Here is a 121,896-nt window from a genome sequence, read left to right on the forward strand (position 1 = left end):
CCGCGAACCATACGCGACTGGAACAGAAAAGGGAGGTAATGACAGTGGCACGTAAAGTGCCATCTACCACACACCGTTGGGTGGCTTGCGGAGTATAAATGTAGATGTAGATGTATTGGCGCATGTACCTAGGGAGTAAGTTTGTCCTTTATAAATGGGTGCTTAGTAACGTCTGATACCTAATTTTAATAACTAGTCAGACTACAGAAGTATTAATCACCTATAGCCATCGATAAAACAATAAAATAGTACGTGCCGCTTACAAACTGTTGTGGCAGAACAGCGCGGCCAGTAAAAACATCCACCTAGGCCAGTTACTCGCATTCAGATAACTCCACAGAGTCAATTTCTACTTCAACAGACATAATATGCATGGGGGCTTAGTTAAAATAAAATGCAAATAATTTTAATTTTTTGATTCAGTAGCTGTCTGTTCGGTTACGAAGTCTCGTAACGGTTGGCCCTGACTAGTATTATTACGCTATCTGACTGCAAAGAACAAAAACAAAGAATGAAATGGAAATTTTCATTAACACAATTAATTAATTAAGTCCCCAGCAACTACAAAACCTACGAAACCAAAGCACAAGTGTAACTGTTCTGTGTGTGGAAGTATGACTCAACGTACGCATCTGGCACGGTTCTTCTTCAACAACACAAGAAATTTTAAATATCATTTATACTGAATTAATTAAAGAAAATAGAAATACCATAATTACTCAAGAAAACCAGAATTACACTCTAATACAAGAACACAAGCCAGATGCTTTGTTGACTGAACCTGTAATGACGCATTATTCAGGACATTGAAATAATGAGAAAGAAAAGAAAAGTAGTTTGTTACCTTAATTTATATTGATGAAAAGCACTCTAGACATTACAATCTCTCCACACTGACTCGCTACTATCACATCTCAACAAGAACTTTTCAGTATCACATCTCAGCAAGCACTGCCTACTAGCTCGTCTCAACAAACACTCCTCACTACGACATCTCAGCACTGACTACCACGAGCTCTCCCCAAGCACTGCCCACTACGACATCTCAATAATCACTCCCAGTGGAGGCGGCGGAACAATACTCTCTAGCGCGATCTCTGGCGCTGTGGCTCAGTGTAGCCACCTTTCATATGCCCTTCCTCCACGGGCTAGAATTTGATGGTATTTTTGCCAGCATTGGTGGTGAAAATACCACCAAATTCGTCAAAAAAAATACAGACAAAAATAAAAGATAATATTAATGCGTAAATATCATATAACTAGATAAAATTTTGGCTTTGCACTGACCTTTCAATAACCTAATACAGTAAGCAATACAAATTATTTCATACATGTGACTTTACATAACAGTTTACACAAGTATTATGTGGTTAAACAGTTCAATCAATAGCGTCAGCAATGACGAATATGTGCAGGTAAGAGTCTCATAACTTTTCACAAACAGTAATACACAAAAAATCTGTTTATACAAATATTCACATAAACGATTTCCATAGCTCAAGAATAAGCAGTTGACAGTTCCAGCAGTAGCACCCAGCAATGGTCAACAGGTGCAAATACCAACAAGTAACATTATTTCAATAGAAGCAGTCCATCAGTGGCACCCAGCAATGTTGAACAGGTGCAGACACCAACAAGTAACATCTTTTCAGTAGAAACAGTCCATCAGTGGCACCCAGTAATGTTGAGCAGGTGCAGACACCAACAAGTGACATCATTTCAGTAGAAGCAGTCCATCAGTGGCACCCAGTAATGTTGAATAGGTGCAGACACCAACAAGTAACACCATTTCAGTATAAGCAGTTCCATTAGTGGCACCAGCAATGTTGAACAGGTGCAGACACCCACAAGTAACATCTTTTCAGTAGAAGCAGTCCACCAGTGGCACCCAGCAATGTTGAGCAGGTGCAGACATCAACAAGTAACATCATTTCAGTAGAAGCAGTCCATCAGTGGCACCCAGTAATGTTGAACAGGTGCAGACACCAACAAGTAACACCATTTCAGTATAAGCAGTTCCATTAGTGGCACCAGCAATGTTGAACAGGTGCAGACAGCAACAAGTGACATCATTTCAGTAGAAACAGTCCATCAGTGGCACCCATCAATGTTGAGCAGGTGCAGACAGCAACAAGTGATATCATTTCAGTAGAAACAGTCCATCAGTGGCACCCAGTAATGTTGAATAGGTGCTGACCGCAGTCCATAATATTCACTATCACTAATCACACAGTTCATCAGCAGAAATTAAACATGTCCAGGTGGCACCAATCATGTAGAAAAAGAGCAAGTAACAGTTCATAATATTCACTATCACTAATTAGACAGTTCATCATACAAATAATAATAAACACACAAATGATATCAGATAATTGTCATATTAACTATTACAATACCCAAATAGCAGTAAACCTATAATATTTATGGGTGTCAGTGCAAGCCACAACAAACAAGTAAAATAATATTTAGGAGATAGGTTAGTACCAATTTGGGATAGGAAAAGGAAAACACACAAAACACACTCACTCATCTTTCATCCACATTAGTGCTACTATGTAATTGAATAGTGTTAACTGTGCAAATGCAATTCTGTCAAAATTTTGTGTTCATCATGTGTATCAAGTAGTAGTGGCAGCAATGTATAACAGTCAATAATAGTTAGTCAACGTCATAGTCATCATGTCAAGACCAATGTTTGCCAAGCCAAATCAAAATGTACGGTTGCTGAACAACTGTCAGTGTGCCAAGATATGCAAATGCTTCCTCTCTCCAAAAAAAAGTATATACTGCTTAGTGATTTAACAAAGTGTGTGTGTAGACAATCTTCTTCCTACTTGAGTGTTCTAGTCTGCCATCTTCATCCTCCTTGTTCCATATAGACCAACAAAAAAATATGCTCCTCACTTACTTTGCCTCTTATCCACCAAAACTCCAATAATCATCAGCATCACATAATCTCAATACTTCAATAACACCTCTTACGTCTACATATAAACCTTATCATCAATAATACCTCTTCAATACGTCGATACATATAAACCTCATTTACCTTACCTCTTGTCCACGAAAACTCCAATAATCATCAACTTCACACAATCTCAATACCTTAACAATACCTCTTCAATACGTCGATACATATAAACCTCAGCACCAATATCATTTCACTTTCATAACGACTCTTTCCTCTAATCAGTCTCCTCGAACAAGTACAGACAAAATCCTAGTGCAAACTTCAATTCAGCATCCCATACAATCCGAAGACACAGTGTCCACACACAACCTCTGTGTAATCCATCTGACCCAAATTTTCTACTCATTATGAATCATAAAATATATTTTTGTTACCTTATCCTTCATTAAACAAAAGAAATGCATACATGACCTCTAACAGACTTTAGTTCGAACAACTCTCAGTAATTAAGTACGATTACGAAGTGTGAATAATCGTGATATTTCAGTGTGTACACCACTTCAAGAATTATGGCAAAATAACAGAAGCAAACATGTAGAGTATTTCTTGTGTCAAGTGTCACTTCCTATTTCAATTGCTCACGAAGAATGCAGTGTAATAACTGTCAATGGTCTAACCTAGTGTTGGTATGTCATGTCGTTAGCTTCCTTCCTATTAGCATAAATTTATACAGCTTCCATAAAACCTCCAGCTCATGTGACTTCAATGCAGTTTCTTGTACTAATGTCGTTCGTCGAATTATAGCAGTTCATTTTCTTATCTTAAAAATATAAGGCACTGAGCATAAGCAAAACATGCAATAGCGAGTAAATATGCCAGCAGAGAACAGAATGTCAACAAGTGGATGCAGCACAATCCCTACAACGAGGCTCTGCCAAGCGAACAATCTATAATTAATACCACAGTGTAACCTAAACTCTATGTTTGTACACAGTACATCAGCATTGCTATATTCTAAATTGAAGAGTAATTATGACAACAAAACAGAAATGTGTAAATATGCAATCCATACGCACAGCAGCAAACATATATCTTACGTAATAAACAAGTCATTAGCATCATATCAGCATAAGCAAATAAATGTTCATATGTAATCTTAATAAGTAAACATGAAGGCGCAAGCAGATAAATCACAAAGTGTAACCTACATACATAACAGCACAACTAATCAGGTGACAATTATAATTTAAATAAATAAGCACAGCAGGCACATAATAAAAAAAATATGACATCAGTGAAAAAGCATAGCAGCCAAGCGATGCATAATATACATAAGTAATAACACTGTTCATTAATAAAACATTGTCAAAATCAGTTAATGTACGCAAGCACGTCGCTTCACAAGTAAATTCATAGAACATGAAATTTAGCACAAAGTATGAGTCACGTAATCGCAAGCAGCAAATTACGTCTAAAGTACGTACCTAAGTGGAAATATGTTACCTGAAAAATAAACTCAATTAATAGTTACCTTTTTAGTTTATTAGTTTCATCTTCGAAATTACATTCTTCCTGAAATTTTCTCGATAGCAAGTCCTCTTAACGTCGGACACACACAGAATTTACCTGAAGGTCTTAAATACTTTATACAACCGTATCCTGAAAAATACTGAACGTTAATAACATAATTCATCAAGTCACTATAGCTTTATACTGAATTTAATCCGAGAAATTAGATTGTGTATTTGTTTACGTCTGTCAGTGCATTCGCACTGAGCGCTTGATCAGCTGTAGGCGCGTGACGTAGGAAGTAATTGTTTGCGGTCAACGACTGCCTTGTGCGGCGAGCAGACTGACTGTTGCTTTGAGTCTGTGCCGCCGCCGGCACGCGGCGCGGTATCCTTGCATTCTCCGTGTGTTTACGTACAACTGTTGATTTCTCAAAAGTATGTCATTCCACAAAAATTTTAACGTTAGATATGTGATGTATTCCCTTAGAGCGCCGAGATTTAAGAGTTTCTACTTCAACAGTGTTATCATGAATAATTTTGCGGACTCTATATGGACCGTTATAAAGCAGAAAAAATTTGCGACATAAGCCTTTTCCTTTATGAGACAAACGATGAGACTTAATTAGCACCTTTTGACCAACTGACAAAATTTTTAAACGACCAGGACGTTTAGCTGATTTCTCTCTTCTAGCAGCCGCAGATGCAATATTTCGTAGAGCCAGGTTGACAACTTCAGAATGCCGCAGTTTCCGTGTAGGCGGAAAAGGAACGATTTCAGAAATGCGATTTGTTGGTACTTTATTTTTTAATATCAATAGAGGCGGTAAAGAAGTTGAGTCATTAGGAAGTTCATTCAGAATGTTTTGAAAAATATGAAGATACTGATCCCAAGTTCTGTGATTCTGATGACAATAAAGACGGCACAATTTATTGATTTCCTTCATCCATCTCTCTGAAGCATTAGATTGAGGGTGAAAAAGTGAAATAAAAATTGGTTTAATCTTACGACGCCGTAGAGTACGAAGCCTAATTTTAGAGCGAAACTGTGATCCATTATCTGATATAACCTTATCAACATGACCAACTTCTTTAAGAAAATGTTTGATGAAAGCATTAGATACTGAACGAGCTGTTGCTTTGCGTAAAGGTGTAAAACACACATATTTTGATGTCAATTCCACTGCTACGAAAATGTACGCAAAACCATTACTAGAACGACCACTGGACCGAACAAATCGACTGCAGCCATCTCCTTTAATTTCGCTGGAATGAAAGGAAACAACGGTGCTCTGTGAGAAACAGTTGGCGGCTTAGGCTTTTGATATAATTTGCATTTGGCAAGAACAGATCGAATACGTTTTTCCATATTACTGAAGTAGCAATTTTCTCGTAATTTATGAAAGCATTTTCTGGGACCAAAGTGCGCATAACTGAAATGTGTAAACGATGTGTGGCCAAATCATCCCATCTAACAAAGTGCCTAAGAAAATTACAGACACCAAGGAAACTACGAACATCACGTTTTGTGGTAGGAACAGCATAATTACGAATAGCGTCTAATTTCTCTGGATCAGGGAGAATACCTTCTGTAGAAATAATGTGACCGAGAAATTTCACCTGAGAACGACCAAATTCAGATTTTTCCAAGTTCACTGTCATGCCAACTCGTCCAAAAATCCGTAACAATGAATCCAAAATTTTGTTCTGCTCACTCCAAGAACGTTTAGCTATAAGAATATCGTCAACTTATGAAGTAGTATTGTCACGAAGATAAACAGGTAAAATTTCATTTAAGCTACGAATGAATGCTGCAGAAAATATAGTAAGTCCAAACGGTATTTTCCAAAGTCACTTTTGGGTAAAATCGTCATATCCGGTTATTTTTTACCTACTGTCTAGATAGATGGATAGTAGAAGAATTGTTTTTTTTTTTTTTTTTTTTTTGGATGCAAAGAATAGTGAAAGAGTAGGTAGCGGTGCAGAAAACTAAAAGGGAAATAGCACCACTACAGCTCGGGGCCCTGTGAGCGCTACGGCACATATTCACTTAGTGTAGTGAATCCCCTGAGGACTTTAATAGCTGCACATAAATTTCAGTTTGTGACTTAGTGGCAAATTTGGCGGAAGTGCGTACGTAAATTGATCTAACCATGCACATGGATGTATGTCATTCTTAGAATTGCGGAAGATCTTAAATTTCCGAACAGTCAAAAAGTGTTTATAGTCAAAGTTTTCGCCTCTTGGCGACAAAGACCTACCGCGTCTGCCCCAGTTTGAATGTCGATTATTGTCAAGTTCGCGCGCCTGGCGCTCTCTTGTTGCATCCCGTAAATGAAACAAATTATTTTCTTCAAACCCCTCTGCTATCTGTGATTCCAAATTTCTTTCGCTGTCTTTTCCTACAATTTCCCCTTCAATTTGTTTGACTTGCTTTCGTAATGCCTCAACTTCCCTTTTCACGCGTTCATTAAATTTATCCTGATTTTCAACATGCTTATTTATGTTCTGGTACTCTTCGGTTTCTGCAAATGGTAATGGAGCTGTATCATCCGAATCTCTGTCCCCATGTAAACTAAGACTTGTCAATTTATCTGAAATCTCCTCAACTCTTTCCGATAAGTCACCTATTTTTTCTTTCTGTTTATTTACGTCTTCCATAAGTGTCGCGACTCGGGTTTCAGTGTTGACACATTTGGTAGTTAACTGTTCATATTGTTGTATTAGATTATTTATTTTGTCATTTGGTACGGATTCCTCGATTCTCTCAAATATTTCTTCCTTATCGTGTGCACATTGTAAATTTGAAAATTTCTGCACTATCACGCGATCTCTTTCCTCCTGTTCTCTATCCTGTTCCCTTTGTCTAATCTCTACTGCAATTAATCTATTATTGTGAGCATTCAAAATCGGTTGTACTTCTTCTCTGATTTCTTTCTTTAATTCATCTTTCATGTCTTTGAAACATGTCCCTATTCGTGAGTCTAACCGTGTTTCCATTGTTCCCATCTGTGTTTTTAATTCAGATCCAAACCGTGTTTCCATTGTTCCCATATCAGTTTTTAATTCAGATCGTAAAGTTCCCATCTCTGTTTTAATTGTTCCTATCTCTGTTTTAAATTCAGATCGAAACTGCTCCATTGTTCCCCTATCTGTTTTTAATTCAGATCGTAACTGTGATCCCAAATTTAATATTGCACCCATCAACTGCTCCATATTAAATGGTTCAAAATTCTTTTCGCCCCTAACATTTCCTGCAAAACTAACTTCCTTCTGCATAGCCATAAAGCTATCTGTGTTCGATACTATTTCAGAATCTTCTATCGTTAATCTCGTATTCTGTGAATTTTCTAATTGAGAAAAATTTTGAAATGGTTCCGGACTATTTTCCCGACTTATTACACTGTTTTCCACTTCATTATTCATCATACTGTTCTCCTGTGTTGGCGAGTTCGCCATGTCAACAATTTCGTCATTCTAACTATCCATCATTTTTGCCTTTTTCATCGATCGCGTAATCATTTACAAAATGTACAAAACTCGTCACTATATGAAAATTGCACACAATGACACTTTATCTCCAACAATACCATTCACACGAAATGTCTCCCTCAAACACGATTAATCGAACAATTGAAATAATTGCACTAATTGTCAAACCCGTAGACAAGACAACAGAAATGAAATTTTGCAAAAAAAATACCATTAGAAGAATGACAATTACCAAATCTACACATGCAATATAGACTACAATTACTAAACTACAAATTACTACAACAATACTACTGTCTACTATTTTTACAATCAGAAGAATTCCAAGGGACGATCCTGGCAGGGTCGCCACGTGCATGGGGGCTTAGTTAAAATAAAATGCAAATAATTTTAATTTTTTGATTCAGTAGCTGTCTGTTCGGTTACGAAGTCTCGTAACGGTTGGCCCTGACTAGTATTATTACGCTATCTGAGTGCAAAGAACAAAAACAAAGAATGAAATGGAAATTTTCATTAACACAATTAATTAATTAAGTCCCCAGCAACTATAAAACCTACGAAACCAAAGCACAAGTGTAACTGTTCTGTGTGTGGAAGTATGACTCAACGTACGCATCTGGCACGGTTCTTCTTCAACAACACAAGAAATTTTAAATATCATTTATACTGAATTAATTAAAGAAAATAGAAATACCATAATTACTCAAGAAAACCAGAATTACACTCTAATACAAGAACACAAGCCAGATGCTTTGTTGACTGAACCTGTAATGACGCATTATTCAGGACATTGAAATAATGAGAAAGAAAAGAAAAGTAGTTTGTTACCTTAATTTATATTGATGAAAAGCACTCTAGACATTACAATCTCTCCACACTGACTCGCTACTATCACATCTCAACAAGAACTTTTCAGTATCACATCTCAGCAAGCACTGCCTACTAGCTCATCTCAACAAACACTCCTCACTACGACATCTCAGCACTGACTACCACGAGCTCTCCCCAAGCACTGCCCACTACGACATCTCAATAATCACTCCCAGTGGAGGCGGCGGAACAATACTCTCTAGCGCGATCTCTGGCGCTGTGGCTCAGTGTAGCCACCTTTCAAATATTATAGTCGATTGCAGTGAACACTGCCGTTCTTATGTTGTCCAACGCATCTTTTCGATAGACTTTCCATGCCCCACTGATTTTTTCGGGTCTTTCTAATTCGGGTTTCATCCAGCGGTCCCGAATGTAATGTGGAGTCGCCTCTCGGATCAGGCTCTTTAGTTAGCGTCGTCGAGGTTGAGGAGGTGAGGTAGTGACGCTGCTGATGTAGGAGGCCGAGTTCGGGAGCTGGTGTGGATGGCTGTTATATTCCCTACTGCATCAGTAAAACAGCATTATCTGGAATCGCGTTTATTATTGGTAAATTTATAGTGCAGAACGTCTTCTCTGGCGTGTTGGAAGGTTTTCAGATTCGTACACTCACGTCGCGCGACAAGAAATGCAGAGACAGTGCTGCGTAGGCGGTGTCTGGTGTGTGGGTCAGGTGCCGGCAGTGATACCGTACAGGCGGTCCAGACAGGAGACTGTAGGCGCAAGCCTACCGCAGCTTACTGGTTGCTAGTACTGTTCACTCCAGTGCTCTCGAAAAGGGACGTGCGCTTACGACAGGGTGACGGACGGAAATATTGCTCAAATTCAAGATTTTTTTTCTCGGTGCTCCCTGACGGGCGATAATATTGCTCAAATTCAGGATTTTTTTCTCCGCACTGGGATGTAGTAGACAAATGGGGTTTGCTCCAATGAGAGACGGTAAGATAATATGTAAATATTGTACTGAACATATTGATTCACTGTGTTGTTTTGGATGATTGAAAATTAATTTATGTTAAAATATTCACGCAGTTACTTTATATGAAATATTATTACTAGCAAAATCAGTTTTAATTTTTCAACAGACTCGATGTAGCATCCTGAGTTTTCCTCTGTTTTGCTGTTCCACTATAGGTACCTTACGGCATTGTGTCTGTGTTTGCCTTCTTTTTGTAATTTTCATGTTGCCTACAAGGAAAATCGGTTAGTTATGCTACAACTAATCGCAACGAACTGTAACAAAAGACCTACACATCATCATTTTATACCCAGCGAAATATGACGTGCCACACTCAAACCCTACCATCAGCTCTTACCAAATGAAATCGGGACTCAGCTTACCAGACCACGGTTTTCCAGTCATCAAGGGTCCAACCAATGTGGTCAGGCGATCTCGAGCTGTTAGCCAAGGCACTCGCGTCAGTGATCTACTGCCATAGCCCATTAACGCCAAATTTCTCCGCACTGTCATAATGGATACAGTCGTCGTACGTTCCACATTGATCGCTGCTGTTATTTCACCCAGTGTTGCTTGTCTGTTAGCACTTATGCAAACGCCGCTGCTCTCAGTCGTTAAGTGAAGGCCGTCGGTCATTGCATTGTCGGTGGTGAGAGGTAACATCTGAAATTTGGTATTCTTGGCACACTCTTGACATTGAGGACCGCGGAATATTGAATTCCCTAACGATTTCCGAAATGCAGTGTCCCACGCATTTAGTCCAACCAGCATTGTATGTTCAGAGTCTGTTAATTCCCATCGTGCGGCCATAATCACGTCGGACGCTTTTCAGGTGAATTACGTAAATACAAATAACAACTCCACCAATGCACTGCCCTTTTATACGTTGTGTATGGGACACTACCGCAATCTGTGTAGCTGCATATCGCTATCCCATGACTTCTGTCACTTCCTTTAAGTAAAATATGGAGTCCTGTTATGTGTGTCATAAAGGAGCAACAGTCTTCGACTTGGCCGCATAAATATTCACCATTTTGCCAACTTTCATGACCAGGCAGCAGTACCTTCACTTGAGTTAGGGAGCATCAGTGACGATTTCTGACGCATGTGCTGTTGGCCTTCTGAAGTGTGTAAAAGTACGATGGTTCACAGAATGAATAGCTTCCGGCGAAATTAGCAGTATTCTCACCTGAAGATGGCAGCCAGATGGACTGCTGAAATATTATGCCTAGATGATTGTACGATTCAGCTGCAGAACCAGCAAGTATATCAGTCACTTGTGTTATACATAATGAATTCGTCACATGATAATATATACCACTGCACAAAAGCCATAATTATTACATATTGAGGCCCCTGCAGCAAAACAAGAATATCTGTAATAGCCATCTGAAGATGAGTTTCTAATAACCCAAAACCGATAATGGTTTCATTTCAATAAACTTTCTTAAACCTTGTCTGTGTCCTAGCTCAGTGGTCAGCATGTGTGGCTGCTATGCCAAGGACCCATGTTCGATTTCTGATACTGCCAGGGAGTTTTCTTTGGTGGGTGCACTCAGCCTCATGAGGCCAATTGAGGAGAAATAGGGGCTCCAAGGTCACGAAAGCTAGCAATGGCCAGGACAGCAGTTTGAAACCCCACTCCCCTCCATATCACATATGATGATGCCACTGACGAGGATGACATGTCAGCCAGTCTAACCTGATAGACCAATCAGGGTCAGAGCATGGTGCTTTGTTTTTCTTAAATCACACTTTTGGCTCACTGTTGTTTTAAATTACAAATCTTATAACAATACTTCTTAAATTTCACGAGACTCTACAGCTCCTCAACTGATTCATGTAAAAAGCATGTTGGGAAATTGGCCAGTAAATGAAATAACCTTCTCAGTGCGTAGTTCTGGAAGGTTTGAAGTCTCTGTATGTCTTAACAGCATTTCTCCATATGACGTTGGCATAGTCCATTATAGGTCTGATGAATGTACTACAGCTGGTGAGGCTACAGTTGACAGAGTCCAGACTCTTGCCAAAGAACGATGCAACAGAACCAGAAGACAAGCAGTCTAATACACTGATATGAAGAGAGTAAACATAATGATTTCAAAAGTAGTCCTTAATGCACTTGTAGTACTAGTAGTAAAAATAACAAGTGGGATGCTCATATGACTCTGTTTTAGTGCATGTAATATGTTCGCCAGGACAAAAACAGTAGAAGCACCATAGTCTTTAAGCAAAAAATACAGTAACCTCAAACGTTTCGCAATTCATACAACTATCTATAATGAAGTGCTGTCTGACAAAAGTCTGTACAAATATTCAGTCAAAGCTTGATAAGATTTAAAACTGATGCACAGATGGAATGCTTGCCTTAAAGTTTTAGAAAAATAAAATTATTCACTTAAGAAAACTACAATATCAGTGTGTCACAAGCGGAGTCACTCAATAATACCAAAATGTAACACTTTTTGTGGCTATGACGTGAAATGATCATATAGGCTAAAATGTGCATAAAGTAGGTGGCAGACTTCATTTCACTGAAAAGATACTGGGAAAATTTAGTCAATCAATAAAGGCAACTGCTTGCAAAACACTGTGACATGTTACAGAGTTTTGTTCGAGTCTGTAGGAGCCATACCAGTTAGGTCTAACAGGGGATACTGAACGGATACAAAAGAGGGCAGCAGGAGTAGTGACTTTTTTTGGATCCTGCCATGGAAATGCTGAAAACCTGAAGCGATGGACACATGAAGGTAGACACCATTGACTTGCATAAGTTTACTAAAACTGTAAAGGAGCAATAATAAGTGAGTAATCTAGGAATATTTATTTATTTATCTGAAGACAATTTTCTTTGTATAGATGTAGTCAGGACATATGCAATTTCAATTATGTTTCTAAATATGACCTAACACAGACATCTTAATTCACACAAAATTTAACTTAATCGCCCATAGATGAATTTCCAACACCAATACAAGATTTCCTTGAGAAAAGTTGGATAAGATAAAAATGTGGTTAATCACACTTCATAGTGTCTACACAAATTCACACACTCATCTTCGTATTTTCAGCTCTACACTTTCACCATTTCACTTCTGCAAAGTACACCATACGCTCACTACTCTTCACCACCTCTCACCCTCACTTTATTGCACTATATCAGTTCCAGACACCTGGAACAAACAAAAAAAGAGCAAGCAGCAGCAGGATCATTCTTATATAATGAGAGAGTACATATACTGTATATTTATGGTTCCTGCTGGTTTATGAATACACAACTGTCTTCATAATTTCTTGTTTGAGGGAAACACTCTCTCCTGTTCAGCTTCTAGGTGTTCTTTTAAGCTATATGAAGAGTCTAAATAACCTCTTCATTTATATCTGAGTACAAATGTCTTTTCAGTGCTATTTATTATGAAAGGTTACTTTCTGCATAAAATGTGCCCAACAGTTATGGAATATTCGTTTTTTATCAACATGACATACAAGAATTTGTGATCCCCTACTTCCTTGAAAACCAGATCACCTAGTTTAAGTCAGATTTTTTTAGCCTTTGTAGTTTTATTTGTTTGCAGTTCTATATACATTGTTTTATTTGTGTTTACAAACCAGTTATTTTAACTAAAGTATTTGTAAGCCTCCCTTAAATTTGCAGTGGCTCTTGATTTCAGTTCTTCTATTGATTCACTTTTTATTATGAGTGAAGTGTCATCTGTGCACATTACTACATTGTCGCCTACTATTGATAGCAAATCGTTTACAAACAGAATGTAAAGAAGGGGTCCAAGAACTGATTCCTGGCGTACACCAAATTTTACTAGTAACTAGTTGAAAATTTGAGTGTGTATTTGTAGTTGCATCACTTGTTTTATCATTTACTTGTACAGTCTTCTCTCTGTTTTCCATAAAGCATTTTATGACATCATCAATTTAGTTTGTGTATTAGTCTATTGTGACAAACACAGTCAGATTCCTGAGTACATTATTCTTCTGTACCAGATGTAAAATACTTTCTTTCAAGAGAGTTTCCACAATTTCAGTTATGACAGATGTGATAGCAATTGGTATATAGTTTACAGGATTTTTCTTATTATCACCCTTATAAATGAGCAGTCTTAATCTTTTCCATGTAGTCAAAAAATGACCCATTTCCTTAGTTGAGTTTATCAACTCAATTAGACATCTCATTAACCACCAAGCATGGTACTTTACTATACAAGTAGGTATTCCATCTAGATCTTCTGTGTATTTGTGTTTTACAGTATGTATCATTTTTATTATCTCTGGTTCAATTTCTGGCAGCAGCAAAATACATCTACATCTACATCTACATTTATACTCCGCAAGCCACCCAACGGTGTGTGGCGGAGTGCACTTTACGTGCCAATGTCATTACCTCCCTTTCCTGTTCCAGTCGCGTATGGTTCGCGGGAAGAACGACTGTCTGAAAGCCTCCGTGCGTGCTCTAATCTCTCTAATTTTACATTCGTGATCTCCTTGGGAGGTATAAGTAGGGGGAAGCAATATATTCGATACCTCATCCAGAAACGCACCCTCTCGAAACCTGGACAGCAAGCTACACCGCGATGCAGAGCGCCTCTCTTGCAGAGTCTGCCACTTGAGTTTATTAAACATCTCCGTAACGCTATCACGGTTACCAAATAACCCTGTGACGAAACGCGCCGCTCTTCTTTGGATCTTCTCTATCTCCTCCGTCAACCCGATCTGGTACGGATCCCACACTGATGAGCAATACTCAAGTATAGGTCGAACGAGTGTTTTGTAAGCCACCTCCTTTGTTGATGGACTACATTCTTCTGTGACTTGGAGATGCAACTCAGATTTCTCGATTTTAGGAGCTACTAGTGTCCGTTTTGTTGGGCTGTGGTGGTCTAATGAGTAGGGCACTGGATTGTGGCCCTAGAGCACTAGATGCTGGGACTAGAGGACCCATGTTCAATCCCAGATTCATTCCATTTCCTTCAGAATGGCCACAGGTCCACTCAGTTCACTGTCAAAATATGTACTGGTGATCTTTCCCAGGGGTAAAAGGCGTTGGGGTGATGGGCCCACCACCTCCACCTCCTAGTGTTATGATGAAGCAAGGTTGCACTCTGCCTGCAACCATGGCAGTAGTGTGGTCTTGGGCTTGTACCATAGCCTTTGACTTTACCTTATTGATAACTTTTGTAAGTTTTACCACTACTTAAACATACCGCCGTATGAATAAAACAGAGAATATACTTTATACTCAGATGTTCGGAGAAAGTTCTCTGGTTGGCATGAATAAAGTGAGTCTGAGAATATACTTCACCCGAGTATGTTCTCAGTGTGGGTTGAAGGGTGGGGGAAGTTGCTCAAAGCAAAGTATATTCTCCGATTTCGTATGAATAAAGCCAAAGAAGTTTCTCACAAGCGGAGAACATTCTCTGTTTTTGTGAGTGAGCTCCATAGCATACTTCGAGCTGAGTGAGTTGTGTTGTGTTGTGATTAAACGTTACCGAGTGTTTTTAGCGAAAATGGCGGAATTTATGTTTCTTGAAAGGCAAAAAAAGATATACCTAGTACGCAGGAACACAGAAGAAAGGAACTGTAGAAGTTTGTATAGATTTAACAGTCAAAACATTAATTGGCTGGCGAATCACTTTCTTCCGGAAAATCACGAAAGAAGAGGAGGCGCCCTTTCCAATGAATGCAAAATGAAAATATTTTTGCGCTATTTAGCGGATCCAGGCTTTCAGATAGGTGTAGGAGAAGATTTGGGAGTACACCAGACTGCAGTATCACTAACATTTTCGTATGTTCTGCAACAGGAAAGCACCGTTGTGGATCAGATTTCCGAGAAATATTAACGAACTAGAAACAGCGAAAGTTAAATGGCAATCGAGATACAAGTTTCCATGTGCGGTAGGGGCCCTAGACTGCACTCACATACCTATAATGAAACCTTCTTCACATGGAGACGAATACGTCAATCGAAAGGGCTTTCCATCTATAAACGTGCAGGCGACGTGTAACAACAGTGAAATGTTTACGAGTGTTGATGCTTCATGGCCAGGGTCTGTACATATGTAGAAACTCCGTTGTCTATCCTATATTGCGTGAGAACCAGTGCAACGCCCTAATTTTAGGAGACGAAGGATATGGCATTGCACCGTGGCTAATGACACCATTTCAAAATCCAGAAACACTTGATGAGAGGGCATACAACAGACTTCACTCTAAGGAAAGGGTGATAATCGAACGGTGCTTTGGACAGCTGAAAAGGCGTTTCCCAATTCTGTAAAATAAAATAAGGCTTGCCCAAACAAAAATCCCCAGTGTGATAATAGCCTGTTTTGTTTTGCACAACATAGCAAAACATGTAGGGGATGAGGATTTTGAGGCACCTAGTGATGACGACAACAATCTTCCAGTATTGGGAGAAGAGGAAGCAGCAAACGTACGTGTACGTGGAACAAATAGGAGACGGGAAATTGTAAATGTAATACGACAACTGTAATGTATGGGTGTTGCCCAAACATTGAATAATTATACCAAATTTGATATTTTTTTGTAATTACAGTAATTATTCCCTCATGAAAATAAAGCCCAGTGCTCTTATGTTACGTAATAAAATGCTGTTTAGTGTTGTTTTTTATTCATTCTCTATCATCGATTTTACTTTCAACAAAAATTGTTTAACATGTAACTATTCAAACTGGAACAGATATACTACCGTAAATAGCTTTGGACACGACAGGTTAACATGAACTGCTGGAACCTTAATGTAATTTCTATACTGTAACCTCAGCAGGTTGATGGCACAAGTTTTTGCTTTACTTTACCAGAAACTGTTTCAAGGATGTGGTGAAGATATTTGCCATGTGCTACAGTAAATAAGAGCACAACTGTCCTACCTGCAGCATTTAAAATACAAACAACTTACTCTTTTTGCTTTACTGTACCAAAAATTAGTGGTGAAGGTATTTGCCAGATGCTACAGTAAAACAAGTTACTCTTTTTGCTTTACTTTACCAGAAATTGTTTCAATCATGTGGTGAAGATACTGGCCAGACACAACAATATAAGTGCATACACTTGTTTAACATTTCAGATTGGATTATATTACTCTTATTGTTTCATTGAAAAGACATTTGTACTGAATAATTTTTGTAAGAGGATATGGAATTTGGTAAATGAGGAATGAAAATGAATATTCACTTTAAAAAGATGTTTTTATTAATAAAATTCGTTATGTAAATAAGACACTACACAATTTGTTTTATTGTTATCTTCTTCGCGCATCAGTTTCTGCTGCTTTCGTTTGAGTATGTCCAATTGATACAATAGCACCAGCCTTTGCAGCTCTGGAGTAGACAAATCACGTGTCTCATCTGTTTCCATGCTTAATCTCCGACGTTTATGCACACTCTCATGCCCCAAAGCAGGCGATTGTGAAGGTATGACGACTTTGGGGCCCACGAGATCCATATGGTCGGCTGGAACAATTAGTGGTAGCTGCAAAATTGACTCTTGTTCATACATGCAGTCTGTGTCAGCTACCTCCGAATTCCTTGGTGAAGTGATGACACAGGTGGAACCACCACCTACTGCACAAGCTCCTAATGAAAATTTTAAAAAATAGTAATAGTAGTGTGTCAGGATTCAGTTTCTAGTTAGTAAATATACCAAACAGGTTTACGCAGAAATGTGGGAGAGGTTCGTCCAATTTCATGCATAGTACACTATGATACTTTTACTGAAAAGTGGTGATATAGTAGACGAAATTTACCAAACATTGTTTCATTTTCACATGTTAAAAATACGTATTTGTCTGAATCACAATTTCAAAGAATTAAGCGCGTAATTAAAAAATCGGAAAGTATGGGACTTACCAGGAACTCTGTGGATAGTTGGGTTGCAGTCATCTCCGTCCAACAACTTTTAAAATATCTGCTCCCAATTTTTCAGGGAAATCTTAATGTTTCCCGTCTTATTCACATCCGTTTTCGCCTTGATACGGGATTTCATGTTGTGCAGTTTCTTCATTATCTGCCCGTCCGTTATTTCTTTCCCGAAATTAACCATATAACGGTGTTGTATTTCTTTAATACAATTCGCTTTCTCTCTTCTTGCGGCCGGAGTTTGTGATTTACTGATGATTGCGGGGTAATCTTTAATAATGTTGACAAAGGCTAATTCTGAGTCTTCCATTTCGGCACAGAAATAACTTGAGAAAACTTTCGCTAACACAAAACACACGCAAACGAAACAAACTGAGAACCAAAGATGTTGGATTTTAATCTCTTTGCTGAGAACTTACTCAGTAAGGAGGGGAGGTAGAGAGAAAGTACTCCAGGGTCAGAGATTATGCTTCCTAGTTTTTATTCATACGAAACTGAGAACTTCCTTTGAGAATGTTCTTTTGCTCTGAGTATCAACTCTGGAGAATGTTCTCGTTTTTATTCATACAACCCATTGTATTGATTATAAATATTGCTGACAGCATTTGAATCTCTACATTACTTTATATCTTTTTTCTTGTCAGAGGGATTTCTATGCCCATTTATATGGAACCATGCTGTCTTAGAAATGTTTTTTGGAAGCTGAAATTTCAGTTTGACAAAAACTGTAATCAGTCTCCTCTTATTATACCACTGTAGGCTTTCGTCTTGTCCACATAAACGTCAGTGTTCCCATAGTTTTCTCTATCAGGCTATTTTTAATTCATTTTAGTCCATACCTTGACTTTCTAATGTCTGTTGTGACACAATAATATGTATGCTCAGAGAACAGCTGGCTGAACGTATTTGTCAATCATGAGAACTGCTACAATTAAGATGAACACCTCTGCATACTCTCATAACACTATGGTCTTCAGTTTCCTCTGTCATTGTGGACAATGATGCATCTGTTATTTCTTGATCAATCAGGTATTTCATTTCTCAAAATGCTGCATGATGCTCTCATATACATCTTCCACCTGCTTCCTGATTTTCTGTCCTTTACTTTGTTTGGTGCTTCGCACAAATTAGTTCAGAGCAAATTCAATTTCTCTTGATGTTTTCCACAATATCGCCCTTTGACAATAAAATATATTAAGTGAGCATCAGTATATTTAATGCTTCACAGTGTTCTTCAATATATTGAGCAAACTGTCAGTAATGAACTCAGAGGTCAATATTATTGAATAATACTCAATATTACACAATAATTATTATGTATGTGAGGGCCCCTTTAATATTTCCCATATTTAGATTTCTGGATACAATAGACAAGCAAAATTTATGTAGTTGCCTAATGTCGAACAGACATACTCCTATCTTTCTCATACATTATTTGATGAGTGTATTTCCCTCCAATCTTCTCCCTTTAGTAATATATATAGTCTACTTAGATTTTCTGGCTTCAGCTGTCTAAATACTATCAGTATTTTCTGACAGCAAACAGTGATTCCTGTTATTTCACCTGCTTGTCTACAATGACATGAGACTGCACTATTTGTTACTTGCACTGTTTACATACTCTGAGGAATTTAGTAATTACATGATCCATCAATGCTTCTGAGGTCTGACAACAAATTTCTCCTACGTACACTTAAAATGAGATTGTAGGCACTGATCAGATCAGAGAAACTTCTTATATGACAAATATCTTTTAATGTATCGGTATTTAGTATTTATTCCCTACTCTAACTGTTACTATAACTGTTTAAGGCAATTCATTTAGGTCCTTATCTAGGAACACCACTAGTTACTTTAGAAAACTATCTATTTATGGGCTAAGCGATAGTTAGATACTTAACATAAAGCAATATCAAATCATTGTTAAATCCTCCAGGCAGATTCCTCCAGGCAGATGAAGTGGTTTCTTCGTGCTGCACATTTTCACAATTCTGAATAAGGTAAACTGATGCTGCAGCGTTCACGTTTAGCATGCAGGTGTAGAAGTAGTTAAAAATAAGCCAGTGAAAAAAATCCATGCAATTTGCTCGTTTATTTATCTGTAAAAGCCAACTTCGGAATTCCCCTTTGCATTGATTTCAAATTTTGTTCATATTTTACTGTAAGTATCGCTTCTGCATGATCTTTCATTGATTCCATCAGCAGTCGTTTGTACTGTGATATATTATGAACTTTTGAGCATTTGCGAGAACCACGATAAACTCGTTCTATTATCGTCAATTGCAGGCTTAAAGCTACTTGTGCTATTTTAAAATTTTTGCGAACAGTAGGCCTATCCTCTTTTAAAACTCTCTAATTTCATTGTATAATTACGCGAGAAACAGCTTATTTTTAGATTTTTTGGACATATAAAAACTATATTTTTGTAAATGTTTGTAATTTTTGTAAGTTATGAGAGTTATCATTCTAGTAATTATTTTTTCTTATTTCCATTATCATTTCCATTTTGACCATTATTTCCACTTTTTATGGAGAATGCTATCCTCATGTATCAAGTCAAGCGAGTGTACAACCGCCAAAAACCTTTCCAGATCATCCTCTGTAGAGTTGACCAACTGTTGAAGTACTGGAATGGAGAATTTTGACTTTAGTACATGCAATACCTCTCTTGTTATCTGGTTTTGATTATGTAACTTTTAATATATTTACACATACTGCCTTGCTTGGGATTATACATCGCCGGATTATACACTTCCCGACATAGCCTTTTCTGGATGCAAGTACTCCTGTACATAGCTAGGAATACTTTATAAATTCGACAAGTATCTTACAGCTATCAGCTGTTTCCATAGCCCATAAGGCTGCTTCACCAGTAATATTCGACGCGACGAATTGTATTTTTTGTCGCTCTGTCCACACTTTCGGCAGAACGTGTGTAAAATTTTTTATAAATATCGCGGAATGTACTACTTTCTTTTCCATACAAAAGATCTGAAACTGGCAAACTGAAAATAGTAAAATAGCGCACACTGCTCCCCTTACCTCAGATACAGTCTGCAATAGACCCAGAACTACTCGTGTGTGGCTTTAATCTTCTGATTTACGCTCGTAATACACAGCATATGCGAGCGAGGTTATATTCCAGGAACACGTTGTACATAACATGAGAGGAAAAACCATCTTGCATTAATACAAACATAAATACAATACAATTACAAAAAACACAATAAAATTACAATAATCTATACTATGATTGTATTATTCAATCGACCCCATGCTGGGCGCCAAATGTACCATTACCTTCGTTCTGCGTAATTGCTGTGGTGTAGAATTAATTTAGTTATTTCGTATGTGTCAGTGCAGATTGCTACGTTTGGTTTGAAATCCGCGTGCAGGCCCCGATCGCAGCCTACAGCAATGATAATGTAACGTAGCGGTTTAAACTCTGAATATTGTTTTTGGAACACAACGTATATTTTGAGGGCGAGTAAATGAATCTTAAATACATGTAGCGTGGCGTAATCTCATTACGCAAGTAAAAAGTTGTTTATTATTAATGGAATTGTTACGCTCTCTTTCAACAACTGACAATGTAACATAACCTGGAACTAACCCACCGATTATATAGACCATGAAATGGTTTCTTTTCCCAGCAAATTAAACTAATGTTACACAGAAAGAAAGAATGGTGCAAACACTTACATAGTATTGAAATAATTGAAAAGGATTTCTGTAATTTTATCTCTTTAAGAATTGGTCAATCTTTTAATCCTTTGAATTAACTGGAAATATTTTAAACCATGTTTTAGACGATGTTAAATCTCTGAATAAGTTCAGTAATCAAAAATATTAACTAACTATAATCCTGAAAACTGGCTGTAAAAATTCGTAAAAGCACTTAGGATTATTTTCCTTTGCGAGTGAAGCTTTGAAACACTAAAATACTCTTTAGTATACGTAATGGAAGACGCAGCGCCACCGAAATATTCGAAGAATGATGGACAATCAACAGCAGTATTATTATCTTTAAATAAATTTCACGTGGAGGGAGAGGTATTTTTGAAAGGAGACATAAGATACTTTCAATTAACAATACACGGTAACTTTAAAAGCTCATATAATTGTACAGACAGCGAGTTATACATACATCGACCCACAGACGAGAGAGAAAAAACAGGCGAAAAACAGAGAACAAACAAGGGCGAGCAACATGAATCTTGTGTACATATGTTACTGTGAATGTAAGATGATCAGTAAATCCTAGAATTAACTGGTGAAACCTCAGACGGTGTGGTAAAAGTCCGAGATTTCGAACTTTTACCACGACATGTTGGTAAATCTTAGGATGTACCCATACCAACTGATAAAACCGTATTCATTTTTAAAAAAAGACGCTTAGCAATTTATTGAAATAGTTTCTATTTATTGTTAATTTATGTATTTTAAACATTCTTGCATTCCAATGTCATTATAATGAGCAATAATCCATATTAGTGAAAAATGTTTCCTTGTGAATGTTAATTTTTGTTACAACAAGGCTGACTATTGTGACATTTCGAATTACACAATATGGAAAAAATGTAAACAAGTATTTCTTAGCTGAACTCTTTTTTAAGCAATTGCACATTTTGAGCCCTTGTCCTCCAACAAAAGATTATTTGGCAACCGCTTCCTAAAGACTAATTTCTTCTCTTGCTACTTCTTCGACGTTGATAAAATTTTCCTTGCACAATGTAAATTGGTTCCTAGTGTACAATGACTTCAGTTTACCAGCTTTGGTACCAAATTGATAAAATTCGTCACCCTGAATATTTATCATTACTGCTATTATAGATTTTGCATCAATTTTTGCCCTGTCTACAACTGGTACTTTAATTCTCACATTCTGCCCAACTGAAGTTTTTGGAATTTTTTATATGAGGCTGCTTTCATTTTCTTTGTCTGCAATTGAAGACCTTCTTTGGCAGCTTGTCGGATCCGTTTCACTTCATTAACACTGTTGGAAGTTGTCAGCGTCTCATCACAACCATCAGCCGGTACCGGTGTCTCGCTGTTACCTGTCATCAAATCCTGTGCCTCTGGCGCTTCCTCGGCTGCTGCAGCGGTACTTTCTACCTCCGTTCCTTATGGCCCAGTACCTGATTCACTGGCATCAATTCCTTGTCCGTCATTTTCAACTTCCTTTGAGTCAGAGGAAGTGGCTTTTAACATTGTTTCCAAGCCTTCTTCAGTGTTTATATTTTTTATTAAATCACGTGGAACAGCTGAGGTTGCAATGCCCATTTTCATTGGAATCCCAAACATTGCTGTCATGATTCCTTCATGAGAAGCCCAACTTTTCATTGCTTGCACAAATCTTAGCCCTTCAGACCATTCTGAAGTTTCATTTGTTTGCATCCAAGTTGACAACATATTTTTGATATCTTGATTTGCTCTTTCGACTCATCCCTGAGAGTAACTGTGCTTCAGCTTCCCGTGGACTATCTTTATATCACTCCACAACCCACATAAACTTTGAATGACTTAGTTACAAGGCAACCTCGCACCATCAGAATGAAGAATACTTGGGGCACCAAAGGTGGTAAAATGTCCGAAAGATGATATGCTACTTCATCAGCCCTTTCCTAAGTTGGTGTGCAGAAGATAAATTTTGCCATATGGTCTTGGTATACAAGTATGAAGTTCGACTTGTTGTCTGGGTTTGCCTGCTTGTCGATGAAGTCAATTTGGCATCGTGAGCTCATTTCACTGTGTATGATAGGTTTCACTACAACACCGCTCTTCAATTTTTTTTTTTTTTTTGCTTTTTCTGACATGGTTCACATAATCTCAGATAAGTAACGATTGATTCAAAAGTCACATTCTTGTACTTACGATTAAATTCCACGATCATCCGTGTTCGGCCGCCACGGCCTATAGCAGTGTGGGTCTCATGTAGTACGTTAAACAGTTAATCAAAATGTACGTAATAACGACGAATTTCTTCTTTTCCAACAGACACTGGTACTATGAGTTCCTCTTCACTTCCAATGCTGAGAACGTCACGTCGCTTCAAACGCCTCTAGTGTTCAAAATGTTCAAATCTGTGTGAAATCTTATGGGACTTAACTGCTAAGGCCATCAGTCCCTAAGCTTACACACTACTTAACCTAAATTATTCTAAGGACAAACACACACACCGATGCCCGAGGGAGGACTCGAACCTCCGCCGGGACCAGCCGGCCTTTAGTGAACAGATTTTTTATTGGAAACGATTTTTGCATTTTTCACTTCACTTAGCAGAATATTAAATTGCTCACAAGTTACATAAAAATTGTTATCCTTCTTCTTATTTACTGATTTACTTAAAAATTCGTAAAATTTGTTACACATAACATCACTCATTCTCATGCAAAGCTGCAGAAGAAACACCACTAAAACGAGTCGCAAAGATGAGTATACGCACGATGCTCGACACTGAAATTACACAGTGGTGAGCGGACTGAGAACTCATAATTGCCAACAAAGAAACTTATCTGAACACAAAATTGGTAACAATGAAACTTGGTTGAACCTGCACGGCGGAGGAGGGAGTCTTCGATCCATCTTTTACCAGTTTTCATTGGTAAAGCCTAAGATTTACCAATGTATCTTGGTATATGTTCGAAATCTGTGCATATAATGAGAAATTTCGGACTTTTACCACACCGCGACGGTAGATCTTAGGTTTCACCGGTTAATTCTGGAATTTCCCAATTATCTTACTCTTACAGTAACATATATATTATACTTGCTTTCATGGAATGTATTGAAATATCGTATTCCTTATCTCTGAGGTTAATGGCAAATGTTTACAATATTTGTAGAAAATATTACCAGACTTGACAAAATGACTCACAATATTACAGGCATTATTTTCTCGCTTTACATGACATTCATATCAGTTGAATAAATCACGTCATACATTAGAAAAGCTTCCAGATGACGCCACAGCGGCCTCAAAAATCTTTGGTCCTTTAACAAATAGCATTAAAAGTTTGACAAACAACATTTAAAAACAAATTAAACGAATTTCTGAAAGACAACTTCTTCTACTCAATATATGTATTTTTAGATATAAATCAATAATCTTAGAACTAAAAAGGTAAACAAAAAGCACTTGAATTGCGGCACATAAAGAAACGATTTGTTAAGCTGACATTACGAATAATCGTGTTCATCAGCTGTGGAACAAGTGTTAAGCTAATTTAGAGAAGTCAAACGCAACAAAAAGTTTCAATAAAGCTCACAGTTTGCACCATTGTCGCCAGAACTGATAATAATGGTCCCCTGGTTCTGAGTTGAGTGGAAGGACTGAACCAGAGACTTCAAAGATCTGAGGTGAACTAGGCAGCGACTTCTTGGACTTGCTACTCAGGTAGCTGACATTTTGTGAGGTGCATACAAGGTCTTTTTTATGTGAAATTTAAAATTTTCGCGGCGAATTAAATGTTCGAAGAGGTTTCGGGATTGCAGCCGATCGTGGTAAACTTCATTCCACTATATTTCAACTGGACACCTGTCAGTCATCTTCAGTTGAGCCATCGAAGACTGACGAAGACATCTCCATTCTGCGTTACCTAGCGCGCTGATGAGTATTGCCACGCATGCATCAGGGTCATGGTGACAGAAGGACCACAACCGCCTGACGGGAGCACCCTCGCTGGTGGAACTGCAAGGATCACATGTCTTCGGCATTTTCGCCCTCCGCAATTATCGGAGTATTCTGGCGTTTTCGTCTGGAGCAAATCTCGGAGATGACGGGATTCCACGCATTATCCAGTTGGTAGCCGCTGTCGCGGTTCATTAGATTTTCCGCAATGCACATTTCAACGGATTCTTTTATAATGGAGACCCAAAAAGATGTTGCTGTGGCCAAAATTAATGTTTCGTCGCACTCCATGTCCGTTGGAGATACAATGTTCCGCAATTGCAGACTTGCTGGGTTGCAGGAGGCGAGTGCAACGTTTGTGTTCTGTGCAACGTTCTGCCACTGTCCGTGTCGTTTGTCCCATATAGACCATACCACACTGGCAAGGTATTTTGTAAATTCTCGCCTTCTGCAATAAGAAAATAATAAATCCAGAAATTTCTTCGAACATATAATTCGCCGGGTAAATTTTATATTTCACATCAAACACCTTTATGGGGAGAAGATGGCCTCACATGTAAGAGGTTTCGACAAGCTACATAGTAAGAAATCAAAACTTCTTCAAGTTTTTAATGAGATTTCGGGACCATGGCATAATACCAAAATTTGCTAGAGTGACACCTTTTATTAAGACGGTCACTGCACGAAAGATAACGGAGAAGACGAGTCATGCTATAGTGAAGGAGAGAATTTGTTATACGAGACGAAGGTTGGATCTCATTTCAGAAGAGCTCTTCCACCTACATCTGAAGACTGCAGCATTTCTTTCTCCTGTATCACGGGACTGTGTTCATGGAGTGACTTCAGCCAAGTTTGATTGGGTATATAAGGATACAAGTTCTCGACAGATGTCGAAATTTGATCGCTTGGTGTCACAACAATCGTCGCCACAGATAATAACTTCACGATGTTCCATTGTTAACTACACCAAGAAGAATTTGGACGATGCGACGCTCTCTGTTTTGGGTAAAGGACTCAATTTTTCACGCATACCAAGTGCAGTACCTCTGATAAGTTTCGTGAGTGGTGTTGTAGAAGCTATACTACGCCTTCCTATGGACGCTGCCGAAGAAATAAGAAGGGAAACTTGCTGCGCTTTCTTGAAAGCTCCTCGTCAATGTAGCAATATAACCTCAAAAGAAAGGGCTGCACTAAGAAATCTCCTATAAGATCCGGACATAGTGGTACTGAAGGCTGATAAAGGTAACTCAAAGTTCTGTTACTTCGTATTTTGTATTTGGAGAAGATGTATAGACTACTTAGTGGTACTATGTACAGGAAGACTGATCACGACCCTACAGCACGTGTGCAACACAAGGCGTGTACACTCCTGAATTCTTCCTCGTTACCTCCAGAGACCATCAAGTGTTTAAGGCCACATGGCAGCATACAACCAAGATTGTATGGTCTTCCTGAAGTGCACAAAGAAGGTCTTCGTTTACGGCCTATGGTGAGTAATCTTGACACCCCCACATACAATTTAGCCAAACATCTTGCCTTCTTGCTGAGACCATTGGTTGGCCAATGTCCACATCTGCCGATATTGTAAACAGACTGAGGACTCTCCCTTAGTAGTTCGGATATGCTAGTGAGTTTTGATGTAGTATCTCTTTTCATAAAGGTGCCCCTTGCCAATTACTTGGCGCTAATTGGTAAACAGTTTCAGTCGGACATCACTGCTTTGTTTCGAAACGCTTTCTAAGCCTATTTTATATTTAACCAAGAATATTTTGAACAGACTGATGGCGTGGCCATGGGCAGCCCCTTGTCTCCCATAGTGGTCAACTTTTTATGGAGGATTTTGAGGAAAGAGCACTTGAATCAGCGGTTTCTAAACCAACTGTTTTTTGGAGATATGTGGATGATACTTTCGTAGTGTGGTCCCACGGAGAAGATCAGTTAATGGAGTTTTAACGTCATCTTAACTCCATTCATGAGAACATTCGATTTACTATGGAATTAGAGAAAGAAGGTTGTCTCCCATTCTTGGATTTTTTGGTTAGATGGAAGAATGACGGCCCTTTGGGACATTCTGTTTGCCGTAAATCCACTCACACTGATTTGTATTTGCACTCCTCCAGCTGCCATCACCCATCTCAAACCATGAGTATGCTTGAAACCCTTGTACACAGGGCCCATACAGTGTCGGACACAGATAGTTTTAGTTTTAGTTATGTCATGTTCCGAAGATCATTTTCCCGATTATTTTATCGATATGATGTGGAACAAATCAGATTACAAGATATATATACACACATGAATAGTGCTAATATTAATATTACTGAAATTTTTAGTTCTACACATGCAACTACATTTAGAGGTACAGTTTTTTACCATTTCTGAAACAGGAGTACGACGAAACATTAATTTTGGCCACATCAACATCTTTTTGGGACTCCGTTATAAAAAAAATCAGTTGAAATACGCATTACGGAAAATTTAATGAATCATGACAGCGGCTATCAGCTGGATAATGCGTGGAATCCCGTCATCTAGAGATTTGCTCCAGACGAAAACGCCGGAATACTCCGCTAACTGCGGATAGCGACAGTGCCGAAGGCAGCTGATTCTTGCAGTTCTACCAGCGAGGGCGTCCGGTCGGGTGGTGTGGTCCTTCTGTCACCGTGACTCTGACGCATGCCTGGCAATACTCATCAGTGCGCTAGGTAACACGGAACGAAGATGTCTTCGTCAGTCTTCGATGGCTCATCTGAAGATCACTGGTGGGTGGCCAGTTGAAATATCGTGGAATGAAATTTACGACAACTGCCTGCAATCCTGAAATCTCTTCGAACAAGGGTTTTTTAGATTAAGCGACTTTCCATACAGTCCAGATAATGACAGCTGTAGGGAACCAAGAAGTACAAGTGCAAGATCCAAGAGAAGGCATCCTACAGGCGAGACTGTTAAAATCATCGTAGTTAACTGCTGAAGCTTTCGCAAAATACCAGTCTGAACTGAGGTGCTCTTGAGAGACAGTGAACCTCACATAATAGTAGGTACAGAAAGCTGGTTGAAACCTGAAATCGATAGCAGTGAGATTTTTGGGGAAAATTTAAGTGCTTATCGAAAGGATGGGCTAATGGGAAATGGAGATGGTGTATTTGTCGCAGTAGACAAGAAAGGCAGACCCACTGAGATAGAAATTGAAGCTTCATTCAGATTGTCTGGGCAAAACTCTGTATCAGGGGTGGTCACTATACTCACCTTCTGACATAGCTAAAAACTTTGGAGTATACCTCAGTTCCCTCGTATATAAGTTCCACAGTCATACTGTTGTTATAGACGGAGGCTTTAACCATCCAACAATCAACTGGAAAATTTACAGTTTTGTATGTGGTGGCCATGACAAGCTATCATGGAAAAATTACTAAATGCTTTCTCTGAAGACTACCTAGAACAGGTAGTTCGGAACCCCACTCATGACGGAAATGTATTAGATCTAATGGCAACAAACAAACCTGACCTCTTTGAGGATATCTATATCGAAACTGGTATCAGTGACTATGACATGGGCTGGTCCTGGTGGAGGTTTGAGTCCTCCCTCCGGCATGTGTGTGTGTGTGTTTGTCCTTAGGATAATTTTGGTTAAGTAGTGTGTAAGCTTAGGGACTGATGACCTTAGCAGTTAAGTCCCATAAGATTTCACACACATTTGAACATTTGACTATGACATGGTAGTGGCAACAATGATTATCAAAGTTCAAGGGACAACTAAACCAAGTAGAAAGAGATATATGTTCAATAATCCAGATAAAGAAGCAGTTGTGTTGGATATCAATGAAGAACTTTAAACTTTCAGTACTGGATAGCAGCAAGTAGATGAACTATGGGTCAAGTTTAAAACAGTAGTTGACCATGCATTGACAGATATGTACCCAGTGGAATAGCTCATAAACGGAGGACCCTCTGTGGCAAAGAAACTTCCAAAGAAACAGAGTTTACCGTGTAATAGGTGTAAAACAAAGCGTGGAGCTATAGATAGAGAGATGCTGAATGAAATGCATTTAGCTGTCAAGAGAACGATGTTTGAAGCCTTCAGTGATTACCAAGCAGAATACAGTCAAATGATCTTTCACAAAACCCAAATAAACTCTGGTCACACATAAAGCCTGTTAGTGGCACCAGAGTTAGCGTCTAATCACTGAAATTCAGCGTAGCAAAGCAAAAGATGAAATGCTTAACTCCATTTACAGATGTTCCTTTACAAAAAGAAATACCGAGAATTCCCACAATTTAATCCTCGTACCACTGAAAAGATGACTGAAATAAGTATTAGTGTCAGTGTGTAACGTAGTAAATCATTACGGGATAATATTTATTGCAGTAAAATATGCAGACATGGAGCTGGTGGATAAAAGGAGGCTGCAGAATTGTGTCTTAGTGATGACTCTTAGCACAGCTGTCACTGCGAGCCAGCGTGAGAACGGGCTATCGTGTCACCTACTACAAACATATATTCATACCCCCTACGAATCTAAATACACTATAGTAAATATTATCCAACTGGTTTCAAACTTGATATACTACTTTTTGTTATTCATCAAAATTTCAGCTTTTTATCTGTTTTATAGTTTCATAGATTGAAAAAATCTCTTAAAAGTCATAAAACCGACACTCAGTTTACAAAACCTCGTTACAAATAATAACAGTTGGTCTTCTGTTATCATTTGAATTCATTACCAGAATTTTCACGACATAAAATTATTTAATAGGATTTTTTTCTTTTCAAAAACTTTAATTACTTTGCTTTTCGTAGTATAAAATTCATGAAAAATTAATATTTGGTTATTATGTTCTGTGAATAAATGGGAATGAATGAGAGTGTGTATGTGAGACACAACTCGAAATTGGACGGTGGGAAAGACGTATTGTACCCACATTGCTGGTAATGTATGTCAAGGCGTGTGTGCTATTTTAAAAGAGCAGCCGAAATATCAGTTGGAAGTGTAATCGGTTTCTAAATTAATTACAAGTTTATTTTTCATTTCAATATTTTTATTAAACATTATATTAAGATTTGCATTTTGGAATGACGTAAATAACTTTCTGAGCACTGAATGGCTTAGGCAAGTTTTACCATGGGAATGATCTAAAAGCATCATTCTGATTAGCCTGTCAGACTGGTCAGCCAATCAGAATTAAGAGGTTCCTGCATACTGAAAGTAGTGGGACAAAGCGATCATCACTCCACATTCCATTGTTACCAAATTTATTCAAGATGGCAGCAATGACATCATCCAAGACGCCAGCATGTAGGCTTGGCAACAGCATATGACATCATCCAAGATGGCGGATTTTGGCAGGAAGTTTGAATTTTGGTGGGAAGATAGGGCAATTGGGCTACCTCCACTAACCTACACCTCCAGAAAAAAATTGGCGGGAAATTCAAATTCCAACAGGATAATGCGTCACACCACGAAAATGGCGGGAAAATAGACCAATTGGGGTACATCCCCCAACCCCCTAGTAAACGGCGGCAAGTTCAAATTCCAGCACAATAGTGGCAAGAAAACCGGATTTGTCTTTATAATTATTTAAACAATATCATGCAGTTGTGTTCACCACGAGGTTCAGACTCCAACTGGCTTAGTTCATATTCTCGTCAGCAGAGGGTGCCACCCTTACGTCAGATCATCACGCAACTACGTTATTCAAGATGGCTACACCCAGTCTGTGTTCTCCACTGGGTCTGGACTCCAACTGACCTAGTTCACATCGCTGACACCAGAGAGCGCCACCTCCACGTCAGAACATGAAGCATGTACCATTATTCAAGATAGCTGCATCCGATATATCCACCACTAGCTCCAGCGCTCAAGTGACTTAGTTCATATCATGATTGCCAAAGGACGCTACCATGGCGACACGTGATGACACAAGATCGTCTGCTCTCTCTCGCGCGCACACTTTATAATCGGACACGCGTCATGCCACCAGCCTGTGGGCGTCTGACCACTTACATCACACACCCTTGCCCACCACATCCATACACACACTGGACATAGTCTTTTGTAAATATGCTAATACACACATCCCGTATCTAAGCTATCAATTACCTAAGTATTTAATTGTATTTCAATTTTAATCAGATTAAATAATTCAATTCACAATTTCATATACATATGAAAAGGTGATCACTATACTTTCAAATACCTAGTTTCAACTACTTTTCAAGGACCAGACCACCACCACTTCCTAGGAACCGGCGCCGAGTTTGAATTCTGGCACTAAAGAAGGGTCACTTGCGCTTTCACTACCAAACTAACAAAATTGTTGCAAACCAAGCTCACCACCACTAACTTTCCTAGGGCCTGCTGGTGAAAGGACTCAGCCTGCACTGTGTTGTTGGAGAGAGGAAGGAATGTACGTTATTTATTTGTGAGCATTTTATATAGGGATGGAGTATATGCTTCACAGAACACACACACTGACATGCCCCACAGCATACAGACCTTGAAAGATCCTTCTGTTTAGTTATGCAATATGCATCGTGACCTTTTTGTATCTCTCTTCCTCTGGTTCCTTCTATCTGTGCTAGAGCGTGCCAGACGTGTGTGTGACCAAGTCGCCTCATTGACACGTGCTTGCTTGCTTGATACATTGCTCTGAAGGATTGAATTTAAGGGGCCGGCCCAACGTTTAGTTAAATGATCTGATGATTATTATGTTAATATTGCGCAACAGATAACACGGGGGAGCGCTCAAACAACCAAGTGGGCGAGTCAGTAAAGGTCACGCTCTATCATGATCTATAAGGACACCACTTTGTTGTTAACATTGCTCACTACACAGTACTGGGGTTTGTAATGATCATTAAATTCATGACATTGCTCTCGACACAGGACTGTGGTTTGTAATGACCACTAAATCCACGACATCAAGTTTGTAGGGCATTTATTGTCTAGATTCCCAGAAACTTTACACTCTTAATATGACATTTATTATCTATATTCCCCAAAACTTTACAAATTTAATAATTGCCGCAAACAAAGTCAAGTAAAATAACTTCTCATTATGTCTCACACTGAAGGTGCTAACAGGCATCTCGTTTCTACTTAAGCACTGGGAAACAGGATGCGACTACGTTGCTGCCCTCGTGGTCTGTCTGCTGGGACAGTGATCGAAATTCGCACCCAAGATTACTACTAGGACCGAATAACAAAAATTCTCTTTGGCGTCATTCAAATTACTCATCAGTCGTTACGACCACGTGTTAACTAGGCAGGGTGAGGCCCCAGGTTACTTTAACATTGTAAAAAAAACGCTGCTTCTAAAAGTGAAATTATACGATTTTTTTTAGAGCTATTGTTGCTCTCGTGTGCTGAAGGCACCAAGTGATTGCAACACTATAAATGGATAACGCGAGCCCCCATACTCGCCTCTGAAAAAGAAACCCTAACTGAAAACTTTAATTGTAAAGGCAAAATTTCTCAAAACATGAAATAATGCCCGTAACGACACGCTAACTGTTTCAATCCAGAAAAAGAGTGGATTAGTAGCAGCATAAAATATAATACCTCATCCCAGGGTGAAATTGGCGGCAAAGACGGAGATCGCCCTCGATTCCGTCTGCTCAGTTCGGCCGCTACCCCAAGAGTGACTATCATGGCGGCTCTCAACGGCCGTTCCCTTACGTGGAGGGGAGGGGAACCTGTTACCAACCCTGGACTACCCCCTGGCAAACAGGTGCATCATCTCTGTCTTTACTCCAGGCTTAGGTTGGCACTAACCTACCTACAGGGTGACCACATCTCTGCCTTGGCACTACCAGCAGACAAACTCTTAATACAAACCCCAAACTTAATCAACCCAAGGCAACGTAGTGGGATTAGGGAAAGGAAGTGTATTTATGTAATTATGAATTGAATTAAATAAACAGGTAGTCCAGTTCTTCACTCGATATATCACACTATTTAAACTAAAAAAAATGTTGAAAGTACTTTTTCATTTGTTCTTATTATGATTCAGATCATGCTTAACCACTAGAGTTATTGGTTAAACCTACTTTTGGAGCAAAAACATTTGATTATATTCATCTGCTAACAACAGGGTAACATCAAAAAATTTACAAAAAAAATCATCCAGACTCCTATGTCAGTTGCATCTGTCTTATAGCAATTATAAAAACAATGTACATAAAAACAGTTAACTCGTTGCATTGAGTATAATTAAACAATAGAAATAAGTCCTATGGTACAATAAAATATCACCAAAGATGAACATAACTACTGTGGACAGTATCTCCGTGTTGGTTACTATAATTCGTCCAATACAACCTAACTACTATCTAATATTATCAAGAATTTTTTTAAAATTATTTATCTTTTATAATCACTAGCACTGTTAAGTCTTGTACAACAAATATCAGCAATTAAAAAAACACATAACATAATGTTCAAGTAAAAATAATCACAAATGTCCTGGTTAATCGTTCATGAAAGTTCACAAGGGACCACTTTGCACTACTGTACGCGCAACATAACATCATCACGCCATAAAATACATCCTTGCTATGCAATACTCATTCTTTCCTTCAGCTTCAGCCGCACTATAACTGATCACAAGAAAACTCTCGTATCCATCAAGTGTTGCTTGCACAGTGCAAATTGACTCCTCATGACATCCGACGAAAATAAATCTTAAGGCAATCACTCTTTCAGTTACAACACATCCCATGACAATTATTTGTTTCAAAAAACAGACAAAACACGACACTCATAATGCTAATGCAAACGGTATTTAACCAAGGATGTAAAGATCATAAATTACTCCCTTTATAACCTAAATTCTTGCAATTTGACAGAGGAACAACCAAGGTACTACAAAAATTCTAAAATCTATCAATGCATCAACTCATCAACCAGAAGCATTTACTTTGGCACCTCGTTGACAAAACGCCTTCACTGGCATACATGGTATGATCTAAGGACAAGAGGAGGACGTTCTTCCAAAGATACTTGGTGGATCGACTATTAGGGACCACACACATTGCACAATTTCATTGCAGTGAGAAGGAGCACAGTTAGATACATACAATGAATTCCCAAACATTAGTCATTAGCCCCTGACTTCTTCCATCAACCTCATCTCTCGCCCAAGATTTGATTAACACCCACTTACTGTATCTCATAACATGTCGTTTTATTACTCCCAAGCTGTCCTCTTCTCACTATTACACGAATCCATTAGCTATTATTTGTAGTAGGCATGTTTCTTACCACCTTTAATGTCCCCCTTGATTCACAGCACTATTTATCCAAGGCTCCTCACATACTACCGTCCTACCCAGAGTTCTCTCCTCATTACTTGCACTGTCGCATTAAACCATGAGTCCTATCCTTGTCACTGTCTCTTAACTCAGTCTATTAATTCTTTAAGTTCTAGGAGAAGCACCAGCTTCATGTTGCAGGACCTTTGACCTAGGTAACGAGCAATATAATCAGTCACTGTCCTGTTACGAAGTCCGAAGCTCCATCCCTTCCTCATCTACTAGTCTCATCTCACCACAGTTCCAGAAATCATCATTCACCTACTGTCCTGAGCACTGTCCCGATTTCTGCAACCCGTGACTAAAGTTTAACCTTCATGCCAGCTTACTAATAAGCTTCAGGAATCGTTAGCGCCAGGATTTCACCCGGAACAAGTCCCGCCCACTCACCCTCGGTTTTCCCCGTCTTTGTTCGGCGCCTGGGCATCGTTTCAGTTGGTTTACCGCGTTCGGCTGCACTCGCTCGGAGTGAATGTTAAATTAATATCTTGCCAGGTCTTAAATTTCGCCACATAGGTAAAAGACACGTTACAAAAAACATGCACAGTTGGCCTCAGCTGTGCCAGGTACTTCCACAGCAAACATAAGAGAAAACAATTTAGCACTGAATTCTTTAAATACAAGAACTCAGTACTTAGATGAATAACCTATGAAGAAACATACTTCTGTGTGAGAAAAAGCACCCAAAGCTAAAACAAGATAAACCTACGCGCAAATAATAATTTGCTCGGAGAAATATGAACCACGGTATACTTGACACTCTGAGTTTCAGAACTCAGACAGTATACGCGAAACAGGCGTCAGTGTTCACTATAATTCCAGAGGGCATCAAAATTACTTTGTTCCTGCTAGATCGATCCACGCTGTTTTCGTGTGTTATTCACTGAATAGTTTTGCTGAAAAGTTTTAGGGGTGGAAGAAGAGCATGAAGGACGTTTTACAGCCGTGAAACACTGCAGCATTTATTTCCTCAATAACTGTTCTGTGACAAACATACACATCATCATTATTATTTTTTAAAAATGGTTTGAATGAAATTTACAAAATTAATGAATCTTTTGGTTAGAAATAGACAGGACAAAGAATAACGACAGATTATTTCCCTGAGACGTTTGCAACAGCATATAGTACGTTAATCACGCAGAAACAGCCACAATTCTTTGTAACCTCGTTTATAATGCGCAGGTATGGCATTGGAAGAATTTACAAGTTAAAATTCACCCATTACCCATGCAAATACCAATGAAATATGTCATACAAGGAAATATCGTACTGCCTTCATTAGGCATTTCTACTTTATGGCATTCTTACATTCTTTAATTTTCGTGAGTTACTATGAGGGCCTAAATAAACAAAACGACTTTCACTTATTTCTATATAACGTTGATTTTAGACAACATAGTTAGTCGACTGCATCCGTGGCTTTACAACCGACATAACAGATTCAAGACCATTGTTTTCGCATTGTATGTTTGCTCTGCTGTTACCCTCAAATAAACGTATTATTAATAAGTGAATTAGTTAATGAATATTTGTCCTTATTGCCCTTAAATAACATCACGTTATTTTTTTTTGTTTTCTATTGCTGGCGATGCTATCAATTCTCAATAAATATTTTTATTTCTTTAATAATGCAAATTCATGTTATATTACCATCCAGAACAACTTAAATTTCTTATCATTACTGAATTTCATCACAGTGTAACGTGTGTTGGACTGTGACGATTACAACTTTGTTGTAGCTTCCAGTTTGCGGAACTGGGAACTGGCGGCTGTTTAGGGGAGGGCCTTACACTATGGAGCGGCGCGGAGTGTGGGGGTGGGGGGGGGGTGAATGGGCGGGACTTGTTCCGGGTGAAATCCTAGCGCTAAGGGCACGTATAAGCTTCCAGACTGCTGTCGGATGTTCAGTGTCGTGACCTCCGACGTCGGCAACGAGGGACACGCCCCCCTGGCGCACTGCTAGGGCGTTGACGTTCGTGATGTGCGCACAACTCCTCCAACCGTGCTGTCAGATCCTTTGAGTTTCACGGCACGTGACACGCCCTCTGGGACGCGCTGCTAGGGTGTTGACAGCTGTGTCCTGGCGTTTCGCCGGGTCAGGGACTCCAGGTATGAGGTACTGCTACCAGTGGAGGGGGAGCGCCGCGCCCTCAGGGCTGGCGTGTTGGGGCACCCCCTCTCTGCTCTCCCCATTCAGACGCAGGGCGCAAGGCAGCTGGCTACCACGTTGACTCACCGGCCGCTTTCACAGCGCCGATAATCGTAAGATCATCATCTGGCTGGCACCTGACGCCACTCCTCCTTCCTTGCTCCAACATGTGCGCATCTTACAACAGTTACAAACAGAGAGAATTGGTATAACATCTAGGCAACAGTTCCCTTTTTTTCTTTTCTCACAAGATTCTCTGGTTAATTTACGAATGAAGAGACCTGACTTACAAGGTCTTTCTAATACTTTTGAGCATTTTTCATCAGGTCGTACATATATTCCTGACATCATATTTTCTTAAGAGTGTATAATATATTCTGCATTAAGTGACTGCCATAATTGTTCCAGGTGAACATTTAAAAGGAACTACCTTCAATATGGTTAGTAAAAAATTAAGAGGAGGAGGAGGAGATTAGTGTTTAACGTCCCGTCGACAACGAGGTCATTAGAGACGGAGCACAAGCTCTGGTGAGGGAAGGATGGGGAAGGAAATCGGCCGTGCCCTTTCAAAGGAACCATCCCGGCATTTGCCTGAAGCGATTTAGGGAAATCACGGAAAACCTAAATCAGGATGGCCGGAGACGGGATTGAACCGTCGTCCACCCGAATGCGAGTCCAGTGTGCTAACCACTGCGCCACCTCGCTCGGTAATTAAGACTTACACTAATTACAAATCATAAATTCAGCGACTCCATGTCTGGTTTTACATTAAGGAGTCATATTTACAACTGTCACACTAAAACTAAAAGACCATTCCACCAAAAACATTTAAACACCCTCCGATTAACACATCCTGACAATCATACATACGAGGTATATGACCCTTTTTTGTGTATTTTCTATCTAATTTCCTATCGATTAAGAACAAATGGGATACACCTACAACAAATTACAAGAGCATATTTACTTCTAATTTCATTAACACATTATTCTTATAGTTGCAGAGAGATGATGCACAACACGTTGGAAAAGGAAAAACCATGTTGTTGACATCCTCCCACGGGTTATATCATGCATTAGGTTCAAGTAAAGGGAAGATTTGAAGTTGGTTCTTTATCGAAAACAAACCCCCTTTAACTAAACGTCAACACCTCTCTTCTTTACAATCTATTAGACATTCTCTCTCGACCTGAACTAATCGCTCCATACTGGGTTATAACGTCCACTAAGGACTCCCCTTAATGACACATCAAAATGCACACAATCAGACTAATCTGTAAAATTTAATCTCAACAATGATTAACTTCATTAGAACAATCATTACCATAATTTTCCTCCGTTACTCACGCACTGAAACTACTTCATGTGAATAGTCTTCTCGGGATACTGATTACCATTGAAATCCATTACATAACTTAATCTTCTGGTCACTTCACTAGCAGTTATTTTCATCCTGTCACCTCAGAGTTATCTTCAACTTGCCATTGCCTCCACCACCTGTTATTAAAAATCTATGAAAACTTGACAACAAAGAGTGCACACATAAATTCTCACCACACACAAATAAAGAACGCATTAGAATATCTGACATAAATCTCAGTTACAGGGCATTAGAAATTAATTTTATACGTTACCAGTTCAGGTTACCTGATCACTTTGGTATGACGCTAGGATCTTACCATTCCTTTTACGGTGTTTTGTCATCCGTTCAGTGTTACTTCTCTCTTGTGATTTCTCTCTCGTCCATGTCTTTACAGCATCTGACATACACTCTTATTTTCTCTGGAACATATTACTAAGCATATTCTATTCCTGGCTCTCCCTAACAATCATACAAAACCCTCTCATCTCTTCTCCACTAAGTGCTCTGGGATGCTTGACCCATTAATCCACGCTCCTATCGGCGCAATCTACCTCTCTACCTCTCTGCTTCCTGAGCAGTAACCAAGAGCAATAAATAAATAAATAATCAAGAAACATTGCCGCGCACTTTCGGCGCTACTAACACAAATCCTCGGCAATAGATTCTCCTTTATTCACATATTCCAGATATCCTCAAAGTGTGTCCATCTTCCATATCAACAGTACTCAAAATTTAACCTTTATTCACATATTTCAGATATCCTCAAAGTGTGTCCATCTTCCATATCAACAGTACTCAAAATTTAACCACAAACTCTCAATTTCTCTTTCTACACCCACTGAACACTCAAAATTAAGCGTTCGATGACCCTTGACATCAACCAAGTGACTAGAAATTGCCCAATAAAAAAAATGTTCTTTTATTCTCGGAATATCTTTATGTTAGAGATATGGTGCAGACCTCGTGATTTTCACCCACGAATGGTTTCGATTTCGACGGCGTTCTCGTGAGCCACTTTCCTCACACGGAAAGGCCCCACATACACATTGAAAACTTGCTAGCAATAAACCTGGGTTTCTTAGATAAACCATGACCTTTAATTAACACGTTGTCTCCAGTTTTCACTATTAGACGGCGTATCTTTCCCTTTTGTCTCTTTTATCGACTTAGAGCCTCTTTCTGAATCGCTTTAATTACTAAGTTGACAATTTCACTATGTCTTTGCTTCCCTCTCGGAGGAAAATCCACCACCTCTCTAATTCTGTCAGGTGGTGCTCGATTCTGCAGCACCATGTAGCAACTCATTAATGACGTTCTGGAAGTCACCCAAAAACGCATCCCAGGTTCTGTGATGTCGATTGCAGTAAATTCGACAGAGTTTACCCAATTCCTTAATAACCCTCTCGGTTGGGTTCGAGGCCAGGTTAAATTTGAATATAAAAACCGTCCTAATATGTCTCCTCTTCAGTGTGGAATGCCACAGTTTTGACCTGTATTGTGGTCTATTATCCGCAATCACTTTCTCTACGTGTCCCACTTCTTTCAAGAATTATTTAACAAAAGCGGCGGCTACTGTCCTCGCCATAGCTTCCCTTAAAGGCAAAAAGGTCACGTACTTGGACACTAGTCCTACCGCCACAAATATGTATTGATATCCGTTTATTGTTCATGGCAAAGGCCCGAACAGATCCGTGGCCGCAAATTCCCTTAACCTGGCCGGTATAATGGGGAAGAGTGGGGCCTTACAAGAGACGGTAGAGGACTTCGCTTTCTGACACACTGCACACGCACATAGTACCTTTTCTACTCTCCGCTCCATACTAATAAACTATACCGACTACCCCAATTTCCTAATGCACTTTCGAGCCCCCGAAGTGACCATAGCTCAGGTGGTAGTACCAAATCAATTTGTCTACGATTTCATCAGGTATACATACCAACCAGTTTCTTTCGTCCGAACGTTTTCTATAGAACAGGATACCATCCTTTATCATGTAGAATTTTTGGAGCCTCCTCTCCCCTTGGTCATTTAGCCTTTCTTTCAAAAATGGCTCTGAGCACTATGGGACTCAACATCTTAGGTCATAAGTCCCCTAGAACTTAGAACTACTTAAACCTAACTAACCTAAGGACATCACACACACCCATGCCCGAGGCAGGATTCGAACCTGCGACCGTAGCAGTCCCGCGGTTCCGGACTGCAGCACCAGAACCGCTAGACCACCGCGGCCGGCCTTTTCTTTAATTATTCGCCAATTGGGATCTTTGTCCTGTTCGCCTCCTATCTTAATCAGGGCATTCCCTATGAAAGTTTCGAAGGCCACGCCGCGCATATACAGCAGTTCATAAATATTCTCATTGTGTTCAGCATCACCACTCTATGTGACACCAACGGGCCTCTGGATAGTGCGTCTGCCATCACATTTTGGGGACCTGGCACATAGATAATCTGAAATTTAAATTCCTGAAGGACCATGGCCCACCTCATTAATTTCTTGTGGGTCAACTTAGCTGTCATAAGAAATTACAACGCCTTGTGGTCCGTATATATTTTTGTGACTCTTCCAAACAGATAGTACCGGAATTTATCGAAGCCCCATTCGATTGCCAATGCTTCCAATTAGTATAATTTTGTTCGGCTTTATTAAGCACCCTACTTGCGAAGGCGATTGGTCGAGATATTATTTCACCATTTTCTTCCCATTCTTGGAACAACGCCACTACCAGACCGTTCCGTGAACTGTCTGAAGACATGCAAAATGGCTTACCAAGATGTGGGTGCACAAGCAGTCCCATTTCCACAAACTCTTCGTTCCGGTCAGAACACACAACTATGGGATGGCAATTTCCTTAATCTTAATGAACCTCTTGTAAAAGTTAACAACCCCAAATAGGCTCGCAGCCGTCTCTTCGTCTTTGGCACAGGATATTCTCTAATTGCACTTAATTTCTCAGGATCGGGGTGTACACCTTCCGGTGTCACTATATGCCCAAGAAATTTTCCCTCTCCCCTGCCGAGCTCGGACTTTCGGAGATTGATTGTAACACCGTTTCTACCAAACGCTCGTAGTACCTGATCCAGGACTTTGTTATTAGCTTGCCACGTCCTTTCGGCAATCAATATGTCATCGACATAAAATGTTATCCTCTTCCGCAATGACTCGGGAAAGACAGTGCTCAATGCCCGAATAAAAGCGGCTGAAGACACATTAAGGCCGAATGGCAATTTGCGGAAGACATGACAACGCCCACACCAAAGGAATGCCGTATACAGGGTGTTACAAAAAGGTACGGCCAAACTTTCAGGAAACATTCCTCACACACAAAGAAAGAAAATATGTTAAGTGGACATGTGTCCGGAAACGCTTAATTTCCATGTTAGAGCTCATTTTAGTTTCCTCAGTATGTACTGTACTTCCTCTATTCACCGCCAGTTGGCCCAATTGAAGGAAGGTAATGTTGACTTCGGTGCTTGTGTTGACATGCGACTCATTGCTCTACAGTACTAGCATCAAGCACATCAGTACGTAGCATCAACAGGTTAGTGTTCATCACGAACGTGGTTTTGCAGTCAGTGCAATGTTTACAAATGCGGAGTTGGCAGATGCCCATTTGATGTATGGATTATCACAGGGCAATAGCCGTGGCGCGGTACGTTTGTATCGAGACAGATTTCCAGAACGAAGGTGTCCCGACAGGAAGACGTTCGAAGCAATTGATCGGCGTCTTAGGGAGCACGGAGCATTCCAGCCTATGACTCGCGACTGGGGAAGACCTAGAACGAGGAGGACACCTGCAATGGACGAGGCAATTCTTCGTGCAGTTGACGATAACCCTAATGTCAGCGTCAGAGAAGTTGCTGCTGTACAAGGTAACGTTGACCACGTCACTGTATGGAGAGTGCTACGGGAGAACCAGCTGTTCCCGTACCATGTACAGCGTGTGCAGGCACTATCAGCAGCTGATTGGCCTCCACGGGTACACTTCTGCGAATGGTTCATCCAACATGTGTCAATCCTCATTTCAGTGCAAATGTTCTCCTTACGGATGAGGCTTCATTCCAACGTGATCAAATTGTAAATTTTCACAATCAACATGTGTGGGCTGACGAGAATCCGCACGCAATTGTGCAATCACGTCATCAACACAGATTTTCTGTGAACGTTTGGGCAGGCATTGTTGGTGATGCCTTGATTGGGCCGCATGTTCTTCCACCTACGCTCAATGGAGCACGTTATCATGATTTCATACGGGATACTCTACCTGTGCTGCTAGAACATGTGCCTTTACAAGTACGACACAACATGTGGTTCATGATCGATGGAGCTCCTGCACATTTCAGTCGAAGTGTTCGTACGCTTCTCAACAACAGATTCGGTGACCGATGGATTGGTAGAGGCGGACCAATTCCATGGCCTCCACGCTCTCCTGACTTCAACCCTCTTGACTTTCATTTATGGGGGCATTTGAAAGCTCTTGTCTACGCAACCCCGGTACCAAATGTAGAGACTCTTCGTGCTCGTATTGTGGATGGCTGTGATACAATACGCCATTCTCCAGGGCTGCATCAGCGCATCAGAGATTCCATGCGACGGAGGGTGGATGCATGTATCCTCGTTAACGGAGGACATTTTGAACATTTCCTGTAACAAAGTGTTTGAAGTCACGCTGGTACGTTCTGTTGCTGTGTGTTTCCACTCCATGATTAATGTGATTTGAAGAGGAGTAATAAAATGAACTCTAACATGGAAAGTAAGCGTTTCCGGACACATGCCCGCATAACATATTTTCTTTCTTTGTGTGTGAGGAATGTTTCCTGAAAGTTTGGCCGTACCTTTTTGTAACACTCTGTATTTTCGGCAAGATTCATCGATCTCCACCTGCCAGTAGCTGGCCCTCATATTAAGTGAACTGAGAACAGTCACTCCATGGAACTTTTGCAGTAGTTCGTCAAGTGTCTCAGGCCGATCAGTTTCCGTGTCTATAATAGTATTCAGTTGCCTCGAATCGAGGACAAGTCTCACTGATCCGTCTTTCTTGGGAACACATATCATGGGGTTATTATAAGAACTTACACCACGTTCAATTACTCCTTTTTCTAACATGGAATCGATCTCTGCAGATACTTTCTCCCGATTGGTCGTACGAAAAACGGTTTATGTGGTTTTACCTGGAACTTGTAAGTGAAGTCTTTGATAGTGCCAGTATGCCCTTAAAACACTCTCTCGTTACTCTGCAAAATCGCCTTCAACTCTTCACTTACACTACCTGCTTCAATATGTTCTATTTTCTTTTCGATAACTTCGTCAATGATTGTTTTCACTCGCGCCAACTCGCACTGTAAGTCAACCTGCCTCTGATAGCCATAGTCTCGTTGATGTTCGGATTCCACAGATTATTTAAAGGAGGCCACCGCGCCTTCCTTACCATTTACCAATTTGTCAATGCTGAAATGTACTTCCTCCTCGTCAATTACTACTGTAGTGGAACCATTGCGTATATTTAGTGTAGCTCGATACTTCCTCAAGAAATCCAAGCCTAAAATGGCTTCGACACAATCAAGAACACTACGCTCATCATCTGCCCTTGACATTAAAAGTCGATATGGCTCTGACGCCTGACCTCAACACACTTTCCTTGCACTGTTTCGCGACTATAGTTCTCTGTAATGGCAAAGTCGGCCATCTTATCTCTCCCCCACAACAACTGTAAATGTCCTCCCTCAAAACTGACACTTGACTGCCTGAGTCCAAGACACAGGGGATGATAATGTTATTTACAAGTACACTTACAATGGGTAATTTAAACACTTCCATTTCTTCGTGCTCTTCCAATAATACCTCACTCATTTCGCCATAATCTTCATACAAAACTATGCTACTATTTACAGGATCACTACACTCAGGAGTCGGACATGTCAGTTATCTTGGTTCTCGTGAATCATCGTCACTCCGCGCATTATGACATGGGTCAGCTGATCGTATTTCTACACCAGCCGGCGGTGAGGGATGATTATATGTCGCTCCGTTCCCACAGGAATTCCTCCGGTACTGATTATGTCCACGATTACCTTGCGTTTCAAAGCCTCCACTATTCCAGTGATTAAAATGTCGGTGCGGCACGTAATTTGTTTCTCGGTTCCTTTGCTCTCGCCGATAATTGTGGTGACGTACCTGGTCATCCCTTCTCACTTCGTTAGGTCCAAATGGTTCAAATGGCTCTGAGCACTATGGGACTCAACTGCTGTGGTTATCAGTCCCCTAGAACTTAGAACTACTTAAGCCTAACTAACCTAAGGACATTACACACATCCATGCCCGAGGCAGGATTCGAACCTGCGACCGTAGCAGTCGCGCGGTTCCTGACTGAGCGCCTAGCGAACTTGGTTCTTTTCCGGACTGTTTTGACAGTTTTCTTTCATCAGAATATTTAATTTTATCCGATCTTGGATACCTTCCGACCAAAACTCGTTCAGAAAAGCCCGTGTGAAATCTTGGTACGTGATACAGTCGCGGATTGCAATCTGGATCCGCGCAGTCGCCTCATCTTTCAAGTGGTTATACACAAAGTGTATTTTCAACGTGTCTCCCCACGAAGCTGGCAATGTATTTTCCAATTGGCGTAACCAGACACAGGGGTGCTGATGGTTATTGGACTCAGGAAAGACCGAGTAATTTAAGACAGACACGAAATGCCGCCTACATTCTTACTCCATTCATGTCTATCGATTTGGCACGTACTGCTGGGGCTGAGGCCACAGGAGATCTAATACTACGTAATCGCTCTTCCAAGTCCCTAATTTCTTCTGATTCAGTACGGGGACTTTTATTGGCGGTGCTTACTTAACTGTCGTTCCGCGAAGTGGCCGCACTGTTTCCTTGCACCTTAAGGCCGGTTCCCACTAGGGCTGCCGCGCGTCAAAACCGCGCGTCAGCGGCGTGGTTGCCATGGAAACGGCGTCAGCGGCAAGGCGCGGCGGGCTCTGCGTCGCGGTTTGCCCATGTCGAACCGCTTCCGCTGCCGCGTGACGCGCCCCAGGTGCGCGCCGCCAATCACAGAACGCGCTGAGCGTGACGTCAGGTACGCAACCCCGGGCCACAAGAACTTTCGCCGAACCGCTGGCGCGGACGCGGCGGCAGCTATGAAATACTTATCATCCGATTCCAAGGAAACTATTCGGTAGAAAAATTTGATTCTTGGGCATGTTACAGCCTGATATCTTCTCTCGATAAAGGGCCGAATTTCTTTTCGTTATTCGTCGTGGTTACTTGCTGTATCGCATTTACGTAAACCTTTACACGAAATTTGAATGAGTGTGCAGAGGTAAAAACGCATTGCGTGGACTTTGCGTACGGTTCATTTTAGGTAATACATTATTGCGTATGAAATTTAGTCAACATATCGAAATTGTTTTTAAAGGTGAGAGCAGATCGATAGCTATCACCGTTCTCGAGATATTGCATGACATGTCGGCGGACGGGCTATGCCGTGACCGCGCGCGGGTTGCACGCGGCGCGACCTGCACTTCGTCCTGCTCGTCGTAAACCGTGTGGTTGTATCAACCGCAAATTTCGTAAACGGTTCAAGAAATCGAAACGTATTTTTTTTGCAAACGATAACTTGTGAAAAGTCATGTATTTCGTCGCATGATAACTATCTTAATCTGTTTATCTACCGAGATATGAAAGTAACTACAGTTTTTCAGAAGGGATAGATGAATTGTTTTAAACAGCATTTAATAGCATGTGGAATGAGAAGTTAAACCGAAACTAATTTGCTGGTATGTCATAAAATGTAATTTACTAAATATCTACAGCTATTGATTATTTCCTTTGGTAAGTAACACTTTTTTTTCTTTATCCAGTGAACTTTACTGATTCAACACGCGTTTCGCCTTTTACTTTAAGGCATCTTCGGTGGAATCTAGAATGATTCAGTTTTGTTTTGATATGTGATACTTGCAGAGTATAAAACAGTTCACATCTTTTTTTACCTGAATGACTGATTACTTACAGTGAATCGAGTTTTTGGCGGACATAGACGTTTCGCCTCACCTGGTCACATGCTGGAGGCTGAACTAAAACTTAGATTATGGAACATAAGCACATTTTCATGTTCGCTCTTTTTTCTTCTGTCACTAGCTGTAGACGTTTTACCGAAAACTCTGATTTGAAGTCGTAACTACAGTGTGTTCACCTCATGTCCCTTCCTGTCTGGTTTGTTTATGTACATGTTGCCAATCTGCAGAATTATATGCTGAAAACTAATGTGTTTATTTTTGTTCTCTTTATATCTGTATGTATGTGTGGCTAGCCAGTGATAATTATAGAAAGTTGAAAGTAAATCCAGTAGTTGTCAGACAGTGGTTGAAAGATTTGGTGTTCAGCTGATTTCAGTTTTGGTTTAAATGTTTTGTGGAGGAGTGTACTTCTTCTTTAGTCACACGATCCTCGTATCTAATCTTCAGCATTCTTATTGATCACCACGTTTTGAAAGCGTCCATTGTCTTCTTGACAGAACTGTTCATCGTCCACATTTCACTTACATACAAGGCTGCACTCCACACAAATACCTTTATAAAATAGTATCCAACATTTAGAATTTATATTCGATGTGAACTAATTTTCTTTTTCAGAACGCTTTTCTTGCTATTGACAGTCTTCAGTCAGGTTTGCGTCTGCACCAGGAAATACCATACAATTTAAAATCTGGTTTCGAAAACTCTGTTCCAAATTTATATTCGTGATTCTTAAGCAAGGTGCTGGCGATGATTACATTATGCTCTGTGGGAAATTCTATCAGGTGGCTTCCACTTTCATCTCTTCCACCTAGCCTTTGTGTTCTTACTGTTTTCGTGTACCTGCTACCGTATCACATTTTAAATTTTTGTCTCGCTTAACTGTCTGAATAATCTCTTTTATCGTACATTGTTTCAATGTATTAGGGGATAGTGAACAATCATGAACGGTAGTCATGAAATCTGTTTATGTTGAAATGAGAAAACATGAATAATGAAATACGTGAAAGAGTACATTGTACAGAAAATGAAAAATTGGTATGTCTTCACCCAACTTCGTCTTTCCTTCATGTAGGTGTAAGATTCAAACACACCGGTCGTTTCGGTGGGTCCCAGCCCGTACCTCAGTGGCTGTCCGTCATTGGCTACCGCTAGCGTCTGCCGCTTCCAGATGGGAACGCCAATTACGCGAGCCGCCGCGTCAACGCGGAAAACGCTTGCCGCTGCCGTTGCCGCACGCCGCGCTGCCGCGCTCTAGTGGGAACCGGCCTTTATCCTGTTTCATTAGTTCCGCCAAACTATCCCGATTTCTACGATTAATGTCTCCCTGAGTCTACTTAAATCGGAGTAGTGACTGGACCTCTTGGCTGTCACTAATCGCTATTGGCTGTGTTCGATCGGATTCTGCATCTACTCGCAATGTGATTTCCTCAACAGCTCTGGCTAAGTCATCAATCCTACCTACGACTTTGTCAGTCTGATTCTCTTGTTGCGCCACCTGCTGACAAACTTTTTCCAGTAGCTCCGTCTGTTCACTACAGATTTCATTTACTACGAGTTTTATTACATTTCTATCACTGACTCCATTCTCCTTATTCGAGAGGTCATGTTCAAGTGCAGCTACTCGAACCTCTATGCGTTCACTATAAGGTCAGATACAGTTTTCTGAATTTCGCGCACCTCACTTTGCATAGCGTCAGTTGTCAGAAGACTTTCCGCGATTATGGCATCAATCCGGCCGCCAACTTCTGTGAATCGTGATTGATCCTCGAACTGCTTGTGAATCAATTGTTCTTGCTCATCCAAGTATTTCTTAATTGCGGCCTGCACTGCATTAAACGTGGTACTTTTCTCATCAAAACGAGTATTAAACGCGGTACTTTGCTCATCAAAACGAGTACTAAACGCGGTATTTTGCTCATCAAAACGTTTATTTTGCTCGTCAAAATGTTTATTAACTTTATCATTCCCTTCAGTTAGTTTATTCAGAGCTGAACTAAGCCAATCTGGAGTTTTACTGCTGGGATTCGCACCCTGTTCTGTGGTAGTGGACGCTCGGGCTGCATTCGCGCAGCGGTCATTCACTTCCGCTTGCCTTTGTGCGGTTCCACACAACGGAACGCCTGCCCCGGCTGTGGGGGGCGCGTTCATTGAAACGGCGGTGTGGGCGCGCTATCTAGCGCCGCTCCCTAGTGAACATGATCCTCAGAAGACGGTTCAAGGTCACGAACGCTTCCTGCCTGCCCCGACACTTCGCGTATTTCACCCGAATTCTCTTCTGCCATATTTGTACAGTTTTTTGCTCGTGACCTAGTTATTAGGCTCAATCCACTCAACGAACTTTAGACCCCTGTAAACTCACTCCGCAAAATACAGTGTACTCAACTATTGCTACCAAACTATTTCCCGCCAAAATTAATACCAAGTTATTAACCCGATACAAAAAATAAAAGGCTCTCCCCGAAACAATTTCACAACACAACGCTGAACATGGATAGACAACAACAACGCCGAAGATCATGGACACAAATAAATGCACTAATAAACGCCTGAAAAGAGCAAAAATTAGTAGAGTAATGTTTCTGTCTGCTTCTCAAAAAGATGCCTAGCATTCGTTAAATAATCCTGGCACAGGGTTCACCAGATGAAAGGTTCCTTCAGCTTAGTTATCCGTCGTTACCTTTTTGTATCTCTCCTCCTCTGTTTCCTTCTATCTATGCTAGAGCGTGCCAGACGTGTGTGTGGCAAAGTCGCCTCATTGACACGTGCTTGCTCGCTTGATACATTGCTCGGAAGAACTGACTTTAAGGGGCCGGCCCGACGTTTAGTTAAATGATCTGATGATTATTATGTTAATATTGCGCAACAGGTAACGCGGGGGAGCGCTCAAACAACCAAGTGGGCGAGTCAGTAAAGGTCACGCTCTATCATGATCTATAAGGACACCACTTTGTTGTTAACATTGCTCACTACACAGTACTGGGGTTTGTAATGATCATTAAATTCATGACATTGCTCTCGACACAGGGCTGTGGTTTGTAATGACCACTAAATCCATGACATCAAGTTTATAGGGCCTTTATTGTCTAGATTCCCAGAAACTTTACACTCTTAATATGACATTTATTATCTATATTCCCCAAAACTTTAAAAATTTAATAATTGCAGCAAACAAAGTCAAGTCAAATAACTTCTAATTTTGTCTCGCACTGAAGGTGCTTAAACTAACAGGCATCTCGTTTCTACTTAAGCACTGGGAAACAGGATGGGACTACGTTGCTGCCTTTGTGGTCCGTCTGCTGGGACAGTGATCGAAATTCGCACCGAAGATTACTACTAGGACAAAAATTCTCTTTGGCGAAAAAACGGGGAAACAAAGCAGACACAAACATCTCCCATATAACCAAAAGAAAGCAAATTCTTAAAAAATAAAACATCCTGTGAAATACGGCACGCGCAAATAATCAATTAACAGCACACGTAAGCATCCTCGCCTTAACTAATTTCCAAGAACGAACTGGTAGCTCGCTGGTAGTGCAATTCAGCACCACATGGGTGACCGATACCAATAGCTAATTTCTTTGTACTCACCCCTCTGTTCGTTCTTGCTTTCCAAACTATGCAATCATTCACACGCTCAACCTATTCTTTATCAAAGTAGTTAGGATGTGCTGCTTGCAAATGGTGGTTAAAAAGGATCCGTGAACAAAATTTATGAGATGGCTTAGTAAAATTTTACGTCACACGCTTAGAACCTTAAGTATGTCACACACGCATCTCCTACCAGGTTTCACACGGAATCGTCATTCAAATTACTCATCAGTCGTTATGACCACGTGTTAACTAGGCAGGGTGAAGCCCCAGGTTACTTTAACATTGCAAAAAACGCTGCTTCTAAAAGTGAAACTATACGATTTTTTAGAGCTATTGCTGCTCTCGTGTGCTGAAGGCACCAAGTGATTGCAGTACTATAAATGGATAACGCGAGCCCCCATACTCGCCTCTGAAAAAGAAACCCTAACTGAAAACTTTAATTGTAAAGGCAAAATTTCTCAAAAAATGAATGAATGGCCGTAACGATACGCTATTTCAAGCCTGAAAAAGGGCGGATTAGTAACAGTGTAAAACATAATACCTCATCCTACGGTGAAATTGGTGGCAAAGACGGAGATCGCCCTCGATTCCGTCCGCTCAGTTCAGCCGCTACCCCAAGAGTGACTATCATGGCGGCTCTCAACGGCCGTTCCCTTACGTGGAGGGGAGGGGGACCTGTTACCAACCCTGGACTACCCCGTGGCAAAAAGGTGCATCATCTCTGTCTTTACTCCAGACTTAGGTTGGCACTAACCGACCTACAGGGTGACCACATCTCTGCCTTGGCACTACCAGCAAACGAACTCTTAATACAAACCCCAAACTTAATCAACCCAAGGCAACGTAGTGGGATTAGGGAAAGGAAGAGTATTTATGTAATTATGAATTGAATTAAATAAACAGGTAGTCCACTTCTTCACTCGAGGTATCACACTATTTAAACTAAAAAAATGTTGAAAATATATTCAATATAGTGCAACAAAAAACTAATTGTAATGATATGGAACAAACTGTTCCCTCTCAACCAGAAAACCACTCCTACATAACTCATTTATAAGACTCTACACACACGCTTGCTAATTCTAAACCGTCAAAAATAACGCATTGCACAGCCTACAGACATGCCAACCACTCCTAAACAATGCAATACATTTACATCGAGATAGCCAGACAACTTCTAAATTGTCTAAATAATAATCCATCTAAAGGACTCTCCTTGCTAATCGGCAACTGTCGTAATCGTACACCAGTCTTTATTTAAACAATTAGAGGCAACACCACGACCAAGTGTATTCTCCACTGAGTCCATAGCCCAACTGACTTAGTTCATATCGATGCCACTAGAGGACGCTGTAGTGACGAAGCACTGTAATCTAAGATGGCGCCACCTAGTGGGTTCACCACGAGCTCCAGACCCCAAATGGCTTAGTACATTTAGTCGCCATCAGAGGACGCCACCGTGACGCCAGCTGATGACGCAAGTACAGTTATCCATGATGGCGGCAAACAGTATGTTCTCCACGAGGTCTAGTCCTCAGTACCACTAGCAGAGGACGCTGTCGTCTGTTTCCTGAGGTAAACCAAAATTGTGAGGGAAAACGACTCAGCCTGCTCTGTGCTGCTGGGGAGAGCAAGGAATGACTGCACTCTATTTATTTTCGAACATTTTATTTTGGCTGGGTTATATTTATCACACTATCACAAAACGCCCACCCAGATGTGCCTGAGGCCATGTTTCACAGCCCACAGATGCGCAAACAACTCCTAATTTCAATACACAATAGCAAACTGCTCCTAAATAATGCAGCACACATCTGCAAACACGCTCAATATCCATAAACTGTCCAAATAATGCATATAACAGACTACAGCGCCGCTCGCAAAATAACGCAACAGACGCTCGCAAGCACTCTCTACCACACCCTGTCCCCCGCGAAGCCACACGCCCGTCAGCTGTCAAACCGCTCACAGGTCCGTGCTCGCCTTCCGCAAACATGAGGTGGCGACAGCCGCATTCATACTTCATACCCGTGAAATCCCTATCCAAATACGTGTTCACCTAGATGCCTACGATGACGCGAGCAAAGCTGGTCCACGCGCGCCCCAACTCTCGCGAAGTGAGGCAGCCTCAGTACGGGTCCCTCGGCGTCATCGAACACCAGTGAAAGTTGCATACCTCTATACAGTTACTGTTATACATACGTCATAGAATTCCAAAGCGCGTTCACACCAGTCACATACTCGATGCATCTCCAGGCGATCTTGTCTTTACCATTGAAGGCAGAATAGCACAGAGCATGTTGACACACGTGTTCAACCGCACGTACCCGCCCCAGCGTGACCGACGCAACAACGCCAAGTGCACGCGCATAATGAGAAACTCATCTAACAACGTTCCCAATCTTATTATTACGTCACATGGCTTTGTAAAAAAATAAGAGTCAAGTCGACCTCTCGGGAATTGTATAGTGTCCCAGAAATAGTTAACGCTCGCTTTCTTGATGCCTCAGCTTGTATGCTCGGAAATTCTTACCCTAATAAAACCTGTTTACGAAAATAACGCCGAATGCAGTCTCCCCAGCGCTCCTAACGTCTTTCCCTTCCAGATTTCAACATACGCAAACGTTCCCTCCGCTATGTAGAGACTCCTAAATTAGAGCACAAACGATGTCGATGGATCGAGTATTGTGATTACCTCGCACCGAATTTACACGCCGAATTACTTATGCCGCCGATATCGAAGCACCATCCACCTATTCTTTTTCGGACTTCCAGCGGTTATTTTACACAGATCGCTAAATTGCATTGACAGTTAAACCTGCAAAATTGTCTCCACTTTGTCAAATACATACCAGACTGAGAAGAATATTCGAAGCCCCGAATATATTTACCAATGTAACTACAATTAAATGTCACCATTCCTGATACAGTCTAACACCAATTATTGTATGCGTAATTTCCCCTCTTGACGACTGTGGATCAGTATCTATAGAGCTTATAACTTTCCACCTAAAAACTCTCTCTCATACCCTACTCTTTATCCTTGTGCTCAATCTAACGTCCCTCACGATGGGACACACAGTCATCCTCTCTAGTCATGCCATAACATAAACGTTATTAATTTTACAATGCAATATATACACATTTTAAACAATGTAAGCCACACTAACTTTACGAAACAATATATACACATTTTACAGAAACAGTTCAGTTATCTTTTATACCTGTATAGCACCCGAAAAATTATATATTTCGTGAATAAATGTTTGCCTATGATACGAAATAATACTGACCCAAAATCAACGATTAGTGTGCATGTGTCTTACGTTCTTCTTGCGAGTCCTACCACCATGTCATAGACGTAATCGACCAGATGTTAAAGCAAAAAACTCTATCCTAGCAGCTACTGCATGTTACTCTCACAAGCGGTCGTCGTTCTACAGGTGTGCACTAGTATCCATGCTAAAGTTATATACTTGCTTTATAAATCTAGGAACGACATTACCTCTGAATGAGGTTATGTTTTCCAGGCAAATACCGAGACGGTAATCGTAGTTATGTGTATTATCAGACCAACACATGGCCCACGATGCAACCTCGTGATAAAATCGGTGAATTTTGAAAGTCATTCGGCTAAGGAACACGGTGGGTGACCTGTATTTGCAACTCCCTCACGCCGCTAGATATTTATCCAGTATGTGTAACGTATTCTGTCTCGATACCATGTCAGAAGTTATATATCCACTGACTGAGAACGATCACAGCCACAAGTTAATCATATCTCGAAACGAGTCACCTTTCTCGAATCTATCTGCTACATTAAAAATCCAACATGGTCTTAGTTAGCCCCTACACATCTTGCAACTGCTTCCATTTCTACAGCTTTGCGCATGTGATCATTCCATTTTAAGTCGTAACTGAGCAGAGGTCGGACAAAGCCATATCCACAACCTTTTGCAACCAGTCTAGAAACAAAGCGAACTGAGTTAGTGAGACAGGACTGTGTTTTGGCCATTCGGCGGAAATGCGCGCATTGTGGCACGTTCGCAGGCTACATACAAGTACTACAGATCCACGTCCATTCAAATCTATCAGCCCAACATTCTATCATCGTTATTCTCGACCCCGCAACAGATAAAAATTAATAACTATAGAAGCTCAAAAAACTTCATCTGATATAGAACTCACATAGACGCCATTACTAGCGCGATGACGCAAAGCTGCGTTGGGTGTCCAGCGCGGAGAAAGAGAGAGACAGAGAGAGAGATTTCACAATTCTTCCCAGAATAGCACAGCGTGCAGCCCTCCAAGCATTCCTAAAGGCATACTTCGTTCCTCACTGAACTTATCTGTCGAACTGCTGCTGCTACTGCTCCCTGGGTGGAACGAATTTATTAAATACACGCGGATTGATACGCTACAGAGGGTTGTTTAAAGTTTCATCACCTCTACTCTAGGAGAATGATCGTATCCTACGTACTATACTGTAAATCGCAAGAAACGTCCCCACTGGTCCTGTTTAGTTGTTTGAAACACTGTTTTCTAACACGCTTTGTACACTGACAAACATTACATTTTTCTGCCATGACTTCGAGGCCTGCGCCAAGTTCTAAACTGACATTAAGAAGTTCTGATCCACGGGCTTTCGAAGGAAACTAGACGCTGCACGGTGTAAATCATGTTCTTAGGGCTATTACCGTAACATGCCACACATCCGATGATTTTAAATAAAAGAGAGCTTTGGCTGCGTTGTGGAGAGTTTCCAAACTGATGTCCGAAAGCTATTGACGACCACTACATTTAAACTCTTCTGTCACACTGACGGAAAAGCTGATAACTCTGCCTTCCATTTCGAGCCATTCCTCATTTTGCACTCATGTACGCGATCACTGTTTCGGAGCTAACCACCCCAGAAGGTATAGCCCAGCCTCCAAAACTCTCCCTCCAACTCAAAGAAGCATTGTCACTCAATCATTATTTCGTAACTAGTAGCATGTCAGCGGACGGGTGGGATGGAAAAGACACCACCGATATACTCTACTAATAAGCATCATAGTTGATAGTGTGAACAATTTTAATACTTTTACACTAATTTCAACACCGACCATTGATGTGACAGTATGTTTCCCCAATTTCAATATCATAGCTAAACAAACACTTCTCTACTTTGCGAGTATAATTGCGTAGATGGATAGATCACTGCTCAGCACACCCATTAACACTTAATTCTCGAACACATAAATCATCAAAGTACATCAGACAATGCTGTATATATTTGTAACACTTCGAGAAGAGCACTACACTCCACGTCCCGTGAATGAATATAGTTTGCGTCGCTACAGCGTCCTCTAGTGGCATCGATATGAACTAAGTCAGTTGGGCTATGGACTCAGTGGCGAATACACTTGGTCATGGTGTTGCCTCTAATTGTTTAAATAAAGACTCGTGTATGATTTCGACAGTTGCCGATTAGCAAGGAGAGTCCTTTAGGTGGATTATTATTTAGACAATTTAAGACGTAAATGTACTGCATTACTTAGGAGTGGTTTGCATGTCTGTAGGCTGTGCAATGCGTTATTTTTGACGGTTTACAATTAGCAATCATGTGTGTAGAGCCTTATAAATGAGTTATGTAGGAGTGGTTTGCAGGTCTGTATACTGTGGGACATGTCGGTGCGTGTGCTCTGTGATACATATACTCCATCCCTAAATAAAATGCTCCCAAATAAATAATGTCATTCCTTCCTCTCCCCATCAGCCTACTGCAGGCTGAGTCGTTTTACCAGCAGCCCCTAGGAAGAGGAGGCTTAGGTTAGTGGTGGTGGTCATGGTTTGCAACAATTTTGTTAGGTTGGTAGCGAAAGCGCAAGTGACCTTTCTTTAGTGCCAGAAGTCAAACTCGGCGCCGGTTCCTAGGAAGAGGTGGCGGTCTGGTCCTTGAAATGTAGTTGAAACTAGGTGGTTGAAAGAATAGCGAAGCCCTTTTCTTACCTATATGACGTCACTACAGTGTCCTCTAGTGGCATCGATATGAACCAAGTCAGTTGGGCACTGGACTCAGTGGCAAATACATACACTTGATGGTGGTGCTGCCTCTAACTGTTTAAATAAAGGCTGGTGTATGATTTCGACAGTTGACGATTAGCAAGCAGAGTCTTTTACATGGATTATTATTTTGACAATATAGGAGTTGTTTGGCCATCTGGATATAAATGCTCTGCATTGTTTATGAGTGGTTGTGCAGTGTGTTATTTTGGATGGTTTACAATTAGCAAGAGTGTGTGTAGAGCTTCGTACATGCCTGTATGCTGTGGGGCATGCCAGAGCGTGTGTTCTGTGATACATATAGTCCATCCCTAAATAAATTCCTCCCATTTAAATAAAGTACACTCTTTCCTCTCTCCATCAGACTAGTGTGGGCTGAGTCCTTTTACCACCCACCCCTAGGAAAAGGTGGCGGTCTGGCGACTTAGGTTAGTGGTGGTAGTGAGCTTCGTTTGCAGCAATTTTCTTACGTTGGTAGCGAAAACGCAAGTTAGCTTTGTTTACTGGCAGATTTCACACTTGGCGCTGGATCCTAGGAGAAAGTGGCGGTCGGGTGAATGAGGTTAGTACAAGTGTCCTTTTTTCCCCAAATTTTCTTAGTTTGGTGGCGATAAAGCAAGTGACCTTTCTTTACTGCCAGAATTCAAACTCGGCGATAGTTCCTAGGAAGAGGTGGCGGTTTGGTCCTTGAAAAGTAGTTGAAACTTGGTAGTTGAGAGTATAGTGAACACCTTTTCATAGGTATATGATATTGTAAATTGAATTATTTAATATGATAAAAATTGAAATGCAATTAAGTACTTAGGTAATTGAAAGGTTAGATGCAGGATGTGGGTATTAGCATATCTACAGAAGACTATGTCCTGCGCGTGTATGGATGTAGTGGCTGAGGGTGCGTGACGTAAGCAGTCAGACGCCCACAGGCCAGTGGCACGGCGCATGTCCGGTTATAACGCGTGTGTGAGAGAGAGCAAACGATCTTGTGTCATCACGTGACATCACGGTAGCGTCCTCTGGCGGTCACGATATGAACTAAGCCACTTGAGCTCTGGAGCTCATGGTGGATACATCGGGTGCAGCCATCTTGAATAACGGTACATGCATCATGTTCTGACGTGAAGGTGGCAGTCTCTGGTGGCACCGATATGAAGTAGACTCTGGACCTCGTGGTGGTGGGCACAGTGGTTGCAGCCTTCTTCAATAACGGTACATGCGTCATGTTCTGACATGAAGGTGGCGCTCTCTCATGTCAGCGATATGAACTAAGTCAGTTGGAGTCCAGACCCAGAGGAGAACACAGACTGGGTGCAGCCATCTTGAATGACGGTAGTTGCGTGATGATCTGACGTAAGGGTGCCACCCTCTGCTGATGAGAATATGAACTAAGCCCGTTGGAGTCCGGACGTCATGGTGAACACACCTGCACGATATTGTTTAAATAATAATAAAGACAAGTCCGGTTTTCCCTCCATTATCGTGCTGGAATTTGAACTTGCCGCCATTTTCTAGGGGTTGGGTGTTAGGTTAGTGGACATAACCCAATTGGTCTATTTTCCCGCCATTTTCGTGGTGTGACGCATTATCCTGCTGGAATTTTAATTTCCCGCCAATTTTTTTTGTGGAGGGTTAGGTTATTGGAGGTAGCCCAATTGTCCTATCTTCCCCCCAAAATTCAAACTTCCCGCCAAAAACCGCCATCTTTGATGATGTCATGCGCTGTTTCCAAGTCTACATGCCGCCATCTTGGATGATGTCATCGCCGCCATCTTGAATAAATTTGACAATAATGGAATGTGGGGTGGTGACTGCTTTGTCCCACTACTACTGAAACGATATAGGCATAGAGTGGGGTAACATCGGGGGAGTCGCTCGCTAGCCATCAAACGTGACAGGTCACGTTAGATGTCCTGGTGAAAATTATGTATAAAATGAAGAATTGTTGAGTTCGTTGCGTTTAGGACTAGTCATAACGTGGGAGATTTCAGTTACGAACAATTTGAGTAAAGTTTGAGATTTTTCAGTCTATTGGTTGAAGAGTTATGAGCATGTGAGATCTCGGCCTCTACGGAAAATTCCGCGTGGCTCATTTCGCATCTAATTATGGAATATTTTGCGAGCATTTCTTTTATAAAAGCCCAATGATAAGACCGAATGTGAAACTCACTTATAATAGAGGATCAGTGATATATCACTAAATAAGGACTCGGTAGCCATTTCCCTCTGTTTTCTAAGCAATAAACATACTTGTCTTGAAATTTTCGCGCGCTTTTTTCAGTCAAAAATACACCATATTACCGCCCAAAATCTTGGTAAATATGAACTTGAAGGAACTGTTTTTCACTACTAGAGTTACGCTGCCTCAGCCGGTGGGTATTATGTGGCTTTTTTCTTCAAACTGCTTTTTCGCTGTCTAGTAAGTATCTACGATTGCAGAGTGAAGGGACGTCGAGCGGAAGCCGTACTGAGGTGGGTAGACACGAGACGTACGACGGACGATCCGACCCCGCCCCCCCCCCCCCCCCGCAAGTGGTGTTCAGAAACAGTGAAATCGTTAAACCTGAACAAAGCTCTAGGGCCCGATAGTATACCTATCAGACTCTATACTGAATTTGCTGCTATGTTAACCGCTTTTGTAACTATAATCTACTCTTGATCTACATCAAAACCGATACTCCGCAATCTACCTTACGGCGCGTGGCAGAGGGTACCCCATACGACTACTAGTCATTTCCTTTCGTGGTCCACTCGCAAACAGAACGAGGGAAGAACGACTGTCTGCATGCCTCCGTATGAGCCCTGATTTCTTGTATCTTATCTTCATGGTCCTTACGTGCAGTATATGTTGGATGCAACAGGATCGTTCTGCAGTCAGTTTCAAATGCCGGTTCTCTAAATTTTCTCAATAGTGTTTCTCGAAAAGGACGTCGCCTTCCCTCCAGAGATTCCCATTTGAGTTTCCGAAGCATCTCTGTAACACTTACGTGTTGTTCGAACATACCGGCGACAAATCTAGCAGCCCACCGCTGAATTGCTTCGATGTCTTCCTTCAATCTAAACCCAGTAAGGATCCCAGACACTCTAGCAGTCCTCAAGAATAGGTCGCACCAGTGTCCTATATGCGGTCTGCTTTACAGGTGTACCAGTCTCTCCTAAAATTCTCACAATAAACCGAATTCGACCATTCGCCTTCCCTTCCACAGTTCTCACATGCTCGTTCAAACCTCATATCACTTTGCAACGTTATGCCCAGATATTTAAACTACTTGACTGTGTCAAGCAGGACACTGGTAATACTGTATCTGGACATCACAGGTTTGATCTTCCTACTCATCCGCATTAACTTACGTTTTTCTCCACCAACTAGAAATTTTGTCTAAGTCGTTTTGTATCTTCCTAACTTCGACACCTTACTGTGCATCACAGTGTCATCAGCAAACAACTGGAGACTGTTACCCAGCCTGTCTGCCAAATCATTTATGTATTAAAGAATGGTAGCGGTTCTGTCACACTTCCCTGGGGCACTGTTGACTATACCCTTGTCTCTAATGAACACTTGCTGTAGAGGACAACATACTGGCTTCTATTACATAAGAAGTCTTCAAGCCACTCACATATCTGTGAACCTATTCCATATCCTTGTACCTTCTTTCACAACCCACACTGGGGCACTGAGTCAAACACGTTCCGGAAATCTACAATTATGTTGCCCTTCGTCCACAGTTCACAATACATGATGTCAGAAAAGAGCAAATTGAGTCTTCACGAGCGATGTCTTATAAACCCATGCTGACTCGTGGACATAAGCTTCTTGGTCTCAAGAAAATTTATTATATTCGAACTGAGAATATTTTCAAGGATTCTGCAGCAAACCGATGTTAGGGATATTGGTCTGTAATTTTGCAGGTCCATTCTTTCACCTTTCTTATTTACAGGAGTCACCTACACTTTTTTGTAGTCGCTTGGGACTTTGCGCTGCACTAGAGATTCATGATAAATGCAAGCTTAGTAAGGGGCAAATGCCATAGAGTACTCTCTGGAAAACAGAATTTGGATTCCATCTGGACCTGGTGATTTATTTGCTTTCAAATTTTTCAGCTGTTTCTCTATGCCAGGAATGCTTACGATTATGCCGTCCCATACAGGAGTCTGTTCAATGGTCAAATGACGGTATGTTTCTACGATTCTCCTGCATGAATAGTTTCTTGAATGTGAAATTTAAAACTTCAGCTTTTGTTTGGCTATCTTCAACTACCACAACAGACTGGTCAACAGTGGCTGAATGGAAGTTTTAGACCCGCTTAGCGATTTTACATAGTACCAGAATTTTCTCTGGTTCTCTGTCAGGTCTTTTGGTAAGGTACGACAGTGATAGTAATTGTATACTTAAGCCATAGATCTTTTCACAGACGCACGGATCTCTACTAACCTTTGCTTGTTGTCCTTCGCGCGTTCTTTTTTGAACTGAGAGTGCAACAGCCTTTGCTTACTCAGCACTTTCCACATCTCGTTATTAAGCCATGGTGGATCTTTTCCATCCTTAATCCACTTCGTGAGCACATAATTCTCCAGACCACGATGTACAGTCTGCTTAACTTTGCCCATAATTCCTCGATGTTCATCTTACTGGAATTAAGTGACGTCAGATCACTGTGTAAGGGAGACACTAACAATTACTTAATTGCTCTTTCTAGCAGAAACACTCTCCTATCCATCTTGGATGATTTATAGACTTTCTTAACCATAGTTGCTATAATGACGTCATGATCACTAATCCCTGTTTCTATACAGACGTTGTTGATAAGGTCAGGCCAGTTTTCAGCTACAAGGTCTAAGATATTTTCATTGTGTGAGGGCAGCTGAACTAACTGCTCAAGACAGTTTTCAGGAAATGTGTGCAAAGGTATTTCACATGACTGTCTATCTATACCCCCTGCAGTGAATCGATAGACATCCCAGGTTACACTCACTTCCAATTAAAGTCCGTGTCATGTTGGAAGGTGGCCCAATTTTCAGCCGTTCTGTGCATCCCCCTCCACTAGCCACTGGTAGCCAATAATCTTCATTCTCTTTCTGAGCGGGTAGCAGCGAGTTACAGCTAGACAGCGAGAACCTCGCTCGCACACGCTGCACTGTTGGCGTACTTCGCGACAGCCGAATTATTCATTCAAGTGTCAGGGTTTCTTTGTATTCTTTTTTTCCTTGTAGATGCATAGGTGTGACTGTGTTTCTGCAAATGTTTAAGTGCGATTAAAAAAAGGAGCCAGGTGACGGCAGTAAATGTGAAGTGCTTCACAAGCAGAAGAGAGAATTATTTATAACTTTTTCAAACGTGAATATGAAAGCTGGTGTCCTAATGTTGACATTTGAAGACACAAGAACGGACTCCAGAACGATGTTGTGTCGGCAAGAGAACTGTAAAGAGAATTGCAAACGAAAGTGTCAGAGCTGCAGGAACTGTAGAAAAAGTTGGTTTCGTGTCGCTGGGAAAGTATCGAAATCGCAAGGATCCTGTAACACAAATGGATGGTTTAAGAACGATGTTTTAAAGTGCTCCATGTGAATGATGAATGCCCAGCATCACAAAAACGTGTTACAGTTATGCAGGAGAAAAATAGCTTCAATGGTAAGCACTTCGTCAATGTAAAGAATTTTAAAAGACGTTGGTTCCTGATATGTTACGAAGAGAGTTTTTAGTTCAAAGAAGCGACATAGGTGCAGCACGAACTACATCCCATTTAAAGATTCACGATACAAGAGGAGGTAGTTCGACAGAACCTTGATGAAACATGGGTCAATTATAATCATTCCAAGAAGATCTGCTGGCAAATGAGTGATGGTACTAGCGGTTTTAAAGTTTTCAGAGGAATAGGTTCTCGGATAATTATTCTGCATGCCCACTCTTCATCTGGTTTTGTTTCCGAGAGTAAACTTACATTTACAGTTAAGAAAAACAGCAGTGACTACCATTCGGGAATGAATGCTGTCAGTTTCATGACGCGATCACAATTCTTGTCACACCTTGCTTCGAAGTCGGCCTTGCCAATTATAATTCAACAGTTACAGCGAAAACACCAAGTATAAACACCAGAAAAGCGGATATTTTTACCTGGCTTAAAAATAAAAATATTCACCACCGTATAAACCAGACTCGTGTCGATCTCCTGCAGCTAGTTGATTTATACAAGTCATGTGACAGAATGTACAAACTTGACTTCCTTGCACGTGAATGGGTTCACACTGTTTTGCGTTTACCCACATGCCACTGTCAATGTAGCCCTATGGAATTAATTTGGGCAAAGGATAGGCTATGTGGGAGAAAAAAAGGGATTCATGATAACATTCACTGAATCGCTTGTACATGAGGTAATAGACAACATCCTACCTGCAGTGTGGGCAGTCTGTGCAGCTTGCTAAAATATTCAGAAAGAATATTTTGACAGGAAAGTGGTGATGGGTATAAGCCTTGAACTTATCATCGTAAATTTACAATCAGGTTGTTCGCAAACAGATTCAAATAGAAGTGACAGTGGTATTGCGATGTAGACTTTGGAACAAAGTAATAATATTTCTTAGTTTTAAAGACTCGTGGTTTTAAAAAATGTGTTTGTCAACATATCAGTTGCATAAATAATAATGAGAATTTCCTAGCCTTTTTGATTAGGACTTTGTATCCTTTGAATTACGCAAGCTTCTCCCACCATGTTGTATGCTCTAATAACACTCGAGGATGCAGCTGAATAAATTCGTCGGAAGTCGGATATTTCCACATGTAAACCCCTGCCATTTTCAAGGCACGAATTGGATAAGGCCCTAAAATGACAGTAACTGTTACTTGTTGAGATATCGGTCGTTTCCGATGTTATCAGTCATCATTCCCTGGAGCTATTCGCAGATGGTGGTTAATTGTCTGCTTGTTCAGTGGATTATAAATGCAGTCTCTCACTGTAATGTCGTACGAGTTAATTTACACTTATAATACCCGTGAACCGCGAAAAGTATACCAACTTACTGACCATTTTTACGATAGTTTTTTCATTAGTCTTTTCTACCACTAATTCTATTTTTTAAGCACGGTGATTACACTTAACTACAGTCAAACACATCAACACAAACACCTTATACACATTTCTAAAAATTCTATTAAGTAGAAGCAGTTGTCAAGCAAATATAATGATTTCGGTTTGTGCTTGAAGTTAATTTTGTTGTGTATTAAATTTTTACTTATAATACAGTTCAAATCGCAATAAATGATAATTATTGCAAGCAATTTCAATGATCTTGTCGTTGGACAATTGTCATGTTGAGAAAAATGTTACTTCATGTCTTCACAAAGCTGTGTCAGCTGTTCTCGCCTCCCGTGTCACACGAAGTAAATTTATGGAGCGGTGGGCTCAACGTCTTCGGGACATGAATTAATATTTCTCAAGTGACGACTGATCAAAATTGGTTTCAACATTTACTATTCTCCCTCATAGGTTTGAACAAGTAATATGATGTACTGTAGCCAAATGAGCCTGATTGTTGTTCGCAGCAACGCAGTTCGGCAACGTAAACTTTGCGTGCTCTCTGCTGCTGCACATGTGCAGTTCTCATCCGCCTCCATGCGCGGAAGCGCCGTCGTAGGTGACGTGATCTATAGTAATGCATTATCCCGGCATTTACGCGCTACTGACCATAGACATTCTTTGAATGACTCTACAACTGTCATAGCAGAATCGAGTGGCTGGCAGAAACATCCAACAGTTAGCATTACCGACTTTGGCCCATATAAACAGGTACTCATCAGCATTTAATTTCTTCTTCCTTCTCGTAGTCAAAACAAATGGCATACTTGGAACAAGCGTACCATAAGGCTGTTTAGCCAACAGTCCTGTGGTCTCTGCTATACTCCATGTTTTCCAAGCCAATATGTTAGCATCTGGAAAAGCTTCAAGGCCACCAAATTCACTGCCACACTGAGCTTCGACCTCAATAGAGACAATACTTTGGTCAACTGCAATGAAAACTCCCCCTCCTGTGACCACTAATGTGTCTTAACCGATATACATTCCATGACTCGCTAAGTATCTCAGAGCTTTCCACTTTGGGTTTGAGCCAACTCTCAGTCTCCAGAGTAATCTGACTGTGATAACTTTCCTGGAGGACAGTAAATTCAGGAACTCTGTTATGGTTACTTTGACAACTTAGTCATAAAATTTTGACAGTCAAAATTTATTTACTCTGAATGCAGTGTGACTTCCCTTGCTGTGTATGGACTGGCGAGTGTTCATCAGAGTACCACAAACTACCATCTAGCCTAAAAAATCCTAATGTGCACTCCACAAGTACCCTGCAACCCGAGAATCTGCTATCTTTGTGTAGTGCACACCTGACTATCAAAAGGAGTCCTATAAATCCCCATCTGATAACACAGGTCTAGAAATGTGCAGCCAAGACCATCACAGTTTGACAAATTCTTTGGCTGAGAGCCTCCACTCAGCTCCAAACCAAAGGATCCAAATCAGGTCTCGGAACAGTGCTGTAAATTGTAAAGCTCTGCTTGCACTACATGTGTGAGGCCAGCAGCCTTCACCACTTCCTCTAGCTACCTGTATTAACTCAGGATGGCTTCACAAGCCAAACGACATGTGTCGTAGGTGCCAATGTGAACCATAACTTGCTTGTGTCTGCACACTCGATAGCAGCAGGCAAGGCCGCCTCCACATCTTGGATAAGGCCCCGTGATGGACATACTGAGTGCACAGGGGCTTTAGTTCCAGCCCTGAGCGCTATCAACCTAAGGCCGGTATTACACTATCAAATTTCTTTGTCCAATATCTTTGTCAAAGATATTTGATAGTGTAATAGGGACTTTGTCAAATGTCGTCCAATATTTGATCAAATCTAGGGCCTCGCTGTATATTTGATCAAAGAAATCGCTTGTCTTCTGTTCACTGCAATGTGACATGTTACCACATGGAGCGCTAGCATCGCTGCATTCTGTCGTCTGTAGTGTTTCTATAACCATTGCCGGTAAATACAATTGGTGTGTGCCGACAACTACAAAATTAATAGAGATGTCTGAAGCTGATGAGGCGCTTTACAACGTGAGGCACCCTGAATACAAAAATAGATTAAGAAGATTGGAGACCTGACCTGACCTAACCTAACCTAACCTAACCTAACATATCCCTCTCCTGTAGCAAGGAATCGGAGTGTTACAGTGAGCCTGTCTTCTGAAGATGTAGCAGTTCTTAAGTGAATATTGTGCTTTGTGATATGAGGATACACTTCATTGAGCACATACAGAAATGTATGCTCATCCATTCTTAAATAATTTATGTACGACTTGACGTCTTCCACTGTAAGCTCACGTAACAAGTTTTGTTGAATGCTTTTATCGTGTCGTCGTAAAACCCACGGCTTCACCCAGATTAGATTAGTTTTTCGTTCCATAGATCCGTGCTGAGGAGATCCTCGTGGATGTGGAAAATGTCGATTTTTTTTAAGCTGAAATAACAATACTAATAGTATGAATAAATACATCATTTGTTTCTATTAAAAATTTCGCCAATGGAGTAGAAGGAGTTGGCCAGTAGTAAGTCTTTCAGGCTCCTTTTAAACTGATCTTTATTTCTAACTACTTTTTTATGTTTGCTGGCAAATTATTGAAGATGAGTGTTCCTGAGTAGTGGACCCCTTTTTGAACTAAAGTAAGTGCTTTAAGTCCTTGTGCAGATCATTTTTGTTCCTGGTATTCTATGTATGAACTGAGTTGTTTGTTGGAAAAAGAGATATATTATTTACGACAAATTTCATTAAGAAGTAAATATACTGAGAGGCAGTAGTTAGTATACCCAGTTCTTTGAAGAGGTTTCTGCAGGACGTCCGTGAATTTACTCCACAAATAATACGTATTACACGCTTTTGGACTCTGAAAACTTTTGTTTGACTTGAAGATTTACCCCAAAATATTATCCCATATGACATTATGGAATGAAAGTAGGCAAAGTATGCAAGCTTTTTCATTTTTATGTTGCCTATGTCTGCTAACACTCGAATTGCAAATACAGATTTGTTAAGGCCCTTTCTGCACTTCTGTGGTGTGCTCCTCCCAACTGAATTTATTATCAAGTTGTAATCCCAGGAATTTAAGACTGTCAACCTCGTATGTATGGTTCCTGTTTTTCCCCCACTTGTTTTCCGCTTGTGCACACAATGCAATTGCGGTACGTGCAACTGCTGCGGTTAATAACAAGTTGTTGTCAGCCATCTTGAACTTTGAGGAAAAATTTGATGACAGTGTAATACCCCTTCTAGCGCTACATCAAAGATCTTTGTCAAATATATTGGACGGAATATTTGATCACATCTTTGATCAAATCTTTGACAAAGAAATTTGATAGTGTAATACCGGCCTAAGGGACTCCATAATGCACCTAATGTTGGAGCTCTTGTTAACTGGTAAACACCTCCTCCCATGTGCCCGCTTATACCCTGCTGAAAGAGCGGCCACCTGTCCACTCACAGGGTGAATGGGCGACGCCAGATAACCAGTCTCCACATTAGCCCTCCACCCTGAGTGACACGAGCGTGCTACCAACTACCACTCACTCTGCTGTGAGGAGGGATCCACTATGTCAGGTACACTAGGAAGTGCCTTGGTAGCAGAGCCTGTGGGCAAAACAAGCGACATCTGAGGTGTCCCTAGATCCCTCGAACAGAAAACCAGGTCCAGTAGTTGGAAGAAAGCACAGTTCACACCCATTTATACAAAGGGTAGTAGAAATGATCCACAAACTTATCGCCCAATATCCTTGACACCCATTTGTTGTAGAATCTTACAACACAGTCTGAGCTCAAACATAATGAGATATCTCGAATGGAATGACCTGTTCCACGCCACCAGCATGGCATCCGAAAACGCCGATCATGTGAAACCCAACTCGCACTTTTCTCACATGACATACTGGAAGCTTTGGATCAAGGGAGTCAGGTATATGCAGTATTTCTTGATTTCCGAAAAGCATTTGACTCAGTACTCATCTAAGCTTACTGTCAAAAGTGCGATTATATGGAGTATCGAGCGAAATGTGTGACTGGATCAAGGATTTTGTTGGTAGAGAGAATGAAGCATGCCATTTAGATGGAGAGTCATTGTCAGAAGTAGAAGTAACTATTGGTATGCTCAGGGGAAGAGTGTTTGAACCCTTGCTGTTCATGACCTTATGGGCAAGATTAGTAGTAAACTCAAACTTTTTGCAGACGACACAGTTATCTGTAGTGAGCTACTGTCTGGAAGTAGCTGCATACATATTCAGTTAGATCTTGATAAGTTTTCATTGTAGTGTAAAGACTGTAAACTTTCTTTAAATGTTCAGAAATGTAAAATTGTGCACTTCACAAAACGAAAAATGTAGAATCCCATGACTATAATATCAGTGAATGACGACGGAATTAGCCAACTCCTACAGATACATGGGTTAAACACTTTGTAGGGATATGAAATGTAATGATCACGTTCATTTTGTTGTGGGTATTGCAGGTCATAGACATCAGTCCATTGGTAGAATACTGGGAAAATGCAATCAGTCTACAAAGAAAATTGCTTAGAAATTACTCATGTGATCCATTCTGGAATATTGCTCAAATGTGTGGAACCTGTACCAAATACGATTAACAGAGGATATTGAACTTATGCAGAGAAGAGCACCACGAATGGTCACACGTTTGTTTGACCCATGGGATAGAGTCACAGAGATACCGGAGAAACTGAACTGGCTGACTCTGGAAGATAGACGCACATTATCCCAGGGAAGCCTATTTACAAAGGTTCAAGAACAGGATTTAAATGATGATTCTAGGAATATTCTAGAACCACCTACTTATTGCTTACATAGGGATCGTGAGGACAAGATTAGACTAACTACAGCACACCATTCTTCCTGCACTCAAAATGTGAATGGAACGGGAAGAAACCCTAGTACCTAACTGGTACAACGAGAGGTACTCTCTGCCATGCACTTCAATGTGGTTTCCGGAATGTAGATACACTACCCTCCCTGAAACTTTATTTGTAAAGTCACTTCTTTGAAAAACATTTCTGAACTATTTTCGACTAGCCACTTTCTGTGTACATACACTCCCATTCCTTACACTTAGCTGTACATAGATGAGTTAATTTTTTATGGTTCTCTAGATTGCAAATATCTATTTCATTCTCCCTGTAGCCTTGCTCCATCATAATAAAAATACATGGTGTCTCAGAGGTCAATAAAATTTCTACCTCATTTAATTTACTTGACATAAGCTGAACGTTTTGGTATAAAAATTTTGTGGTGGAATAATCTGCAGCAAAATGTTTCTTTTCCCCATCTGTAAGTACAAAACTTACTGATTCCTGTTGTGTGTGGGCCATGGACTTCTTCCGCTTCTTCTCTGCTGCTGCTGAAGTTGCTGCTGCCAATGATGATGACGGCTCTGCTGTTGCTGACTGTCGTGCAGATAGTAAGGCCTGTTGCTGCAACGGCCGTTTGCAGTGTTGATTCATCTACTAGTGGTGACAACACTTTACTAACAATGGTGGAGCTCTGCTGCTGGCAGATGCATTGTTGCTAAAAGTTCTGCCTCTGTAGTAGATTCTCTTGCTTGTGAAGGTAAGTCCTCCGCTGCTTCAGATATATGCTGTGTTGCTATTACAGTTGATTCTTTTATTTCGCACCTCTGGCACTGTCCATCTTCAACAAACGTGGCATGCTGGTGTTTCCCGCAAATCTTCTTACACGTTCTTTTTCTTGCTACTATTTATTGATCCCGACAGATTCTGAACTGTTTCCCAACAGATAGCGTCTGTGAGAGATGCTAGCAATAGCACTTGCTTGCACTGCAATCTCCAACGTATCGCGCGTGTAGGGACCAAGAAGAAAAGATTAAACTCTTCATAGTGCACACATAGGCATTTAAACTGTTATGCTTACCGTGCACCATATACAAATGGAGCCGAAAGAAAACACATTGTCGTACAAAGACGTATCATCTGCCATGCACTCACATTGGTTAATAGATGTATGGATATAGATGGAGACGTAATATAAAATCGCATAACAGAATATTTACGGCTAAGTTTCGCCATTGTAATCGGGAAATGATAGAACTAATATTCTGTAGAAACCGATGAAACTATTTCCTACAATAATAGGAGAAATTTAGTTCGCTCGGAGAAATATATTTTTTACGTTGGCAATATAGTGTGCCTGAGCACTTGTGAAATGCGCATGGTATGTTCAATGTTGTGAGTGTGAGTCTATGAGAATTCGGCGTTTGTTCCTTGGCTGTGAGAGTGAGGATGAGAAGGTGTGTGTGTTTTGTTGTTATTGAAGATGTAAGTCGTACGGATAAACTACAGCGATGTGCATAATCAAATATCACAGGAACGATGTATTTCATCGGTAAAGATTTTACTGCACTGGGAATTTATAATATTGGTGTCGATAGACCGGGAATAAGTGTTGCAGTATTCCCAAGTGGGCTGCGGCACTTTTGAGAACGCTCAGATTGGTTGCGCCCTTTTCAAATGTGAGTTATAGCGTGAAGTTTCTCGTGACTTGTTCTCTGATATAGCCCTCCAATTTATAAAATATTGATTAAATAGGTGTGCATAACCTGACAGTTCTCATATTGTTAATTAGATCTGTACTTCGTAACGGACTGGGTTCCGTTTTTTGTTCCTTATGTAAAAATGAATACTTTCATATGTAGGAAGTTTTGTAGCCTACGGAGTTCAAAGATGTCAGTCGTTTAGTGTTTTGAAATGATTTCTGATATGAGTCTCACTCCAGCTCGTGTATGTTCACATGCAGATGCGCTCGCACATTTCAGAAATCAATTTTACAGTCAAGAAAGACCTCGATAGGTTTTCAGAATGATGTCTCATTAGAATTTTGCTTTGCCTTTAAACTGCCATGACATACTATCACTTGACCCTTCAGTGTCATTTAGTTAAACATTTTATCCGCAATTGAAGAGTTGTCTGTCCAAATAAAGTAGGCTTTCATTCATAGAAAGTTGGTAGATTGTTACTATTGCCATGCCCTGCGAAACCTTCTTTGTTTTGAGTTGGAGAAGGTGGTGATAACCATTTTAGAGATAAGGCATATGACTGTCTTGATATTCTCCACAGTCTATAGTGTTGTTAGTACTTCTGTTAGTAGCTATTCTAAAAATACATTTATAGAGTAAGTATGAGGAGACAATATGGTAATGTATTTAGATCACAATAAATGAAGAGCACCAGTTTGCTTTTGTTCTACAACATTACTCTTATGGTTAACCGGTTTTCGGCTTACGTGACCATCTGCAGAGCTCATGCTAATGCCACTCTTTTAACTCTGACATGTGAGTGGGTTTGTATTGACAGATAAGGAAAAACAGAAACTAATTATTAATGTTCTGTTGTCCAGTTTAAACTACTTAACAATCTTGTTAAGCAGTTAAAATTTGTCATCAAAATTGAATCTTGCAATCATGTCAGATAAAACTGACATTAAATGTTCAGACTGTGTACTTCATAAGTTAGTCCCTGTCAACCATTAGGAAACAAGTATGCATAAGTACCTATTCTTCTCCCACCTCAGCACACTATTACAGTTGTAAGATACAACAGCATAATCCAAAATATCCAGCAGTCTCATTGTAACATCTGTTATGAAGAAACAAGTATGACATCAATATTTTGTATTTCCAGACAGGTGAGACAGTTAGAAGTGTAATTTTTGACTAGTGTTTCTCATCTTCCAGTGGAAGTGACTTACTGAAACATTTGCTTTTTCCACAAACCCCTTACTTTGACTCATTTCTTTGTGAATCAGTAAAATTCCATATTAGGCCTACCTCATTTTTGCTTCAACCGAAAGTTTCTGCAGAGTTTCCAAGATTTTCATGGTTTCCCCATCACTAAAATTCCTGTCTCCTCTGCTGCTGGTGCAATGGTGATTCTGCATATTATGGCCCTTAGTCTCATTTGGCCATAAGACTAATTGCAGTTGACATACTTTAGGTTGTATCTTCCTTACTGCCAGTGTAATCATAATTCCTGTCATCTCCAGGTATTTATAGTCTTGCACATGTGAAAGGATACACTAGCTGATAGTCAGTAGTTCTCCTAATGATATTGGTATTGATAGCTGCCGAAATTAGAAACGGAACAGTCTAATTGATCCAATTTGAGAAATAAGATGATTTTTCTCTACTCATAATTAGTTATCCAGTGTTCATTTTGAACAAGGCTATGTCACAAGCTTGGTATATATTTTATTTGACTGGTACTATCCTGTTTTAATGTATTACTGCTCCATCATTTGTTAACATTGGGTACCACTGTTATTGGATTCTTTGTAGTAGTACTCAGTAATCCCTGTTGCCTACTATAGCCATCCTATGTCAAGTATGCTGTCAGAGGGGCAAAGGGCATGGTAGAAGGAAACCAAACAGGCATTTTCTAAATACCATCTCATTGTCTTTTTTTGACCTACACAAGGGATACACTAATACTTGACACCATCACATTTTACTTACCTTCCTTAACTGGGGTTTTCAAGGCACTGTTCTAATTTTTATTCATTATTTTCTATCCCACTAATCAATTTGAGTTAGAATTGGCACATTGCTCAGTTCACCAGGAGTCCAATAGAACAGCATTTCTCAGGGCTCCATGCTGAGTGTTACACTTGTTCTTGTCACCATGAATAGGCTTCTGATCTCAATCAGATTACTGGTCGAACCTGTGCTGTATGTCGACAACTTTTGCATTTGCTACAGCTCTCGGTATATAGCCTTCACTTACCACCTCAAAGATGCCACCTGAAGAGCCTCTGTTTGGTTCCCTTCCCCATGACTTCCAATTTTCTCACACAAAAATGTAAGTCATGCATTTCCGTCTATCACAGTTCAACCTGAACCAGAATATTACTTGGGTATTCATCATTTGGACAGAATTATGCACTCTCGATTATTGGGACTCCTCTTTGATAAACCACTGACATTGTCATATTTTTCTACTAAAAATTGGCTGAATGTGACAGCAGTTTTTTTTAAACATACTTTTAAAAAATGTCTGAGAAGCACCTTCAGCTTTGAAACTGTTGGACTTAGTACATCATCATGGAGTAAGACTGGCCATTGCTACTTGCTAGATAGTCTGCATGCTGGAGCTGGGATCTTTTGGGTACACTTGGAGGTGCCTTGGTAGCAGAGCCTGTGGGCAAAACAAGCAATCCCTGAGGTATCCCTAAAGCCTTCAAACAAAATACTGCTTACCGTAGTTGGAAAAAAAAAAACACGGATCATACCCATTTACATGAAGGGTAGTAAGTGATCCACAAACTAATCATCCAATATCCTTGATGACAGTTTGTTGTAGAATCTTGGAATATATCCTGAGCTCAAACATAATGAGGTATTTCAAATGGAACAACCTCCTTCATGCCAACCAGAATGATTTCTGAAAACATCGACTATGTGAAACTCACACTTTCCTCACATGACATACTGGAAGCTTCAGATCGAGGCAGTCAGGTATATACAGTATATCTTAATTTCCCTCAGGTGTGATTATGCCTTGGACCCTCTACTGTGACTTCCGCCTAACATTCTTAGAATGTGCTACCCATGTGTTCGCATACACTCCTCCTTGGCTTGTATCTAGCCTGTGAATTAGGATTGATCTGTTTCAAGAACCTGAAGTTTGTTGCATCCATGATCTCTGGCCTCTGTTTATCAGGAGTGTCAGGATGCTACCTTCACTTACACTGATGGCTCTAAAATCATAGATAGGCCTAATATAGGATATGCTTTAACATCTCCACCAATCAGAGGCAACATTCATTGCTGGCAACATGTAGTCCTTTAACAGCAGAATTGATAGTCTTTAACAGAGCCCAAAATTTTATTACGCAGACCTCTTTCGAAGACATTTTAATTTATAATGACACAATTAAGTCTCCAGGCTGTTATTAATCAGTTTTTCTCTTAGTCAACCTGGAATATCTGCTACTCATAATAATATTACCTGCTGACTGATTAGCTACAGAACAGATTATTTACCTAATGTTCACATTGATGATTCCAGGTGCAGGTTTATGAGTACATAAGACCTGTACTCACTTGGAGATGGAACAACATCTGTTGGGCTTCAAGCCCCTATAATAAACTCCGCACTATCAATAAAACTACAATTGCATGGTACTCCTCCTCCTCCTCCTCCTCCTCCTCCTCCTCCTGCTCCTTCTGGAAGGGATCCACCATCTTATATCACCTCTGCATCAGTCGTACCAGAATAAACCATAGTTTTATTAGTGATGGGAAAACTGAATGAAAATAATCACCTTAGTTGGCTGTATTCTTAGATACGGGGATTGTTATTCTTTCTTTCACCCATCCATCCATTCGTTCATTTCTTTTGAGTGAAACCAGTTTGTGGGAGCAACCAAATGAAAACAATCAACACATCCTGTTGTTGTTTTACATATTGACTGGACTATTCATTCTTTCTGTTAGAGTTGAATCAGTCTGTAGATTTTTCAGTCAGCTTTACCATGTATTCGCTCTTTCAACATCAATGACTCTTTGATGTGATTGGATGGATAAAATATCTACTCACGATACATCGGTGACCTAGTCCAAAATACCATATTTGTCCCTCCTGGAGGCCCACAGCTCTTGTATGGGTATGTGTGTGGCATGCATGGAGCTCTGAGCTATTTCCACCTTTATTCTCTTCAGGGCTGCATTCCCTTCCCTGTATCTGCTCCTCCTTATCCTAGCTCCTGCCCTCCCCCTCCCCCCCCCCCTCCCCCTCCCTTTCTACCACGGTGTTTCCCTTGGCGACGGTCTGGCTGTTCCCTTGGTTCAGCTGTTCTCTTTCCCTCTTGTCTCATGTTTACATTCTCCCTTTTTTTTTAGCATTTCTGATCCCTCTGGTTTGACCTCCCTTTCTAAATTGTTTCCAAAGTGTGAGCCATTTGGGGAAGAACTCCCTCCCTAGCATTTGGCAAAGAACTCCCTCCCTAGCATCAACAGAGTGGGTTCCTCCCCCGCCCCCTCCTTCCCCCCTCCCAATTCCGCACCCTCCTCCCAATTCCGCGCCCCCCCCCCTCCTTCCCTGCTGTCCCCCCCATCCCCCACAGTAGCCAATCAGTGTGGTGGGGCTGTTATGTACGCATCTGATCGAGCCCCTGACAACACAGGCATCACACTTCTGGCACCTGAGCTGTCGCCGCCTCATGTAAACCTGGGAATGGTTGGTAATCTTTTGGGGCATCAGAACACCCCGCAACTACCACCATGCCAAGCGGCCCTTGCTGTGCCTGTGTAGCAACCACGGGGTGAGCTCCCGATTGGAATGGGCAGGACCAGGCACTCTGCACATAAAGTGTGCTAAGCTCAATGCTTCTGGCTGCTCTTCTGTGACCATCTCTCTTCAAAAAGGAACGGTTCTTTCTGCTCCTACTCTTGCTTCCTTGGTCTTCTCCCCCAAACCACTCTTTGTTGTTGAACACGCAGAAGATAGATTTGGTGGAGTAGACTCACTCAGGTCTATGCGATCTGATTCCCTATTGATTAAAACCTACTCTGCCAGTCAGTTGGCCTCTCTTTTTGCTTGTAAGTGCTTAGGAGGCATCATGGTGGTCATCACTCCTCACTAGGACATTATCTCCCATAGGGGTCTCCTTCAATCTGATGAGGAGCTAAGGACTAATCTGGCATGGTGTGACATTTATTTCATCCGGTGAGTCCAGAGAAGTCCTAAGGACAATTGTTGATACCAGTGCTTTCATTATGGCTTTTGAGGGGGTACTGTCCCAGAAAAAGTCAAGGTTATGGTTTACTGTAGCAGCATGAAGCCCTATATCCCACCTCCCCTGTGCTGCTTCTAGTGTCTCCATTTTGGTCACATCTCTTCACAATGTGATGCATATCCTACTTGCAGTGACTGTGGCCACCTTCTCCTTGGTGCAATCCTTGCACCTTGCTGACCAGTTGCGTGAACTGTTCCAGCTCTCTCTCTCTCTCTCTCTCTCTCTCTCTCTCTCTCTCTCTCTCCTCACTCACCAGATTTCCCCAGTCTGTGAAAAGGAGAGAAAGATTCAGGAATTCGAAAATCTTGACCCTCCATACTACTTTGAGGCATGACAGAATTAGACCATCTCCACCCAGTACCTCTATTGTCAACCTTTGCTTATATTGCGCCCTTTCCTCCTCCTCGACCCCCTCCTACTCCTCTTTCTTACTAATCCTTACGTACATCCGTCCCCCTTTCCGTCTCATGGGCAGTTCCCATTTCCTCCCTCATGGAACTGCTCCTTCTCCTTGACCAGAGAAGACGCCCTCTTCTCTGGCACCCACTGAGGATGAGGTTCGCCCAAGAAGCCTCCCTCCGCAGTGTCTCCAGGACAAGAAGCCTGTTATTTCGAGTTGGACACGGGACCTACACTCTGTGGGTCTCAAGGCTGCTTGTTCTCTCTTGGATCGGGATATTCCTCTCATCCACCGAAGGAGGCTTAAGTAACAAGGTTCCCCCCCCCCTTCCCAACATTCAGGGGGTATTGCCCCTCCCACTTAGTCAGGGTCTGATCTTACATTCATGGCTGTCACTCTGTCCTCACTGGTGACGGACACTGACTTGGCACAATGATCGATTCTGGCTGATTTGACATCCATCCTGGCTCTTGTACTACTCTCCACCAATGAAACTGCAGTGGTTGCTATTGTCACCTTCTAGAATTGCAGTCTCTTCTTTCTCTCTACTCTGTAGCTTGTGTTGTATTGCAGGACTCTCATTTCATGGATACTCATTCACCAACTCTTCTGCCGGAACCAGGTTGGCTCTTTGCAAGCCTCCTGTGGTGTCTGTATGCTAGTCCACACAGACATCACAATATGCGATATTTATTCCCCTCCCACTCCCCAGACTGGGCAGCCTCCTACACTTCCTGCTCTTCTTGCCCTGCTTCAACAACTCTCTCCATTCTTCCTTCTCCTTGGGCATTTTAATGCGTGCTGCCTCCTCAACATGGGAGCTCCTACACACTGTTATTGCTGTGCACATCAGTTCCTCAGCCATTGATCTCTCCATTTGTGGCCCTGGGTTCCTCTCTTCTGTTCAGTGGGAAGTTCATAACAATTTGTGCGACAGCGATCAGATCAGATTTTCTTAATTTTTATTCAGCATCACACATCTGGACACCTTTCCAGGTGGGTCTTTACCAAGATGGATTTTTCTTGGCTGCCATCCTAAGCACTCCACCACACGATGGTACTGATAAGTCCGTACAGAGTTTGATAGATGCTGCCATCCATTTGGCAGCTGCTACAGTGATTCCCTCTTCCTAGGGATCTCTCCCACGGAAGACTGTCTCTTGGAGGAACCCCGAAATTGCTGCAGCTATCGTGTCCTCCAGCGCTTTAAGTGGCATTCATGTGTTGACCACCTCCTGGCCTTCAAAAGGCTTCATCCCTGGGCGTGTTACCTAATAAAATGCCAGAAACAGATTTCTTGGGAACCATATGTCACTGCCGTAGGACCGCATACTCCATTCTCAAAGATGTGGGCAAAGATGGAGCACATTTTTGGCCACCGCACTCCTAAAGGTGTCCCATGAATTTCTATGAATGATGTTATCCTTACCAGCCCGGACTTAAATGAGTGTTTTGCTCAGCATTTTGCCCGGGCGTTGGTGTCTGTCCACTATCTACCCGTGTTCTGTCTTCTTAGAGATTTTGGAATGACCCTTTTATCTTTCCCTGCCGCCTGGAGTCTTATAACACCCCACTTAGCAAGTGGGAATTCACCAGTGCCATTACCCTTTGCCCTGACGTGGCTCCTGGGCCAGACTAGGTGCATATCCAAATGCTTTAATATTTTTGGTGCGGCTAGCCAACGACATAGACTTGTCCTTTCCAACTGTCTCTGCAGTGAAAGGGAATTACTTTCCTATTGGTGAGAAAGTGTTATTCCAGTTTTAAAATTGGATGAACCACCTCTTCAGGTGGACAGTTATCACCTGATCTTTTTAGCCAATGCCCTCTGTAAGTTACTTGAACGTATGGTGCATCGGAGGCTGTATTGGTCCCTTGAATCCTGGGACCTTTTGGCTTCAGTGCAAGGTTCGTTTCGCTGAGGGCACTATACCGCAGAGAATTTAATCTACTGGAGTCTGCTACTAGAATGGCTTTTGCCCGTCGCTAACACCTTGTTGCAGTCTTCTTTGATTTGCATAAACCTTATGATACTACGTGGTGCCACCACATCATGCCACATCACATGAGTGGGGGCAGTTTGGCCCACTCCTTATTTTTATCCAGAACTTTCTTTAATGTCACACTATCCAGGTATGGTGTCTCCCATGTAGCACCTCCATATATATGAGAATGGAGTACTGCAGGGCTCTCTTTTGAATGTCCCTCTCTTGTTAGTGCCTATTAGTGGTCTGGTAGTGGCTGTGAGACCTACAGCGTACCCTTTTGTATGCTGATGAAGTCTGCATTTATTTCTGTTTATCTGCAATGGGCATTGCTGAATGCAGGCTGCAGGGAGCACTACAGAGTGCAGTCTGGGCTCTCACTCTTGGCTTCCAATTTTCAGATACCAAGACCTGCATTATGCATTTATGTTGTTGTTGTACTGTATATCCCCATCTGGATCTGTACCTTGATGGCCAGCTCCTCAATGTGGTGGACTCTTGTCAATTTTTGCAACTGGTCTTTGATGCTCAGCTGATGTGGCTCCCCCATCTTCATCAACTAAAGGAGGCATGTTGGTAGCATGTCAATGATCGCTGATACCTCAGCAGTACCAACTGGATCACAGACCACTCCACTCTGCAATGGCTCTACAAAGCATTGGCCTAATCCAGTCTAAATTATGGGAGTCTCGCATATGGCTCAGTGGCACCTTCGACATTACAGATGCTGGACCCTATATACATCACTGTGGGGTATGGCTGGCAACAGGCACATTTCGGACTAGCCCTGTAATCAGCCTCCCAGTGGAGGCAGGGGTCCAACCGTTGCACATTCTGTGCCAACAACAGTTGATCGCTTATGCATTAATTATCTGCTGCTCCCAATGGCACCCAAAATACTGTCTCATCTATCCGGCTACAGAGATCCACCTCTCACAATGGTGACCCAGGTGTGGTGTTATGATCGCTATCTGCAACTGGTCCTTTTCTTTGGAACTTCAGCTTCCCCCTCTACCACCTCTTCTTTGGGCCTACTCACATACACCTCCATGGTGCATCCCTCGTCCACAGCACTGTCTAGACCAATATTCAAGAAAGGTAGTAGAAGTAATCCACTAATTTACAGGCCCAGATCGTTAACGTCGATATGCAGCAGGATTTTAGAACATATATTGTGTTCGAACATTATGAATTACCTCGAAGAAAACGGTCTATTGACACACAGTCAACATGGGTTTAGAAAACATGGTTCCTGTGAAACACAACTAGCTCTTTATTCACATGAAGTGTTGAGTGCTATTGACAAGGGATTTCAGATCGATTCCGTATTTCTGGATTTCCAGAAGGCTTTAGACACTGTACCACAGAAGGGGCTCGTAGTGAAATTGTGTGATTATGGAATATTGTCTCAGTTATGTGACTGGATTTGTGATTTCCTGTCAGAGAGGGCACAATTCATAGTATTTGACGGAAAGACATAGAGTAAAACAGATGTGATTTCTGGCATTCCCCAAGGTAGTGTTGTAGGCCCTTTGCTGTTCCTTGTCTATAGAAACGATTTGGGAGACAATCTGAGCAGACGTCTTCAGTTGTTTGCAGATGATGCTGTCGTTTATCGACTAATAAAGTCATCAGAAGATCAAAACAAACTGCAAAACAATTTAGAAGAAATATCGGAATGGTGCGAAAAGTGGCAGTTGACCCTAAATAACGAAAAGTGTAAGGTCATCCACACGAGTGCTAAAAGGAACTCTTTAAACTTCAGTTACACGATAAATCAGTCTAATCTAAAAGCCGTAAATTCAACTAAATACCTAGGTATTACAATTACGAACAACTTAAATTGGAAGGAACACATAGAAAATGTTGTGGGGAAGGCTAGCTAAAGACTGCGTTTTATTGGTAGGACTCTTAGAAAATGTAACAGACCTACTAGGGAGACTGCCTACACTACACTTGTCTGTCCTTTTTTGGAATACTGCTGCGTGGTGTGGGATCGTTACCAGATAGGGCTGATGGAGTACATCGTAAAAGTTCAAAGAAAGGCAGCATGTTTTGTATCGCGAAATATAGGAGAGAGTGTCACAGAAGTGATACAGGATTTAGGCTGGAAATCATAAAGGAAAGGCGTTTTTCATTGCTACAGAATCTTGTCACGAAATTCCAATCACCAACTTTCTCCTCCGAATGCGAAAATTTTTGGTGACACCGACCTACATAGGGAGGAACGATCACCACGATAAAATAAGGGAAATCGGAGCTCGTACGGAAAGATATAGGTGTTCATTCTTTCCGCGTGCTGTACGAGATTGGAATAATAGCGAATTATATGAACCCTCTGCCAGGCACTTGAATGTGATTTGCAGAGTATCGATGTAGATGTAGACCTTTTACAAGATCCAAAAGACTTGGCTCCGCCTGTGGGCCTCCGCTGCCAGTTCTCCATTCTTGGTGTGTTTCGGCATTGGGAAGTAGTCTGTAATGATGTGTTGATGGTTGTCGGTCACATTGGCTTTGCTTGCGTCCATGTGGGATGTAATGAATTCCATTCCATGCTGGATGGCTGCAGTGTTTTCACTGCGGACTTGATAGCTAGCTTTCGTGCTCTTGAACATATCTGTACATACAGTGGTGAGTCCTTCCTTATCTGTAGCGCCTCCTTGAACAGTTTACAAGCTCTTGACCAGTGTTACTTTCGCAATCCCTTGGTCCTGACTGTCCAGGATTCCCATTTTGCTCTTGAACAGTTTAGATGGTCAGTGGTCTTTGCCTGGACCTCGGGTCACATTGAGATCGTGGGAAATGAATTCTGTGACAGATTGACCAAAATTACTACCAGCAATCTGCCTCTTGAGATAGATATTCTGGCACTAGACCTTCAATTGGTATTGTGTATCAGTTTAAAAGGATTTGTAATACAGACTGGCATAGTCTGACTTTGTCGAACAAACTAAGGATGATAAAGGAGATCAAAAGTTTGTGGAGGCCCACCATGCAGGCCTCTTGCAAGGACTCGATCATCCCTTACCAGCTCTGCATTGTCCTTACTTGGCTGACTCGTGATCATCTCCTACATCGTGACGATCCACCCCATTGTTATTGTGCTCCCATTTGATGGTGGACTCTTAATCTCCCTGACTTGCTACTGATGTTAGCATACGATGCCTCATAGGCTGTCCTGGTTTTAAGGTTTATTTGTAAAGGTGGTTTTTATCACTCTCTCCAAAGGAGGGCAACTTAGCCTTTTTGATCCATTTAGGGGTTGGCGGGACACCCTGTTGCTTCCTCTGCCGCGATTGTGCAGTGGCCAGCTGGGCTTGGAGATCTGCTCCAACCCTCATTGTACCCATTCTTTTGCTCTTCTTCACCCTTCTTGTGTGTTTGATCCTATTTGGTGTTCTACCTGTATTTTCTTGTGCTTCTCTCAACCTGCTCATGTTGCTAGTCATTTCTGTGTATTGTTGGGCGAGGAGCCTCTGATAAGTGGTGGGGGCAGGAGGAGCATGTCCCTCATTGCGGTGTATGCCTTCAAGGACCTCCACCAGCTGCTGCTCCTTGCATAGTGCACCCCATCTGCCTTTCTTGCCCCCCTTTTCTCCTTCCTTGTTCCTTTATCTAGGCGTTACTGACCTTTGATAGACTTTGAGGTTTTCTTTCCTTGGGTTTCACACACTACTCTCTTCTTTTGTGCACATTTTTGTTGCCTTGCCTGTTACAGGTAGGAGTGATTGATGACCTCATAGTTTGGTCCCTTTGATACTTAAACCAATGAACCAACCATTATATTTATGTTCTCCTGCCACCCCTTGGTGAGTAATGCTTTATCTATCCATTTTCCAATTAAATTATATTTTCAAAAATTGATTGTTTTCTTTGATATAAACAACTTTTTAGTGTTTTAGTTGGCTGAGCTATACATTCATTCTTCTGAGTGAAACCAGTCTGTAATATTTTGCTTAGTTGAACTGAGGCATTGGTATACAACTGGAGCACCCATATCTCCAGAGGGTTAATTTAATTATGTACTGAACCTAGACTAAATTTTCTTTTCATCGTTTAAAACTTACTCATATATTGCTGTGGATTAAGTTGTTTCAGATGCAATTAACATGTAACTAATTAATCTGGTGTATTGTTGGGGATAGAAAGTTGAGCATAAAGGTGACGGAGAAAGGAACATTGCAAAATTTTAAGCACTGTTTGAATTCTGTTTTACTGAGAAGGTCTCATGATGTCCATCAATTAAAAATCATTTTAATCTAGCCCCCAAACACTAATTGAGACATTTATTTGCACAGAAAATAATTTATTGAGGAGAAATTATGTTACTTGCTATTTGCATAAACAATAAACATAATAAAGAGATAAATCGTGTGCACACAAATCTGGTTACATTTTACAGCCTTTAAAAAGTAGCAGGTATAAAATTGCATGGGCATGAAGAAATAGTATTCACATTCCTATATAGATACTTCAGTTTCACAGTTAAGCCTGTCTCTGGCCATCACTGTAAACTGTCTGATACAATGGTTGCAGCCTTCAGGACTGATTGGCGCCACATGCTACATCACCTGTGCTGCCATCCAGGGCAGCAGGAACAGCGGGTGCTTCCTACCTCTTGTGTTTGCTTGCTTCCTGGTTGACAAGAAGGCAGCAAAGCTGTCTCGCAAAGTCAGTTGAAGCAAATCAGTAAATTTATTTGCTAATCAAAATTGTGTTCTGCATTTATATCTGTCATTCAGTAGACAAGTTTTCCAGACAGCTGGAAATAGGGAAGTTAGCTAGGGTATTGGCAAGCCAGGGCCCCATTCATGTCGGATCAGCCCGCGTTTGCAGAGGCCAAAGCGCAGAACAGGGCAAAGAATAATCCGTGAGTAGAACCAAACGGACATAGCACTTTAGCTCATGCTAGTATGACAAAGAAAACAGACACACAAAAACCAAAACGCAAACACAAGTTAGTTGAAAATGAGACAACTAATGAAGAAACACCAACACAACAGCCAACTGGAAAGATACAGAAATATCTAACAGTTATAGATACTGACCAAAATGGAGAGCAACACCCATATGTTACAGACACCATTCAAGAGGACAATCAACACACATTTAACATAGTTATTCAACGTAATGAAGAACTGGGCTACACTAACCAAATGAAACTGAAGGAAAAAAGTCATTTAACAGACATAGTCTGACAACGAAGAGACAATTACAAAATATTATACTGATCGTGAGCATGCAGTTTGCATTTCAAATCTAGAAAAAGGCGAAACAACAAAGACATTTTAACATTGTACACTAAATTAAAACAAGTAAATCTGGCACAAGAAATAAAGGACATAAAATTCAGTCGAAATGGCAGCGTAATTCTCATAAGTAAAAACCCAAATATTGAGGAACTAACTGTCAAAAAACTAAAGGCAAATTGCTGACCAGAAATGTAAGTCGAAGCAATGAGACCTTATTACAATGCTAGACAACAGCAGCAAAGAAATTTCAGGAATTTTGTTCAAAGTTTGAGTGTAGTCATAGCAAAGGTTGATTTTGATGGTGCAATTAATGACATTGAAGTAGTTCTCAAGAAACTAGACTTCAATTTTGTCAGGGTAGCTAGAATAAAATCCAAAGAAACAGGAAAGGAAATTCAAAAATGTGTGTGATTATGCATGATCAACATACAGTAGATTATCTTCTAAAAATCATTTGAAGATTTTTTGCAAGGCACATACACTAGAAACTTCAAAGCTTCCTCCTCCACAACCAGTACAATGTGTAAAATGTTATAGCTGCGAACATTCTACTAACAACTGCACAAAGCCACCAAAATGCATTAAATGTGCAGTTCAACATTTTACAAGTAGCTGCACAGCTAAAAACTTAAAACCAAAATGTCAGACATGTGGAGAAGACCACCTAGCAACCGATGTTAGATGTCCCAAGACACCAAAAGAGACTGCATCGATTGACACAACTGTCAAAGTACACTGCATCAATACACCAGTTACAAAGGAAGCTGACATTGACGAAAAATATTTTCAAGTAGATGATCAGCTTAGAGCAGTTACTTCAGCTCTGATAGGAAGAATAAAATAGAAACAGCCATTGGAGATGTAGCAAAGAAATTCTTCAGTAGGAAAATTGCTATCATAGAGAGTGTAAACTCCATGCATATCCAAATAAACAATCTTCAGGACCGTACAATACAAGAACCACTACAGTTGGCACCAAAGCAATGGCCACCATTGAAAAAGAATAGTCCACAGAGAAAAATACAAGTAGAAGAAATATCTTCTCCAAAAGTTGACAGTACTTAACAAATATCTTAAAGAATAGAAACCAGCTCTAGTTTTGCAGATAGCATATAAAATTGAATCCTCGAGAAAATAATGTAATTGCTAGAGAACCCAATATTGCCTTTGTCAATCAAATGGTTGTTGTTGTTGTGGTCTTCAGTCCTGAGACTGGTTTGATGCAGCTCTCCATGCTAATCTATCCTGTGCAAGTTTCTTCATCTCCCAGTACCTACTGCGACCTACATCCTTCTGAATCTGCTTAGTGTATTCATCTCTTGGTCTCCCTCTACGATTTTTACCCTCCACACTGCCCTCCAATGCTAAATTTGTGATCCCTTGATGCCTCAGAACATGTCCTACCAACCGGTCCCTTCTCGTCAAGTTGTGCCACAAACTCCTCTTCTCCCCAATTCTGTTCAATACCTCCTCATTAGTTATGTGATCTACCCATCTAATCTTCAGCATTCTTCTGTAGCACCACATTTCGAAAGCTTCTATTCTCTTCCTGTCAAAACTATTTATCGTCCATGTTTCACTTCCATACATGGCTACACTCCATACAAATACTTTCAGAAACGATTTCCTGACACTTAAATCTATACTCGATGTTAACAATTTTCTCTTCTTCAGAAATGCTTTCCTTGCCATTGCCAGTCTAAATTTTATATCCTCTCTACTTCGACCATCATCGGTTATTTTGCTCCCCAAATAGCAAAACTCCTTTACTACTTTAAGTGTCTCATTTCCTAATCTAATTCCCTGAGCGTCACCTGACTTAATTCGACTACATTCCATTATCCTCGTTTTGCTTTTGTTGATGTTCATCTTATATCCTCCTTTCAAGACACTGTCCATTCTGTTCAACTGCTCTTCAAAGTCCTTTGCTGTCTGACAGAATTAAAATGTCATCGGCGAACCTCAAAGTTTTTATTTCTTCTCCATGGATTTTAATACCTACTCCGAATTTTTCTTTTGTTTCCTTTATTGCTACCTCAAAATACAGATTGAATAACATTGGGGAGAGGCTACAACCCTGTCTCACTCCCTTCCGGGATTCTTCCATGTATACAACCTTCTTTTATGATTCTTGAACCAAGTGTTAGCTATGATTAAGTTATGCTCTGTGCAAAATTCTACCAGACGGCTTCCTCTTTCATTTCTTACCCCCAATCCATATTCACCTACTATGTTTCCTTCTCTCCCTTTTCCTACACTCGAATTCCAGTCACCCGTGACTATTAAATTTTCGCCTCCCTTCACTATCTGAATAATTTCTTTTACCATATCTCATCATACATTTCATCAATTTCTTCATCTGCAGAGCTAGTTTGCATATAAACTTGTACTACTGTAGTAGGCGTGGGCTTCGTGTCTATCTTGGCCACAATAATGTGTTCACTATGCTGTTTGTAGTAGCTTACCCGCACTCCTATTTTTAAATTCATTATTAACCCTACTCCTGCACATTAACCCTATTTGATTTTGTATTTATAAGTGCAAAATGGCTAAGCAGGGATGGCTAGAGGACAAATGTAAGGATGTAGAGGCCTGTCTCACTAGAGGTAAGGCTTGTCTCACTAGGGGTAAGATAGATACTGCCTACAGGAAAATTAAAGAGACCTTCGGAGAGAAGAGAACCACTTGTATGAATATCAAGAGCTCAGATGGCAACCCAGTTCTAAGCAAAGAAGGGAAGGCAGAAAGGTGGAAGGAGTATATAGAGGGTTTATACAAGGGCGATGTACTTGAAGACAACATCAAGGAAATGGAAGAGGATGTAGATGAAGATGAAATGGGAGATATGATACTGCATGAAGAGTTTGACAGAGCACTGAAAGACCTGAGTCGAAACAAGGCCCCGGGAGTAGACAACATTCCATTAGAACTACTGATGGCCTTGGGAGAGCCAGTCATGACAAAACTCTACCATCTGGTGAGCAAGATGTATGAGACAGGCGAAATACCCACAGACTTCAAGAAGAATATAATAATTCCAATCCCAAAGAAAGCAGGTGTTGACAGATGTGAAAATTACCGAACTATCAGTTTAATAAGTCACAGCTGCAAAATAATAACGCGAATTCTTTACAGACGAATGGAAAAACTGGTAGAAGCGGACGTCAGGGAAGATCAGTTTGGATTCCGTAGAAATGTTGGAACACGTGAGGCAATACTAACCTTACGACTTATCTTAGAAGAAAGATTAAGAAAAGGCAAACCTACGTTTCTAGCATTTGTGGACTTAGAGAAAGCTTTTGACAACGTTAACTGGAATACTCTTTCAAATTCTGAAGTTGACAGGGGTAAAATACAGGGAGCGAAAGGCTTTTTACAATTTGTACAGAAACCAGATGGCAGTTTTAAGAGTCGAGGGGCATGAAAGGGAAGCAGTGGTTGGGAAAGGAGTGAGACAGGGTTGTAGTCTCTCCCCAATGTTATTCAATCTGTATAGTGAGCAAGCAGTAAAGGAAACAAAAGAAAAATTCAGAGTAGGTATTAAAATTCATGGAGAAGAAGTAAAAACTTTGAGGTTCGCCGATGACATTGTAATTCTGTCAGACAGCAAAGGACTTGGAAGAGCAGTTGAACGGAATGGACAGTGTCTTGAAAGGAGGATATAAGATCAACATCAACAAAAGCAAAACGAGGATAATGGAATGTAGTCAAATTAAATCGGGTGATGCTGAGGGGATTAGATTAGGAAATGAGACACTTTAAAGTAGTAAAGGAATTTTGCTGTTTAGGGAGTAAAATAACTGATGATGGTCGAAGTAGAGAGGATATAAAATGTAGACTGGCAATGGCAAGGAAAGCGTTTCTCAAGAAGAGAAATTTGTTAACATTGAGTATAGATTTAAGTGTCAGGAAGGCGTTTCTGGAAGTATTTGTATGGAGTGTAGCCATCCATGTATGTAAGTGAAACATGGACGATAACCAGTTTGGACAAGAAGAGAATAGAAGCTTTTGAAATGTGGTGCTACAGAAGAATGCTGAAGATAAGGTGGGTAGATCACGTAACTAATGAGGAGGTATTGAATAGGATTGGGGAGAAGAGAAGTTTGTGGCACAACTTGACTAGAAGAAGGGATCGGTTGGTAGGACATGTTTTGAGGCATCAAGGGATCACAAATTTAGCATTGGAGGGCAGCGTGGAGGGTAAAAATCGTAGAGGGAGACCAAGAGATGAATACACTAAGCAGATTCAGAAGATGTAGGTTGCAGTAGGTACTGGGAGATGAAGAAGCTTGCACAGGATAGATTAGCATGGAGAGCTGCATCAAACCAGTCTCAGGACTGAAGACAATAACAACAACAACAACAACAACAACAACAACCCTGTATTCACCTGACCAAAAGTCTTGTTCCTCCTGCCACCGAACTTCACTAATTCCCACTATATCTATATATCTAACTTTAACCTATCCATTTCCCTTTTCAAATTTTCTAACCTACCTGCCCGATTAAGGGATCTGACATTCCACGCTCCGATCCGTAGAATGCCAGTTTTCTTTCTCCTGATAACGACGTCCTCTTGAGTAGTCCCCGCCCGGAGATCCGAATGGGGGACTATTTTACCTCCGGAATATTTTACCCAAGAGGACGCCATCATCATTTAACCATACAGTAAAGCTGCATGCCCTCGGGAAAAATTACGGCTGTAGTTTCCCCTTGCTTTCAGCCGTTCGCAGTACCAGCACAGCAAGGCCGTTTTGGTTATTGTTACAAGGCCAGATCAGTCAAACTGTTGCCCCTGCAACTACTGAAAAGGCTGCTGCCCCTCTTCAGTAACCACACGTTTGTCTGGCCTCTCAACAGATACCCCTCTGTTGTGGCTGCACCTACGGTACGGCCATCTGTATCGTTGAGGCATGCAAGCCTCCCCACCAGCAGCAAGGTCCATGGTTCATGGGATACGATCGAAAATTAATTTAATAGAACATCTAATAGTCAGAAAATGTCAGTGTGATTGGCATTGCAGAGACAAAGGCATCTGAGTATCCAATAAGATCAAGGATTTTATATGCCATAGATATGATACTAATACCAGTGGAAGGAATGTTAGTGGAGGCGTAGCAGTATTACATAGCAAAAACTTTCCAGCAGTTAGGATTGATTTGCCAGAAAATTTGCAAAATGTACAAGCTGTGGTATTAAAAACACAAACAAGAACTAAGAAATTTACCTACTTAACAACAATATATATCTCTTCAAAGGACAGATTACCAATAGAATTTTTTGAATATATGACAAGTCTGGGCCCTTTCATTATTATGGGTGATCTAAACGCAAGATCTAATGCTTTTGGAGATTCCGGAATGAATACAAATGGCAGAATACTAGAGTCTATCCTTACAAAATTTAATATTCAACAAGTTGACAACGAAGAACCTACTTTTATAAACCACAGAGGTACATCAATACCTGATCATACTTAATACAGTAACAATATACATCGACATTTTACTGCTCACTGGATAGGCAAAAGTATTGCTAGTGTTCAAATACCACTGTTAGTAAGAACTACAATGTACCATTCTATCAAAAGCCAACAAAGTACAAAAGTAATATATGATTTAAAAAACATGGATCAAGAAAAATATCAAACATTGCTTGATGAAAATATACCAGAAGTGACTGATATAACAAGAATTAAAGAATTATACCAATATAACGATGACACAGTAGCAGCTTTAAAACAAGCGCAATATAAAAGTGCTCCAGTAAGAAGAATAAAAGAAAATCTAGAAAGGGTACTTGAAAATATTTTGGCAACTATAAAACAAAAACGTAGGATATATCGGCAGTTAAAAAGATTTCAGTTTGAAGAATTGATAGTAGAATGGAACAGGTTGAATATGCTTTATGCTTGTTAAAAGACAATTAACAGATTTTCGCTCACAAAGATGGGCAAAAACGTGTGTATTGTAAGATCACAAACAATCAAACAAGTTCTGGAAGACTTTTAAACGTATTATAGGAGATAAAATACACATTGATTCTCCACTACAATATAATGGGAATATAACAGATATTCAAGAAAAAGCACAAATTTTTAGAGAAGTTTTAATAGAAACTCATAAAATACCTAAGGATCCACTTTTTAATAATTCACACAAACAAAAAGTTGAAGAAGAAATGTCAAAGATTTTTACATCATCAGAGGTTTTAAATGAAGAACAATTAGCACTGATTCAAGAAATTACAGAAGAGGAAATAGATAAAGCAATAAATAATGGCAAAAACACTTCACCTGGAATGGATGGAATTAGCACACTAAATCTTAGAGTAGCACTAAGGGAGAAAATAATTACCAAAACCTGGAAAACCATTAAATAATCCAACATCCTATCACACTACTATCACACTACTATCAACTATTGGAAAATATTGAGTCAATATTAAACAGACAATTACATAATTTGCAGAAGACCAAAGAAACATACCTGATATACAAGCAGGTTTTAGACAACAACATTGAACTATAGATCCGATTATTAGAATATGTACTAGTATTACCAAGGCCTTAAATATCACAGTTTGTGCATCAGCCTTATATTTGGATATAGAAAGAGCTTTTGATAGGGTATGGCAACCAGGATTATATTACAAGCTTATAAACTTTGATATCCCAATTTATCTTACTCCTTAGTTCTATCATTGACAATAGACCTACGTATGTATCGGTCAATAACAAACTCTCTAGTCCATTCATTCCAGAAGCCAGGGTGTCACAGGGTACTATTCTTTCACCTTTGCTATATAGCTTATATACAGCTGATATTCCACAGCCTACCCATTAGAATGAAGGCTAAGCACTTTACGCAGATGATACAGTTTTATTGGTGTAATGAGAGAACATCCGAAGAATTGAATAATGGAAACACACAATACCTCACAAAATTAGAAAAATGGATCGGCACCTGGCATATTAAACCTAATGTGCAGAGGAGTCAATTGGTGATATTTAGACACACAAATTTTACTACTAATAAATTACAAACACCAGATAAAGTAAAGTTAAAACTCTGGGGAGAAGAAATCCTACCAAAACCAAAAGCAAATTATTTAGGTCTTATAATGGACAAAACACTGTCATGGAAGCCTCACCTAGATAATATCGTAGTAAAGGCAAGGAGAAAAATTGGTCTCCTAAAGTTAATTAGGACATATAAGAGGATCACCCAATAGTACATTAATTTATACTTGTAAAACGTTTATAAGACCAGTCCTGGAATATGGGGCACCAGTATGGATTGCAAGTAAACAGCAAACAGAAAGAGTTTTAAGCACAGAAAGAAGAATGCTAAGAATTTCTGCTAGATCAGGTCTCTATATTACAAATCAAGACATATATAATTTAGTAGCCTAAATATATTACCGCTACAGCACCGACTTATTGAGCTTGATATAGGAATGAATAGACTTCACTCTGGTATGTTAACAACTAAAATGTTAAAAGAAGAATTTATGAATTTTAATTTTACACGCTACCAGTATATATTTCCATCACACACTGTAGCCCAATGTATTAGGGAGACTAATGAAGAATTTGGTAGAACAATTCCACTTGGCCTTCTAATAATATTATCCATTTTGTTAATGAAAGCTGAAGTGTAATGTCAGTTCTATAATAAAAATTAAATAAATTGAGATACTAGAGAATAAATACGATATAAAGTAAAACATTATGTAAGATACATTATCTCAGGTGGGGTTTTTGAGGAGTTTTCCCTACCCGTAAGGCGAATGCCGGGATATAACATCATTTCCCCCCAGGAACAAGAAGAAAAAGAAGCAGCAGATTAAGTAGGAAAAAGGAAGAAAGTAATAATGAATAGGAATAGCAGACATATAATGAATTATTGAAGAATTATTGTTACTGAATCGGATAATAAATATTTAAAGTAAAACAGGAAATATCAATTTTTTTCCAAATAATATAAATAAATGGAGTCCTAACAGTATTAAAGCACCTATGGCTGAAAAGAGCTAAGCTCTAGATACAACCCAACCTCGTAAGAGGGGATGAAAGATGGGGGGGGGGGGAAGAAATGTTTTATGCATCTCGTTCTGCATTGCAGACACACACAATTCCAGAGGAGGAGTGGGTGGAGAGAGGGTTCATGCAAATCATAACCTTCCATTCATATGAAGTGGCTGTCAGCATATGTGCTGGTAGTCACTGCTTGTATAGTATCCAGCAATGGTCTGCCGAGTCTCTTAATGTGAAACACACACAATTATATTTCCCCAGCAAACTATTATTTTTAGAAATATAAATTTTATTCTCCTCTCATTGAAATAAGATATATTATTTGTTTCGAAAAGATGTTGGCAACACTAGTGATTTTTCATGTATAATTGAAAAGGCTGAAACAGTATGTAAATGAATACTCAAACCCAGAGAATGAGTGAAAATGTTTGTATTACAGATGTAACTGCTAGAGTTTGTCAGTTGTTTCAAGTTAAGTGAAAGCACTCAAACCTGGAGAGCGAGTGAAAATATTCATACATCTGATGTGGCCAAAGGAACTAATTTCATTTGACTGAAGAAAACCAACTGAACAAAAAGAATTTGACTGACTGATTGGTTGCTGAAACCAATTTATGGCCCATCACTAAGTTTCATCTTATACACTCCTGGAAATGGAAAAAAGAACACATTGACACCGGTGTGTCAGACCCACCATACTTGCTCCGGACACTGTGAGAGGGCTGTACAAGCAATGATCACATGCACGGCACAGCGGACACACCAGGAACCGCGGTGTTGGCCGTCGAATGGCGCAAGCTGCGCAGCATTAGTGCACCGCCGCCGTCAGTGTCAGCCAGTTTGCCGTGGCATACGGAGCTCCATCGCAGTCTTTAACACTGGTAGCATGCCGCGACAGCGTGGACGTGAACCGTATGTGCAGTTGACGGACTTTGAGCGAGGGCGTATAGTGGGCATGCGGGAGGCCGGGTGGACATACCGCCGAATTGCTCAACACGTGGGGCGTGAGGTCTCCACAGTACATCGATGTTGTCGCCAGTGGTCGGCGGAAGGTGCACGTGCCCGTCGACCTGCGACCGGACCGCAGTGACGCACGGATGCACGCCAAGACCGTAGGATCCTACGCAGTGCCGTAGGGGACCGCACCGCCACTTCCCAGCAAATTAGGGACACTGTTGCTCCTGGGGTATCGGCGAGGACCATTCGCAACCGTCTCCATGAAGCTGGGCTACGGTCCCGCACACCGTTAGGCCGTCTTCCGCTCACGCCCCAACATTGTGCAGCCCGCCTCCAGTGGTGTCGCGACAGGCGTGAATGGAGGGACGAATGGAGACGTGTCGTCTTCAGTGATGAGTCGCTTCTGCCTTGGTGCCAATGATGGTCGTATGCGTGTTTGGCGCCGTGCAGGTGAGCGCCACAATCAGGACTGCATACGACCGAGGCACACAGGGCCAACACCCAGCATCATGGTGTGGGGAGCGATCTCCTACACTGGCCGTACACCACTGGTGATCGTCGAGGGGACACTGAATAGTGCACGGCACATCCAAACCATCATCGAACCCATCGTTCTACCATTCCTAGACCGGCAAGGGAACTTGCTGTTCCAACAGGACAATGCACGTCCGCATGTATCCCATGCCACCCAACGTGCTCTAGAAGGTGTAAGTCAACTACCCTGGCCAGCAAGATCTCCGGATCTGTCCCCCATTGAGCATGTTTGGGACTGGATGAAGCGTCGTCTCACGCAGTCTGCACGTCCAGCACGAACGCTGGTCCAACTGAGGCGCCAGGTGGAAATGGCATGGCAAGCCGTTCCACAGGACTACATCCAGCATCTCTACGATCGTCTCCATGGGAGAATAGCAGCCTGCATTGCTGCGAAAGGTGGATATACACTGTACTAGTGCCGACATTGTGCATGCTCTGTTGCCTGTGTCTATGTGCCTGTGGTTCTGTCAGTGTGATCATGTGACGTATCTGACCCCAGGAATGTGTCAATAAAGTTTCCCCTTCCTGGGACAATGAATTCACGGTGTTCTTATTTCAATTTCCAGGAGTGTATAATGAGCTACCCCCTTTTTGGTTGTGGAGCCTTACAGACAGTTGCTAACATCCTAGTGGAATGCCTCTACCTTCTGGCTCACCATGCCAAGCGTGCACTTCCAGATCCTTTGCCTCTTACATAGCAGACAATGTGTGGACTGTTAGACTGGTTCTTATTTCTTCCAAGGAAATGGTTGAAAGAGGTTTCTGTTCTCAGGCTTGACATTTCAAAAAGCTTTAGGGGTGGGGCTGGAGTTTTTAGCATTCGGGTGTCTCCTGTCACATGCTGGGCCTGTTCGTCCCATTTTACTCAAACGTAATTGCTTTTTAAATAAAATTTGTCCTTTTTCCTGCACACCCTGTTTACTTTTTGGGAGAAGCACTTCAGTAAAGGCAAAGACCTTAAGGGGATTCCTTGTCTTTGATTGTAGCTGCTGATGAAAGAACAGTAGAACAGTTTTCTATGCATCCACCAAGAGAGTGGGTTCTGTTCCCATCTTTGACTCTGTGACTGTAATGGGGATTTGGGGGAGGAGGCGACCCTTGTGTTAGGGATGCCCCCCATCACAAGCCAGACCCTGTGGGCACTTGACTGTGTCCACCCACCTACTGCTGTGATTATTTCTCTCAGTTTATTTTACTGCTGTTGGTCCAACTGATTTTCATGTTTTTAGCCTCTTCTGGTTAGAAGGCATTATTTATTCCACTACTGTATTAGCCGCACTCAGATGTGGGATGAGGTTCCTCTCACCTTAGTTGAACCCAACCCACTTACTTTTACCTCTCTTTAAATTATTTTACATTTCTTGTATCAGTATTGCTTTCAGTGCATCGATCTTACCACTACTACATACTATGGCAATTCAATCAAATTTCTGGCGGTCCCTAACTCCAGAGGATTATGTCTTAGATGAAGGATTGACGATCTCACTGTTTAGTCCCTTAACCCATACTCCCTTCCAACGACCAACCAACCAATAAATATTGAAGAGCTTTTTGTAGGTGATTGTCTGCAGCTGTTCAATTATTTGGAAAAAGCTGGATCAACAATACATTTGTCACATATGAGCCATACAAATGTCGAACATACATAGCCTAACTGTGATAATAGTATGCCTTAACACACTCCGTATAAACACACTGTGCCTTGGTACAATTACAGTAGTGCACATTTGACTATTTTGACAATTATATATATTTCACATTTGTATGGCACATATGCGATGGAAATGTATGATTTATCCATTAATATGCAAGGTTTTTCTCATGGAAGGTTATTGTAACAATCGAAACCAGTAGAGAATAAATATAAAATTGCACAGCTGATGGCACAGATACGCTTTTTTTCCAAAATATAGAAGAGTATAAAAGTGTCAGTTAATGAGGATGTAGCTTATAATAGGTGTAAATTTGTGTATGTAGCTCATGCTGGGCACTGATTATGTACTTTTTACAATAAAAATCTAAAACACTGAACAATCCTCCTTATGTTTTTAACTTAATATGTTGTCCTTTACTTTCAGGGCACTCAACTTTTAAGTAACTATTTTACCAACAACGCAAGGCTGTGTTGCTGATTTTGTAGTATGGAGCTGCAGAAACTGTGCATAATTGTGATGTAAGGCAAATTACTACTAATTGTGTCTTCAGTATGTTCTTTTTTAATTCTGACAGGCCTTATTGATTCAGAATTTGGCTGTATCCTTTCTATTTTAGAGCTATGAAAATAGTATGAGACATAATACCATCACGTCATGCACAGAGAATCCAGAGGAGCCCTCCATTCTCACAACAGTAAACATCAAGATGAAGAAATACTATCAGTTAGTTTTGGTGATTGTGTCTGTGGTAAGTTTTATAACACTTCTCTTCTACCGCCACGAGTACAACAGGCTGCGTTATGTTATGGAAGTGCTGAGCTTTTTTGGAAAACCAGGACAAGTGGCTGAGTGCCTTCCTCCAAACATCTCTCAAAATTTAAAGAAATCTGTCAGTTTCATTGATCCACTGCCATCTTGGCAACGACTGACTGACACACATTTTGTTTATTCAGCCTTCTGGGAAAAGAATGATATCCACAGTCATGTGAAAGTTTTCTCTGTTGAAGCAGGGAAAACTATTCCACAGTACAGCTGTGAAGTTTGGTTTGAAGACAATAACACCCCAGTAACTGGAAGATTCAGTTACACAATAATTCAGTCAAAAGAGAGTGCACTTACCCATGAACAAACTGTGATTGCAGATAATGTTATAGCTTATAACTTGTACTGCAAACCAAAGCAAATTCCCGGTATTCCGTTTGGTGTTACATTTTTCAAGACTGACAGTTTGTTGCCGTCCCACGTTTTCATTCCTGTTGGTTATCCTGTTGACAGACAAATATTAGAAAACAGCACAGCAGTTTGCGTTGTACCCGGATTTAAACCAGTACTGCAAAAATCTGCAATCATTGAATTTCTTAGCTACCATCATCTTATTGGAGTAAATGAATTTATAGTATACGACAAAGGCTTGCCAAACCGAATTGCTCAAGTGCTGCTGGATCCAGCAATTAAAGAAAATTTTGGTATTGCATTGTCTTTGCTTCCCTGGAATTTCCCATTTCCACATTTGGAAGCAGAGCCAGTTATGAGACTTGTTGTCGAGAGGGACTGCATACAAAGAACTGCTGGAAAAGTTCGAAATGTGGCTGTTTTAGGTTGGGGTGAGTATGTAGTGCCTAGGTATCACCACACTCTTGCAGGTATGTTAGATGATTTTGACACAAAGAAAAAAACAACCACCAGTTTTGAAATACCAACAATAGTTTTTTGTACTGATCTCTTAGAACATGACACAGACGAATCTTTACCACTGGTTCTTCGAAAGACGAGGTATTACAAAGGAGATGACATGGATCCCCCTCTGCATCTGTATCGTCCTCAGACGGCAGTGTCCAGGTTTACTGTACCCAGTACACAACGTGTTTCACAAGGAATAGCTGCTGTACATCGCTACATAGAATGCATGCTTGGTACTGGTGAACAGCCAGTTGAAACTCTTCCGTACGAGAGAGCTATTCTTAGATTTGCAGGGGATTTGAAACGATCTAAATTGTTAAGAGCCTGGTCTTCAGGTAGACTGTTCTAATTTTTAATTTTATTTGTATGTGCTCATTCACATGACTGACAGGGATGGTGTTCACATTCCAGCTGGGCTTTAGAAGCATGCCTTCAGGTAATGTGCTTCCAATAAAGACTTATGATTTTATTAATTGGGAAAATAATGCACTTGATGTGGTAAGAGATATAAAACTATATCTTACACTATAACTTAGTCTGCTGTTGGAGTAATTTTAAACAGTAGCAGGCCCAGAGATAGAATTGCAGATAGCTGTGTTTTGTGACCCTTAATTTTATGCAGTGATGCTTTTGTATTGTTTTATTGTAATAAAATTATGATTGTTAATTGGAAAGTGTGTTGTACATAGAACTTTGGAAATGTATATTTTGAATATGTGTAATAGAGGGCTATTTGACCAGCTCCTCAGCTAGCTTGAATCATGTAGTTTTCTAACTTCCCTTTATTGTAGTCTTTTTTTATACCTTTTTATCTAGTCGAAGTAATTCTGAAATTTTTGATCTCTCTGAGCTTCTCTGATAAATCAGGTTGTGTAGTAGTACAGTATTGTAGCTGACAAATAAGATGTTACAGTTGTTCGTATAAAATTTCCCATAAATTGTTAAAATACCAAGTATGACATACAGAGCCTGAGTTGCAGTATGGTGGCATAGTTTTATTTGTCAATGATCTGTTGTGGCATAATCACATTTAACAATATTAAAGCATATTGGTTTGTAACATAAACATACTTGCACAATTGAGACTACTTGTAGCACACAGCTGTGTAAGATTTATATGCCGTCACTGCAGCAGCTTAAACTGAGCATTCATTATGTATGTACATTTGTATAAAATACTGTACAATAAATATTTGTGAAGAGATGTTTGATTTTTATAATCTACAAGGCCTGGATAGCTGCCAAAAGAAGGAAAGGAGGTTCCTGGCATGTGCATTTTAAAAAGATGCATGTGAATTAAAGAAAAGAAGTGTTTTTGTTTTCTTTTAGTTGCTGCAACACGACTGAAGGTTACAGATTTCTAACTTTGTGCTTTACTGTGAGTAAATGGTGATACCTTCGCAGTGATTAGAACTGTGGGACAGTGATTGGGTCCAATTACTCAAGGATGAACTAAGTGATCATAGGGGCTTCCAGTTAGTTTTGTATTAGCAAATATTTTACTGATATATGTATATATAAAACTGCTGAGTTATTACAGGTTTGGTGGGCATTTTGTACACAGTAGTGACAAATAGTTTGATGAGCTTGTATGTGGAGAACACAGGCTTAGATTGTCATCTCTGCAAATGAAATGGTTGCAAATTTTATGTAAATAGTTAATAACAGTGCCATGAATTCTTTTTTTGTGGTGTTAGGAATTTTCCTGGTTTCTGAGCTCTTAATTTTGAAGAGTATATGGAGTCATTAACATTTGTTAAACATTGTGGCCTCTGTATGTGAACCTCAGCAATTGTACTTGACAGACGATCCTCTGCTATGCTGTCCTTCACTTTCTGTAGTATTGTACCTAATTTTAAGGCACATTCATAGTAATATCCCTCCCATTTTAAGGTAACAGACGATCTTCCTCTGAACATCATCCAGATGATCCTTTCACAGAATGACAAGTTTCATTTTTCTTTCACTTCTTTTTCATCTTATGTTTGTTGGAGAAAATGTCAGTCCCCGTGATTATTTTCTACTCATTTCTCATACACAGCCAAAATGATTATACTCTCAAGTTGAACTGCCTCCTGTTTTGCTATTGCCTTACTAACGTTGCCCATATGTTACCACTCAGCTTGCGGTGCAGAACAAACCTGTCACATGAGCAAGCACTGTGCTTTACACAAAGGCACATTTTCACATGGTTTGAGATACGTATTAGCCAGTTGTTAATAAATCAAAATGTGGACAGTGATATTTCATATAATTTCAAACAAAATTTCATTTAACGAGCATGCATTTCTTGTATTATGTGCTGTATTATTTCGACAAAGGCTGCAGTAGGTGTATTAAGAGACGAATTATTGCGTCCGTCTATCATTAGGAGGAATTTGTATGTTTTCTGTTGTTTGAACAGATAAGATTCTGCGAGCTATTTGTTGACAAGCATAACATTTTCTGTTAATCGCCTAGTGTGTGCGTATACGGTCTGCCTGATACCTTCCTTGCTGACAGTAAATTCTTCCAACCAGCGTATCTTCTCATTTACATGTAACACTCAATGATACCTTTGTCTGTAATACCATAGAAAACTGTGAAGTTAGGATATTATTTCATTTTAGTAGTTAATTGGACCTAATCAGGCATTTGCTGAAAATCCTTCCCAACATGTTCATCATCTGGATAGGTAATGTACAAGGAATACTTCTCCAAAATAAATGCTATGAATTATTTAAACCCTGGCATTCTAAGACAACTAATATTTAAAGAAGTTAATGTCCAAAATACATGGTACTTGATCGTGTATATATTTCATCTAGTTCCATTAAATTTGATCTGTTTTTGTTTTTTTAGTCAATACTCTTATTTTTAAGAGAAGCTTATAAGTTTATACTGTCACAATCTTGTGGTTGACACACAACTTTAGTTAGCCTCATATGAAAGATCTCCTTCGGGCCTCATAATTCTGGTGCGGAAAAAATCACATGTAGAAAATTTTTTATGTAAATCAGAAACCAGTAACTGCTACCACAAATAATATTCTCTGAGAAGATACCTTCATTCTATTTGGTTGCAGGCTCCTTGACAGTCTTTCCTGGGCCAACTGGTCCTCCTGTCTCTGCTCAGCTACGTTCTAGATAAGAGATCCCATCTCTATATTCCAAATCTTCTCCATGTTCAATTTTCTCACAAGTAAACCTTATTTTGATGGGTTAGAGATGCTGCCAATGAAACTTCATGCAGGGTTTGTTGCCACACACTCAACTACATCAAGACCTCATAGTTATTTCTATGGAGCTTTTGAAGTTTTAACCCATTCAGTTTCTTTGACTTTATGAGCATCGGAATCCATTAGGACACTCCTTGCCCTAAGTTGTCCCATATTCAGAGTATCTACCTGGCAGGATGCTCAGACACTGGGTTATTTGCCAAAATCCATTATTTAAGATGCTGACAAGCTATTTTAATAATGTAATTTTTATTTGTTGCAAGGTTTGAAAGTTCATTCATATATATCGTAGTTAAAGGACTAAAACTATCTTGATGTTCTGCAAAAATTATTTATTTAATTATGAATCACAGCATATTATAGAATGTTTATTCACTGTATCAAAAGGAAATTTCTCTTGAGAATAACCACAATCCTCCATTTTGTCTCTTGTTTTTACAATTTTCCATTTTCACATAATATAGCAGGTGCCCTATTCATAAGGGGCCCTGGGAAAAGTGTTATAAAAATCTTAATAGAAACAGGAAAAAAACAAGAAATGAAGGTACATTACAAGGGGTGCTACAAGTTATCGCCATCACCCCCCCCCCCCCCCCACACACACCCACACCCACACACACACACACACACACACACACACACACACACACACACACACAATTTCACAGGTACTGTTGGGTCAACAAATTAGGTGCGAAAATCCTCTGTGAAATCACACACACACATTTCAGATACTGCTGGGTCAACAAATTAGGTGCGAAAATCCTCTGTGAAATCCAATATTCTGGTAACAACAGTCACAAACATTCAACTTGAACTGTGTACACATGTGCATGTAGGTCACTTCCAGGACCTCTTGTAATGTACCTTCTCTTCTCATTCATAAAGGTATGTTGTGTGCAAGTTTGGTTACATATACTCTTTTATCAAGTTTTTTTTGACACTTTCCCTATTGCCCCTTAAGAGCGGGACCCCTGTATATGCCGAAATATTTGTATTTTCAGAATGATCAATTCGTGTTCAAATTTTGTACACTGAAAAGCTACATGGCTACCCATTCTTAAAAGAGCAGAGAATGTGGGAAATATTGCAGAGCTAGGAAAAGCTGCCATTTTAAGGATGCCATTGTGGTGCTCACACTTCCTTTCTGTAACCATTATGATTAAAATGTAGAACTGTTCATAAATATGTACCTCTGATTCTGCCATATGTCGTTAGTGATAATTGTGTGTATCTCATTTTCATGGCTGTAATTATTGCATTGTTTTCTCACTCTTGAAAGCAAAAATAGTTCAGAGTTTACCATATATACTCTTTACGTTAAGGAACAGGTTTGCTCTTTGGAAAATCATGAAATACAGTAGTTGAGAGTTGATGGTCCATATTTTCTGCTGAGATGGGTGAGAGTGGCATCTGACAGTGTTAAGATCATGTACAAAAAAGGAAATGCACAATAAGTGTTGTTTTTCAGCAGCACTGTAAGACAAGTGAGGAGCATGCACTGACAAATGCCAATTTTGGTGAACGACTGAAACAATAAAAATATGCTTGGAAAGTAATAAAGTTGTTCATTAAAGTCTGAGATGTTCAGATAATTTGACACTGTGAAGGGCCACTCTCTATGTATCTGTATTTTTCAGGTTTTCAGAGAATAAATATAGCTGCAGTTTATTTGTGCTACTATTCTGTACGATACGTGATCTCGAGGAGCAAAAGTGTACGTTGAGTATTGGTGACAGTGAAGAAGTCATCTTTGGGGGGAAGAGGAAAAGGAGATGTGCAGAATTGAATGGAAGAACTGTAACTTATTGATCGTGAGTTTATTATGTATAGGGAGTAGAAAGGGTATGCAGAAGCAAGGCAAATAACACTGCTACACATGTTGGGAAGAACTGCACCTTGCCAGCATAGCAGCTGTGTGGCCTTGTTATTGAAAGGAAAGGATACGATAATATTGAAATTGAGTCGATATCCCTTTATACTCAGAGTTGTCACTATCAGCCTTCTATGTTCACTGTGAATTTTGGATTTTTGGGTATTAAGTAAATAGAACTGCTCATAAGTGCCTACATAGTTGCTGATGGAAATCTTTTCATATTGATCTACAGTGGGACTATTGTTTTAGTTTGGTGAAGATTAAGTAACAAATTTAGTGTAACATAGTGTCAAATATTAACATTCTTTTGCTGTGGGATGGTACTAATGTTACAAATGTACTGAAGCTGTCATCGTAAATATCATTTTAATGAAGGAAAACTATAATTATAGCCAATAAGAAATGTACTAGCAGAAAACTGCTCCCGTCCCAGTTCAGAGACCTTCTAGATGTTGGGCAACCATAATCATATGAATGCCTTATTTTCTATAAATGTAATATTACTGACAGAGAATTTTTGGACAATCAACATGTTTACTGTGTAGAATTTGGCTAACCAGGCCTTGGATCATGACTGCACGGCTCTATGCACATTTGTAGCTGAAGTAAAGTTGCAGTAGAACCTTTCTACAATTTTTGATACTGAAATGCTTTGTTAGTAATTGTCTTGTACATGCATAAAGACAGAAAAAACTCATTCTTGTCATATTTTTTGCATTTTATGTATTTTGTTGTTGTGTAATGTACAGTTTTGCTATTAAAGTTATTAAAAATACATCACATATTCAAACTATTGTTATATCCTATTTTTTATTATAGAGCAGTTATATCTTATGATTTCATAAAATGAACAGAATTATGAAAAGGGTAGACACTCACTATAAACATGACGCATTGAGTTGCAGACAGGCACAATGAAAAGGCTGTTACATACTGAGCTTTCAGCGAAAGCCTTCTTCAGGAAATAAAACATTCACACAGGCAAGCACATATCAAACATACATGGCCGCTCTCTCCGGCTGCTGTGGCATGGAATAAGTGTGTGCGTTTTGAAAAATCAAGTAAAGGTTCATTACAACTGTAATATAGAGCTGCTTGTCTTCCTGAGTAATAATTGTTATTCACTTTAATATATCTTCACAATGCTAAAAATATATTAAAGTGTATGGTAAAAATTGCCCATTGCAGATTACTTAATATTTTGACATGTATTTGAGTTAACCATGATGCAATTCTCAACTACTCCTCCATAAATATTTTCTATGAACGTTCGTTGTTCGTTTGCCTCAGCTTTGTTAAACAAAAAAAGTCCAAATAAACTACACGTTTCCAATATAATAGAGACAGTGAAAACATAAAGGAGCTAGGAATGACTGAGACATTTCTAAGTGGAAGAAAATTAGGGAATTCATAATAGAAGGAAGCCAGAGCAACTTGCTTGCATAGCATAGGTAAGAAATAATTCTTCTGTGTTTTAATTTAAAAAAATTATTCCAGGCAAGCACACATTTAACACTCAAGAATAAACAGAACAGATGAAAAGTCGGTGTCATACAATTAAATGGAAACTTAGAAAATCACTATGCAAAGCTACACCATTATTATGTAAATTAATCTTTGCAAACTTATTTGTATCTCATGTTGATAACCTTTCACACTTACGTAGAACACAATAACTGTTATGTTTATTTTGTATGACTTTCAAACTGATATTTAGCCACCAGATAATACAGTGAAAAACTATATGCTGGTGTAACAATTGAGTGTCCATTCAGTGAATGAATCAGGATTTTTTTTGCCTTCTCTCGTGCATTTGTTGACTGAACTGACCATGTATATTGCTGGTTCTGTGTGTTCAATGGGCACAAAATTCCAGTGAGTAACCATGTCACCATCACCAACTGTGCAGGTGAACTGACCTTCTGGGAGCATGCAGGTAATTTATTCCTTTCTCCTGTGATTCCGAAGCAGTGTTAGGTATGCTACCTGTACCTGAGGGCAGTCACTAGCAGAAGTTCCATATGTCAGAGGCAGATTGAGCACCCTCCAGTAACTATGCCGCCTCTGGAGATTGCACCACAAATACCGCTGCTGACTCACAGCCACACACAACTTTCGATGCAGACTACATACAGAAAGGGGTTCCAAATCAACAGCACAAATGATGATGCTTGCCAAAATAATGTACCCTTTAGACACAAAAACAGGTAGTGCACTAGTGGACTGTTCTACCTTACAGGTATTATTCACTTTAACTATGGACTAGGAAGTAATTTGCTATTTTGGAACTGTAAAATTCATCATTGATAAATTACAGCAAGCATGGCAGACTCGAGGTATATTCAGAAATCAACTTTTTTCCACAACATGCGATACAAGAGCTTACTAATGTAGCAGTATGAATTTGTTTAAATTCTGTATTTATCCTTTTGTTAACTGTTGACAATGATGGACATTTTCAGATACTTGGAAACAGATTACAGAACCAGTTGCAATTAACATCATGGTTTAAGGTATCTACACGTGTATTAATTAATTGAAAACAAATTATAGCACCAGTTGCAACACACTGGACAAAAAGTTTTTGGATTAAGTAACAATTTTGGCATCTCCACATCAGTCTGATTTTTACAATTTGTTTAAGGTCAAGAAAGATCTATGTCCATGTTGAGTTGTCAAATGTAATTAAAGTCCAATACTTCAATAATTTATTAGGCACCTGGAATGCTGTTATAATTTTTCCCCCTACTCAAAAATTCATGCCTTGCATGAGTGTCCTTTTCTGTGTCGCACTCATGGAAGCTACAGAAGGAAAGCACAAAAATTCTGCTTATTTCTTTTAAATGATTAATGGAAAATCTCATATAAAGATGTGAAACAAATACTAACAAAGAGATAGAGGGGCTGGCCAGTACTTACCTCAGCTCAGTACAGCTGATAGATACACAAAAAACAGAACCGAAAATTTACGTTCCTAGCTTTCGGAACAAATGTTCCTTCATCAGGGAGGAGAGAGGGGAAAGAAAGGGAAGAAGGAAAAGTGGATTCAGTTACTCACAACCCAGGTTATGAAGCAACAGGGAAAGGAAAACAGGGAGGGTAGCAAGGATGGAGGCGTGGTTGTCAGAGGGAAGCCAAAGATATTCTACTGTAAGTACTGTGCCAGCTTCAAACCAAAGAGGATGCATACAGAAGTAAAGAGGTATATAGTATAAAGATAAACACAACTATGTAGGATGAAAAGATGCGTGAATGGCTAAAGAGGAAAGGGAAAGAGGACAAGACTGAAGAGTAAATGGGAGTGAGGTTGTTTAACGTAGGTTCAGTCCAGGGGGATGGCGGGATGAAAGGATGTGTTGGAGTGCAAGTTCCCATCTCCACAGTTCAGAGGGACTGGTGTTGGGTGGGAGAAGCCAAATGGCACATACGGTGTAGCAGGTTCCTAGGTCCCTAGAATTATGCTGGAGGGCATGCTCCGCTACTGGGTATTGGACATCTCCTAGGCGGACAGTTCGTCTGTGTCCCTTAATGCGCTCAGCCAGTTTAGTTGTCATACCGATGTAAAATGCTGTGCAGTGCAGGCATGTCAGCTGATAAATGACGTGTAGTTTCACACGTGGCCCTGCCTTGAATTGTGTATGTATTACCAGTAGCGGGGCTGGAGTAGGTGGTTGTGGGGGGGATGCATGGGGCAGGTTTTGCAGCAGGGTCGGTTACAGGGGTAGGAACCTGTGGGTAGAGAAGGTAGTCTGGGAATATTGTAGGGTTTAACAAGGATGCTACGGAGGTTAGAGGGGCGACGAAAGGCAACTCTGGGTGGTGTGGGGAGAATTTTGTCAAGGGATGATCTCATTTCAGGGGTTGACTTGAGAAAGTCATATCCCTGGCGGAGTAATTTGTTAATGTGTTCGAGGCCAGGATAATATTGGGTGACAAGGGGGATGCTTCTGTGTGGTCTGGGGGTAGGAACATTGTTGTTGGATGGGGAGGAATGTATTGCCTGGGAGATCTGTTTGTGGACAAGGTCTGCAGGATAGTTGCGGGAGAGGAAAGCACTGGTCAGGTTATTGGTGTAATTGTTGAGGGATTCGTCACTGGAGCAGATTGTCAGATTAAATAGCTGTTCCACTGAATGAGATCACGGTAGTAGTTTTTCTTGTAATAAATGACTTCCAGATTTTATTTTGATCTATAGCCATGAAGCCTCAAGGTATTATCAAAATCAAAGAAACTGCCGTCCCCAGGGGGCTCGAGGTTCTTTCGTGAGTTCGTGCATGGTGCTCATGGGGCCCCAAGCTATTGCAGCTCATTCTTCATTCCCTAGCTGCTTTTCCTTCTACCTGCCGCCACCCCCCCCCCCCCCCTCTCCCTCCATATCCCCAATCCTTCCCCGTTTCCTGTATTGGTTGCAATTTTGTTCCTTTTGCCAGTTCTTTCACCCTTTTGGTGTTTCGGTCCCCACTGTAGCCCCCTTCCACCCTGCTAGATCACCAGCACATGTAGCCAGTCCGTGTGGTGGGGCTGTTATGTACCCATATGGCTGAGCCCCCTGACAACACAGGGATCACACTACTGATACCTGAGCTGTTGCCTCCCCGTGTATGCCAAGGAGTGGTTGCTTGTCTTCTTGGAGCATTGGAATTCCCAGCAACGGCCACCATGCCAGACGGCCCTTGCTGTGGCTGGGTGACGCCCATGGGGAGAGCCCCTGGTCAGAGTGGGTGATATCAGGGCAGATGCTTGACGCATGAAGCATATCAAGCTACAAAAATCTGGCCGTTCACGCAAGCCTGTCTCTTAGAATGGTGAAGGATCCATAAATGCTGTCTCGTATGACCCGGCAGTCTTCCCTTCCGTGGCTACCCCATGGGAGGGGGCCAGGTTTGCCGTCTCGGTCTAAAACCTTTTCCGCATTACCTCGTCTGTACTACGATGGATGAGGACACATTCACTGCCACAAAGCCATTATTTTTCGTGGAAACTATCGAGGACAATTTTGGTGAAGTGGAGCCTATTAGTAAGATGTGGACAGGCTCACTGTTGATCAAAGCTTCTCCTGCCACCCAATCCACAGCTCTTCGTGCCTGTGGTCATCCAGGGAGTCCTTTTTCATAGGGACCTCACCCTGCAAACTGATGAGGAACTCTGGCCTAATCTGGAGCTGTGTGGCATTTATTTTGTTCGATGTGTGCAGAAGGGTCGCAAAGACAACCGCACCATCCTGGCTTTCAAGGGGGATACCCTCCCAGAGAAGGTCAAGGTTATGTGCTTCAGATGTGATGTGAAGCCGTACATCCCTCCATCTATGCGGTGCTTGCTGTGTGGCAACTGTGGCCACCCCATCCATGAGGGAACCCCTTGTGTTCTGCCGCCTGTGTGTGTGAATTGTGCTGACCACCACTCCCCCACTGAATTGCCCAGCTTACAAGAGAGCAAAGAAGGTACGATAATATAAATCCCTGGATCGCCTTCTTACACTGAGGCTCACCAAAAGTATGAGACACTCCATCCGGTGTCATTATCTTCAACTTTTACCTCTGTTACTTCCTTTCCTCCTCCTCCTCCCTCATCCATACCCCAGCCCCGCCCCTCTCTCCCCTCCACCTCCCCTGCCATTCCCAAAACCTCCCGTCAGGGAGTCGCCCCCCACCCCGGCCGAAGAAGTGCCCCTTATTCGGCATCTGCCAGTGATCGGGCTCCCTCCTGGGAACCCTCTCCCTGGCGTCTCTCAGGCCAGAAGACTGTTACCACCACTGGGCCATGAGGTGCTCCATCTGTGGGCCCCTAGGTCACCCGCTCTCTTTCAGTTCCCGATCTTGCAGATGCCTGTACTCCCCCTGTGTCCTGTCCTCCTCCACCTAAGAAAGAGAAGAAGAAGAAACATAAATCCCAAGAGAAGGCGTCTCCGGTGCCCCCCGCAGGTGCCAACTCCCCCCCAGCAACCTGAGCCTGACATCTTAACTATGGATGTCACTCCATCCTTGTTGGTAACAACTACTTTCCAAGTGACCTGACCTCCTCCTCGGCTCCTTCATGCCTACCTTGGACTCATGCCACATGATCATCCAGTGGAACTGCAACGGCTACTATCATCTCCTACCAGAAATTCAACGTCTTGTCTCCTCTTATTCTGCGTTCTGTCTTGTTCTCCAAGAAACGCATTTCCATGATGACCACTCTCCAACTTTACGTGGTTATCGGGCATTCTGTCGGAACCGCGGTGGCCCTGGGATAGCATCTGGTGGGGCCTGCACTTTGGTTTGCTCCAATGTCCTTAGTGACTGGATCCCCCTATGTACCACCTCAGAAGTGATAGTGGTTACAGTGCAAATGACTCCGGCAACCACCATTTGCAATGTCTACCTCCCTCCAGGTAGGCCACTTGCTTATGTTGCACTATCTACCTTACTTCAGCAACTCCTGTCCCAGTTTCTCCTCCTTGCGGACTTCAATGCCCATCATCCACTGTGGGGGAGTCTTACATCAACGGCCCTGGGTATCCTAATCGACCACTTATCACGGGCTTCGATTTGTCTCCTCAATGATGGTTCCCCTATCCACTTCAGTGCCGCTCATGGCACCTTCTCTGCTATCAATTTCGCAATCTCCTCCCCTGCCCTTGTGGTTTCCCTACATTGGTCATCCCATGATGACCTTTGTGACAGTGACCACTTCCCAGTGACATCATCATTCCTGCTGCTAGGCAGACAGACCCCCATGTTGGGCATTACGCAGGGCCAATTGGCCTTTACACGTGTTGTCTGCTTTCACACCTCCCTCTCGAATTCCATTGATGTAGTCGTGCAAGGCATCTCTGCCACTCTTCTTCATGCTGCTGGCACTTCTGTCCCCCTATCCACAGGTCCCCCTCATCATCGGCCGGTACCAGGTGGATCAAGGACGTTGCAGTCACTGTCCAGGACCACCGATGGGCGCTGCAGTGATTTAAGTGACACCCCTCCCAGACCAACCTCCTCACTTTTAAGCGTCTTCGTGCTATGGCTCGTTACATTATTAAGCGGAATAAAAAGGAATGCTGGGAGTGCTATGTTTCCTCCCTGGGGACATATGCTTATTTATCACAGGTTTGGTCGAAGGTCCATAGCGTTCTGGGCTGCCAGCAACAGTCAACTGTCCAGGGTCTGAACATCCAAGGAGCTCTGTGCACTGATCCATTGGTCCTCACAGAACACCTTGCAACACACTTTGTGATGGCATCGTTGTCCGCTTCCTATCCACCTGCCTTTCTTCAGCAGATACGCAGAGTTGAACAGATGCCCCTCCATTTCATCCTGTACCACGTTGAGCCCTACAATGCTCCTTTCACTGAATGGGAATTGATGCAGGCTCTTAGCTCTTCACGAGACACAGCCACAGGGACAGACTCCGTTCACTATCAGAAGATTCAACACTTGGACGTTCCCCAGAGACAACAGCTCCTCAAGGTCTTCAATCACATCTGGCTCACGGGTGCTTTTCTGTCACAATGGCGAGACAGTATAGTTATCCCCGTCCTTAAGCCCAGGAATATCCCAATGTCTCTCGACAGCTACTGCCCCATTAGCCTTACAAATGTGCTTTGTAAGCTGCTTTACTCCGATTGGAATCAGCCATCTGATAGGCTTTTACTCACCGCCGGCACCTTGTCGCAGTGTTCTTTGACCTACATAAGGCGTATGACATGGCTTGGCACCATTACATTTTAGTTACCCTCCTTGACTGGGGCTTCCATGGTCCCCTTCAGATTTGTATCCACAAGTTTTTATCTTACCGACTCTTCCGGGTTCGATTGGCACTTCACTCAGCACCGTCAGATTCAGGAGAATGGTATCTCACAGGGTTCTGTGCTAAGTGTCATGCTCTTCCTCATTGCCACAAATGGGCTTGTGACCTCTGTTACGCCTCTGATTACCCCGGCGTTGTACGTTGACAGATTTTTGCACCTGGTGCAGCTCCCACTCGATGGCGTCTGCTGAGTGCCAGCTCCAAGGCACCATCCGACAGGCCTCTACGTTGGCCACTGCCCGTGGCTTCCAGTTTTCCTTTTCCAAAACGCGGGTTATGCATTTTTGTCGCCGACCCACAGTACACCCTGATCCAGAACTTTATTTAGGCAACCATCTCTTTGATGTGTTAACACAGTCCCATTTCTTGGGCCTTGTTTTTGATAACAAGCTGACACAGCTGCCCAACATTCGTCACCTAAAGACTACATGCATGCGAAAGCTTAATGCTCTCTGCCTCCTGACCCACACATCTTGGGGTGCAGACCGTTCCACTCTTCTCCATCTTTACCATGCTCTGGTTTTGTCCAGACTCAATTATGGCAGTCAGGTTTACGGTTCAGCAGCTCCTTCCACTTTGAAACTCCTTGACCCTGTCCATCATTGTCGGGTGCATCTGGCTATTGATGCCTTTCGTTCTAGTCCTGTTGATAATCTCCTCACAGAAGCGGGGATTTCCCACTCTACACATCCGATGGAGCCAACTCCTTGTTTCTTACACAGTCGCCATTCGTCAATTCCCTGACCATCCTGTATACCTTGTGCTCTTCGCCAATGAGGTATGTCTCCCTCCTAATACCTGCCCACAGGTGGGATAGCCGGTTGGCATGCGTCTCACTACGACTGCGCCCTGTGTCTTTCTTCCCATACCCACCCTTGGATGGTGCCTAGACCACGGATTAGGACCATTCTCTTCCAGGGTTCTAAGGTCTCTGTTGCTCCGATGGTTTACCAGCGTATTGTATGTGCAATCCTTGCAGAGTTCCAGGGTGCCACCATCCTTTACACTGATGATGGTTCTAAGACTACTGATAAGGTGGGATACGCTTTCATATCTCCTACCAGCCTAGAGCACCATTTGTTGCCGGGATCATCTTGTGTATTTACAGGGCCCTCCTTTTAGTTTCTCAGGCCTCTCTCTCCATAGTGTTTTAATTTGTTCAGACTCCATCAGCAGCCTACAGGCTATTGATCGATGCTACTCTCATCACCCCTTGGTCTCTGCCATCCGTGACCTCTCTGCCCTTGAGCGTGCCGCCTGTTCAGTCGTCTTTCTCTGGGTCCCGAGTCGTGTGGGAATCCCAGAGAATGAATTGGCTGACCGTTTGGCTAGAGAAGTGGATACGTACCCCCCCTTTTCCTTTCACAATTCCAGCTGGGGATATGCGGATCTATGTCAAATCTCTCTTTGCCCAACAGTGGAATGCCATCTGGAGCGCTACTGCTCATAGTATTAAACTCCGCACAATCGAGGAGTCTACTGCAGTTTGGGGCACTTCTTTCTGACCCTCTCAGAAGGAGTCCACTGTTTTATGTTGTTTATGCATTGGTCACCCATTGTTTCCTCCTACGTAATGACCCACCCACACATTGTAGTTATGGCACCAGACTGATGATATCTCACGTATTTGTGGCCTGTCCCCTTCTTTTGACCCTTCGTGCTAAGTAGTCTTCCTGCTTCCTTAAATTTAATATTAGCGGATGATCCATGGATGATAGACCTGGTCCTTGGTTTCCTCCATGAAAGTGGTTTTTATTTTCAGATATAAGGTTCTTCTTTCGTCTTGGAGCTGGGCCAGGTTGGTTGTGGTTGTGATTGGGATTCCTTTTGCAGTCTTCACAGTCGGTGACTCAATGACCGCCCCCATTTTTAGATTTGGTCTCACCTTTTATGCTTATACTGCGTATGTTTAACGTTCATTCTTTTATAATTTGACTCCTCTGACTGAATCTATTCACTTTTAGCAACTCTCTTTCTTATGTAACCCCCTCTGGAATCGCAGGACTGATGACCTTGGTCTCATATTCTCTCAATTAACCAATCAATCAAACTGCTGCCAAATCTAAACCTTGTAGGGCTGACATGGCCTAACAGTAGCAATGACATTTTTGAAGTCTTCCACTGTTGAAAGTTTTGAATGTCATTATTGAGAATTCTCAGTGAGAGCAAAATCATGATCTGAAACTGAGAAATTGTGTTCATACATAAGAAACTTCTATTCTGTGTTGTCTAAGGTAGGTAATACTAGTGACAAGACTAACATATAAAAATAAGACTCATGCCTTTCAGCTGACCTGCTTAGTTTTCCTCCATACACAGAAATTAAGTTTGTAAGTGATGAGGAGGCAGGCACTCAGTACAGCTCAAATGCAGGAAGCCGTGCAGTTTTCCTGCTTTCTTATTGTGGGTTTTTTAATACTACAGGACTTCCCCCACACTCATTAACTCTTGTCCCAGCTTATTTTTCAGTTTCTTCTTCCCATTTTCTGATAAACTGAAATACTGGACTCCTGTTTCACAAAACGCACAAATCTAAGTAGAATAATAATCTGAAAGGGAGAAAACTGCATTATTGACACACAGGTTTCAAATACAAGCTAGCAGTAATACTGCAGCACTTTGATCACATTGATGTGCTTTTACCTCTGGAGACTGTGATGGCACCATCTGTTGGCAACACAAAGAATTAAAAGTATTGCCAATTTTAACTTGAATTTTGCCAGATTTATTCATTTTATTAACAGTAAGAGAGCTAATAGGATTAAAGAACGTGCAAGCCAAGCACTTTTAAGAGAACGCATTCGTTTTACCCATATACAGCTGGATATTGTTTCCAAAGATTTATTTTATTTACATTTGAACTTGTCATCACAGTTTTCAAGAGATGTTTGGCAGTGGGTTGATGATTCCACCTGGGCGCTATCAGATTGGACACATAGGAACCCCGTTACCAGACAATCCTCGAAATTTGAACGGCTTCTTTCTCGTTCTACAGCATCAGAAGTGGATAAACGTCGGTGTACTGTGATTAATCTCTCTAACAAGGCGCTGGATGGGCCCACAGTGTCGATATTGGAGAAAGGTTTAAATTTTTCGCCCACTCCCTAGAGACTTCCTATCACAGAGTTCATTTGCTGTGTAGAACAGGCAGTACACAGCCTACCCGAGGATCAAGCAGAGGAAATAAGGCAAGAAGTGTCGCACACATCACGTCGGGCTCAACCACCGCGGGATAACATCTCTTCCGCAGAGAGAGCAGCCATTCGTTCCCTTAAGAATGACGACGAAGTAGTAGTTTTACCTGGATTTACTTCTCAACGACCCGGCGTACAGAAGACTATCTAATGACCCCACAGAAAGGATCAAACGTAAGACACTTTTACTGCTGAAAAAGAGTTCGTTTTCAGATGATTCACGTAAGAAACTTCATCCTGGTGCTGCCGTTCCGCCTAGGTTGTATGGTCTGTCTAAGTTGCATAAGGAATGGGTTCCTCTACGCCCTATTGTTAGTAATTTGGGTGCACCGACCTATAACCTGGTAAAGTATTTATCATCTGCTCTCAGTCCATTTGTTGGCAAATGTGAACACCATATATCCAGTTCGGTGGATTTTATTCGACGATTGGGATCTTTGAAGTTGAGTCCTTCAGATCTGTTAGTGAGTTTTGATGTGGTATCCCTCTTTACACGAGTTCCTCTGGAAGAGTCCCTTAGTTTGATCAGTGAAAAACTGGATGAAGAGCTGGTGAAACTTTGTCATCATGTGCTGACCGCCACGTATTTTTTATTTAACGGTAACATTTTTTAACAGAATGACGGAGTGGCTATGGGTAGTCCTTTGTCACCCATAGTAGCCAATTTATTTATGGAGGACTTCGAGGCTATGGCACTGACTTCAGCTTTGCAACCAACGTGCTTCTGGAGATACGTGGACGATACCTTCTTCGTATGGCCGCATGGACGTGATGCTCTTAACAGGTTTTTGGACCACTTCAACTGTCTTCATCCCCGTATCCAATTTACTATGGAGGTTGAAAATGATGAGATGCTTCCATTTTTAGACGTAAGTGTTTATAAAAAACCAGATGGAACTTTGGGACACAGTGTTCACCGAAAGCCGACACACACAGATTTGTATCTGCACCCTCAGAGTTGTCATCCACCACACCAACGTAGTGGCGTCCTTAGGACTTTGGTACGGAGAGCATATGCCATTTCCGACGCAGACAGCTTAACCCAAGAACTTGAGCATTTGATGACTGTTTTTAAGGAAAATGGATACACTGAGAAACAGATTCGTCGGGCTATGGAATTTGGACCGTCTCCGGAGGTGTTCGAAGAGGAACATAGATCTGTGGCCTTTCTTCCTTATACTGGAGGCTTATCGTTTAAGATTGGACGAATTTTAAGGAGTTTTAACATTAAGAGTGTGTTCCGTCCACCCTCTAAGATTAGGGCTCTGCTCGGCTCTGTGAAGGATGATTTGGGACTTAGGAAACCCGGGGTGTACCAAATCCCGTGTCAATGTGAGAAAGCTTACGTTGGCCGTTCTATTCGCACAGTGAATGACAGGTGTGTGGAACTTCGCCGTCACATGAGGCTACAACAGCCGGAAAAATCGGCCATAGCAGAACACTGCCTAAATGAGGGACACAAAATGAAATTTGAGGAAACTGTTGTAATTGCCAACATTTCCGGTTTTTGGAAGTGTGTGTATAAAGAGGCGATTGAAATTAGGTTGGCTGATAATTTAATCAACAGGGACAATGGGTTTCCTATTAGCAAAACGTGGAATCCTGTATTATCTCGCATCAAAACTGAACGTTCTTCGGTGCGGCCTTGATTGCGATATATCGTTGCCAGCAGTGTTTCACTAAGGGCGGTGCCACCTCCCTGTTTTGGAAGCCAGAAACCATGATGGGCGGCGCATGCGCCGTGTACTGAACGGTGGCCTATATAGGACGTCGAATTGCAATCTTGCGTCAGTTCTCAGCGGGACTCATCAGCAGAAGCAGCATTTCCTGAAGATGGCGAACAGTTGGATCGCCGAAATATCGAGTCAAGTTGATTTTAGGATCCGGCAGCAAACCCGAAGAGACTTTCAAGACTTATTACGCCGGGAAAGCCTACGTAGTCACAGTTCTCAGCTGTTACATAACAGGCTACATTTGGATAAAACAAATGGAGTGTTGTGCTATTGGTGTGTGTTTGCCCGTGCCTATTTACAGTGGTAAAGTTTAGTAGTCATGACAGTATAGAATGGTGAAAAAACTGAATTCAGCCGATACTCTTGCCAGTAGTTGTACCTCATACTACATGTAGTCTACCAGAAGTAAAAACAGATGATACTATGTAGTGCCCGTAAATTTTACAGATTCTTAGGTATTTTTGCTGCCCCCCCCCCCCCCCCCCAGGGATTTTTGCTGCCCCCCTCTTTTTTTTTTTTTACAAACAAGAATTTCCCACGAAACTTCTAGGTGCTGAATTCTTTTTAAATTGTTAAGTGCATGAAATGTAAATAAACAATCCGGATAGGGGCCTATATCCCCACTCTCTTTACATATTTATATGACATTGTTTAATATGTCAAAATATTTCCAGACTGTTCAGAAAGTATCGTGAATTTCTTTTTGATGCTGAAAGTTGTGTAAGGATAAATTAGTGAACTAATAAAATGTGTGTAGGAGGTCGGAAATTTAATTATTTGCAACATACTGTTAAGGTAAGTATAAAAACAATGTAAAAGAAGTATAAACAGTATTTCATTTGTGCAGCAACAGTATTAACAATGGAGACGAGGACAGCAGAAGAAAACTATTGCGTTAGACATATTTACCAGTCAAATCAAAATCATTTAATAATTCTTAGTAATGCTGGAGTTCAGTCAATTCAGACTGCTGGTTAAATTGACACACTCCTCTTTCACCCCACGCTTATGACAAAATTGTTGCATCCTTTTTATTTGAAACGTGATGGCTACTGATGCAAGTTTACAAACCTAACTGTGGTTCATTGGCCAGTATGCACGTTACCATCTACTATTTCCTCATATCTTGAAGGAGTTTGATGACTTTTGGGTTAGACCACACATATGCTGATCTCAAAAATGTATTGAACCATTTCCATTCCTTTACAGCTGAAATTAAACATTTAAGCTGTATTTCAGTGATTATTTTGTCTCATTGTATCCAAAATTAGATAAAACTTCCATGATGTTTATTGCGGTAAGTTATGGCACAAAACAAATTCACTTCACTTTTTTCCAAAAAGTATTCTTTTCTAGCTGCCTGGAGCACGATTTCACACATCCTAATTGCTGTCTGCTCTAAAGGCGTCTGTTGCTTAGTAACTGATGCATTTACTCATCAGTGATCATATCGTGAAGATTTTTCACTGCATATCTGTGTTGAGTTATCTTTTACAACAAATACACATTATGCTTAGCACAAGTTTGACAGGCGAAGCACTAGCAGTTGTGTAGAGGCTGTATAAATATTTAAGATTGAGTCAGCATTTGCTTGGAAAGCAGTGCTAAGTAGGAATGAGGATGCCTTAAGGCACAATGGGGACAATACATAGGGGGTTGTGGCACATTCTTATTTTAAAGTTGATTAAGTAGGCTTTTGCAGCACAGTCTATTTTTACCTTCAAGCACCTGACCTGACAGTTGAGAGTCCTGCCCCCATCTCAAGCCCATTGTATTTATTCAATAACTCCTCTTAGTGCTATTTCGTATGGGTCCAACACACAAGAGCAATAATCTAGGATGGACTGCACAAGTGTTGTAAACAATTTCCTTTGGATATTGATCGCATTAAATTAGTACCCTAACGATGGACCAAAGTCTGCCACGTGCTTTACCTGCAACTGAATCTGTATGGTCAGTCTATTTTATCCCTAGAAATTGTTACAGCCAGGTATTCATATGAGTTGACAGGTTATAATTATGACTCATTGATGCAATAATCATATAGTACTATGCATTTTGGTATCGTAAAGTGCTCAGTTTTATATCTCTGAACATTCAAGGGGACCTGGATGTGAAGTGACTGAAATTTTCGAAAATATTTTTGTCACCATCTGAAAGACAATTTTATCCCGTTCCAAAAAATTTATTTATCTACTTTTCAGTTGTTTTGGTCTTAAACGCTATTTGAACAAATGTCTGCAAACCAGCCACACTCATGTGACAGACAAGGAATAGCACCATTACCATTTCTTGCCTGCCACAGTCATGGAAACAATACCCAGGGACCTTGCAGATACAAAATTACTTAGCAAATTTCTGCAACATGGCCGTACACAAAACCCTAATGAGAGTTTCAACAGCTGCGTGTGACAGCGAGTACCAAAAATAGTGTTTGTTGGATGGACAGTACTCAAAATGGGTGTGATGGATGCTGTCATCTGTTTCAATAATGGTGTAATCAACAGGACAAAAGTACTGGACAAATTAGGCATCCAGGCAGGAAATGATATGATAGCTGCTATGACTGCCATAGATGTTCAGTGACTAGTTGAAGCTGAAAGGGCTGTGGAAGCCACCACAAGAGTCCAGAGTAAGGAAAAGGCTCCTGAAGAAGTCTACAGAAGATAAAGAAGCAGCTGGCCAGCAAGAGTATGCTGCTGAAATGCTCAGAAAGAGGCATACGATGAGTCAAAAACCACTGAATTTTCTTTTCTCATTTTCTCGAAACTATATTTTCAGAACGTTACGTACATATAACTTCACAATGGTTTTATCCATGTTCACTAAATTTCTCTCAAGTGAAGAATGGGATAGTATCATTGTATTACGCGTAATATATCGCAGAAATGATCTATGTTTGTCATTCTGTATATAATTTTAGCAGTATTTTTTAGACAATAGTAATGTGGTATAATAAGAGGTTTTCTATTTCCTCAGGTATACTTCAAACTACAAAACAAGAGGCATGTGTTCCTGTGATTGTTGACAGCAGCCTGCCACAGTTTGAATGCTATTAGACTGATGATGGACCAGAAAATGGTACCAGAATGGGAATGTGTATTATAAAAACATCTATTAGGCAAAATCCTGTAACTCTTAAACTATACCAGATATTTCAATAAATTTCCTTTTACAGCTTGAGTTAGTGTCACTCATTGTTGTTAAAAAAAACCACAACTTCCTCCGCATGGTCGATCAAGAGTAATGTGCACTGAGAACAAGGTATAAAAATGCAGCCTGTTCACATCCAGGTCCCCTGACAGCAAGTTGCTGTCCCTTGCATCAGTTTGAAATCTTATCAAGATCTACTTGAATATGTGTGGAGCTTTTTTCAGACAACCAGGTCAGAGATTACTTTTAATATTGTCTGCAAGATCATCAATATATGAAGACGGTCGAAAAGTTTCTAGCTCATGATAGTTACGTAATGCCTCGCATGAACATCACCACCTACTTTTATGCAACCGTTTTTGGGCATGCAAGTCAAATTTCACGTCACCAGCTTCATTAGTTTTGCCTTTAGGATGGATTGTATACTGCAGGATAAGCAAAATGGCGAATATCGAGAGAATCAAGAACCGTGCTGTGACTGAATATTTGAAGGGAACGATGCCCAAGGAAATTGCGAGGTCATGCGGAATACACTTAAGGACAGTGCTCCGTCTTATGCAACATTGTAAAACTAGGTATCCAACTTTAAACATGGAAGATGCACCAAAGAGCGGAAGGCCTGTCACCATTGCTACAGTGACTGCAGTTCACGACACGATTTTCCCGGATCGTTGAACAACGCTGCAGCACATTGAAACCACATTTGGAATCCTCCATGAGCATGCTCATGACATTGTTGTGGATATTTTGGGAATCCAGAAAATTTCATATTGGTGAGTCCCGAAAGAATTGAATGCAGATCAGAGCTGGCAGCAAGTGCAGTGTTGTGAAGAAATCGTCCGCCCATTTGAGGCAGATGAAGGTGGCTTTCTTGCAAGATACGTGGCAATGGACAAAACGTGGGTTCACCACTTTGATCCTGAGACAAAACAAGTCACAGCAATGGAAACATCCTTCATACCCTACCTCGAAAAAATTGTGTGTGGAAAAATCAGCCGATAAGATAGCAAAAGGAGTGGGGTAATTACGGTGGATTACTTGCAAATGGCATAACTGTCAATGCTTCATACTATTGCACTCTCCTGCATTGTTTGAGAGAAGGAGAAAAAGGTGCAGAAAATTGGCACGCAGAGTTCTTTTGCATCAGGACAACACACCGGCACACAAAGCCCTCGCAACACTGGAAACTCAGAGTGACTGCAGGTTTGAGTTGTTAGGTCATCCGCCATATTCTCCAGATTTGGCTCCATCAGACTTTCTTTTCCCAAATCTAAAAAGAGACCTCAAAGGACAATAATTTGACAGTGATGATGCAGTGAAAGCTTGGTTGGACTCAAAATCGAAGATTTTTATTTGAATGGTTTGCAGAAATTATCTGAGTGTGCCCGCAAGTGTATTACTGTACAAGGAAATTATATTGAAAAATAAATTTTGTATTATGAAATTTGTCATTCTTTATTTGTTAGGCTAGAAACTTATTGACCCCCCCTCATACAACTTGAATAGAAAGAGTCCCTACACATTTCCATGGGACACACCTGAAATTAATTACAGTATACATCTGAAGGTGACACGTCCACTTAAGGTAACTTGATTTGTCATCTGAAGCAAGAAATCCTAAATCCAGCCACAAATTTCACTTGACACTCTATACAATAAGTTGATAATAAGTGTTGTGATGTGTTAAATGCTTTTTGAAAGTCAAGAAATACTGCAACTTCCTGACTGCTTTGACCCACAGGTCTCAGGAAGATGTGTCAGAAGAGTGCACGTTCGGTTTTGCATAACCAATGTTTTGGAATCCATCCTGATTGGCATGGAGGAGGGTATTATGGTAGGACTGAAACATCGCACACACAAGGAAAATTTCACTTGAGATATATCAATCATTTGGCTTCAGTAGGAAATTGCTGCAATAAACACAACACTTCACTTCAGTGAATACTGAGGGCAATGAAAAATAAAGCATGGGCATGAGAATATTTTGCAAATGTCACAGAAAATACACTGTAATGCTGTATTTGTTCTCCACAGTAGAAGTAGCACGATTCACTACTCGAAGAATCATAAAGTATTTCAGTGCAGTCACACATCAGGCAGTAGCTCTTCTTTGTAGGTTACTAGTATTATGTGACTAATAACAGCAGCATGTTACTCACATTCAAGAAGTAAGGGTTGTTTATTTTATATATAAAAAAATCTACAGTGCCTTTGATCTACAGTACAAGCTGTTGTTAAAAGGCTTCATCTCTCAAACAAGATCCAAAGTCAAACTATCGAGGTGTCCAAAAACATTTTACATTTGGTGTACGTGAGAATGAAGAAGAGGTAACTTAACAAAGACAAAAATCATTCGGTAATTCAGTGGAAGAACTAATACAAATTTCATCCAGTGGAAAACAAGAACATACATTTGTTTCTCAATGCTGTAAAAACTGGGTAAGATCTATGTTGTTCATTTTTGTATATAAACTTTTTTTGTTTGTTGATTAACCAGATGTTCTGGCAAATCAGCTGAAATTGCTGCTGTTTAAAGCTGCAAATCAATATGCATAACTCCCTTGTTTGACTTTCTTATGTATGTGTGAGAACTGCATTTGAGACTTTGATAGTTGCAGTATTCTAGTCAATATAGGGCTCAACCCAATAGCTGCACTCCTTGGGAGTAGTTATTACACTAACAGTATGCTGATTTGCATACCTAGTCAAGCATAAGAGGATAGCACAATTAACCCCTTCTCACAATGCTGTACAAGAGTCTAGAGTCCTTGGTTGTTTCTTTTGAGCATGACAAATTCCCAACCCTGCTGCGAAGAGAGTGTTGAAGGAAAAATATGGTTGTTTTCATGTAGAATGTTGTACTACCATCTGCTTTGGAGATGCAATGGCAATTACTATCAGTTCATGATAATAGGAAAGAACAGTTAATCTTCAAACTTGTCGCCAATTTGGCTGTTACACAGATGAGGTAAAATGAATCATATAGCAGTAATGTTAGTACCAGAGTAGATGACTGGATTATTCAAATTTATAAATAATAAAAATATTCTGGAGACATTACTGTTCTGATAACTGAAGTCTAGATGTCTTCACTAGCTTCATTGCTCTGTAGACTATGATCAAAACCACTGAGACAACTCAGTTAAGAAGTAGTCTCGTATCTGTACAGGACATAATGTGCAAGTTAAATAAAGAGAGGGAAGTAGTAAGATGACTACTACAGAATTCTTTCAGTCGTGAATACCAGTTTCCTGAACACTGCATTTAGCTTAAAAGTAAATAACTGGTAACGAAACCTCACGCATCACCTGCATGTGATGTGGAGTGGGGGATGAAATTGCACCACATTTTATCTTCCAATGCAAATACTGGAAGCCAAAAGACAAAATATTTGGGTCATTAACTCTTGAAGAGTGTGTGTCTAAAAATGACCGAGGAAAGGGTCTTCTACTACTCTTCAAAGGTACTGACTGGCTTTACTAAAAGGACAGGGAGAGTAACTGCACAATATACTCAGTTTTGGTATGGGCAACAGGGGGATAAGACCACTGTTTTGTTTTCATGGTTGAATCGAATCAAATGGCTGTTACACACGGTATTGTTTGGTTGCAACAGTTGTAAGAGGTCAACACAACCCAAGAGACCCAAAGACTAGACAAAATGTAGTCTATGCTGTTGAGAATTCTTTAGTTCATTTGTCATGGAGGAAAAAGTGATAGGCTCAGGAGCAGGTGCAGATCACTCCGTCCCCAGGCCGAGTGGGACCCGGCTTTTATTAGCATAATCTTTGGAAACAATTAACCTCCTTACTCTTTAACGGGCTTAATGCATGCAACAGCTGTTAACAACTTGTTCTCCTTGATCACTGCTATCTTCAGTGGTTTCCTTCTAAAAGTGATAAGTCATTTATTTTGTGGTGGTCAAATGATAACAATTAAATATGTCACAATACACGGCTCAGAGTACTTGATAAACTGAGCCAATGCAAAATTCTGAGGTTGCAACATTAAATTTAACCACAACTGCCTGGCAGTCCTGAATTAGTTACTGGGGTTGAATCTGCCCGATAGTAAGTATCAGTGAGTAACTTTGGGCAACATTGTAATTATTAAATTACATGTAGGGACAATATCTGAAAGGCTACAGTGGTAGACTTTGTGACATTTCTGTCAGAACCATTTCCGTGTCCAATAATTTTTATGAAAATCGTGTATGAAGTGTGTCCACAGCTTATACATTGATAAAAAAAACATAGTTTTGTACACCTTGAGCTGCACTACAAAAGTATTTACTTTCTGGGGCATCTCAGACAGGCTAGCTGTTCACTGGTTGGTCAACCTGCCTCAGTCCTGTGAGCAATCTAGCCTGGCCAGCCTACAGGTCTCAACCCGCTACACCAGGCCACAATGCGCTCTCTGTATTACATCTGTCTTTGCATTGCAGCACTCACCTTGTGTACATCTTCAAAGGCATTAAATTTAATGTAACTTATTCATGTGTGAAGTACACACTAACACTCCACCACAGAAGAGACTGAATTAAAAATACACTTATTATAAACCTGGCTATTATAAGGTATCTCATTTATGTAAAACATCAATGAAAATAATCAATTTTTGAAAATGTAATATAATTGTATAGATAAAAAATCTACTTACCAAGCAGCGGCAGGAAAACACACACAAAAAAGTTATTTGAATTTGCAAGCTTTCGGAGCCAATGGCTCCTCCTCCTGGCAGAAGGGTGAAGGAAAAGGACTGGTGAGATTTGGAAAAGTCTCCCAGAACACCAGATCAGGGGAAACTTACTGGATGGGATAATAAGGAAAGACTGACTGTTGGGTACTGCAGATTTGACAATCTGAGAGCGTAAAGGTAGAAGGTGAGTATTATGCAAGATAGGGCTGGTGTTGGTGGTGGTAGAGGGTGTATAGGGCAAGTCTTGCAGCGAGAATGGCCAAAGGGGTGGGAACCATAGGATAGCAAGATAAGTGAGGAGGTTCTGACAACAATATTGCAGAGAATGGGAGGGTGACGAAAAGCAGTTCTAGGTGTGGTGGGCGCAATGTCAGACAAAATGGATCTCATTTCAGGGCATCATTTTAGAAGTCATAGCCTTATTGAAGTACCTGATTAAAACATTCATGACCAGCATAATACTGAGAGACAAGTAGTGATGTTTTCTGAGGAATCAGTGGTGCCAGGACTGGATGTGATGGCCCAGGAAATCTGCTTTTTAACTAGGCTGGTGGGGCAATTATGTGCAGTGAAGGCTGAGGTGAGAATAATGGTGCACTGTTGTAAAGAGTCTGTATCTGAACAAATACGTTTACCTCGAATGCCAAGGCTGTATAGGAGGAAACGTCTAACATGGAAAGGACGGCAACTCAAAATGTTAGTACTGTAATTTGTTAGTAGGTTCAATGTGAACAGAAGTGGGTACCTGACCTTTAGTGAGGATGAGATCAACATCAAAGAAAGTGGCATGGGATTCGGAATAGGACTGTGTAAAATTTAATACGGAGAATTTATTTAGAGATCCAAGAATTTTAACAGGTCAGCTCCCCATGTGTCCATAGACTGTATCTACATGGAACTAGAGGCTGAAGGTTGATGGATCCCAGGAAAGCCACATCCAAGCAACACATGAGGTCGGCATAGGAAAGAGCCACCCTGGTTCCAATGGCTCCGCCCCTGATCAGTTTGCATGTCTTCCCCTCAGATGTAAAAAAGTAGTTTTGTAAGTGAAAGCTGATTAACACGAGCACGGAGAATGTCATGGGTTTTGAATCAGATGGGCACTGACTAAGGAAATGTTGAGCAGCAGACAAACCACGTACATAGGGGATGTTACTATAGAGGGAGGTGGCAC

General features: G+C 40.9%; 1 protein-coding gene across 6 annotated transcripts; it reads left to right on the forward strand.

Moving 5' to 3' along the window:
- The first annotated feature begins 68,984 nt into the window (after nt 1–68,984).
- Nucleotides 68,985–117,338, forward strand: LOC126262206 (uncharacterized). 6 transcript variants are annotated; one of them, XR_007546709.1, is made up of 4 exons: nt 69,106–69,287; nt 93,811–93,905; nt 94,004–94,135; nt 115,852–117,338. XR_007546709.1 is itself a non-coding variant. In XM_049958628.1 (3 exons), the coding sequence occupies exon 3, from the start codon at nt 94,019–94,021 to the stop codon at nt 95,414–95,416; it is 1,398 nt and encodes a 465-aa protein (XP_049814585.1). In that variant the 5' UTR covers nt 68,985–69,065; nt 93,811–93,905; nt 94,004–94,018; the 3' UTR covers nt 95,417–100,953. The 6 variants fall into 6 exon arrangements, 4 of the variants coding, with proteins under 4 accessions (XP_049814585.1, XP_049814586.1, XP_049814584.1 ...); XR_007546710.1 differs by lacking the exon at nt 115,852–117,338 and adding an exon at nt 101,066–101,257; XM_049958628.1 differs by lacking the exons at nt 69,106–69,287; nt 115,852–117,338 and adding an exon at nt 68,985–69,065 and having other exon boundaries at nt 94,004–100,953.
- Nucleotides 117,339–121,896: the final 4,558 nt, after the last annotated feature.

The sequence above is a fragment of the Schistocerca nitens genome, chromosome 6 (genome assembly GCF_023898315.1).
Source record: "Schistocerca nitens isolate TAMUIC-IGC-003100 chromosome 6, iqSchNite1.1, whole genome shotgun sequence".
Lineage (NCBI taxonomy): Eukaryota > Metazoa > Arthropoda > Insecta > Orthoptera > Acrididae > Schistocerca > Schistocerca nitens.

Bases quoted from the DNA above. Each gene is read 5' to 3' on its own strand.
- LOC126262206 (XM_049958628.1), top strand. From the start codon at position 94,019: ATGAGACATAATACCATCACGTCATGCACAGAGAATCCAGAGGAGCCC.